This window comes from Semicossyphus pulcher, unplaced genomic scaffold (assembly GCF_022749685.1).
Source record: "Semicossyphus pulcher isolate SPU_LCO1_2020_fin unplaced genomic scaffold, fSemPul1.0.p SCAF_3, whole genome shotgun sequence".
In the NCBI taxonomy this organism is placed as follows: domain Eukaryota; kingdom Metazoa; phylum Chordata; class Actinopteri; order Labriformes; family Labridae; genus Semicossyphus; species Semicossyphus pulcher.
Genome location: NW_027211704.1, coordinates 7,940,517 through 8,048,350, shown reverse-complemented (window position 1 = coordinate 8,048,350; position 107,834 = coordinate 7,940,517). Strand labels below are relative to the sequence as shown.

The window sequence follows — 107,834 nt, the reverse complement described above, 5'->3', positions numbered from 1 at the left end:
AAGGAGATGTTTTGTTTAATAGCATTAAATTATTTGTATATAGAAATTCATAAAGGAACGTTACAAAAATTGAAAAGCTGAGATTATGTTTTCTGAGCATTGTTTAAAATAATGTATTCAAGTAAGTGGGGGAAGACCAGATTTGCTCTCCTTAAATTGTACGCCGTAGTCCAATTAATTGACTGGCTCTTATTCTGAAGGCGCCACCGGAAGAAAGAAATCTGGCTTCTGTTCACGCTTGACGGTGAAGGAGGATTTTCATTACAATCACAGCGACTCACAGCTTGCTTTGCAGCTGAATCTTTGGAAAGAAGTTTAAAAGAAGAAGAAAATTTGTTGTTTTCTTCTTAACCGGAAGAGAAACGGCAACCGGAAACGGCTCGTTGCAGTGTTAATCTTTTTAAAAAATCGGTTGATTGTGGATCTGATTTGGATCGTTGGGAGGAGCTGCAGCCAGATGCAGGCAGGTGATGGATGTCAACGGGATTCAAGGTGAGAAGCTACACTGGGGAAAGTCAGTGAAATTACGTTTTTATTTAAGAAAAGTACAGAAATAAGAGAATAATGGGCGTTTTCTATGAGTGGAAGAGAAGAAGAATGTGAGGAGGACAGACAGGGAGTTAACTCCTCCACCGCCTGTCTGTCTGCCTGCCTGTCTGTCTGTTACATCATAAAAACTGTGTGGAAATCTTTAAAGTCACTGTGAATGGTCAGTGGTTGAGAGACCCTTAAAAACACAGTCTTCTACAGAGAGAGGGTGAGAGTGAGAGGGGCAGAAAACAAAGAAAAGAGGTTTTTATTGCTGCCTGTGAGTCACAAGTTTGCCTGAGAGTAACTTATAGTCCGCAAACACACACACACACACACACACACACACACACACACACACACACACACACAGCTCTTTGTAAACAGTTTGCCTTCATGGCAGTTTGGTGTGAAAATGTGTATTTGTTGTGTCCCTCTTATACTTCCAGCAGTGTTGGAAGAAGAACTCAGACCCTCAAATAAAAGTAGGGAAGTCAAATGTAGAGAAAAGGGTTAAAGTGCCATAAAGCAGAAAGGCATCTTTTCTGTATAAACAAAACAAAAGAGACAAAACAAACAAGCATCATGCAAACAGTTTTCAACTTCAACAAAACCAGTAGAAATAAATCCACGAGAAGAAACAAAAAATGCTCTCTCACATACACAGAGTCACCACAACAGTAACTGGTTATATAATCGTTATCATCACTGATTACATGTCAGCTGTGTTGGAAAGCAAAGTCCATCTTTTCGTTTTCTGTACTAAAGTAAAAATATGATAAAAGTGTTATTTAAATTGGAATGTCCATTTTGGCAGCACTTATGAGCTAATAATCTACTTTTCAGATTCTAAACACAAAATATAAGCAAACTTGAAAATATATATATATATTATTATAGGATAGACTTTGCAGCTGTATTTCCAGCTGTTAAGATATTCTGTTCATTATCATGTACAATAAAGAAATGCTTTAAATCCTTACATTTAGGAAGTTAGAACCACAAATTACTCAGGCTAAAGCTATTTTTAAAAAATCAGAAACAATGCAGAGTAGCAGATGTAGTGCTTTTTACTTACTTTATATAGTTAACATTTATATGGCGGTGAAATGTAGGGGGAAAGGGTGGGATTTGCATAAATACCAATAAAAGCAAATGATTAAAATAAAGGAGTAAAATAATCACAATAAATTATTTAATATCGATCATTCAATTATAGCGAGCCTCTTGGTTTTATTGAATTTTTAATAAGATAAATGATCATCCAGCATATTCAGCTGCTTCTACATTAAAGTGATTTAGACTAAACAAGCAGTCTTAAACTCAGATATTCAGTTTACGATCATGTTCGACCAAAAATCACATTAAATCCTCACATATTGTCATTTTTGTCTGAAATAAATAAACAATTGCTTAGCAAAAATTGCAGATTGATTTTATTTTATTGACTAATTGTTTCAGTTTGAGTTCATTTAATTGTTTTGAATAATAAGCGGGCACAGAACTCAGCGATACACCGCCCTGACACACCTTATCAGTTGTTGTTGTGGTTAGCATCCACAACCTGCAGACACAGAGTAAAATAATTATCTAATGGAGTCTTTTTTTTGTCCAACGTATTAATTTCAGTTCAGTAGTCTCTCTTCTTTTACCTCTGATTTGGTCTCCACCAACTCCTGCGAAAAATATCTGGTTCTTTTGCTTCTAAATGTTCAGCTATGGACACTACTTAGTTGCTCACTTTGCCTATGAGTTGTTTGGTACTCAGTAGGCTGTGTAAAGTGTTGGTTTATCAGAACTGGTTTGACAGAATGTGCAGAAAAACCTCGATCCCACAGGATCCGTCCCTGGCGTGTTCCGTCTGTACCGCGTTTCTCTTTTCCAAGCAGCTGGATTTACGAGATCACAAGATAGCGGGAGAACTACATAATTGTGCAAGAATTGAGAAACTACGCGATAACATCAATGTTAGCAGAGCAACACACAAACTACAGTTCAGTTTGCACATCCGAGGTTGATTATCTGCTCATTTGGAAATCATTTGGAAATCATACTTAATTAAAAGTGTTCTTTTTTCGAAAAGTCAGTGTGTTGATCTTAAAATAAACGAGAAAAAATGGGAGTCCGTACCGGAGACGGACCGCGGCACGTGCTGTGGAATCACTATCATTGACTTGAATGGGCGCGATCGACTCCAGAGATCGCGGCGCACACGGAACGCGCCAACAGATCCTGTGGAATCGAAGGGGCTTAAAAATCTCTACCAAAGTCTGTCTGAAGCCTGGGAGGAAGACCATGAACATCCACCAGAACTTGGCTGTTATGACCTGATTTAAGCTTCATATGATAATATTTTTTTCCAAGTTTCCTTGTTTTCCATGTTTTCTGGTTGCACATGTTTGTTTACATGCCAAATTATGGGACGTTTAACAAGTCCTCTTACTTTATAAATATCTCTTATGGTTACTAACGGCGTCAGGAGAATCTCGATGTTGATAGGTTTTCGCTACACCACGTGACGCGAATTCGCCGAGGAAGTTAATTTTTTTCAATTCACGTGAATTTGCGTCTGCTCGCGTCATTGCATTGACTTTGTATGGAATCTCGCCGCAGATTCGCATCTATTCGCGTTTGGTGTGAACGCACAGTTAAAGATAATTTAGAGTTCATAAGTTTCTCAAAAACATAAAAAAAAATGTTGTAAAATGCACTCAGGAAGGTTACTAAATTTTCATCCAATGTTTGGGTTTGAATTTTCTCACATTCAGCTCTATTGGCAGCTGTAAACGCAAATCAATATCTATGATTTCCCGCTCTAGCTTCCTGTTTTTAAAGGAAAAACGTTAATATGCAGAATCACATATCACTCTGCTAGCACGTGCATGGTAATTAAAACTAATTAAATAAAAACATAAACAGTCCTTAGATTTATTATAAAATGAATGAAAAGTATTGATTGTGTTCTGAAGCAGTGTGTTGTCCGCGTGAGTGCAGGTTATAATAACAGACGAGGAGACGTGTAGTAGTCGTGTTGTTGTTTGGAGGAATGTTGTTCTGCTGCTGTTGAAGGACAATGACGACGTTGTTCTGCTGTCGTTTGTTCTCAAGCTAATCATCACGTTTGTATCTACAGTATGCTGCCCTGCTGGTTCCAGGAGGTGTGTGTGTGTGTGTGTGTGTGTGTGATTAATTCAAATGTCAGCAGCAGTTCAGAGAGTTACAGTTAGGTGTTAAAGGAAAACCTTATATAAATATCAATTATCAAAATCAACCCAGTTTTAAAGAACAAAAATGATAAATGAATAAAAATAAAGAAAGTAATTTCCTTTATTGTTAATTAAAAACTTTGAAAATCTAAAAAAAATTACTATAAAGAGCAAATATTTGGCAGTTTTGCTCAATAATGACTTAAATGAGAAATATGTCTTTAAATGGTTGTAGATTTATTTTCCATCAGATGTCTTTGTGGTTATTCAACCACTTGAATCATTTAGGTCCTTAATATTTGAAGGCTTTGGTTCTGAAAAATATCTCACTTTTTCAGTTCTGAGTTTTGAGGGTTTAAAGGTTTGAATATTCGAGGTCTGACCTGGGATCAGCTGACCTCTGAGTGTAGAATCAGGGCAGCGTTTCCTCGTCTGTTTCCTGAACGATGTTCTCACATCATGTTCAGCTTTTTCCACAGCAGGATACGTCGCCATCCCACCTGCCTGAAGATAACACTGACCCATGCTAACATGTAGCCCGCTCTCAAAGCCACTTTATTTATTGATTTATTGATCATATTGATTTAGCAGTATGTTGCTGTTTTTTCATCTCAAACACAGAAATCAGAGAAGCTTTTAGTATTTGGTCACATAACAGTCCAAGTTTGCTCACTAATAATGGAATATAGTGGATGTAGTGGCACCCTCAGAGAAAATGTCTTCAAATTTACAACAAACGTCCACCTTGACTCGGGGATAGAATGCTTTGAATTTAGTGGTTAAAGGTCATAGGTCAAAGTCATTAAGAATCCACACACTAGTTATGTCACGATTTCATATACATTTTTCACTGGATAAAATTATGGAGTGATGGTATTTTTTTACCTCAAAGGTCAAAGGTCAACTTCATGATGAAATTCTAGTCATAACTCTCATTCCATCCTTTTGAATTTGATATCTCAGGAACACCTGGAAGCAATACCTTCAAATTAGGCTCAAATGTACACTTGGACGCAACACTGAAATGATTAAATTTGGCTGGAATTTTATTACATCTGTTTTGTTGTATCAGTCCTGGAAAACATCGCCTTTCACAATTAATTAGTGGGCAATCTCCCATACTTAACATAAAGGATATAAAACGGATAATGCAGTTGTTGGGGGTTATTTTCAGCTGCAGATTAATCCACATTCAGCAAGGAAGGTGTTTGTGGGACACTTACAGTGTGTTATAATGGTAATGAAGGAAGATGTCACACATTGCAACTGTGTGCCTCGTTTGTGTAAAGAGTTTTCTGACAACTATACAGGTTTATTGTTGGTTTTGGTCTTCTTGTGTTTGTTGACAGCATATGCAGACATATATAGACCGACATATTAAAAGTATAATCTGCTGTCTTCCAGAGTGAGAGTTTGTGCAACAATTTGATAGATTTAGTGAAGTTAGTGTCCTTATAAGAACCTCTCCCTCATTTTGAGCACCGAAAACTAAGTCTGAAAACAGTTTACTGAGAGAGGCAAAGATTAGAAACAGATGGGGGGTAAAAGATCCAACAAGAGGAAAGAGAGAGAGGAGCCTGCAGCCAAACACACCTCTGACGCGCATTATAACTGTGTGTATCTCTGTGTGTGTGTTTTTGTGCGTGGGAGTGTGTGTGTGAGTGTGTTTCTGTGCGTGGGAGTGTGTGTGATTGTGGGTGGGTGGGTGTGCATCATGCAGGGTGGGATCCTTTTTGCTATTGGAAAAAGCCCTGCAACTCCCAGGAACGAATGAGTCACACACAAACACACACATATTTAAACACTTGTAATGTAACGCGCGCGCACACACACACACACACACACACACACACACACAAAGAGAGAGACTACAAAAGCTCTCAAGAGAAACAAAAGTGTCTGTTTGGTTTCATTTTTGTTGATAAATGCATGTGTTAGCATGTTAGCACGTGTTAGCATCTGGAACCTCAATACTCAGTAGTTTATTTTACATTATTTTTATGTATTGCAGAGTGAGTGGCCTGAAAGTACCTTACAAAGCAGAAATATTGAACTCTCGAGAGGTTGTGAAGTGTGTGTGTGTGTGTGTGTGTGTTTCCTATAAGGTGAGCGAGGTCAGGAAACAGAACACGTCTGGGTTTCAGCAGCTTCATAAATCCTTCACTAAATAGGTTCTTAGTTTTTCCTTGCAAGTTGCAAACTAGAAAAAATACATGCACAGTTTAAATTAAATAGTTAAGGAATAAATAAATAAACACTTAACCAATATTCTAGACAGTAAAAACGTTATGTGTAAATTGGTTACATCTGTGCTGTCCAATCAAAAGCTATCAACTGTGTAAACAGGAAGTAGCTGCCGCAGCTTGAGGCTAATAAATTATAGGCTAATAAAACCTTCAAAAACATTTCAGATGTCCCAATGATGTATTCAACTTAACTGACAATACTTATGTAAGTGTTGGCTTACTTTTGCTTTATTTATTTATGTATTTATGTAGAACTACAAGGATCCAATTTAGCTAAGTTAGCTAGCTTTTGTGAAATGTGATAAAGTCCTGTTAGTTTACTTCATTATTAGACAGGAAGTGTCAGGTACGATATTTTTAACACCAATATAATCTCTTGTATAGTGTTAAGATGCTTTAGCCTACTGAAATAAAAGTAGCAAAACTGCATTTTTCAAGCAATAGTTTTTTATTTAAAATATTACTTGGCTAAATATTTGTTCTACTTTATACTTTTATTTGTTATTACTGATTCATCTTTGTGTTTGTAGTTTGTTTTATTGTAATTTAATATATTTTATGTATGTAAAACATCTAAAGTCGACACACCCAGTCAGATATGTTCTCAGTGCAGTCATGTATAAACTGTCTCACCCTCCTGTTTGTTTTATTGCACCTGCTCTGGCAGAACAACCTGTCAGCTTTCTTCTTAGTACAAAGGATTCTGGAACATTATGTAATTTATTGCACAGAGACAGTGAACGCACCACATGTTCAATTAAACAGAGTCAATAAAAATACCTGTGAGGGTGTGCAGAGCTATACATTTAATTTAAGCTGTCAGATAAATGTCACATATGTAATAGACATAAAAGTACCCTTAAAGAACTATAAAGTAGCAAAACAAAGTTTTTTATAAAGTGCCTTTGTAGTTTTAGATCCCATTAGCTACTGTACCATATTTTTACATGTGAAATTTATATTTTCACAGGTAAAAGCACAATTTCCTATGAATTTAATATTTTCATGTTCAAAATAAAATTTGAATATATAACAAAGAAAATATTGTCACATGAGAACTTTACATTTTCATAAGTTTTTGGCTTTTTATCAGACGTGGATCAGAACTTCCTCATGTCTAAAAAAAAAAGTGGCCCATGAAGTCATGTGAAATTTCCATCTTTACATTTACATTTTCTCACATGCAATTAGATATTTTCACGTTACATCAAATTATACTATAAGACAGATTCATACACATTCATTATCAGTGTGCTCTTATTTTATAATACGCCTAACTGTAAATCTTTCTCAACCATCTGTTCACTCCCTCCCTGTTCTCTCTCTCTCTCTTTCATTCATAAATAAACACACGCTCAGAACGGGGCGTGATTGATGATGTTATGTGTTTGGGGCTGAATGATGCCGGTGCTCTGGGGTATCGTTGTGATGTTCAAAAACTTTGAGGTAAAACCTTTTCGACACCTTTTAATTTGTTTACAGTTGACATGTACTGACCAGCAGACACCAGCAGGGGGAGCTGTGGTCAAACCTACAACACACTGCCTTTATACAGTATACAGGTGTCTCATTTTCTCCCTGCAGACACTGAAGAACATGAACTTTACAGCAGAGCAGCATCTTATCCAGTTTACTTTAATAGAATATTCACATGCCAATTAGGTTGCTTTGAAGGGTAAAGGAAGAGTGAACACTAATGAATGAATCCTCTTCCCTTCCTTCTCCTCTTTCCTTCCTCCAGGTGGAAGCTGGAGAAGAAGACGTCCTCCTTCCCTCTTCTCTCTCCTGACGGCTGGTCCCTCAGAGGAGTAAGAACAATGATTCATAACATTTGCACTATTATTATCTCCTTATTAAGACTTCATGTATGACAAGGTGACTCTATTGTAAATAATAAAGGATGAGGTAGAAGTGAAGGGTTCATTTTGGCTCTAATAGCAAACAACAGAGGAGAGAAAAGTGGAGCATAATCTGATTTTCAAATCATAATTTTTTATTAGTTTCACCTGTGAGATATAGAACTGGTTCGCCCACCAGACTATGCAGGTAAAATGGGGCAAAAGTGTCTGCTTCATTTAGGAAAAGTCTTTATTAAAAGAAAATATAAAAAGGTTATTTGTTTCATTTTGTTTTTTACGTACGTACACAAAGATAATAGAGAGATTTACAGCATGATAGTGTTCATACTACTCTCCTGTAGCCTTGCAGGTCACTCTAGAAGCATATTCAGAGCTTATAATATGGGGGTAAACTTTTCAAAAAAATGAAATATCAGAAAATTACACTGTAATGTTGGAAATGAACACTCCCAGTGAAAGGGAATAACACAATTTGGCGTTAAAAATCCACTTTAATGTGTCAGGAAAAAACCCTGTGAGTGTCAGATATTCAACACTATAAGAGAGTTAAAAAATGAACACTATCGAAAGTGTGAATTTAACTTGGAACCTATAAGAGTTATATAAACACTTGGATAGTAATAAGTTTAACACTTTGGGAGTTGAATTAACACTGATGATTTTGCTGTGGTATGGCTACATGGGAAATACAGAGAAGTTGGTCATTGTTCCCAGAGGCTATATCGTCAACAGACGTTATTACACACTGTTAAACACTTGATTCTGTTTGGTTAATTACAGCATTCCAAGGTGTGTTATTTCTCGATAACAGACCATTGCTATGAAGAACAGACCGTTGCTAGGGATGCAGCTCTAATCGCACATTCCGGAGGACTAACTGTAATCATATCAGTCCGCTGAAAGAAGTCCAGTAAATTTGACGTTGAGAAAGAAAAGAGACAAAGCAGCGGAGAGAAAGCAATAAAGGTTAAACGATGCAAAAACTGAAGGCTGCGACAGAGAGATCTACAAAACTGAAGACGGCACATGAAGTAAACAATAAACGGAACACAGTACGGGACACAGCGGAGTTTAAAGGTAGTGAATGGAAGAGAAAATGTCGACATACTCCGACTGTGACGAGACAGAAAACCTCCATCAGGTGCTGCGCTGATTCCTGCGGCCCCGTTCACCGTGTCTGACTTCACCATCAGTGGAAATGTTTCCATTTAATGTGAGTAATAACAGCTAGCTGAGCTCATTTTGAGAAGGCTTCAGAGTTAACCGTTGCTATGGACACAACTCTAACTGTGCTCACCATACTGTACATGATCCCTTACATACTGTAGACAATGGGTTAAGAGTTTGATGAAGAGCTAAACAGATGAGAAAGCAGGTAAATCGTGGTAACATAAACACTGTGGATATTTCTGGACAGAGGTGAACTGACAGACCACCACTGGCGCTCCAACAGGCTGCTGCAGAAGCTAAGACCAATAAATATTATTGCCAAAATGATGAAATAAGTCGCTGCTTGTACAAATTATTCCTGGAAAGGTGATTCACTGTGAGCTGGCACAAATAGACTTAACAAACCAGAGTTTACGTCTCTGTGTGTCTTTAGTGCTGGTGTCTCCGAGTCTCCTGTAGCTCCTAATTATAGACGGCCTGTTTCCCCTGACGACCGTCACTTCCTGTTTGTCCAATGGGAACTGAGTGGACACACACACACATTGTGAACGGTTCCTCTTCCTGAGGGTCTGTAGATCCACTCAGAGAGGAGGTGAAGCTGAGGTGGCTGAGGAGGTGGACAAAAGAGGAGGACAGCGGAGACAGACGGAGGTAGAAATCTGGAGGAGAGAAGAGGGGAGCAAAAGTCTGACTGAGGAGGAGAAGAAGAGGAGCATAGCAGAGTGTGAAGTTAAGGGAAGAAAGGAGGAAGGAGAGAGTGGCAATGTGACTGAAGGAGGTGATTGAAAGGGGAGAGGGAAAACAGGCAAGAAGAGAAGAAAAAGGAGAGCTTGGAGTAAAACAAAGTTACCTGGAGGAGAAAGAAGAGGAGGAGGAAGAGGAGGAGGAGCAGATGACTGCTTGCAGAGAGATAACTGACACCTGCAGTGTGTGTGTGAGGAGCAGATTGGACTCTGATGATGGGCTGCTGTCTGTTTGTTTACTATCGGGTGAGTCTCTGCGTGTGTGTGTGTGTGTGTGTGAGCGATGACATGTGATGCACAGAGGAGACAGACAGTGCAGCGCTCTGTCTTCTTCTTGTGTTTGTTGCTGTGTGTTTTGTGTCTATAAAACATCCTCAGCTGTTTGTAAGAAGTCAAAGACCTGACCCCGAGCTGGGGACGTGTGCAGCTCCATATTTATGATGGTAGATTGAGTCCTTTTCTGTTGTGGCGAGTCTTGGGTCTGTTTATCATAGTTAAATATACATTTGTTTGTTTATATGTATTTGTCGAGTGTCAGACTGAGGCTCTGTTTGTTTAGAAGACAGCAAAAATGGAAGGTCATGTTTGTATGGCTTTATTGTCCTGCTTCAGTCCCCTCAAGTCACTCCACACTCGCTTTTCTACCTTATGTTCTGTATATAAAGTCTGATTTATATAACATACATATATATATATATATATATGTAATCTACATTTGGTAGTCCTGAAAATGTGTTTTCTATTCCGATGTTTTACTGAAAAAAACAGCATTTAAGTAAAATGGATCAGCTGACCCTTGGTAGCAAAAGATGAGATTTTAAAATCTGCACCAAAGTGATTCATATTAAACTTTTTAAACGAGTTGGACCAGCAGTTTCCTACATTTTTATCACTGTCACACTCAGATCAAACTGTTTCATGTGCACTAATGTCAGGGTGTGTTTTTAGGTTCTCCTTCCAACTCCTGCATCCACAAGCTCCTGTTTGAATATGTGAACTCACACATTTAAAGTTCAGATGTTGTGTAACTTCTGTACTTTAGCTATTAAGTTACACTTGAACACTGTAGTGTACATATTGTGCAGAGAGCAGGGTTTTATTGTTCAGCGTGATGTGGAGTACTTAATCAGACAGACAGAGAGTGTCACGAAAACAGTGCAATTTTGAGTGTCGAGTCCCTGCATAAAGTTAAAAAAGTGTGTTCTTTCAAGCAAATGCATATAAATAAAATAAATATGCAAACTGCAGTCAGTGGTGAAAAATGAAAGTATATTATAAGTGTAAAAAGTCAGTAAGATGAACTTCTCTGTGCCTGGACTCAGATGTGCTAATGACCTTAGCACAAGAGCCAATAGGATTTTATAAAACATAATGCAAACAACCTTTAAAATATTTATTAAAGTTAATGTCCACAACAAAAAACAACGAAACAAACCCACCATGGATGTCGTTAACTTCAGCTTTATGAAATTCACACAGTGAGAGTGCAGGAATAACTGTCAGTGAGTGTCATTCAAACATCAAAACCTCAGCGTGCTGGTGCATTGTCCTTTTTCACTCACCGAGTCTCTAACTGTTAAATACACAAAATGTTTAATTAAAACCCACAACAGGGCTGGTTAATGATGATGTTTCAATCATTGCTCCCATCCTGCAGAGATGGTGTCAGTGTGACATTCCTATAAGCTCAGGTTGTTACATCACATTGACATTAAAGTTTGTTTCAGCATCATGAATTCCTCCTATAAAACATCAAATTATTTGTTTATGGGTTTTGTTTACACTTAAGTTTGGATACAGATTAAATAAACTAAATACACAGTCAGATTGTGTCACTGTTAAAGCTGTGCAGCTGTAGCTTCATGTTAGCACACAGCAGATACATGAGAGCTGTATGTTCTCATCTTCATGCATCGTAATATTCAAGCTGTCTTACAGGGTCACTGAGGTGTATAGATAACAGACCTTATATGGTCAGAAGAACCAGACTCCGCCCCCCTCCTCCTCCTTTGTTTCCATAGCGATAGTGAGTTAAAGGTAAAGTCTGCCAGGTTATATAATGTCCGGCCAACAACAAAGTCTCAACACAATGCTGAACAAACAGCAGACTTCCTGCTATTGTTACACATTGCTGCACCGCTCACAACATCCTCCTCCTCCTCCTCCTCCTTACATCTATTTGACCCTCTGACTTCTTCCTTTTCTCCTCTCCCCCCAACACTCATTATATCTCCTTCCCTTTCCTCCCAGTCGTTCTCTTTGTCCTCCCCTCCTCCTTTTTCTTCTTACCGTTTCTCCTTTACTCTTGTTTACTGTTCTCCCCCTTTTCTTTCATACCTCTTCCTCTTTTCCTCTTCTTCTCACTCCTCTCCCATCCTCCCTTCCTTTTTGTTTACTCCTCTTTTCATGTCCAATCCATCCCCTCTTTACCCTCCTTCTTTCCTCATAAGCCTTCCCTATTTTCTCCCTTGGTCTCCTTACACCTCCTCCTTCTCTTCTCTGTGCCCCTGCTTCCTTTTCTCCTCTCCTCCTCTCTCTTGTTCCTTCCTGTTTTCTCCTCCATCTTCCATTTCCTCCTCCTGTCCTTTTCCCTTCCCTTCCCTCCTTATTCATTTCCACACCTTATCGCAATGTCATCCCTCCTATGTCCTTTCCTTGTCTCATCCCTTCTTTTCTCCTTATCTCCTTTTCTTTCTCTCCTCTCTCATCATGCGTTTCCCCTCCTTCCCCTCTCGCCATCATTCTCCATCCTTTTCTTATATATCCTCCCCTTCCTCCTCCTCCTCCTTTCTCACACATTCAGCTGTTTGCCCTCAGTGACCCGAGTCATCAGGTGTGTTTTCTTCCTGTTTTTGTCGTCATGGCAGCATACAGGAAGTGTTTGGCTCAGTCTTACATCTAGCTGCACCTGAGCACCGGATCAATGGTTCAAAGTAATACCACATCGCTCCTCCTCATGAACAGGAGACATTTAAGGCTGAAACTGTCAGAATCAGATTTATTGTTAAGAAACTTAGCTTGCAAACGGGTCTGGACCATGATAATGACAAAGCATTGACTACTGCAACTCCCTACTGGCAGGCATTCCTGCATGCACATTCAAACCTCTGCAGATGATCCAGAACGCAGCAGCGTGACTGGTCTTCAATCAACCCAAAACGGCACATGTCACTCCACTCTTCATATCCCTACACTGACTCCCAGTTGTCGCTCACATCAAATCAAAACCCTGTTGCCATTCAAAAGCGGCTCCTGCCTACTTGAACGCCCTCATCCATGTCTACACTCCCTCCCGCGCACTACGCTCTGCGAATGAAAGGCGCCTGGTACTCCCATCACAACAGGGCCCTAAGTCGCTAACTAGACTCTTCTCCTCTGTAGTCCCCAGGCGGTGGAATGAGTTACCAAACTCCTATCGGAGACCTGTCGAGACCTGTGTCCGATCACACTTGAAAGCTGTTTGTTGGCACTTTGTTCCCACCTGTGTTGATCGCTGCTTGCGTTGTATTAACTCTCAAATGTACGTCGCTTTGGACAAAAGCGTCTGCTAAATGAAATGAGTGAAGCAGTTTTTGGTTCCCTCCAACAAGCAAGCTAAAAGTTAAAGACATAAATTAATTAAATTGAATGAACAGCTTTGAGGTCCTACTTATTTATTTTCTTTACTTCTTTCTATTTTCACTCTTTTCTATTAACCTGATGGCTGCAGTTGCTGAACATGAGATAAGATCAGAAAATATCCTTGTTGTCATCCCAGGATGTCAACCCTTAAAATCAGCCTTGCATCAGTGTGATGAATAATTCTATTATTTCTTTTACAAATTACTTCCTCTTATTTTTCATCACGTAATCTGGAAATATGAAACTCTGAGAAAAAGGATTTTTTTTAACCAGGAGGCAAAATAACTGGTTTTACTTTAGATAACTGAGTATCGTTTACAACTGATGAGCTCTGCAAGCTGTCCGATCTGTTACCAGAGCAAAGAGAAATAAGCTGCAGATTTGGTGTTGAATATTTAAATGATTTGACTCAGTTGTAAAAGAAAGTACCTGGAGCAGACGAATCACAGCATGTTTCATTTGCTCTCCGTCTAACGTATAATTTGTGTGTTTGTGTTGCAGAAGAAGAGGAAGCAGGCGAGCAGAGATGCAGACTCCCTCAGTCTCTGCAGTCTGGACATCAATGTGAGTTCATCTCGTATAAATTTGCTTGTTCTCTTTCGTAGCTTAAAGATTTCCCTCAAGGGGTGGAATGTGTGACACCAGCTTTGTTTACGTCCATGTGTACTGGCTTGTTTTCTTCTCCTAAGCTCAATTTGCTGGTGCATTTGGACCTTTCTGGGTGCAATACTGCCACCTGCTGATCAGTGTGAACCATTACAGGCTTACGTGTTTCTGAAGGAGCCTAATGTGATTTAATTTTTATCTAAGTTAACTTAGTTATTTAAGTGATGGTATTTGAAATGTGTGCATCAAAAGGTTTTTTGGATTGGTAACAAACATTTAAATGTGTGTCAATAACTAAACTAAAGAAGACTCATTATTTTTAACAAGAAGGTTGTTTAATTCTGAGCTACAGGGTTCGTTTTGTTTCTTTATCTAGTTATATAAAGGTGTTATATAGCTGTAGGTGTACATTTTAATAGATAACTTAACTTATAATATCCTAACTTTCCTTATTTAAGTTTATTAGTTATATGCAATATGAGTTAGTGCTGTCAAAATTGACCAAAAATGAAGTTTGATCAAAAAACCCCACAAATGTTCGAACTATTCGAATATCTATTTTTGCACAATTTGTCCACAAGAGGACATACCAACACAACGAGAGATACACTTACTTGCAAAGATATATTGATTTAAACAGAAACGTGCCTTTTAAAAGATCCTACACCTTGCAAAATAATCAAATTAAATAAATAGGTTACGGTAAAACGGACATTCAGCGTTCCAAGCGTGCAGGCCAAGAGTGCGCGTGACGAGATACGAGAACTTGCGAGCTCGCAAAAAGCCGCTGTAGTGCTGATTTTTTTGTCACAACAACAATCATTTTAATATCCGATTATCCGTTTTTTAGTACAATTACAATTAGGTTATATATTCGAATTTAGAATATTCGTTGGCAGCCCTAATATGACTGCAACTTGAGGGTTCGATGTATGGAGGTTGGAAGAGCAACACTTCCTTCTTACTCATCACATGTCACTAAACTAACCAATCAGAGGCTAGGATGAGTTAGCTCAGGGTTAATGTAAGGAAAGATTCAGCATATTATTTCTACAGTTCAAAGATGCTGCAGAAAATATTCATGTAAATATGTAAAAAATAACTTAATTATAAACATAATTATATAATAAGAGTAACTTCACCTGTAAAACTAATTTGTTTGTTTCTCCACGTACACAAACACAAACACAGGGAAAAAGTAGTACTTGAATATTTCCATCCTCTGAAACATATGTTCGCTCAAACAGGTAACAACAACACATTTAAAGGGACAGTGTACACTGTATATTACTCACCGCTTCACACTGACGTCAGACAGCCCTTTCCCTCAGCACTATGTTAGTCACTCCACACAAAGGCCCTGTATACCTACGCATGCAGCGCACAGTATCGGATCAGCTGTTTGGGTCAGCGGTTTGTAGAAGAGACGACAAATAAAAGAAAAGATAACATTATGGAAACGACTAAATGTTTGTTTATATGTAGGACTCTTTTAAGTGGCTAAAGTACGTTGTGCTCTTGACCCAGTCTGCAGCGGTGCTTAGTTTCCGTGTAGGAACTCCATCCGGCTTCTCCTAACAGGGGCCGTGCTGACTGTTATCTACTCTACCTACCTCATACAACCCCACTTCAAAAAACACAACTATCCCTTTAAATAAAAAATATAAAACCAGAAGGAATAACACTATTTTTAAAAAAAGGAAATAACTCAATAAATATAATTAGTTACACACAACTTAAACACAGGACAACAGCAAATAGATAGACAGCAGTCACATGCAGTTTAGCTCCAATGACCACAGAGAAATAGGATCAGGAAGTTGTTCATATTCATCTAAGAATAAGCTGGTTTTCCTCTGATGGTAAAGTAAATTTTCTCTATTATCATTATTACAACTTTTTCAAATGTCTGGCATGAGAAGACAATGTTGTATTTTAAACAGTTAAATAAGATAAGAGAACGAGATAACAGGCAGATCATTTGGTAATTTGACTCTGTACTTGGATCTATTGTATATTCTGACCCCAGAGGGCCCTCGGACCTCATGTTGGGCCCCTCCAAGTGAACCCGTCTGTATTTTTAGCCCTCTGCCAGCGGCCCGCTCCTTCCCGGGCGTTTCCCTCCGCGCTCAGTCTAACACAGGATGTCCACCCAGCGCGATACACCCCACTGTGACAAATAAACCCAAACACACCATCAGTCTCCTTCGGCCGCAGACCGATGGCTGCAGACTGAACCTGGAATAAATGAGGCTCTATTGTTTCTCTGCTGTCACTCCCTGCAGCTCAGTGAGTCACACACGGGCATATTGTGCTCTGACTGAAAACTCAAGGTCCTGCGGCTATTTTAACTGATTTAAAGGTCAAAGGCCATGACAAGGGTTTAGATTTAACATCAGTGTATCACTTCTGAGTGGCTCCATCTTTGTCTGCACTAGAGATGAATCACATCAAACTTCAAGGGATGTTCTAAGTATTGTTATAATTACTGGTAATTTCATGAGTAGTTTTCTGGAAAGGCTGCACAAGGGTTCAGAAGACAGCGCTGTCGCCTTACAGCTAGATGTTCCCTGGTTTGAATCCCGGTTTGGATGTAGTGGGCCTTTTGCGTGTGGAGTTTGCAAGTTCTCCGCGTGCATGCGTGGGTTCCCTCCAGGTACTCCGGCTTCCTCACACAGTCCAAAGACATGCTCATCTGTGATTGCCCATAGGTCTGAACATGAGCGTGAAAGGTTGTCTGTCTTTATGTGTCGGCCCTGTGATTGACCCCGCCTCTCGCCCAATGACAGCAGGGATAGGCTCCACCCCCCCCCACGACCCTGAACAGGATAAGAGCCATAGATGATGGATGGATGGATTTCTGGAAAATACTTAATTTTTAGCTGTTTTCGTTCAGCGGTAAGAGTTTAGTATCATGAAAAATAAACAATGCAAATAAAAAATATAGCAGTTAAACACTCAAAATGATCCTTGCTGTTATTCAGAGTTGGACTTAACTTCCTGTGGAGGTTTGTGTTCGGCGCTCGAGCAGTTTTAGACGTTTTCACTGGTTAATTAATTTCTGCAGAGCGCCTCGGGGTCACTGGGTGGACGAACAGATATTGACGAGGTCTTGTAAACAGAGTGCAGGGGTTAGTAAAGCGTGATACCACCAACATGTGTTTGCATGTGGCCTTCAGAATAAAAGCAGGACATTTTGTTTTGTCAGATAGTCTTCAAGTGAAAAGTTTTTTAGACCACGCTGAAGTCACTTTTCCGGTTTATCATCTCCTGCTCTCTCTGCATTTCAGGGTCCTTAATGTCCGTCTTGCTCCATCAGCTATCCCATCCAAATTATGCCAAATTTTCTGAGTAAACTATGAAGACAAAGTGATTTTGATGAATGAAAGCTTCCTGTTTTAAATTAGGAAAACAATGCTATTTGCACCCAGGCACACATTAGATACTGTATGCGTGTCCTGTATGTAGCCTATATAGTGTAGCCTATAATAAAGTGCCTGAACTGAAGTGCATATTTGTATCAGAGTGTAAATAGGAACTTAAGCTAATCACACCCCGATCCTATTGGCAACCATCTACATTTACTTTGACTTATCACATGATGAACACGCTTTGATTTGGGCAAAGTAATGACTTCATTCATCTATAAGTTTCAGGTTTATTGCTACAGCCTCTGTATGTATTTGTGCCACTCATACTAAAAACACATAGAATACTATACTACTATTCGTTCTACCTATTATAAGTCAGTCAGTTCGCATGAACTTGGCAAAGGAGCACTATATACATTTTTTTGTGGAGCCGGGGGGAGGGGTTGAGAGGGCCAGGTGTAAATAGCCAAATAGCTGCTGTGAGACTATTTTCACCCGGGTGCAGGTAGACAAAAAAATGTGTTATTACAGAAGTTAAAGGTAGGCGGATTTAAGTAGTTGAAATAGTCATTATGGAGCGTCTTGTGTTTGCAGGTTTTAATAACTATTTTTATTCTAACAATCATTCAGAGCCGTGTTTTGTCTGCCTTTGTGTTGTTCTGACTCACTCGTCACCTCAAATGTAAAATATATCACTGCAAATATAGCAAGCCTTAAAGCCTTACAAGTACAGTTAAGGAGTCTAAGAGGTCCAGATTAGTTACTGGAGAAACTTTCGGTTGATCCATTTCTGTGGTAGAAAGCTCGCTCACCAAACTAGCTCTGTAGTGTAAACTTAACTGCTTCTTTTTTATTTTTTTATCCTTTATTATAGCAGGGAGGACCCTCTGAGATCAAGGTCTCTGTTCCAGGGGTTCCTGCAGCAATGCAAGTAAAAACTAAACAACATTTATACAGTTAAAAACAATGACACAACATTTACATTCATGAACACATTTATTTATAACAATCTTTTACTGTCTCATTTGTAAGAAACTTATTTTAGTGTTTTCAGCTGTAGTTTTTATCTACCTAAATGTTTTTATGTTCAGTGTTATAGATGCGGCGTCTTGACTGTGATTGTAGCTGCTGCGACAGTGTAATTTCCTGTTAAGGATTAAAAAAGTATCTACAGATTAATTGATGAAATATAAATTGAATTAAATAGATACAGTAGAAGTATTTAAAACAAAATATAAAACATTTAACCCAGACTACACACAGAGCACCCACATCTAGTGTAGTTCATGAACTGAGCAACACCCTGTAAGGCAAAGTGACATATTATATAATCATTATTACGTTTTATTCATTGTTTCCTTGAATTTCCTCTTCAGGTAACGTTCACATAAGTTGTTAATCGCACATGAGGGGATAATAACGAGTGAAAACTACGACATACTTTTTACATTCCTCCACGTTATGATTTTTTCTTTATTGTCCAGCGATGTGTCACAGTTCAGATGAATGATGCGGGTTTGTTTGAGCCCGTAGAGAAACTCAAAGTGGACCAGTGGGGTTTGACGTACAGCGTCCATGACCCAACAGCCCCATTAACAGACAATGGGCGTGAGTCCGAGGGGCGGCTTTAGCTAGGTGTGTTTCAGGACGTGTTAAAGGTCATAAATGATTCTGATAGCTGTCACAGCTTTCCAAAGAAACCACTGAATCAATTCTAAAACTGTCTCAATGATGCTTCGTTACCTTCAGCTGATCCAGGGTCTGTGTGTGTGTATGTGTGTGTGTGCGCGTTTGAAGTTAATCTTTATTTTCATGTGCACGGCTACAGGAAGACTGCTGTCTTTTTTATTTAATTCAAGTGGACATCGATTAACCTGCCCATTATTTTCCTGATTAGGGAAATACACATGCCTGTTTTCCTCTATGTCAAAAGTAGATAAAAAAAGTGTTGGTTGCTCATGAAAAATAAGGGAAAAAATGGGAGACAAAAACAAATAGTTACCACATCGTAAATTCAGTGTCCGGGCGGGCTGCATTTGTGAACGCAAATTTTTCACCCCGACTTTATGCAGACTTTTCCCTGCCAGCCTCCTCGTAAAAAGGTCCACAAGAAGTCTGGGTGCATTTGGCGGGAACATTCACCATGAGTGAGTGGGCGGGGTGATGACGTTCATACCATGTGACCGGTGTGAAACCAGAAGCGCGGCACATAACAGGATGATTAAAAACATCCGAGGCTAAAGAAGAAGGATCGTTCACAAGATGACAGCAAAGATGTCTGCAGACTGGAGAGGGCACATGGGAGGGTCATGTGTGAAAGGGCAACTCTGAAAAATGTCCACCTTTTTTCTGAATATTGTCAGGAGTGCATGTGTGAGGGGTTTTATACACACAGAGTTATTGAGTGGTAAACTGCTGCAGAAGCAGGGCAGAGCTGTGGCTGCCTGCAGGCTTGTTTCTCTCTTCAGTAATTACACTTCAGATTAACATCGATGCTGAACTGATTGAACTGAACAGTCTCTGCTCCATCAGCAGCGGCTGTTTCATCTTCAGTAGCAGTTAGCGCCATGGAAGCGTGTCTATATTCAGGTGATAATAAACTGTCTACTAAAATTAACTGCAGGTAAATCGTGAGGTACTCAGTATCCTTTTTTTTGTTGCTTTTCATACCGCTTTACAAACTCATATCCCTTCATTCATTGTTAACAAATCCCAGGAAAAGATGATTGCTTAAATTCCCTGCTCTGTCCGTGGCTCCCATCCCCAAAACCCTCTGATAAAACCTTTTAAAAACAAATATAAAGTTCGATTTCTAAACAAACACTTGGATTTTTTGTCACTCAATCAGGAGGAAATAGAGGATTTGTGGGGGACTATTTTCAGTGGTGGATCAATACACATTTGGTCGCTCTAGTGGGTATTTCCAACAGCAGAACGCTGAGTTAAAATAAACTACAGTGACTCATTAATGAATCGTTTTGGACAACAATAGAGCTCTCAGTCACAAAGGAGTCAGGCTTTGGACATACAGACAATGTTTGTTAATGGATGTACTCATTGTTGATTTGGGTTTTTTTCACGAGGATTTGTAAACAATATAAAATATACTAAAGGTTTAATTTTTAGGTTAAAGCTCTGAATATTTCTTTCATCACTCGTAAAGGCAAAAGGGACCAAATAAATTGAAGGGTGCAGAAAAAGAGAAAGGAAGGAAGGAAGTAGAGTGGGTGAGTGAGTCAGAGAGAGAGGGAGAGAGAGAGAGAGAGGGCATTAGCAACTGTTGTGTTTTCAGACAGACAGAGTTGGAAGGGGGACGAGCGAGCAATCATCACCGAAAGTCGGGAAGCTTTAAAAGCTACTTAACGAAGAAGCCGGACAAAAACCTGGAATAAAAGATCCCGATTGTTTAAACCCTGGACTGGTCTGGACTCTTATAGAAACAAACCTTTCCTGGACTCTTTTATTTGGGCTGTGACGGCGACCTGAGGATCCAGCTGAACTGTGTGCTGTCTCTGCTATTGGTCCGTCTCTTTCTGGACCCTCTGCTGGGACTGACCTGAATCCAACCAAACCCTTTTTCAGGACAGAACCGGAGAAATCTTGACAAGAGGAACCTTCTGGTACTCAACTCTTTCTGGACATTCTTCCCGAAACAGATTGAATTCTTCTCCTCTGGCACTACTTCTTATTGGGCTCTCTACTGGTTTCAAGCCCCATTTGGACACTTAAAGCACAAAAGACTTTATGTTACCAAACTTTCTGAAAGTGCTTCACAATTTTTATTATCCTCTGCTGTATCCAGACTCCTTATCAGAATCACGCCTGGATACTCTTCCAGCATTAAAACGCCATCTCTTAACATTCTCTACTGAGAAAGGGACAGATCGTGCTCTGGGCTTTGGGTCCAGCAGTATGGTGGTAGGGCAGAGCCCCTGCTGCCTGCTGGTACACCAGTTCAAGTCTGGATGCTCTGTGGAGTCAATCAAAGGAAGCAACAACATGGGGAAACAGGTGGAGGTAAGATGGAGGAAATGTCTTCACTGGAAGTACACAGATCCTTGTTTACTTGGTGTTATGTTCAATGACAGCTAGTTCTCTTGTTGGAAAAACCATTGTGCCAGTCAGCTCAGTAGGTTAGGACATTGGCGTCATCGAACCATGCCAGAGACGGCAGCAAGCAATAAAGAGATGTCTGCAGATATTGAGATTTCTTCTATCAACATGTCTAATGTTCTTCTGACTGCGGAAGCCCTGAGTGGACATGCGTCCAAGAAGTGGAGATCTTTAGAAAACAACCTGAAATTACTCGTTAACAAGGGAAAACCGAGCAAATAAAAAGTATGGATGCATGTCCACTTCTGTCCTACTTCTGTAGCTGACAACCATTACCACAGTTTCTTTGCCAACTGAAAATGGAGTCACAGGGAAAGGTCTGATTGATTTGCACTCAATAACCCTGCTCCCAAACTGGTACCATGAACACAATGTTAGACTGCATAATGAAACTCTTAAACTTAAACGCTGCATTTACAGTCAAAATTGCAGCAAAGTAATTTCCTGTTGAGCAATCCATTTTTCAACAAATTGTCCTTTCCAAGTCTCAGATACTTTTAGGTTCAATTCTCAAAAGTGTTGTTTATGAAAGGGGTCAGGTCAATGGTTTTGGCTTTTGTTTGATACTTTGTCCTTTTGGTTAACACCCGGTATTGTTATGTCTCCCCTATATCTGAGGCCCTCTATGCAATACAGCAGACCCTAATGCATATCCCTGCAGCTGGTGGGCCCACAAGGTGGCAGCTTCATGTAATTCTTTTGGGCAGTGCCAGGGAGAACCCCAGGGGTCAAGGCCCAGCCAACAGGCGCTCTGCGGCAAGCTTCACTCCCAGGTTCAGCTCTGGGACCAATTAGCCTTGGTCGTTAATGCGTTGCTTCTTGGAGGAGATCAAGGGACTGGGATTCGCTCTTAGTCGCCTCAGAAGACCCTAAGCTGTAAGGAAAAACTTTCAATTCCTGGTGTAGACCCAGCACGCACTGGAGGGATTATATCCACCTGGCCTGGGAACGCCTCAGGATCACCTTGGAGGAGCTGGACTTACTTGTTTAGCCTGCTTTCAGACTGACCCGTCTCCAGATAGAGGAATTATCCATCCATCCATCTATTCATTTATTTTCTTCCACATATATGGGGTCAGGTCGCGGTGGCAGTAAGCTAAGCAAGACGACCCAGGCGACCCTCTCCCCAGCTATGTTTTACAGATCCTCCTGGGGGATCCTGCGTCTTTCCCAGGCCAGACGGGATATATAATCCCTCCAGCAAGCTCTGGGTCTACCCCAGTGTCTCCTCCCAGTTGGATATGCCAGGAAAACCTTCAAAGGAAGGCGCCCAGGAGGCATCCTAATCAGATGCCCAAACCACCTCAATTGGCTTAAATGGATTTATGAATGTCTTACCTACAAATATTGCCCAAAGATACTGACCTGCCCCACTCTAATTAACACAGATGTTGATCATGTTAGATGCCACTACAAAAATACAACATGAATGCTCTTGACCCAGGAGTTTGTCAGTCAGTAAACCTGCTCTAATTAGATACACCACCGTATCGCTGACCAACTGCACTGATTGATCTTTGCCAGATTCAATCGACTGTAGTACCAGGACACACAGAAACCCATTTCAACATGTCCAATGGAAACTTTTACAATGTTCAGCAAATAATCGAACTCTTTATTATCCTCCCTTGAACCCCAAATCTTCTGAAACACAGAAGAAATTGTGATAAATACGACAGTGTCATCTGCAAACTGAGAGAAAACACAGTGACTTTAATAGCATAGTTTTTCTGGTGTTTACATTTTTAAAAATGGACCTTCAACAGCAATTTCAGATGTTAAAAAGGTCACAGTAAACTGAATCTGATGTCGGATTTGAGGCTTGAACTTGAGGTTTAAAATCTTTCTGACTCCTGAGTGATCGAGGACTCACAACAATAACCGTCTGCCAAAGGCCGATGTATTTCTGGTCGACTGGTTCCTGACTGTGAGCGCTGATGGAAACAAAGTTTGATGGTTCCTGTGTTCCAGTAGGTTAGCTGACTGCCGGCTCATACACACACACACATGCACACACATTGATTTACTGTAAGTGAGTATCCAGGACAAACAGCCTGGTGGGATTTTCACACACAGAGACAGACCCTGACGATACGGAGGCCTGATATCTGTGTGGGTGTGTGAGGGTGTCTGGCAGCAAGGGAAACACTTTGAGTCACACTATTGTTCAACTTAAGTCAAACTTTCCCGCACACTACTAAAACAATCCACACTCAGACTGCTGTAAGAGCCTCTTACCAGAAAGTGTTGTGCCTGTGCCTGTGCACATGCATCAACAGTTTTGATAATATCTTTTTCTGGTTGCAGCTTCTGTAATGTGACAATTTCTGTTAGTTTCTTTGTAAACTGAATATTTAGTAGCCACTTTTGTCAGCTACAGTACCTCGACTTCACAGAGACAGGCAGAGATTGTATCTCCACAGGAAGTAAAGTGATTTCTGAGTGGTTAGCACATTTTGGAAATTATGTGTAGGCCGAGCTCTGAGGATGGCAATGTCAGTCTTTGGTTTGGTCTTTGGTTCAGTTGGTTGGTTGGTTGTTCCACTTCTTTGGCCCGGGCTGAAATAACTTTACAACTATTAAACAGTGTGAAGTCCTATAAAGGAGATCCCAACCAGGAGACTTTGTTGCATGTCAACCTGCTCTCTGCATTTCCTGTTTGTCGCTGTACTCTTAGTTAGACTTTCATCTTGCACGTTAATCTGGTTACATTTTTACAAATCGTTCAATATTTTATTTTTGACCAAATATCTTCACACCATCATCCTCAGTTGTACTTTGTTTTTGCTGCTAATTAGCATGTTTCAGCATGCTAACAAGCTAAACTTTGATGGTACTTTTGCAAACTTTGTACATACTAATCAAAACATACAATGACATTATAAACATATTAACATGCATGATGTTAGTTTGGCTTTTCACTACCAGAAGTAGGTATTCACTAGTAATCCTTCCACCCTTTTCACACTGACTCTAATCTTCATCTTTCAAAGAGCCACTTAAGACAAATAAGGTCCTTTATACACGTGTACAGCAAGTCATTGATACTGAATAAGAATATGGAATACAGATAAGTCTTTATGCCTCTTTCAGTAACTTAAAAGTTGCATCTGGTGTCTCTCTGTGAGGTCTTCTTTTGTTTTATTAATGCCCATGTCCTATAAAATGATGTTGTTTGTTTGATGTTTATGTTTTTTCATGGCTATTCTCAGTAAATGTTCTTGTGTTGTTTTGTAAAGCCCTCCGGTAAAAGCAAAGACATTACTCAAAAAGTCATTTTAAGACTACTGACCTTTGTAGGATCTCCCTGCAGGCTACAGTTTGTTTTGCAAATGGAGATGACCGACAAACAAACCAACTGTTTGAACCCACACAATCTCCTCATTATCTGTAGCTTAGACTTAGTTAAGCAGGTTGTGGACTCAATTGTTGTGTTGTGTAATGCCATGAACTCTTGTGTCATAACTGAACTGCAATGTGACTCTTCTCTCCCCCAGGAGCCGAGCACCAAGCGCAGTAAACTTGTATCCAGGGTGACGTCTCTGGCCAACCTGCTGCCTCCCGTCAAGACCGTGCCGCTGAAGAGGATTGGTCAGACACTACAGGTAAACAACCAATCAGATGTCTCCACCAGTCAATCCAGTTGAATCAGTATCAACTTTGCATCTTCCACGGTAGACCGCTCTAGAGACTCTTGTGCCCATGAGTCAATGGAAAAAATAACTGGGATGTTAACGCCCAAACCAGCTCTTACCTCTTCTATGCAACCAATGCTGTAAATAAAAAACAGCAGTAGAAAATAAATATTGTTATTCTCTTACAGACAGTTCTGTATTTTAATCTTGTTGTGCCATCCCGTTCTCTGCAGCGCTCAATCAGCTTTCGTAATGAGACTCAGACGGAGAGAACAGCTCATCTTCCTCCCTCCTCGTCGGCACTGAAGTCACGCACTTTCCCAGCGACAGTCTCCAACTCTTGCTCTTCTATGACTACAACACGGGTTTCCACGGCAACAGCTCTGTCCTCCAAGCGCCGGGACAGCAAGCTCTGGAGTGAGACGTTCGACGTCCATCTGGGAGCGACGCAACCTCTGAGCCCGAAGGAGATCAAACGACAAGAGGTGAAGGATTGCTGCTGCGTAAAAAAACTTTACATCAAACAACATTTTAGATTAAAAAAAATGTCTTACCCCCTCTCTCTCTTTCTCTCTCTGTCTCTCTCCCTTCAGGCTATATTTGAGTTAGCTCAGGGCGAGCAGGACTTGGTTGAGGATCTAAAGTTGGCAAAGAAGGTAAACAAAATCCACTTGTTTTTCTGACATGTACTCTGTACTCATGTACACTGCACTGGTGTTTTTCTGCATATACACATGCTCATGTGTATGTGTTTGTGTGTTTGTGTGTACCTCAGGCCTACCATGACCCGATGCTGAAGCTGTCAATCATGACTGGGCAGGAACTGAACCAGATCTTTGGCACCCTGGACTCACTGATACCGCTGCATGAAGGTAAGAGAGAGCATCTCATAGAAAAACATGCAGCGTCCTTCACTGCTTTGACAGGTAGACAAAGCCAGCATGTTCCTTGTCTGAAAAAGGTCTAAAAGCTGCAGTTCATCTCACTGCCACTAGAGGGTGACAGTGAACAGCTGATTTAGAAGCCCCCAACATCACCCTGCACATATAAAAGAAACACTGCAGAGGTGCATCAGCCGAGGAGGCTGAATGAATTTACACTAACTGAACTTTAACCAGAGAAAGATTGGGCCTAGAGGGAGACTGTGAATATTGCAAACTCCTTAAAGGTTAGTGATGCAGCATTAAAACAAACATCCATGTAAATACAATATATGTCATCCAGAGGCATTTCATCACATCTGATATGTGTTTCCATTGTTATTAGTATTACTCACTGAAGCAGAGGACCTTGTTAAGCTACCTCAATTGGAATCGATGGAGTCGATTTTAACCGGAATTGTTCCTCTTTTCATTTGTATTTGAAAAAGACGACATAAAGGACTACCCCTACTTCCAGAGTTATTCCAAAAAAATCTCCTTTTTCAGGTTATTACTTTTTAAAATTGTTCCTGACCATTCAGGCAACCAGCAACAGGCTAAACAAAGTTTATTCATATGTCCTAGCAAATAAGATACTAAAATGGTAAAAGGACTGCAATGACCTTTGTATGTCCAATTGTGTCCAATTTGTAGGAGCGGGTTTGGTTGGGTTAGACATTTGAGCTGCCAGCTTGGAATTGGACTTTGTTCTGTGATTACAGCTGCATAATGAACCTTTAAAAGAGTGAAATGTATGCAAAATCTGTCCCTTGGTTAGTTAAAAAAAAAAAAAATCAGGTCACATCAATGTCTGTTCGGACACGTACGTTTCTGATCAAAACATTTAGAGAACAATTAAGATGTAGGGGCATCTTTTTTTAATTTAAAGAAAGGGTTTTGTAGAAAAATGAATATATTTGACAGAATATTTTTGTTTTGTTATGAGTGTGTAATTGTTATATGGTATCTTATCTCTCCTCTTGGTGGCAGGGATTGACTTTGGACTTTAACCTCAGACTGCAGTGCAGCTGTTGTAGCTGCTTTAGTATTCTGTATCAGTATTCAGCTTCTGTTTGCCACTAATAAACTTTATAGCTGCTTTTATGTCTTCTTCACTGTTCCCATGCTGCTCTCTCTGACCTCTTTTAATCGTTACATAACTTAACAAATATCTCCTCTTCAGACCTGCTGAGTCGCCTCCAAGACGCAAGAAAACCTGACGGGTCCACAGAACATGTGGGACACATCCTGACTGACTGGGTGAGTGAGTGTTGGTTTTAACCTATCACACTGAAAATAATCACAGCTCTGCCCTTTTCACTTTATAGTAACCAGTTTCCGTTTGTGTGTCCCTGCAGCTGCCCTGTCTCTCCTCCTACACTCCGTACTGCAGTAACCAGGTGAAGGCTAAGGCTTTGTTGGACCAGAAGAAGCAGGACCGGCGGGTCCAAGACTTCTTGCAGCGCTGTATCCAGTCGCCCTTCAGCAGGAAGTTGGACCTGTGGAACTTCCTGGACATCCCCCGCAGCCGATTGGTGAAATACCCGCTTCTGCTCAGAGAGATCGTAAAGCACACGCCGAACGACCACCCTGACCGGCAGCACCTGGACGAGGCGGTGAGGAAAACCAGAGTTTAGATACTGTACAGCTTTGTCCTGCAGGTCTAGTTCAGCCAAATCTTAAACTGATGTGACAATGACCAAAAAAAGATAAAATGCATCAGGTTTGGTCATTTGTTTTGTATTTTCCCTTCAGATGCTGATGGTTCAGAGCGTTGTGGCGGATATCAACAGGCGGACGGGGGAGTCGGAGTGTCAATACTACAAGGACCGTCTGATGTACTCGGAGTATGCACACAGGGACCAACTCATCGACAAGTCGAGGACACTCAGCTGCCGCGGAGAGCTGAAGAACAACAGAGGACTTGTTAGTAGACTTCTGCACTTTTATAACCCCAAAAACCCCATCCATTTAGTACTTAATTTGTCATATGTGGGTAAAAATGTAAACTAAAACATCTCTCTCCTTTTGTAGAAGCTCCACGTGTTCCTGTTCCAGGACGTCCTTGTCATCACCAGGTCAGTCTCTCTGAACGACCAGCCAGTCAGCTACCAGCTCTGCCGCCAGCCAATCCCCATCCGGCAGCTGGACCTGGAGGACCTATCAGACGGAGAGATGAGAGTGGGCGGGTCCATCAGAGGAGCCTTCAGCAACAATGAGCGGAGTAAGTACATCTTAAATACGGCAGATATTACTGGTTATTGGTTGTCCCAAAAGAGGAAATCAGGATGTGTTTGGTCAGTTTTTAAACTTATCTTGAAGGATGTTTGGCCTTAATAACGTCTCTCTCTCCTCTTCACAGCTAAGAACTTCTTCCGGGTCTCCCTCCGTTCTGGAGGTCAGCTGCAGAGTCACTGCTTCCAGGCCAGTGACGCTTTCAACAAACAGCAATGGATCAACTGCATCAGACAAGCAAAGGAAGCCGCAGCACTGACCGAAGACCAGCCGGTGCAGACAGGACAGTGTCTGGAGACAGGGCTGGGTGGACAGATAGGGCCGCTGGGTGAGACAGGACTGAGTTTGTCTGATGAGTCAGGGCTTGCGGATGAAAAAGCAAGTTGGGGAGAGATGGAGACAGGGCTGGGGGAGGAAGAAGAGGAAGGTCTAAGTGGAGAGAAAGATCTGAGTTTGGGTGAAGAGGTCAGGGTGGACTTACAAGAGACAGGGACAGGTAGGGAGATGGAGACAGGTTTTGGTTTGGATGGGGAGAAACGTTTGGACTTAAATGGAGAAACAGGGGTTGACAGTGAGACAGGGCTGCCGATTAGTAAGACAGATGCAGGTGTGGAGATGGAGACAGGGCAGGATGTCGGAGGTGAGACAGGTGCAGAGCAAGAAGCCGAAGAAAACTTGAAGGAAGACGGAGGAGAAGAGGTTCCCAGTGGTGATGTTCCCACCTTTGTTGTCTCCTCTGCTTCCCCCTGCCAAGAGGAAGAGGAAAAGGAGGTGATGGAGGAGGAACAGAGTGGTGCTGTGGAGGTGGTGGAGGAGGTCGGCATGGAAACCTACGAGGAGCAGTGCGAGCACCTGAGTGTCAGGTGCTGATGATTGGCCCAAAAAGAGCATGAAACACTGACGGACTGCCACTGCAGCCAATCAAATCAAGGACATGATGATGATGTCACTGACAGACAAAGTCAAAGGAATATCAATGATCGAGAAAAAAAAACTTGCCGATGAACGTTAACCGATGTGTTCCGGAACACTGTAACTGCTGTAACCATGGCAACCCTTTCATTCTAGAATGTTACAACAACAATCACCTCCACACCCTGGAACACTGGCCCTGTGTAACTGTACTGATTACATGGATGAATAATGAGAAAAGGATACTACTTCCAAAGATGCTGCCCTATTTTTTCCAGTGATAGTTGCCCAATAGGCATACACAGGAAAAACGTTATTCAAGCTTCCTTTTAGACCAACTTTTTGCCAATTCAGCAACTTTCCACAGACTCAACTAGCACATGAATAGCACAATTATTTATGGCTATGGCTATGAGATTGTAATTTTTATAAAGTACATAAGTTGGACTGTTTGTGATGCCCAGAAAAAAATGATTTTAACCATTTACTGCCTTCTGCCAGAGGTTGTTATGTGACTTGCAGTTCCAATTTCTGCCAATAGTTTATAACTTGCCTCACAGCCTCTTGGGGGTTTGACCATAGATTATATAAAAGAAGTGGAAGCCAGTGCAGAAGTGCCACAAACCTGCGTTCTTTCCTATGGGAAAGGGAGACTGATGGTTGCAAAAATAAGTCAAATAGCATGAACGTTTTTTAATGAATTAGCCGACTTTTTACCTCAGTAAAGATTTTCCTAGTTTCCTGGTTTGAAGTCTCCTTTAATACAACACAACGCTCATTTTATAAACTATGGCCTCAAACTTGTTTCTGTCTACAGTTTTGCACATTTTCAATTTCAAATCACTTGAAGGATTCTTTGCTCCTCAGCAATTCTTATAACTTGTTTTGTTTCTAATACATTTAACAATGTATTCAAATGAGTTGTAAAGTCCAAAAACACTGGAGAAAAAAAAGAGCTGTTCACAAACCCAACCTCCTGCAAACAACGTTGCAGTAAATCTACATAAGAAAGTACATTTTCATGAAAATTAATGCAGGTCCAATTTGCAATCAATACAGCATGTGGCAATGCTCTTTGAATTTAAATCCAGGCGAGAGTGATGTTCATACATTGGACTGAGATAAGGTTGTGGAGGTGGGGATGTAGAGGCTATTGCCCTTGACACATAAGAATGTCCTACATATTGGTAGCCAAAGGTAACCAGTTTTTTTAAACCATAACCATGTTTTTCTGTGAAAGAGCCTAAATAGCCCATATCTTAAACCTGCACTACTTAATAATTAATGATAAATAAGATTTTGACTCATTTTGGTCCTGGTTTTGGTTTTATCTCACATGTCGCATACCTGTCAGGGAACCAGACTTCAACAGGTGGAAACAAACACATCTTCTTTAGGATAAAAATGTTGCTTACACATTACTGATAGCGACTTTTAAATGTTTCAAATTGTTGGCATTTATACGGGAGTTTGATTGCAATGAACAGTTCACAGGCATTTCCCATATGAAGTAAATCTAACCTATCTTTGTAGTTCGACCTTTCCCTCACAACATACTTTGCTAATCCCAAATTGTTGTGTATGAATGGAATTCATGTGAAAAATAGCTATAAATACAGTATTGTAATTTTAGCATGTAATTTACTTAAAGCATTCCAAAAACAACACTTGTAAAACCTATTTGCTACAATATCATGTAAAACGGAAACAACTGAAGGTGTTACTAAAATCTGCTGCCAAGTGAAATATGCATTGTTTTAGTAACGAAACCTGAAAAGTCATGAAGGAAGAGCCTATTGTGTATGTACTGTATGTATGTAAAGAATGTATATTAACTCTATCTGTATATGAATGTAGGAACAAAGCCAAACATGTCAAGACAATCTCTTTGATTTTACCATTGTCAGGATAGTTTTGACGGTGAAGTTGCTTACGATGATTATGATAATGATGCTTAAAATGGATGAAGGCTACTACAGTGTTAATACCACCAGTTATTCTTGAAGACTGGTTATTTGCACACCCCAAAGACTTCAGAGGACATGTCTCAGACAATACTTGTACAAATTGCCATTGTTGTTTAATGTGTGGACTGTCATAAGACCAAAGCATCAATAAATTGTTTTAAACAGAGCATTTTACTGAGTGAATGGTAACTTTTTGTTGTAAAGTAAATGTTTAATTTTTGGAATTAAAAAATGTTTTTGCCTTTAAAAACAAGCAAACACAAGTTAAACTGAGAGTCATAAACATAAAGTCATAGGATAACAATGTAGATTGTGAAAAACTGAAGACCTAAGATTGAACCCTGAGGAACACCCCTATTATCAAAAACACTAGAGTGCACATCTGTCAGAGATAGAGTTCCTCAAAAAAATATAGGTCAATAAAGAATGTATTGATGTTATCAAATTCCTTGGCAGAAATAATGCATACCCAAATCCGAAATAGAGTACATAAAATGTATAGATGCATGTCTGCTGAGGGCTTCCATAGAAATGAAATGCCAGTGATTCAAAACAATAATGTGAGAAGCAACCTTCCCTTTGCATTGCATGAAGGACTAACATTTTTGCAATGCCATTACAAAGTGGGTGGCAATAATGTAAGGATACAGAGCAGAATGTATTACTCTGTAGCCATTAGCTTGTTAGAATTATCTTGTTAGCCTAAGCGAACTGAAATTACATTAACTTGTTAACTGCCAGACAATTAGCTATACAAATTAACAAAGCAAGCTCCGTAATTTGGAAACACTACCCGTACCCCTGCCACTCCAGTCATTTCCAGAAGATGGCAGTAAACACACATTAAGTAAATGAGCTGCAGTTAAAGCTCAGTGAAGAAGATCTGAGCTCACAGGAAGCATGGCGCGGGTTGTGTATTGGTTTGACTCCCTGCGCTGCGGGATCAGGAGGTAACGGCGGTGACATCGCGGGGCTCTCGCCGACAAACAGTGACAGAGTGACGGTTAGGAAGGTCAAAATACGACAATGGACGACAACCTCGCTCGGAGGGAGGCAGCCCGTCCGAGGAGGATGTCTGTTGCCGCTGAGCTTGGAGCTAACGTTAGCCTGCAAGATGGCGAGGGAATGGAGGTACACCCATCCAGGGAAACTCATCCAGGTTCGGACAGACTGGGTGCTTCTGGCGGAAGGATGGAGAGGAGGAACTCGTTACAGCAAAACATCCACCAGAGACATATGCCAATAGACCCCCTCAAGTTCCACATACCGAGGAAAACCAAGGAAAAGAGAGGTGGGCTGGTCCGCATCCTTCGTGCAACACAGTGAAATTTTAATACATTCACCAAAAGCTGAATATTATCTTTTTCTTAATTCAGAGTACTTAAGCTAATTTAATGACATCCTAACCGTTGGCTTGAGGTCAACCGTCCCTTTAACGTCAACGGCTAACGGAGAGTTCGTTTAATCACATCTAAGTTAGTTAATTTTAGGCTTGTTTTGCTGTGTTAGCTAAGTGACGGGGTTACATCATTACAAGTTACACCAACGTTTAGAATTCTATCATGTATTAATCTATGTTGACGTATATTCATTATAATAATATACTAAAGATACTATAAACGTACTCGACAAGCTGCTGTGTGTTTTGGATAGCAGCGAAAGCATACCAAGGATGCTAGCTAGCAGTTAGCCAGCTGACGTTTTTATACGTTAGCTCTTAGCGTCTGGTTTTCTTTAAGAGCTTGTTGTGTTGCGAGTGACTGTAAATGTCAATGGATTCAGCTCTACGTTTAAAGCTTGATTTCACTTTTATGTTGACGTTAGCTTACATTATTTAGCATGAGGTAACTGTCTCCTCGATTTGTTTATGTTTTTGTGGTGCATGTGTCGGCGTATGTACAATCCCTTTTTGGGCAGGCGTGTAGAGACATTAAAGATAACACTACATTTTAACTTATGAAGTCAGTTCAGTTTGGGATACTTCAGTGTTTGGGTTCAGGTTAGGTTTGGTCTGATGCCCAGGCTTGCCTAAATTTAGCTGTGACCATAATTAAGGACTGTATAGATTAAGTGTCAGGTTTAAAGGATGTTGAGTTGAAGTGTTTCCCCTATGGATTTGTGTTTCTCTTGAAAAGGCCACAGTCTTAACTTATCCCTATGCTCACCTGGCCATTTCTGCCAAGCTTTACCCCAGCACACCTTGACCATAACGATCTCTATGACCTAAATTAGGCCTTAAACCTCAATCACAGATGACAACAATACATGAAACAATATCTGAAGAGGAGGGGAGAAGTATTGTAAGAGGTAGACGGCTTTGATGAAAGAGAGGCACACTCATTTTTTGATTATGTTTGACGACTAGGCCTAATTCTATCATGTTTCTTTTAATCTGTCAAAAAGATCGTCATCCTCGATCGATTAACTCACTGGAGGCTGCTGGAGAAAGTTGGGGTAAAAAAATTGGCCATTTGCGTTAACACATGCAGCCCACCCGGACAGTGTCAGGAAATGTTCAGGAGTGCAGTGCATGTGTGAAAGGGGCTTATATTGACTAAATTACTGTCCAGTTTGGTTTCCATCTACCTGGACTCTGCTGTAATTATCTGCTCCATCTAATATTCAATAAAATAAGATGACAAGTGTTGTGGCAACTGAAAAATCAGTCTTTGTCTAGGATTAGTGAGAGAGGGTAACAAAATATCACCCAGCACAAAATTCCAGTTTCTAAGTCGACCTTTATTGCTTGCAAGCAAGAGCCATTCTGTAATGACTGAAGAATAACAGTTTCCTCCCCTTCTTATAGCATTTGAGACAGTGGACTTTAGGCCTTGACGAAACAACAGGATACACATGATTACACTCAGGATGTCATTTGAGTTCATTAACTAATACTTTAACTATATCACACGTTGTTCTGTCTTCATCATCCTGAGAATGTCACATGCCTATCATGCCCAATCTTCTTTTACTCACATCTCTTTTACTCACACACACACACACACACACACACACACACACACACACACACACACAGGAAGGGGTTTCACACTCCCATCCAGACTAAACTTACATTGAGCGGTCTTATTTATCATTAACTTACAACATGAACAAAGTAATACAATGGTGAACTCATGAGACACGTTTCTTCAATAGTTAAGAAGCAATTCTTAGCAAAGGCATGATCATATTGACAAACACATGGTCATAGATGAAAAGTCATGTTGATCACATCAATTTCTCTCACACAAGGATAACAAATGACTGATCCTTATGAGGTGCAACCGACCAGCCTGTTGTTGTTAGTGTTCTGAAATGCAAAACTTGAGATGCTCAATATTTTCTATGGAAGTTTTACCATCATAGGTAGTAATCTTTTAAATTCACGTCATGAGTGGATGTGTCACGTCGACAGCGCTTCTCTCAGGTGATACACTGAATTCTCTCCTGCACACTGAGGGAGGCAGATGCTCCAGGTTCCTCAGTCTACTGAGAATTCAAGGCTTCTGGTGTAATTGGGGTGGGCTAACGGCTATTTGGGATCTGGGATTCCCCAGATGGCCAAACCTTCTGTTTGGTTTTTAGGTGAGGCTCAAATAGGAGCTGCATGAATGCTGTCAGCATTGGGACATTTATTACAGATTTATTTTGGATACGTTTTAAATCAAAGTTTGTTAATGAGCTCAGGTTAGTGTTTTTTGGTTGTCTGGAAGCCAATGTGGATAATTATGGACTGTAGCGTGTTACTGTATATTTCATCTGGTGAACTTTTGTCAGCTGCTTTTTTTTTTTTGTTGCAATGAAGGAACATATTAAAGCTACAGCATACAATCATGTTTTATTCTAATATTGTGTCAGAAGTTTGGAGAAGTGAATTCCCTGCCCATCATACCCTTTTGTACAAAACTACGCCTTAAACACATGGTTTTAAAGGTTTTGTGTGGAGGAACTTGACTGACCTGCACCAAGCTCTGACCTCAACCCCACCCAAGATTCACATCAAACCATCCAACATTATTGCACCTAACTATTGCTTAAGTGTCTCTACATGAGAAAATCTCTGCAGCCGGGGTCCAAAATGGAAAAAAAATGGAAAATGGAAAAATCGGAAATCTCAGAAATCTTCCCAGAACAGTTGAAGCTGTTATAGCAGCAGATTAAAGCCCAATAGTCACATTAACATATGACTGCAGTGTCAAGATTCCCACTCATTCTCTGGTATCAGGCTTTGTTCTTTGTTGATAGCAGGAAAGATTAGATAGACTTCAAAAGGCAAAGCTGGGTAGGCTGAGTGATGTTATAGTCTGTGGTCTTCATTGGTCTTCACATTCTGATAGCGTGTAGGCACAAATTAGTACCTGAAGAACACCGTTTTGCATGTGTGAAGAATGAGCAGCCCAGCTGCCAGAGCCTGTGGCGAGAGGGGTTTTATAGGATGACTAGCTAGCATGATTTTACCATTTGCCACTTCCCCCAGCCTGACCACAGAGCTGGCATTCCTTACTGCCACCACCACACACACACAAAACAAAAAAAAACAGATCACTGGTTACTACAGACTGGTAGGAGGTTTGCAGGAGCCTGTTGCACACAATGAAGGGTCTGTCCCTTTGAAAGAGGCCATCCAGTAGCTCTCTTTATACAGAGATACAGCAACAGAACCATGGAAGCTCCTCTGTTATGTTTTACCAGCATGCCAACATTATGGGGGCAAGAAATGTGAGACAGGTAAAAAACACACAGAAATGCACATCGCTGGCCTGTCCTGCCGTCTCCCAGAGATGTCGATTCAGCTCTATGACTATCTCTGCTGCAGACTTAATGGCGGAACAGCTTCAGCCCCCCAATTCTTTCATCATACTTTTATACAGCACCGCGAACAAGATTAAAGGCGTAACAGTCCGTTCCAGTGTCAAAGAAATTATTGGTAATTTGGAAGTACTGGTATGAGTTGACCCTCTCTGTTTCAGCTCCTTGGATGTTTCTCTAGCAGTCGTCCACCAGCTCTGTAGTCTTTCTTATATTGAGCTTAAGTTTATTGTTGTTGCAAGCTCTCTCTCAGCCATCTGTACTCCTTCCTGTTGTCTTTGTTGATGCTTCCAACAACTGAGGAGCCATTGTAAAACTTTTGACCTAATTTAAAGTGTTTGAAGTGTAGTTTCTAGGCTACAGTTGCATCAGCCAAAACCAAGAAGTCTGGAGGGTGTTTCAACACTGGAGAGGTCTCAGGCCCTGACTCAACAACGCTTCCCTGATAGCTGATGGAACATAACCTGTGTGCCAGGAAACCTTTTTTAATATGCAACCAGCACAGTGTTAACAGTTGGTTCAAATACACCTGCTGAGAGCTCAGTGGAAAAAGATAGATTGTTGCAGCTTGAGTAGAGCACTTTACACTAAGGACGACTAACCTTATAGCTGTTAATTAGTTACAGGTATAAAAGGCTGACAAAGACATTCAGTCCGGGGAGTGTATACACATAATGACCTGTGTGTGTATATCACTACCTGTCTGTCTTTCAGCTCAGCTTCAGTCTGTCTCCACTGAGTCCAGAGAGTATGAAGACATGATGACCATCCTGAACTCCAGTTACATCGACACCAGCTCTGCCGGCTGCTTCACCTACAGCACCCCGCGGCTCGTCCACAGCGAGCTGCTGGAGAAAGAGGTGCGAGACGGGTGGAGGGTTAATGAAGTTTAGATATGACCTGTTGCTATGCTATAACATTTTGTATGATAACTCAGAATTCATATCTTTACCCGAAGGAGACATCTTTGGTGAGCAGCTTCCTATATTGTTATTTATTGTGTGTATGTTTCAGTTTGTGGAGAAGAGAAAGGAGATGAAGGCAGACGGGAGGACAGACAAGGAGCTGGAGGAGAGCTACTGTTTCCTGTTGGCTGAAACTGTGAAGGTGAGATTAACATTTAGCTCTTTAGTCTTTCCAACTCATTGCCAAGTATTAGGACTTCTTCTGCGACACTTTAAACAGGCAGTAACTGTAGAGTACTATTTCTTTTTTCGCTTTGGCATTTATCTTGTCAGTCTATTTAAGTGAAGTACTAATTTCCCTGATTTGAAAAAGTGGTTTGAATGCACTTAAAAGTAACCAAACAGCAGAGTTTATGTCTTAGTGGGGGTGTGTGGCATGAGCGCCTTTCACACATGCACTGCACTCCTGAAAATTTCCCAACATTGTCCGAGTGGGCTGCATGTGTGAACACAAACGGCCAAAAGTTTTCACCCCGACTTTATGCTGACTTTTTCCCGCCAGCCTCCTGGTAAAATGTCTGCAAGAAGTCGGGGTGAGCTGATATGTGAACGCAACAGGTAATAGTCAGGAACCTTTACTGCGAGCGAGAAGATAGGGTGAAGGCGTTTATATCATGTGAAACCAGAAGAGCGACATAACAGGATGATAAAAAATCTGAGGTTGAAAAAGAAGAATCATTTACAAGACGACAGCAAAGATGTCTGCAGACTGAAGAGATGAGGAGATTCAGGAGCTTCTGGCTGTGAGGGTCAGCGCTAGATTGTTCGCCAGTTGCCGGGACTTCTGCGGGGTACTAATTGCCAGGAGTGCATGTGTGAAAGGGGCTTAAGACGGGACAGACTGTGAGGTTTCTTTGTGCTAAGAGGGTGTGGAGCACAATGCAACATGGCCACTGGATTTTTGCTGGAAATTGATAGATTACTGCTATTGTAATGGACCAGTTTTGGCTGGGAACATAATCCCTTAACTAATTTATAATAACAAACAAGTCTCAAATTGTGATCTAAGTCCTCATATTTCTTCATAATGTGTCTGTTTCAGCTGCCCTGGCTGTGTGAGAAGGGGCTGTTGGTGGGTCATAGTCGGGTCACTGTGCTGGGAAACCCCCTTAAAGGTAAGAATTCAGACATGAGCTGATACTTGCATAGAAGATAACACACGCTTTGACCTTTTAGCATCCATTTAATGTTTTCTTTTTTCTGCATGATGACAGGAGAGATCACAGGTTGCTCAATGTGTAATTTCAAGTGAGGTGGAGCTGTGATCTTTAATTAGTTCTTCTTTGTTGGTGTGTGTTTCTTTAGGAGTGTATCTGTCGCGGTACTCAGACCTGCTCCAGATTAATCCCATAACCCCGGGGGTCACGGGGGAGATCATCATCTTTAAAGTAATGAAGGTAAGTCATCTGCCAAAGGTCTTTATTATCATTTCAGTTTCTGTCCGCTCACCTGTCAGAGGCAGGAAACGTTGACTAGACACTAAAGCAGTGACTGAGAGAACAGAGCGTCTGGTATCCTTCCTCTTATTTTGATTTACATATATTTCTACTCCACTTCCTTCTCCTTTTTGAGCTGCAGGGTTAATCAGGTGGTTTCGGCTCATTACTTAGTCATGGTAGTGTAATATATGTCTCGTAATGTTTTGTATATCTCAGTAATAAAGCTGGTGGTTGCGCTATATTTTACAAAGCATACTGTAGTCTGTAGATGCTAACTTGAATAAGTTATCTACAGCCGTGGATAACAGTCTGTATTCCATCTTCATAAGTCAAGAAAGGCAATCTATAATGAGAAACAAATAAAAATATCACATCAATCTTGGCATTTGACTGCTGAGCTAGACGTTTGTTAACATGTCAACCATAAAAGCTTTGAAAGACCTGGGTCTGCCTCCTTTTTTATTGAGCATTTGAAGAATACAAGACACATCAGTATAATACTTCTGTAAACACCTGAACACTACAAAGTATCTAACACACTAGTGGACTTTATGCAGCTCTGTTATAGAGCAGACTAATCAGAGTGTTTTGTATTAATGATCTTCAGTATTTTTCTCTATTAAGTATGTAGTGATACAAATTGTTATAATCACGTTTTTAAATTGGTTTTGTATCAATTTTATTTTCAGGGTAAAGTAAAGAGCATTTACGAAAACATGAAGAACCTGCTCGATCCAACGCCTCGCTTCGACAGCCACATCTCCAAAAACGCCAGCAAAGTCACCTCCGTCAACTCGTACCGCGCCTTCGAACTCACACAGGTATACACACAGACACAGGAAAAACATCTGTACAAATGCAGCCTCAGAACTGGGGCTGCCGCTAGTGATTATTTTCACAATAATCAGTCTGGTAATTCATTTAATGTCAAAGAAAAAATATGGAATGAGAGTCAAAGTGACGTCTTCAAATGATGTTTTTTGTCCAACCAACAGTCCAAACTCTAAACTCTTCCTTAAATACAATAAGGGACAAAAAAAAACAACCTTACATTTTTTTTCCTGAAAAAAGACTGAAATAATAAGATGAGATAGAGTTTTATTGTCCCACTGGGAAACTTGCCTTCGACTTCACAGTGCTCAGATGCAGTAAAAAACACAACAGTACATTCATACGTCAATGGCACATTTACATTACAGTGAAGGCTTTAATGTTGTGTTAAAATAATTAAAACTAAGACAGCAGGTATTAAAGCTTCTGTTCTGTTGTTTGTTTCAGCAATACTTCTACGAGTATTCATTCGACGAGCTGCGTCAGAGGCCTCGCCAGGTCTGTCCGTACGCTGTCGTCTCCTTCCAGTTCAACGGAAAAGACGCTCCACTACCCAGCAAACCTCTGGCCCCCATCAGGTATCTGGAGATATGGAGATAATTTTGTATGGAAAGACTTCAGTGTTTGGGTCATTAATCACAACAGATGTAGAGTTATTGTTTTGTAGCAGTGCAAACTTTTTACCCTCATAAACATCCAATAATAATGTCGCTGTAATGTCATTTACACTGACGTGTTGCAAATGAGCTCAAACTTACAGATTCATCTACACGAATGCTACGTGAGCTACAGTTTTGATCTCAGCACCACATATCTGAATCTGATGTGCTTCTTGTTTATTGTGTTTGATGGACAGGTTGAACAGCCAATCAGCAGACGGGAGTAAAGGTGAGCACTAGTTCCTGTTTTCTATATAATCCCAACAGACCTTTTAATAAAAGTTGACATATCCATCTTAAAAATACCTTTCAGGAAGACCTCTTAGTCCTCTTTCTCACACTCCTGTCTCTTGTGTTTTTTTCAGAGCGCGCTCAGTTCACAGTGTGGACCGGAGATCTGGTGAAAGGTGACCGGGTTCTCTACCAGATCTCTCTTCGCTCTTTCTCTCCTCCCTTCCTTCCCCACAGACTGTGAGTATCAAACTTACTTTTCTGGTTGTCAAAGGAAATTTCCAACACACCTAAAACCTGCCTGTTTTGTGACTTACGTAGAGCTGGATGACAGGATCAGATCAATCCTGTAAGGAGAGCGATGCTGCCAGACTAGACTGCTAAATTGCCAACAAGTGCTGTGTTAAAATTTTTAATATTTTATGTTTAACCTTTGTTGCGGCTTACCTTTCAAAGTGGAAGCAATGAGATAATAAGAAGTGACGCATGAACGTTGTGGAGAGGAACTTGTATTCTGTTTTAGAGTTCCCCAAATACTACCAGAAATGTCAACACAGGTCAGAAAATGAACCTAAACCAGAGTTTAGCAGAACACGTTAGGAAAATGCATATTTGGTTCAGGTATTTTTTTCACAATAGTGCACAATGTTTGGAAGAAGAAGGAAGATTAGTAATCCCTCCCTTGATTTCTTTGTGGAAGAGAGCTAAACTAACTGAGAGTTAGTTCTTACTTTACTGTCACTTCTACTCACGTAACTGTTAATAAAGTGCATCCTAACATTTCAAAATGATTTGCTCAGTGTGTGTCTTGAAAGTAAACTCCCACACACTGTCCAAATTGCAGAAAACACATGTATTTGCTTGCAACGTTTCCGGGCACTTGCAATTTTGACTGTTTTTTTTCCCCCTCTCCAACGCCTGTGAAACCGATGTGCAAAGTTTTTCTCTAACAGTGTGCATCTCACAATTTGTCTCCTTCAGACCAGAGAAGTTGGAAATCGGTTGTGTGATGAGGCTCGACAAGGTGACCAAGCTCCTCCCTTCAGAGCTGTTCTCCTACAACCTCTACAGCAGCAGCCAGGAAGGTGAGGTCTAATTAACCTTCACTGTGATGTTACATTACGGTACAATGAAGAAAAATATGTGCTTCTTTGAAGTTGTGTATTCTATTATCACTGCTGTATTGGGTTTATAACGGTGACATCAAACTATAATTAAACAGGATATTGTGCTTTTCTGTGTGTGTAGTTGTGAAGAGCAGCCATTGCTGCAGCCTTCTGGAGGTGACTGATAGAAGTCGGTCGACGACCAGCGTGACGAAGCTGCTGCTGGAACTGGAGAAAAACAGAGTGGTGAGTCAATCAGTTTATTTAGTGTTCAGATACGAAAGAGGATCACATGTGCTGTACAAAAAATATATTTTATATATAATATGACAATTGTAAACATATTGTACTTTTTAAAATAGCAGCTGGGTCCTTAATTTTTCCTTAATGGTAGAGACAACCATGCCTTTATTTTAAACAGACTTAAGTTTAATGCTGGGTCTTTATTCCTTAAGTAATGTTTTCATTCACTTAATATTGCCAGCTGCTTCTACTTAAGCATTTGTTAGATCACTGATAAGCCAAATGTCAATGAAACTAAACTCTTCCTGCACGGGTATTTTATATTGAAAGCATTCCGGCTGCTCAGTGGGCGTAGTCTCTCCCTTCACTGCAAAAAGAGTAGCTCAACATTGCAAAGGACCATAAACAGTATTGGTGTTATTAACACCACCATGTCTTTTACCTGGATGTCAACAAGAGACTGTTTTTACTGGGTCATTTGATTAGAATTCATCATAGTCTTTCTGTGTTAGCCATATTTTATATTGTAAAAATCTCCTACTGGTGATGACTCCTCCCAACAGAGAGGTTCTGCAAAATCAGAGATTGTAGAAAAGTGTGTTTTCTGGAGAATATGATGTGATTGAACAAAGCTAAAAGTTAAAGCTTGCTCAGCTGGAACAGCAGAAGCAGGAGGACAAAAACAGTAAGGTCTAAATAAAAGACCTTAAGAAAAAGAAAAAACAAAGAAAGGAGGAAAAGGAAGAGAAAAGAAGACAGAACATTTTTGAATGACGGTCATTTGTTTTACTCTACAGGTTCTAGTGACTCCACTGACAGAGAAAGGCTTTCTCTTCATTATTTCCAGCGTTCAGATGGCCACGCCCCCTGGTATGACATCAGACACATGACTTGTAACTATAAATTATGTAGAGGACAATTTCATGTAGTTATTGAAAACCAAGGCTCATTAGTGAAGCCAATTAACCTCAGAGTCCTTTTTTAAGTGTCTTAGTGCATCAAATAGAGTGAGTTTTTACATTGTTAGAACAGCCATAGAACGTAGTAAGTATAAAAAGCAATAAAATAGAACTATTGATCTAATGTTTTTATTTTAATGTGGAATAAGTGTCATTTTACAACATCAGGTTCTGAGTTGTGTTATGTGTTTTCAGAGAGAGAAGAGAGCTGGAAGAGGTGCCTTCAGGCCTTGTTTATCTTCCCAGAGAGCAGAGATGTGACCAAATCCAGTGAGTAACGCAGAAACTGCTGCGTGATTCATTCATCAAAACTGTATATTTTTACAGTCCTGTTTCCCTGGTGAAGGTTGTTGTAAGGCCTATCCCTTTTTGATCCGTTAAAACTTCCATCTGAAACTTATATTTACTCAAACATTCATTTAAATTTGTATCTGAAACATTACATTCACTGCTGTAGCGTCCACCTGCAGCCAGCAACGTTTACCATTTTAACCACTGAAAGTAACAGCCACACAATCTCATTTTCACTACATTTTCACACTGTAGAGCCCGGCTGTAGTAAAACAGACATGCACCAAAACACTAGTAGAGTGAGACACAGGAAGTCAGAGTGATAAAGATTTTAAACGTGTTTATTTAAGCCTGTATTGATCCATTCAAGTAGCCTTACTAACAAATTATAATTGATGTGCTTGAAGAGCCTTAAAGGCTTTATAGAGCTGAGCAGAGCTGCGGTGTTAGAAGCATTTATTTCGGTCTGTCAGTACATGAAGAAGCTTTCACTTCCACTGCTGATTAAGATTATATATATATATATACGAAGGAATCACCTGTAGAAGCAAAACGCCTTCAGTGAATACAAAGTGAGGTTTTGACTTTGAGATCATCATTATGTAAATATTGATGTTTTCTTTCTTCTTCCTGTAGCATCAAGGCCTGCCTCCACTTCCCAAGATGCCTCTGAGCCATCGATGTCTGGTGGACAGGTGATGCCGCGGCTGAGCAAGTTCATCCCAGCGTTGCACCATGCTCTGGTCAAGGCCCGCGCCAACCCACCTCCCGAGCTGTCTGCAGGTGTGGAGCGCCAGGCGAGGGAATACCTCGCCGGCCTGAAAGATGGCAAGGTACTACCAACTATATATTTAAAACGTAACTCAGAATTTCTGATGGATATTGGGAGGTCATTTTTCCGACTTTGTTGTGCTAACAAGGTTTCAAAGTCATGTGCTATCAGACAATAGCCGATGGGTTCTGAGATTAAACAGTTATTAACTGCTAATGAAAATGAACTAATGATGTCTCTGCTGACACCTTCAGAGTAAAACTCATTATTTATCGGTCCGAGTAAGAGAGTTTTTATCATTCTAGTAACAAAAAGTTCAATTTGTATTTCAATAACTTTATAATAGAAGATTGATTCATGGAGTTTATGTATCAATATCCTGTTAATCCTATCTTGATACTATGCTGTATCAATTCCCCCACCTCTAACCTCAAAGCACCTCTTTGTTTCTTTGCTCTCCAGGCCCGACACTATCCGATGGGCGAGTATGATTCCAAACTGGAAGAGGAAGGGAAGCCTGCTCCTAAACACCACCGGGTAAACATGGACAGCTACCTGCTCTCCTACCTTTACAGCCCCGCCCTCTACCTGCTGTCTGTGGCCCGAGCCCGGCAGATGGTAGAGGCGCACTGCGGCCCCGACGAGCCCTCGGAGGTGAGGCTCAGGAAGCCGGGCCAGAGGGAGACGGCAGGGAAGGAGGCGTCCAGCAACACTAGAGAAGGAAAGACCAACTCTGAGAAGGTGAAAACAGACATTTGGCCAACGTGACGAACTCTGCTAACCATATCAGACAGTTTGATTTCCAATATGGTGTCACTTTAGTGTGGATAAGACTATTTAATGACACTAAATTCTCTTATGGTTTCTGTATTTTGATTATGTGCCACTTTAGTCCTCATAGAGCTCATGTGTGTGTGTTTTTTTTACCTCAGATGCAGCAGCTGATTGACCTGGTTATGACGTGTAAGAGGAATGCGGAGAATGAGGTGAAGAGGGAGGAAGCAGGAGGGGTGAAGGCACCAGGGAGGAAGAGGAGAATGGAGCAGCAGACGGCAGAGAGGGCACTTAAATTCCTGAAAGCATCACAGGAACCAGGAAGACACAGCAGGATACCAGGTGAGGCGAAAGAAGCAGAGTAACACCATCAACAGCAAGCTTCTCTGAAGGCTTCAAGCTTGTGTTGTCACTGCATTTTAAGAGACACTTTTAACTGCTTCCTCCTTTTTTTTTACCAGTGAAGTAGTCAACTTATCATCCCTTTGCTTTTCCTCTACAGCTTGTTTTTGTATTTGCTTTTAGTCCAATTACATCTTCAGAAATCCTAAGCTTGTCTTACTGTTCATCTTTCAATCAATGGATGTTTTGTGTGGTTTAACTGAGATGATTTCTTCATGCTTTTAGTCGAGGGAAACAGGGTCCCTGCCTCCCCTGGCTCTCTGGCGTCTGTGATTGGCTCAGTGGGTTTAAAGGATGTTGATCTGAGTGAAGATGGATCTGAGCTTGCTACAAAACTTCTCAGCTTGCTGACAGGTAGCTTCATCCTGAGACTAACTGCTACCTGTAGAGTCTTCAGCTTTTTCCTTTTTCTTTTTCCTTTCTTATTTGTTCAGCCACCAACTGATTTCTTTGTCGCAGCAAATAATCAGTTTCTTTCATTTACATCTTATTCTATTTGATCATGTCGCATTAAAACAAATACTAGAAACGGACTGAAGTGTATCATGAAGTTAATGATTATGTTTCTGTGACCACTGTCAGGCCTCGACCAGGCTGCCAGGGGAATGGCCAGTCAGAGCCCAGGTGAAGTGCAAGAGGCGGGACAGAGGGAATCCTATCCGTTTGATAGGTTGGCTACCAAGCTGGGTCTGCCCACCAACTGTGACATCGACCTGAGGAGGCAGGACGAGCTGGAGGTAACTGAGAAGTTCAAATATTTTCGCTTTTTGCTGTTCCACAAATCCTTTTATAGGTAGATACGCTGAAAAGCATCGACTACGTCCTAGTATGTAACCAATGGTGTATGTATCACACCAGGTTGTACCTTCATAAAATGACTGCACTGTAAGAGATGGAGTTAATGCTAAAGTTTGTCTCAAGCTTATATGAGGCTGCAGCAGGTCTGAGTAGTAGTAACTCTCTAAATACGGTAATTTACATTCTTACTTGACTGAGCAGAAGTTCATTTTTTTCACTTTTCTAGACCCTCTTTAATAAAACTCCTGCAGGTCAAAAATCTCCAACAGGTATACTTAAAATGGGGCCGGAGGGGTTAACAAAGTTTGTGGTTTTGTGTGTGTGTGTAGGAGCAGACGGCGGGCAGCGTCAGTAGTTTGGAGGGATTCAGTCCCGGCTCCCACAGCGGGGAAATGAATCACCACGGAGCAGCAGGTAGAGGAGGAGGAGGAGGGGGGGGAGTGGGAGGAGGAGAGCTGGAGAGGAGAGGAGGAGGATACGAAGAGGTGGAGGAACAGTGGGAAATCCCGTGGATTCTCATCCCCATTACAGGTCTGTCTGCATGCCCAGCAAGAAAACACATGAATGAATATACTAATAATATAGAATGCAAATTGTGTCTCTTTTTTTGAGAAATAATCTGACACATCCATCTAACATTTTATCCTCTCTGTTATGTTGTTTTGTTCATCCTGATATTAAATTAAGAGTAAAACAAGAACATGTTTTTGTGCTGGTCGTGTCCTTGTTGGTTTTGAAGGCGCAGCTTCTGACTGCAGAAAATAGAAACTGAAAGTTGAAGTGAAGTTTGAACTCTGTCTGCAGGTCTGTGTTCAGAGAGGTACACCCAGAGAGACAGAAACATCCCCCAGGACCCTCGCTTCCAGCACCTCATCACAGCAACAAACATCCCCACAACAACCAAACCTCCCAGGAAGAGCACCACCCCGTCCCCTGTGTCCAGCCCCCCTCCCTCCCCCTCGCTGTGCCCGTCACCTGACCCCAGCCCTCCCCCTTCACCCTCCCAATGCCCGTCTCCAGAGCCCAGTCCTCCCGCTTCTCCGTCTCAGTGCCCGTCCCCAGAGCCCAGCCCTCCCCCCTCTCCTTCACATTCCACATCCCCTCAACTACACCACCCCCCCCCTCACGCCTGGTTCCAGCCCCCGGAGCCTAATGAGCTCAGCTTGTTTAACAAGGATCACAGTGGTGCTAACGAGGAGCTGATAGACCAGACAGCCTCCAGGGAGTCTACAGGTGACCTCCCCCTTGCAGAGTCAGCCCCAGGAGGCACTTGTTGCATCAATGCTTAGACTGAAACACAACCAACAGTTTTGACTTAACGTCAAATAGTTCCAGTTTTATTTTCAGCTGTAAACATAAATATTTATTATAGGTAACAAGTTATACAGAAAATACAAGTGTTTCTAGATTCAAGAAATTTGGAGAGTCTAGGCCAATTAAATATGTGAGATTAGAGTCCAGAACATCTTCAGTTGCCAAAGTCTGCAGATCTGTTGATAATTTTTAAAAAAAGATCTTCCCTCATTTTTTGATCTGTTTTCAGTCTAACAAAGTCTTCTTCCTTCAGGAGTGTCCACAGCCAGAGAAGAGAAGCCTCAGGGGAAAGAAGAGAAGACTCTGGAGCACTACATTTCTTCATCCATACATCCATCTATCACTCCAATTCCGCAGAGGAGGAGAAGTCTGTCACCTCCCCCTGCAGGGCGAGAGAAGGACAAGGCAGAGGCAGAAACATTGGAGATTAAGCAGGTAGAACTTTTAATGGAGGAAAGAGAAACTCCAGGTGAGTCAGTGCAAAAGCGAGAGGAAGGAAAGCAAGATGAGGAAAAGGATGAGGAGGAGGTGGAAATGATGCAAGTGGAAACAAGTGACAAAGAGCAAAAAGGAGAAGTAAAGGAACTGACAGGTCGCTCTTTGTTTTCGCTGTGCATCTCCTCACCTCCTCCTGGTCCTCTCAAAGGTATCGACAACATCGTAGACAAAAATCTGGGCGACTTCTCCTCTGAGATCCAGCTCCTCCTGCAGGAGGAGAGCATTAATTACAGCTGCCCACAGTCCCCACACTCCACCTCAAACACAGAAACCACAGCACTCCCATACGCCCCCATATCTCAGTTCTCACAGTACGTGTCCTTCTACAACCCCTGCCCCCCGGTGCACGACTACATCAGCTCGCTGCAGGACAGTATGGACAGCATGCTGACAGAGTTTGATGAAAGCTGGCCAAAACACAAGCCGGCCACCAGCCGGACTAATGCTGATGTGGCGCTGGCGAGCACAGTTAGTGCTTTTGTGTCCAGCATCCGAGCAGCTAATGCTAGCACAGACAGAGATGATGATGAACTGGCAGCTGCTGACTCTGGAAGTGAAGTGTGGCAACCACTGATGATCACCAAACAGTTTCCTGATGAAGAAAACAACAGGAACTCCCCAACGATTCATGTCACTTTATCTGATTCTACCTCTGCGTCTGGTTCTGGCGTTAAGCCTACCAGCACCACCGTCCTCCACCCTCCTCCACAGCCCAGTGACATATCAGAGATCACTCGAACAGTCGCTAATGACCTCAGAGAAACACAGGACAACAGCACTACCACGACTGTACATTGTACCTCTAGTGTAGAAGGTACAAACTACGAGGTGCTGGATCTCAGCGGACCCTCTAAGTCGTTGACAGAACCGCCTAACTCCTCTGAGCCGGTCTCTAGTCCGGCTTCTGAGTCAGTCTCCGGGCCGACCACAAGCCCCCCGGCCACGGCCCTGAGCTCCCTGATCAGCCAGCTGCAGCCTGAGGTGTTCAAAAGCCTGGTGGAGATCATCAAGGACGTCAAGAGAAACTCCCTGCAGTTCTACCTCCACAGCAGCGAGCCAGGGGACCCGGTCCATGAAGGCGTCAAGGTGAGGGGGGGCAGCTTAGTGCACAGTTCTTTTAAATGGAAGACATTCAAACAAACATCGTTTAAGTTTATATTACTTCAGTCTTTTATCAATCCTTCATTAATAAACGTTGTAAATGGATGACTTCTACTGCAGCCATTGATGTGTCCATGGAGGGCTTAGGCGATCAGTCAGTTTTGCAATTATCCCATAAACTGTATGTAATTACTGCAGCCAATGGAGTCGCCCCCTCCTGGTCATTAGAAATAATGCAGGTTTAAGGAACGTCCACGTTGGATTCACTTTTAAACTAGCTGTTGGAAAAATAAGATGTAAAGATCGGCTCTTTATTGATGTATGTCTTGTATGATTTTGTACTCTTATGTTGTAGGAACAACTGTTGAAGCAGGGTAACGTGCAGCAGAGTCCTGTGGCCTTCTTAAACCAAGACAACTCTGACAACAGACTGCTGGTCATCATTAAGAACAAAGACATATCTGGACACGTGCACAAGGTACGTCTGAACAAACAGTTCAACCACTACTCCTGTTTCTGTCTGCCATGCTGCTAGTGACAGTAAAGATATTTAACGTCTGTAAAGATGTTGGAACTGAAAGCCAAAGGAGTGATCCAGAGTCCCGAGGATTTTATTTTGTGTCTTGATTAAAATTTTAGATTTAAGTTTGTTGTTTCTGAATTTATACTTTTAGGATTAATCCTCATGAGTGATTCGTTAAAGCGGTGGAGCTGGCTTATTTTTGATTTCATTCTGCAGGGGGGCCTTATAATTTCTTATTACCTTATCACAGATCAAGGTGCCTTTTATGAATGTAGACCTTTTTATTGTTTGCTGTGATGCAACAACAATATTTGCGTCTTAACAAAATGTAGGTTTAAGTGTTTCCAGTATGTTTTGGCGCCATTTCAGGAATTTTAAGTATATTTCCATGATTATTATGGGATTATACAGGTGATGATGTCGTGTATAACCGTAATTTTTTGACTGGATAATCCCGACATGAAATTCTCACATGGTCTGTGCATAGTTTTAGGTAGATGTTCTCATTTAAATGAGTTTGTTCTGTAAGGGCTCTATCTTTGAGGAGACACATCCCCTCTGTGTTCTGCCCACTGTGAGGAATTTACCATCAGTCGTAGTTACTGTCTATTTTTCATTCTGGACACATGAACTCTCTTATTTACTCTATTATAAATACTAAAAGATTCTATCTACATCTACATCAGATCCCAGAACTGGTGTCTCTGAAGCGACACTCGTCTGTGGTGTTTATGGGAATCGATACACCGGACGACGTCAGGAACAACAGCTTCAACGAGCTCTTTATTTCTGGAGGCTGCATCGTCTCGGACGAGTTGGTGCTCAATCCAGACTACATCACTCACGGTAGGTCAGGGGTTACAATCCAAACTTTTTAGAAAAACATGCTTTATTCATTGTGAAATTAAAAGACTTATTGTGCTATAAATGTTTTGTGAAATATTTGCATCAGTCCTTTTTATCGTAGTTCATTTTAACTCAGTCGACATGTTGATAAATGTGATGTTCTGTAGATCGTCTGGCTGCACTGCTGTTGTTCCTGGAGCAGCACAGTTCACTAGAGTGCGTGTGGAGGTGGAAGGTTCACTACAAAACACACAGGAAACTAAAAGAACAAGCAAGGTACTCGTTCTGTGTCTGCATTATTCTTTACTTTCTCTTATTACCATTTCAGATGAACACAGTTTGTGCTCGCCAGGGCCGCCCTAATTCTTGTCAACTACTAACACGCTCACACACACACACACACACACACACACACTCACTCACTGCTGGCATCAAAGGTAAAGCTGAAGACACCCACAGCAGTTTACCATTACAGGCTCCCCCTTTAGTTACAGAGACAGAGTGGAGGAAATACATTTGTGTAACTGCTGAGAGTGCAGACTGTCCTGACTGTGCTCCTTCATTGTATGTCAATGTGTGTTTTGTTGTCAGGTTCAGGAGAGACGCAGCCACTCTGCTGGATGTTCTCTCAGCCTATCAGAAGCGGCAGATCGTCGAGTTCCTCCCGTATCATCACTGCGACATGATGAACCATCAGTCACCCGACCTGCCTTGTCTTCTGGAGCTGCAGGCCCGATACACACAGTTCCGACACACAGTCTTCCTCACTGGTACGTAAACGTCAGGAGCTCTCAGTAAGAACCACCTGAGCTGTAGAACTGATGGTAGGTTTGTTTTTGTTTCACTCAGAGCGTCAATCGGAGAAGTTCCCTGCGTACCTGGATGCTGGTATCATCGTGGCGAGCATTGATGAAATTCTAAAGGACTTCCCCAGACTGGTCGGGGACCATGATAATGGCGAAAAGCAGCCAATCGTAGATGACGTTCTGGCTCCCAAAGGTTAGTACATTTTTAAAATGTAATATAAAAATCCTTTTCAAAATAAATGGCTCGTATTGTGTTGCATGGCTGTTGTATAAGCAGCAAAAGTGTCAAGCCTGCCTGTGATGGATGTTAAGCTAGCAAATCCCATCGCTGTGGATTTGACAGCCACAGACATCAACCTTTCCTTTTTGAATTTCGATTTACTGGGGTTAACTTTCATCCATGTGCAGTGATTTCCGTTAAACATTTGCATTTGTCTGGAGACATTTTGTTTTCCCCACCACATTACGTCTTTGAATGCACCATCACAGTTGGCTCAGTTGCCGACTTACCGTCTTGTGTCTTCTCAGATCTCATCCATCCTGTCTCCTCCCACGATCAGCCCCATAATCCCCTCCATCAGTCCGGCTCCGGCCTCCCTCCTCTCTCCCACCTCTCTGACCAGCTCGTCCCAGACGCCTCCTGTAAGGACGGCGTGCCGCTGCAGTCCGGCCCGGATTTTGAGGTTCTCCGACAGGCCATCTCCCAGCTACGGGCGGAGCGTAAGGCTCAGCTGCAGCAGCTTCAGCAGCTTCAGCAGCAGCGTTTAGACTCCAAACCACTCCAAAGATTTCAGCCAAACCCTGCTCCGACAGGAAGCTGTCACTCCAGCACTGATCTAGCTCCCACTGAGTCGGACAAGGTCGCTCCTGGCAAGAAAGCAGTGGCAGCCACTCTGGAGTTTATCCACTCAGCTCTACAGCAAGAGCAGGAGGAGGAGGAGGAGAGGAGGGAGGAAGGAGCAGGGAGTCTCATAGAGGGACAGAGGACAGGAGGAGGAAGAGATGCTGTAGATCAGAGAAATGGGGCTCCAGTAAGACTGGTGGGCTTACTGGGAGAAAACCTGGGTCCCAGTAATAGAGACGTTTCTACACCTTCGTCCAATCAGAACACAGCAGCAGTAACGGGACCAACAGACTCGACCAATGAGAGGAGAGAGACAGCAGAACAAGCAGCCTCCTCCAGTACTGCAGTTTGTCCTATAGAGGGCGACAGAGTGAGGTTAGTACACAGTGAATAATTAATGCTCTGTTTGTTCATGATGCAATCTGAATCATTTAAACACGTTTGTGTCAGTGTGATTCTTAAACATGATTTATGTTGGTTCATGAAGGCACTTTGGATGCACTGCACGACAAACCTTTGGTGAAAAGTTTTGAAATAAATGATAACAACAATCTACAATGGCACCACCGCCTCATCAGGGGTCGAGAGCTCAACATTAACAGTATAGTAACCTTCCTCCTCTTCCTCTTCTTCCTCCACCACCTCCTCCTCCTCCTCAGTCTCCTCCTCCTGTCAGCTTGTTCAGCTTTGGGTACACACAAAGTACTTTTGAACAATGTCTAAATAATCTGCTCAAACAACATAGTGACGTTAAAACAAGAATCTCTTGGAAATGAAACAATTTTTAAACAGTGAAAACTAATATTATTTTGCTATAACATTACATACTTGCTTTGTCATAACATATGTACATGTACATTGTGGCTTTTTCATGAGCATGTCTTGTTATTAACGTAAGTTATTTACGTCTCCTTATTTCCTCTTTTTTTATATATATATATCTGGTATTACAAACCAGTGTACTGACTGACATGTTCATGTGGTTCAGTGTATATCTGCTGCTGAAATCGTACCTGCACAGACAAACTGGAGCTCTCCAGATTAGACCCATTTCTCGCTCAACTCTAAAGCCCATAAAATACTGAATTTTTAAACCAAAACAATACTTTTTTTCTAATTTACTTTGTATTGTTTTGTGCAACAAAAAATTCTGTATGGCTTTTATTTCTCAAAGTCTGAAATTCTCACTGTTGTCAGAAAAAGTCTGAATAAAGAGTAAGTTAACAAGTTCATAAATCTCCGGCAGTTGGTCGTTATGTAGCTGCTGAACTTCTTTTTTTTTTCTCTTCCTGCAGTAAAACTCAGTCCGACCAGGAGCCTCCAGCTAGAGGAGACGGAGCCCCACCTGTCAGCAGCCCTGTGGGAACCAGCAGTGAGGTAACAGGAAGTGTCTCCATGGTAACGGAGCCGGAGAACAACTCCAATCCTGCTCGTTCCCATCAACATCATCCCCAGCAACACCTGCAGCAGCCTCAGCAGAGTCCGGTACCTATACAAAGACCAGCTCAGAGCCGGGAGTGGGGCGCCAGCATCCTACAGCCCCCCCACCCTCTGCCTCGACCTCCTAGCCAGGCTTTCCACCACGGCCCCATGCTGGCCCCCCTGAGCTCTCTGGGAGGGATTAGGAGTATCCTGGGGCCCACGCCGTTCTGGAATCGAGGCCTGCGCCCCGCAGGTGCTACCCTGGTCTGGGGCTTTCAACAGGCTGGGAGGGACTTCGGTGGACCCGGACTGCTGGGCGGGTACCACAACCCGGCACGTCAGGGGGGCAGCTGGTACAGAGGGGGGCAAAGAGGAGGGGGCTTTAACGGGATGTAGAGAGACAGTTTATATAACACCAGCTGATGAATCCTGAACACAGAGGCAGAAGAGGAAACGATAACCTGTGAGCAGAGTCAGCAGAGTCTGGTTCTAGTCAAACCAAAAGGTTAAAACACGCACATCCAATAGTCAAGATTTGTTACACTGAAGAAAGCTGGAAGAGGATCCACGACGATCTGTATGCAGCTCTAAAAGCTCCTTATTTATCATCACAAGATCAGTCGGATTTATCCAGGACAGTTCACAATAATCAGTGTGAGTTAAAATGATCTTAAACACATTACGTCTTTAATTTTCCGTCTTTATGAAAAGGTGACAGCCCGAATTCGCCCCAGCTTTAATAGAAAAACATCTATTTGTTGTAGTTAAACATTGTTATTTCTCTGCACCCACCTGTCATCCGAATGTCCCACATTTTAAAACCACTAAAAGCGTATTCTAACATCCAGTTATTGTTTTTTTTACTCCTGAAAATGTCCAGGAGGTCCAGGACTGTGAAAGGTAGTCTGACAGATCCTGGATCAGGACTTAGGGATGTTTCCGCACTTTCACATTAATGTAATGTGGGTAAAAAGAAACCTCAGTGTACTTTGCTGCTGTTGGTATTGCCTAAAATACAAACCGGCAGCCTGCTGGGTCTGCTCCTGTTTACTACCCACTGTAACCACTACCTGTCGATCTGTGAGTACTGAAGAAGTCAGAATAATTGTAAAAGGAAAAGGCCATAATTTCTCCTTTTATAGGAAAAACAGTGACAGAAGAAATGTTGAGTTTCTCTTCCGTGTATTTGATCTCACTCTGCCCTACATGTGCTTTTTTAAACTCTTCCTCAGCTTATTGTACCTGCTCTGTCTCCTGACGCTGCTCTTAGTGAGAGCATTGATTCAACTGTAGAGAGCCCTTTGAATGCACCCCCACCCTGACTGTTTGGACTGACTGTTTTCCTCACTCGGAAAAGAAAAAGATAGAACCTCATTAAAAGGAACGATACAGGATGTTCTCTAAACTGAGGAAATCTGAGCTGCTTATTTTGTCTTTGGAGAGACTGAGACACATCCGAGTTCTCAAAACGGTAACTGAGACTATGAAAAAAAAAAAGATGGACGGACTGCCTTACACGTCTTCCAGCGGACTCTTTATGTCTTGTAAAAACGTTTTTGTACTGATTGTTTGGTTTGTTGCCCTGGGAGCAGTTTGTGTTGAGTTGTTTGTTCAGTAGGAAGTGACTCTGTAACAGAGGGATTTTAACTTAAAGGTCTTTTTATGTTTTTTTTACATCAGAGGTTTTTGTATTAAAACTTGCCCGTATAAATCAGAGCGTTCGCCTCCAGACTTTATTGACATCAACTGAAATGCTGACCAAAGCATGAGGGTCTGCATTTCTACCAATGTTCCTCAAGCGCATTGTTGTCTACATTTCCACTGATGTCTATGCATCTGTCAAGTTGAGGCAAATTAGTCTGCTGTAATGGGGTCCTCTACAACGCTGTGAGTATTCGCCCAATCTGAAATGTTCAGTGCTGTAAGTCCTGGCCCCAAAAATCCCAGTACTCTCCCTAGCAGGCACTTTTTTTAGTAGTAATACTGCCAGGTACTTTATTTAGACCATAACTGTAAAAAAAAGATGGCTGACATGACAGCTCCCTAAAAGTGAAGACAAACCCTCTCTATCGCCCCCTGCTGACTGGCTGCAGTATAGGTCATAAAGCCCGCCTCCTCCATGTTAACAGATGGGACATGAGTCAAACTATAAAATCAAAATACACGCCAAACATGGTTTCTGTCATTATAGTTAAATCTTATCATGATGATTTACATCCAAGTGATCATTTTTCTGACAGGTTTACTTTAAATTACTTATTTGATGCTATGAAAAGGGGGTGTGCCCTCATGATTGACAGCTCTGCTGACAAATGGGGCTCCTGCAGCGTTCTGTTCCCGAGTAGCAGAGTAGAGGAGGAATGGCGAGAGGAGGCGTAACTAACACTAACAATAGTCATTGAACTTTCAATAAGCCTGAATATCTGCTTCAGACCAACACAAGAAGCTGTTCTGCTGCAGACTGAGCCCACCTGAGGGCTCCAACACGTCAAGGCCACAAGGTACATGTGTGTTTTGGGTAGAGGAAGGGGTGGGACGTCAATACTGCAGCTCCACCAACCGATCTCTACTGCACAGTCACTGGTTCCACTAGCGCAAGATGGCAGCACCCAATCCTTGGGTATTTTGGCTTCAGAATAAGTACATCTTTTTATACCGTCTATGATTTAGACCCTGGTCCTTGCAGTAAAAACGGACTGACTACCTCCTAAAGTCCAAAGTCCCTGGGGAAAGTGTTGTGGTGGAAACGCAGCTTTAGACATGGGACTCTTTGTGTGATCTGTGTGAAATGCATCATGAATTCACATACATTTGAGTTGTTTTGGGCCAAAGAACATTTTAGTTTAATAATTGTTCGCACAATTTTATAATACTTGCGCAATATCAACGAATGGTATATTTTGGGACTTTTGGGGTTTCATAAAAATATTTTAGTCAAATAATATGCCGTAATCTAGCTCCTTATGTTGGGTGGTTTAACAGAATTTACGTAGATTTAATGTGCCATTATAAGGGCTGGTCAACAGAAGAAGCTACTTTATTTGAAAAGTTTTTTCTATTGGGACAGCAGTTTATTTTACTAAACACAAAGACATAAACAGTTTTATTTTTTCTGCAGTCAAAAGAAAAAACTGTGGCAGCCAAAGCTTTTGACATTTCTTTTGTTGAGTTTAGAGTTAAATTATATTCAGAGGGTTTCTAAAATAAAATAAATCACTAAGTGCACTTGTAAGAAAAGTAAAAGGATTTCCCAGCACATTAACATTTTTATTACTTCGCAATAAATAAAAAATACACTACTACAGTAAAACCAGAAATATAACACCACAGAAACACAGAGCTCCTCGGCCAGCGGGAAGCTGAAGAAACAACATTTTACATCCATGATCTAAAGAAGTAAAAGTACCACAGTGACTTAAACCCAGAAGAATAAAAACTGAATACCTGTTTGGTACAGTGTCATTCAAAAAGTGCATAAAAACAGAATAATAAGCATTCTTCACATGAAATGATGCTCGTCTAATTAACAGTAAATGAGCAGCAGGAAACTTGTCTGTCTTACGATGAAACTGGTGAAGGAAAATAAAAACATTAGTGGAAACATGAGCCGTCTTAAAGTGTCAGAAGGTAATTTGTGATTTAAAATGTCCTGATTCGAGGTAGAAATGATCGTGCAGATTTAAAGCAACAATGTGCAACTATTTTACCTCAAAATAACTGAAATAATTTTACTTGTAAAGAAAACAGCGGCCTCTTTACCTCCTCCCCTCGCCACGATTGCCTGTTTCTGCACCATTTAATGGACACAATTTGATGCGTACATTTATGGCCTCGCTTTAGTGTTCTTAGCGTCGTGTTTTGAGTACGATTTCATGGCAGAGGCAAGAAACAGAAGAGGACACTGATGGAGAAGAGCAAAATAGAAATTGACCAAAAAAGAAGTTGGAGAGGAGTCAATATCCGACTGGCAATGAGTGCATAGCAGTCTGAAACTGCAGGGGCGTTAAACTGCAAAAAAACATACAAATTCTTACTAGATGTTGCTTTAAAGAAAACATCGAGCTGTTTGTAGTGAAACAGTAAAAAACTCAGTCAAGTGCTTGTGTTGAACCTGCAACCCATGTTTAAGTTGTGTCAAGCAGTGCTGTCATACTCGAGTCGTGATTTTTAGGACTCATTACTCGACGTTGAGACCCCGGGGCAATTCCAGAGCCTCCGCTTCAGGATCCCCCAGGAGAAGCTGGATAATGTTGCCGGGGAGAGGGACGTCTGGGCAAACGTGCTTAGCCTGCTGCCACCGTGACCCGACCCCGGATGAGAGGAAGAAGATGGATGGATGGATGACTTGATTTTTTCGAAGGCCCAAATAATAAATCAGTTTTGAGTAAGGGCTGGTGACATGCGTCTTCACCTGCATGAACTTGCCGCCTTGTTCAGCAACAGTTCCTGCCAGGATGTCTTAAGAAACGCCACAAATCTTGCATTTTGCTTTCACAATTTTAAAGCAAATGCAAGAAAGAGCAGTGCAACATGTTGGATATATACCAGCGAGGAGAAGACGGGGACACTGTCAAACTTTAACAGATATCTGTCCAGGACGCATCCAGAAAGGTAAGCTAGATGCTAAAGTTACTTGGACTGTTGATAACGGTACTGTTAGCTAGCTGCAAGCTAACCTGGACTCAGACTCAGGAAATGGGGACTCAACTCGGACTCGAGGTTTGGGGACTCGACTACAAACTGTCGAGACTCAAAACAAAGAAATTCAGATATTTTAAAATAAAATGCAGATCAAACGTTTGTTAATTTTGCTATGACATAATTTATACTGTTTATCTCAACTTCAAGTTTGTCTGGATGCACTGAAAGATCCACACAGAGCCAGATATTTTCAACTGTTAAAATAAATTATTGCAAGATTTAGGAAACAGTTGTGCATCACAAACTCCTGATTGTATCCAGCAAAGGATCTGTGTAGATAAAAAAAACAATGAATATCTGTTGCAGTCAGTTTGTTGATATTCAGGTGAGATGTGAGCGATCCAGAGATGTAAACTCCTCGTTGTGGCACATTTAACGTCCTGTTTCACGTGTTGGACGACTGAACGAGCTCATGTCCTTCTCAGAAAACAATGAAAGGTTTCCACACGCACACACAGCAGGGGTCAGGGGTCACATGCGGTGTGTAGCAGAGGACGGCCGGAGCTCGCTGTCAGGGCGCTTCAGGAGAGGATTGAGATCTGTCTCCAGCTCCCTCTGCTTCTGTAATAAACCCTGAAAACACACAAACACTCAGCTGGTGCCTGACTCAAAAGGTAGGTTATAATATTTAAATTTGTTACCTGCCGCAGCTGGGCCAGGCCTCTCAGGATCTCCTGCTGTCGGTGTGTGTGTGTGTTGAGCCTCAGTTCAGGGTGGAGGAGTGTGTCCCGATGTGGAGGAGCAGGAGGAGACGCTGAGCTCTGAGGAGGAGCTTCTGAAGAGGTGAAAGAAAAGTTTACTCACAGTGAACAAAGCAAACGTCATCTAAGCTAAAGGTATGAAAATAAAATGTATTTCAATTATAAAGCTGCACATTTGTGGCTAATAAAATAACAGTGACTTGCCAATATGACAGTGGAAAAAAAACGAAGTGATGGAAATCTGTATAACCCATAACAAACTTTAAAGATACAATCTCGAAGATTACAAATGTTGTGTTCTTGGTTGCCTCCCACTGGCAATACTAGATTACTTTACTGGCACTCCTCCCAATTTAACCAGAAATCTATGGCTGGCTCCCTTTGTCATGGTTCTAACTCTTGATTTTCCTCGCTTTTGTTTGTAGACTGACTTGTGCGTCAAATTTGTTTATTTTTCTTTGGCTTTTCACTTATTGTTGAAGTTGTATCTGTAGTCATCGATCTTTTCTTTGTTTGTTCAGCCATAGTAGATTACTGTTTACTCGCAACACTTACAGAAACCAGAAGTGCAGCCACTTTGCTCCGCCCACCCTCTCTGGCAGACCAACCACAGCTGGGTGATGGAAAACGTGTCACTAACCACCACAGACACCACAGACACCCAGTCCATTATAATACTATATTACTGCAAATACAAAGGCTTTCATCACTGGGGCATAGGCACAGTCACCATTGTATTAACTCCTTCGGCGATAGATAGTGACATAAAATACATTTATTTAAATGAAAAAGTTCGAGATTGTTACTTTAAAGTTTACAGACCCTCTAAAAGTCTTAAAACACGTTTTAAAATATTCTTTAAATTAGGATGTGTGCGACTGTCGGGCCGCAACTAACAACTTCTTTCTGCATACATTTTTTCATCTATAAAATGTTTAATATGAAAAATTATTGACGACTTTGGAGTCCACACTGATGCCTTCAACTTGCTTTTTTTTTAGCAATAGACTAAAAGGTTTTCGAAATGTCTACGTCACTAACCTCTGTGTGTGTGTGTGTGTGTGTGTCTGACCTGTGTGTGTGTGAGGTGGGGGCGTGTCAGCAGGTGCTAAAGGATCCAGGTTGAAGACTTCATCAGTCCGAACATAAGGGATGAACTCCAGGACCGGAGGAGGATGAGGATGAGGAGGGGTGGAGGAGGATGGGACCTGCTGACTCTGAACTCTGTGCCTGACAGCGGGGACGGGAGGAGAGCGCCCCCTGGAGGAGACGATAACAGGAGACAGCTAAGTGAGTATAAAACAACTTAAGCATCCTGATTAACATGTCTGATAACTGAACGTGTGATGTCCTCGCCTTCAACTGTTTCTTCACAGCTGACTGACAACATTCAGGATTTCTTGTTTTGTTCTTGCTTTGTAAAAATACAAATTAATAGTTATAAGATTACTGCCTTGAACTTTTAGCCTTTCTTAATCTTGGTTTTTATGTTTCAAAAATGAACTTTGGTCGAAAAGCACAATATCAGCGGTTAGAGGAGAAAGCTTGGACAGCAAAAGAAGAGCACATTTTGGCATTTCTTTATTTAACTGGCCTGTTTATTATTCATAATAACGGCTGAATAAAAATGTGACTTTGTGTACAGGGACTGTAAGTAAAACACACACAAAAAAATACGGAGCTGGAAGCCGTATATGTTGAGAAAAAACTTGAAAATTGAAGAGATGAAAGTCGTAAATGTGCCAGAAAAAAATGGCAAATTTGTGAGAAAATAAACTCAGAAACTTGCGAGAAACAAAAAGTAGTAAAATAGTGTTTATAGGAACCTTTTTGAGCCACGACCCCCCAAAAAGCAGGTTTGGGTTCATGGCCCCTATTCCTCCTGATTCACCTGTTTCTCTGCAGCGCTGTGCCCTGTTGGCACTGCTTACACAGGCGTGCATGGCACGGAGCTCCAAGCATATTTAGCCTATTTTCTCTGCACACAAGAAGCAGACTTCACAGAGGAGAAGGACTGAGCGACCCTCTGCTGCAAAAACACGTTTCTATGCTCCCCTACCATCACACACTCATGACGGCTACTGAGAGGAAACAACCTGCATTACGGACAAAAAATATACAAACTACTTTAAATCAATTGGGCTTTAATTACATTTCTAATTTATTCAAGATCCGACAGCACAACTCATTCTGAAGGAGAAAACACGAAAGCTTTACAAATGTACAGAAAAATGCAAAAACTACAGTTAGAATATTCTCACTAATTTGCCTTTTTTCTGGCAAATTCACGACTTTAATCTCAAAAATTTCTTGAAAACAAGTTTAAGGAAACAACAAACCTATATAATTAAAAGAGTTGAAAGCATTACTTATATTATCTCTCATGTAAGATGATGTTGGTCCTGCTGCTCACCTGTCTGTGCTGACGGCTGCAGAGATGCTGTGACCTCTGGAAACACTCTCCACCTGTTACAGAAACACTCGTTAACACGCATCCAAACACAGAAATGATTATAAACCACCCGGAAGAGAAAAATCTACTCAGGAAGTCAGTTTTTGTAGTCTGTAAATTAAATTATGGACCTAGAGAGTTAACTTGTATATAAACTATTCAGAAGTCAGGATGAAGGTTCAGGAAACCGCCTACCTTCCTGCTGGGGCTGTTTCTGGTCTGTGTGGGGTTGGGGAGGAGGTGGTGCTCCTGGTTCTGAGGAGGAGGAGGAGGGTCGGTCCGGGACAGACAGGTCCTCTCCTGCAGAGCGAGGAGCTCGGCCTGCCTCTTCAGTCGGCTCTCCTGCCTGTTCCTCTGCAGAGAGGCCGGGTAACGCTCTGAGGCGGGAACGAACCGCCGGCTGGGTCTGCAGGGACAGAGAGCAGAGTTTATACTGACCGAGAGTTAGGGGAGTAAATAAAGCATGTCACTGTTCTTTCTTTCAGTCTTTTTTTCAGTCTCCTTTTATCTCTTCCTTTCTTTCTGTCTCTCTTTCTATCTTTTCTTTCTGTGTCTCTTTCTTTCAGTCTTTCTTTCTGTCTCTCTTTCTATCTTTTCTTTCTGTCTCTCTTTCTTTCAGTCTTTCTTTCTCTCTCTTTTTCTTTCTGTCTCTCTTTTTATCTTTTTCTTTCCGTCTCTATTTCTTTCAGTTTTTCTTTCTGTCTCTCATTCAATCTTTTTATTTCTCTCTTTCTTTCAATCTTTCGTTATGTCTCTCTTTCTTTTCTCTCTCTCTCTGTCTTTCTATCTCTCTTCCTTAATATCGGTCTTTCTTTCAGTCTCTGTCTGTCTCTCTCTCTCTTTCTGTCTTTCTATCTCTCTCTTTTCTCTCCCTTTCTTCATTTATGTCTCTCTTTCTTTCCATCTCTTTCTTTTCTCTCTCTCTTTTTATCTTTTTCCTTCTTTCTCTCCATCTCCCTCTCTCGGTCTCTCTTTCTTTAACTTGCATGTAATGTACACTGCATGGTTGACTATTCATTCATAGCGACAGAATGCAGGTTTAATGCTGGTTGTGTGCGTCCACTAACCCCACATGGGCACAGGAAGTGAAATGTAACTCCTGCGTGTCCAGAGTTAAGATTCAGAGTTGTTTTTTAAGTTGTCCTGTAACGGCAGCTAAACATGCGGGGAGGTGTGAGGGCTGGCTGCACGCTGCTTGTAGCTTTATCTAGCTCTGAATGTAGCTTGACTTGAGTGACTTGTTATTGAGAGATGGTGGATGTTTGTTGTGTTCAGGTGCAGCCACAGTTGTCCATAATCAGTCAGAACACAAAGCAGGTCCGGTGAATCCACAGTGATCATCCATGTTTGTGTTTTATACCTCTGTGTGTTCCACTCCGGCCTCCTCTTGTCTCTCCTGCTCCTCTCTGTCCTAGCAAACGCCTCGTACGGGTCTCCTCCTCCTCCTCCTCCTCCTGCTGCTTGCACACAGATGTTCTCCTTGCCCGCTCTCCCCGCCCGGCTCCTGCTGTTTGGAGGAGCAGCAGACACAGAAGGAGGTGGCTGGTGCTGTGAGGAGGCGTCGGGAGTCTGAACTCTGTCGGCTCTTAGCGTGAGAGGGGGAGCTTCTTCTACAGAGAGAGGAAGGAGAGCGGTGTCAGGAGGATTGTTGAACACTTAGGAGTAAATCCACTTAAAACTTTTAAATATTTAAACACTTGTCTTTCATCCTCAACAGCAGCAATAACATCAGCAGAATTAGTAGCTGCAGGAGTAACACTAGAGTTACCCGTCTGTACAGCCATGTCTTTGTACGGACAGGCTGAACTGCTGACCTCCTTCTCCTCCAAACACTCGACATGTCTCGTACCTGCTGAAAACAAACAATTAGTCTCTGTTTTTTTGTCATTTCACAGCTTTAATTCAGCAGTAATCATTTGGTCACGATAATAATAACTTTTTAAGACGTCAAGAAAGAAAGTGACAACACAAATAAAAGAAATGATGGGGAATATGTAAGGTAAGCAAGTACAACTAATTAACTACTTTTTGCCTTTTGGTTTGTTTATAGAAAATCTGTGTGAATGTGAAACAGATAAGAACTAAGGCAGACTTCATACATCTTTACAAGAGAAAAACTTTCAAGGAATCGAAAACAAAAAATTCAAAATTCTCGATCTGAATCCTTCATCATCTCTACAATAAATGCAGTTGCTTAAAAATGTAGTTAATTTGACCATCTAAAAATGTACAGTGACACATGGCCATTTTCAACTTATACCCTTTTCCCAAGAAAATTAGCATGTTGATGAAGGTTTGTCAGATCCAGGAAGACCCGCTTATAGATGCTGATTGTCTCTTTTCCCATTGTTAGTGTAGTATACTGCTTTCGGTCTCTTTTCTGCTGCGTCACCGTCTGACGTCACAAACGCGCCGGAGACAGGGTAAGTAAACAGTGAGGATGTTACGGTGGTTAGGTCTTTATTGTATCTATTACTCATTCAGTCTGTTGATCAAACTCGGCGCGGACAAATTTGTAACGATGTTCGAGCGTTGCTTGGAGGGAGACGGGTAGAATATGTAGCTGAAATGACAAGGAGTCGCAGAAGTTGCAGACGGAGCATCGCTCCAGAAGGGGGCGGAGATTAGAGTGTCGACACGGGTTCTGTGTTCCCATCAATGCCAAACGGAGCCGAGGTGATAATTACCCGGGTCTACCGCAGAGCCTTTCCCATTAGGCAAAAAAGCTGTGTGTTAGCGGGTTTTTTGACCAGTGGGAAAGCAGCTTTAGGTACGACCTGCCTGAGGAGATCAGGCTGCAGAATCAGTGACTTCTTTAAAATCACTTCTTAAAACTCACTTTTATGTGATGTTACCTTTTTAAATGCATTTATAATATTTGCTTTTAATCCATTCATCTGATGTCTTTGCTTGTTTACTTATTTATTTATATTTTATTCGTCTCCCTTTTCCAAATCTGATTTTGTTCTTAAGATAATCCTTTATTGATCACCAGGGGGGAAATTCGGGTGTCGCAGTAGTACAAAGAAAAAACAGCAAGTCAGTAAATACAGTATAAAAAATAAATAAAATGTGAACTGTACTGCTTTATTGCTTTATCTGCCTGTTTTATCACCTTTATTTCCTTTTATTCTTGTCCTTTTGCTCTCGCCTTTTGTTGAATTTTCTAGGCTTCTCTCTGTTCGGCCTGATTGTTGAATGTTTGTTCTGTTCTCTTCCTGGGTTCCTGCCTGTGCTTTGTCTGTTAGGTCACTATGTAAACACCTGTTTTTAAAGGTGCTATAAATAAAGTTATTATTTTATTTTGTTCCCGTGTCAGACGCTCTACCCTGAAAATGTTTCAGGGTCATATTACTTAGAACAGTTTTTGTGTCTATTTTCAGTTGTAAGAGCTGTCAGCTGATTATTTTCAGGATACGTTAAAAAAAAGTGCTCATCACAATTTCCCAGAGTCCAAAGTGACGTCTTTCATTTACATATTTTGTCCATTTAAGTATCTGAAACCAATAAATTAAAACATATTCGCCTGAAAAACCCTGAAGAGATCAGCGGATTATCAAAATAGTTGGAACTAATTTCTCTGCAGAAGCTCAGCTCACCATTGGGCTCCTGTGTCTCCTGATGTCGGCCCCCATCGTGGATCTTCTCTGGCTGCTCTGCCTGATGGTTTGACTGCAACACACACACACATATACACACACACTCTGAAGTCAAACACTGATATAACAACAGTAAAACTCAACATAATCAGTTAACGTATAAATGATCAATATAGTACAGTGTGTGTGTGTGTGTGTGTGTGTGTGTCTCCTGACCTTCTGCCTCTCCCTCTGTGTGTCTAGCTCGAACCGCCTCTCCAGCCTCTCTCTCTCCAGCGCCACCCTCCTCTCTTCCTCCTCCTCTTCCTCTCTCCTCCTCGCCTCCTCATTTTCCCTTTGCCGCCGACGCTCCTCCACCTGAGCCTCGATGTCTCGCTGGGGGAGGACACAGGAGCAGCAGAGTAAAACATTTAGATACTGTTACTGATTGTTCTCCCTCCCTGTGTTTCTCCTCCTCCTCCTCCTACCTGCTGCTCCAGCTGTTTGAGCCTCCTCCTCTCTCTCTCTTCTATCTGAGCGGGGTCCAGCAGGGCGGTCATTGTCCTCAGGTGGCTGGACAAAGGACAAAAACATTTATACATATTTAACTGAACTTTTCATGTATTATTTCTTCCACTTGGACCTCCTGCCTCCTCCTCTCTCCCCCCTCTCTCCCCTCCTACCTGGCTCTGGTCGGGTAACCGCTGGTTGTATCCATGCTGGCTCCTCCGATACTCTCTGCTCCACAGCTGCTCATGGCTTCCCAGACCAGGGACAGGCTGGACGATGGCTCCCACTCCCCCCGCTCAGAGCCGTTAGACGGGGCTGGAGGTGGAGCTGAAGGAGCTGAGGGAGCTGCAGTCTGCAGGACAGGAGGTCTTCTCTGCAGGGAGTCAAAGTGTGTGGCCCAGAGCTCGTGGTCCTCGGTCTGCAGAGATGAACACAAACTAAAGACATGAACAGAAAAAACTCTATTCTACAAATCCTGGTCTGTACTGACCCTGTACCTGCTAGTGGTCTCTACTGTCCCTGGTCCTTGTCTGTACTGTACCTGGTCCTTGTCTGTACTGTACCTGGCTCTGCAGCAGTTTCTCTCGTCTCCTGCGTTCAGTCGTCTCCTCTCTCTGACGGTCCAGCTCATCAAGCCAGCGTCTCCTCTGCTCCTCTCTCCTCTCAACACTCAGCAGCTCCTCCATCGGAGTCACCTCCTACAGAGACGACACAGGTCAGGGTTTCTTAATCTCATCATGTTTGTTCATGTTTATAATACATATTGAAGGGAGCATTGATCTGTTTTTATAACAGAGCTCTATGGCGATGAAGGACAGTGTAAAGCTGCTTAGCGTGAAATAACTTTAACTTTTACCCCGAGTCTGAGGCTGGATCTGATGGCAGCATGCTGATCTCTGTGGCTGATGGAGCTCTGGACTGATAACAAACTGTCTGTGTCCTCCTCGGCCTGAAACACACAAAGAACATATGTTTCCAATCTGTAAATGAATTTTGGAGCACATCTGATCTGGTCTTCTCCACTTGACTTGTGATACAGGTTTCATGAACCACACTCTGCTCATATTTAAGTGTATCACTGTGGAGCTGAGTGCACCAGCTGGGCGCACACCTGGGTGTAAGGTTACAGCTGATCTGGAGCTGAAAGTTACGACAGAACATTTCAACAAAGTGAAGCTCAGAGGTGAATGATGTGCCGTACCTGGAGTCTGCTGGGGGCTGAACGCTGCTTCTGCTGCTTCAGTGCCACTTGCTCATCTAACACACAAACACACACATTCATAAGTCAGAAGTACGTTTTTAAAACACGGACAACCATTATTTTAAAACATAAATCTTATTGTATAATATATTAATAATATAATATCAATAAAAATATAGTCAATAATGAATGATTTAGGTTTGTAAAATTAACTGCAGAGAGCGGAGATTATATACTGAAAATAATGGTTATGTTGACGTTGGGTATGGATGAGCTTTAGGTCCTTTAAGATGTTAATCGAGAGCTTGAGACAACGCGACATTAAATGATTAGTAATTTCTAGGGATGCACAATATTATAGGCACGTTATCGGTATCTGCAGATTATGGCTAGAAAATAACATATCAGCATCAGCAGATATGTCATTTTTCTGCCGTATTTTCCGCCGATAAAACAATGCTTTAATTATGTCTTAATGCTCGATGAGTCCCCAAAAAAGCTTGAAGTAATGCCACGACAATAACTCAGCGCGAGTGTGAGCGCGCACTGCCTGCACCACGCCTCTTCTGTCAAGCGTGAAGAACGGTGCAAGATGTCCGATGTCGATGTACGACGTTTTTCAAAGCTTCCCAAACAGACAGCAAGGTTGATTTCATTTTATGTTTTTACGTTCTGTTAAAATAGGTCAAATTAACCCTAGTTGTGGCTATTGTCAGGATTGTGTTCAGGGAGAGCATCATCCAAGCCTGTCTAAGTTGTATGAATATTACAGTTTTATCTGAAAGAAAATGTTACAAACAAATAAATATGGCATTTTGTACATAACCTAGGTTTAGGTATTTTTCTTATTGCCCAGTGAATGTGTACATTTTAAAAAGCACCGTATTATGTTATTATTACATCTGCCAGTGGGCCACTACAATAAGAGTAGACATGATATCAGTTCCACTACAGGGGAGACTTGATGTTCTCTGCAAGTAGTACCTAGTTCTCTCCTCCACTGAGCCTTCTTGGCATCGACAGCTGCTCTGCACTCTGACTGTTGCTCCTCCATCCAGCTGAACAGACATCCAGACAACCTGAACAAAAGAAGCAGCTAATGAACATCTTTTTCAGTGTTTATAATACAGTGAAGACACATACTGTATAAGATCTGGTGCTTTTCTTGGCTAAAGGAACGGTACAGTATTGTCCATGACATCTGACCCTAAATCTATGATCTTCTAAGAAATCAACCTTTTACTTCATTAATGAGTATTTGCTGAATAAATATTTGAATGTCCTTATGGAACATTATCAGGAAGAAACCTTTTTATTTATACAAATTAATGCTGATGCGAACTCACCTGTCTTTATCCTGTGAGCTTGGATCAGATCCTCCTGCTCCTCCTGTCTTTATTTCTTCCCCTCCTCCTCTATCTTCCTCCTTCATCTCTCTTTCTCCTCCTTCCTTCGTTGAGGAGTCAGACTTTGTTCCTGTTTGTTTTCCTAACATGAAAAATCAAAAATGACTTTGTACATTATATTGAAAAGGAGGGAAAGTCTGCTGTCCAGCACCATTATCTTACTTTACTTGGGCCTCTCACGATTAATACAACCATCAGTAAGCCTACCCTGGGTCCTGTGCTCCTCTGCTGGGTGTCCGCCATTGCTAGAGATCTGGACTGTGTTGAGGATCTGCTGAAGCTGCTCATTTGTCAGACACACCAAGCCGTCCTTCAGTCCTGCGTCCCCACTGGCCAAAGTGTCCTTTGGTCCTCTCTTTCCGCTGACTCGTGTCCCACCGCCCTGAGACTGTCCTGTTTTCCCATCGGCCCTCAGGGAGCCAGCAGGGGTGCTGTTTTTGTGTCTGTCTGACTTTATCTACATAGAGAGGGGCAGATAAATGTCCTGTCAGAAGATGAAGGGTCAAAGGTGAAGCAAGGAAATGGGACACAGTTTGACTCTTACCTTGGGGACAACTTTAGAGCTGCCGGCTATGATGCACTTCCCCCCAGTTGCGACAGTGTTGGAGGTAAAGAAGGCGGCTGCTCCTCCTGCTTTGCTCTTGCTCTTGGTTTCTCTGTGCTTCCCTGCAAGCTGCCGAGCTGGACGCTCCTCTCCCTGCACCTCCTCCACACAGGACGGCTGCCTGGAGCTCAGGATGTTAGCCTCTCTAGGCCGGCAAGACAGCTGCTGGAATATATTTAATAATATCAAATCAGAAAAAATTATTAAACTATAAACAGCAGGGTAGTCATATTCTTTCCACTAAGCAAACTTAAACCTGTGCTACACACTACAATGTGTGGGTGAGGGTTTGTAGACACCCAGGTGCTTTTATTTGTAGGAATGTGATACCCAAGATATAAGCATAACTCCTACCTTTACTGGATTTTTCTGAACGCCTGCAGTGGAAGAAAGATGCGACAGTGAGCAGCCGTAAATATAACACCACACACACACAGGTTCCACACCTCCCCATCTACACCTCTTGTTGTCTTGAAAGACATCCTGCATCCTGAAAGACCCATCTCACTCTGCCCATCACCTGGTTGACCCCCTGCACTCAGAAAAGTACTAAAGATCAATCAAAGCACGCACCAATAGACTCATGGGCAGTTTTTACCCAAAAGCCAACACCATAAACAACACTGCACTAAAGGCACTATTGACACTATTGGCACTATTTATTAATCCCATACAAGTGGACCACCAGAAGTGATCTTTTATCTTATCGTTTCAAAACAAATTAATTTGATACATAATTCTTCATATTATCAAGAAAAGGAATCATGCGTGTCAATTTTCCATGGACAATTAAAGATTAGAAAAGCTAAATGGTCTCACCATGACTGAGTAGAATCAATCTGGGTTTTCCATTTTCAAGTTCAAACAGCAGGCCATCTCTGTTCACAAAAAGGAAAAATATCAAAGTAGTCATCAAATGAAAATCTCAGTAAAGTTCAAGCTCTTTTCTCCTTAATTAATTGTGTCTCCGCGTTTGTTTTAATGCTTTTTTGCGGGGAAAAAAAATGTTTCTTTTGCAAGACAAACTTAAACTGAGGGTACAAGCTTCAATCTTCTGTCAGAGTTTAATTACTAACATTACTGGTTGCATGAAAAGAGAGTTTGTACACTTTGTTTTTGTGAGAGGAGACAGTGCAGTACATTGAGCTAGAACAGAAAAAGAAACAGAAACATTATCTGTTAGCATTACATATTCACAGTCAATACTCTGCATCTGGTCTGGCCAGCCTCTTGTGAAGCAGAAGAAAAGTCTCAAAAGAAATCACACCTGTCATAGATTGGTGACATGCCTTATCTCTTTTAAGTGTAAGTGTTATATTTTACTATTTACCTCAAAAGAAATGCCAATGCACCATAAAGGGTTTATTATGTTCATTTAATATTTGTTTCATTGATTTTGACGTCATCTCTTGTCGACAAAATTACAAAAACAGCAAGGCTGTCTGTAGGTTAAAAGCTGAACATCGACAACGCGTTCATTTTGTATCTGTACAGTACAGTTTGATCTGTAATGATGCGCGTTTTATGAAAAATGTTTACTGTTACATCACATCTTGCTAGCAAGGTATAAAACAATCCCAATGCATTTTACTGCGACATTATCGGTGAAAATGTTAGCCTAGCTAGCTCCTGGTGTTTTAAAAAACAGACTCACCCCAGATTCATGCTGACAGAAAAGTTTTACCGAAATATAAAGACTTCTACCGAAAACCTTTTAAAAGCAGAAAACGGCTGTTAATAAATAATTTATCGATTAATTAAAGCGCTACTGTCCACCTCTGGACTGACCGCACTGGCAGTCACACGCCAGTTCCTGGTTGTTAAATTGTGTACGTTGGTTGCTGACAACGACCAAGAACGACTTCACTGATTGGCTCATTCTTTTCGCTGTAAAATTAACAGCCAATCACGCGTCTTCATTTGGACGTTTGCGTTTGGCAATGTTGCATTTAGGGTGACTGGGAATTTATTCAAAAACATGAGACCAACGAGCCAAAATATAACGATAAGGCAGCTAACGTTTCTCCTTGCTATCACTTCAAATGTAACTTTCAAATGCAAGTTTTTCTATTAATTGAATGCGGTATTGATACTTTATTTGGGTTGTTGAATTGTATTGGCTTGAATTTAATTGAACATGAATGAGGTCATCCTTGTACCACAAAAATTCAGCAATATTTTCAAGCTTCACCTAAACGTCTCTTTACCTGAACATAACCAAGAATTTACATCGGCGCTTCTCTACGCTTTGAGATTTCAGGCCATCATTGTTGAGGGAGAGAAGCATCCAAGCCTGAAATTTGGATAACAAATTCCCCCAGCTCGCCCAATAGAGCTCGCGGGGTAAGATACGGAGGAGGAGGTAAACAGGGACGGTAGTCCCAGCAGTCTGCTGTAGGTGGCGCCATAGCGTCGTAGTCATGCAAATGAACTGTAAAAGCCAAACAGGCTGCGTTAGCTTCACTGTAATGACGTTAGCCCCCTGGATGTTTTTTCCGCCGTTAATTGAGTTTGGATACCGGGGACCGACATCCATGTACCTCTCCGCCCTCTGAAGAACAACCACTGTGACCTCCGCGCAGTCAGCTCAGTGTCATCCCGGCGATCCTAACGGTATGTTGTTATTGTGACAGCTCTGTGCCTCTAACCGGAGAGACTGCGTAACGTCAAACCGTGATGTTAGCTATTTAGCTAGCGTTAGCATGCCAGGCTACTTAAACGGCAGTTAGTGTCGAACAAACGTCAGCGTGTTCCAACACTGTCCGGAACACTGAGCAGCAGTTAAAGGGTGTTATAAACCATAATGACACGAAGGCGTGTGAAGTTTTACTTCCATTTAAGTTAATTTAGTATAAGCGTAGCTGACTTAGCTTGCTAGCGTGTTGTCAGGCTAAGGTCAAGAAGCTGGCCAGTCTGACAGCTAACGCTAACTAATATGGTACCAGAGTCTATAAACGTGTTATGTGGCAGCCAGCCATACTGCTACCAGTTAACAGCAACACTGGCTAACGTTATGATCATGTTAACATTGAAAAATGAGCTGGTATCTTTCTCAACATGAAGAGGTAGGTGCCTAAAAGTTTCTATAGCCTGCAGCTAGCTCGGTATAAATATAATTAAGGTCCTAATACAGGTTGTGTTACTTGGATTCAGATGGACTGCATGGGGTATTGCACTGTGACAGATAATCAGTAATAACTATATTGTTATTGCTGCAGGACAAACTGATAGTGCAGGTTTGGTGTCTGTAATATGGTTTATTAGCTTCAGGTAGCTTAAACAGCACAGGGTGTGATGATGACCATGCTGCACGTTTATTTGTTGTCATACAGATGCTGCAGTACTGCATTATCATGCTGCTATAATAAATACCATAATACAAGTCTGTCATACATCAGCTATGTGCATCTCAGGTTTTGCAGATTCATAACTGTCACAGACTGGTGTCTTTATGGAGGATGTGATGTTCTCTGGCCTCTATGCAATGTGTAATATCCTGCTGAGCATTATCGCGGTCTGTCTCCCATAACAGTCAGCTGGTTTCACTTGTGATTAATAATGTCTGTATAACTGTATTATAAACATTAGAATGGAGAGAAAAAAATGTTACTTCCTCTCTTTCTGTATGGTTTCTCTCACCATCAGAGGATGTCAAGGGCACGTATCCAGATCTCCATGCTCTGAAAGTGTGTGATTTGTTTATTAGGAATTTTTTTGGAAATGTAGCTTGCATAATAACAGTAAACGGTATGGTAGCAATAAAATGAATACATGATAATTATGGCATTAAGGCTTTATGAGCTGCTTTATCACACTATTGTGGCACTTTTTTAAAATAATTAATCTTTGAAGAATTCTTGTTTGTGTAGATTTCATTGTCTTGTTATATTTGCGGTTACTGTTGCCTTTGATAGTGATTGTTCAGAAGATAAATCTGTCACATTGTTTGGGCACTGCTCTTTTCTTTTTCAATTTAAAATCTGTATACCTCATCTCATTGTACTGATTGGGATCATTTCTCTACAGATACGGCTCAAAAGGATTTAATACATTAATACACTTGTAGAGCGCTGGACATAATTTAGTTATGATGCAGTGTAAATATTTTATTGATAATAGGGATTTAAAAATAACAGCATTTTAGTCACATGATGGATGCTTAGACTAGAGGAGCTCCATTTGCAATATCACTAAAAAAGCATTTTTTAGTTTAAAAAAGGGCAATTAAACCATCTTGATACACGTTCAAAATAAAATCAACCACATTTTTAACGTTTTGGTTGTTTTAAACTATATAATTTAACCCGAGTAATTTTAATCTTCAAATGACTTGAAGTTCTCAGAGAAACGAGCTGAGCTAATGTTAGGGACAGCTTGGCTAGCAACCCCTAAATCCTATTCTAGCCTAAAAACTTAGCTTACAAATTTAACATCCAGCATTTTTTAAGGTCAGTATTTGAGCCAATATTGATTGTGTATTAAATTAATAATAATACATTTTATTTATATAGCGCTTTAAAAGTTACTCAAAGGCACTTTACAAAAAAGAAAGAACAGAAGCAACAATAGCAAATACATTAAGAACACATACAATGCAAGAAATAATAACAGGTCATTGATTATGAGCAGATTTAAATAGGTGGGGTTTGAGTGCAGTTTTAAAGGAAGGAAGAGAGGGAGAGGTTCTGAGGTGTAGCAGCAATGGAAAAGGCTCTGTCCCCCCAGGTCCTGTATTTGGTTCGGGTTTGAGAGGTGAGGAGGTTGGCATCGGTCGATCTTAGGTTGCGGGTAGGGGTGTATTTGAGAAGGAGGTCAGTGAGGTAGGAGGGGGCAAGGTTGTGTAGGGCCTTGTAGGTGATTAGTAGGATTTTGAATTGTATACGAAATTTGATGGGAAGCCAGTGGAGGTGTTGTAGGACAGGTTGTTACAAATTAAAGTAAATTGTTACAATGGACCAATGTTTCTCCATTTTCTACTTTATCATCTCAACAAAGTAGACATGGTGAAATAATTTCCTTCTCCAAACTTTGTCTGCTGTTGTACGACGCTCTGTTTTTTTCTACAGAATGTAAACGAACCCCTGCCCGGCTCGGCGTTCCTGTAAGATGAGCGTTAACGGTCACCGAACTATAAATATAGAATCTCGTGTGACGAAATTCTGTCGGCTTGCTGGACTATAATTTAGATGTAAGTCTATAATTTGATAATTTAGAGTTTTCCAGGCAAGCAGCCAACGTCTGGGGCCCTTCTAGTCAAAACATCAAGAACACCATTCACTCTAAATTAAGGACCCAGGACAGGGCCTTTGGTTTGAATGGTTCTCCATGAAGAAGGTCAAGGAGGTTAGCTGGTTAACTTTACGTGTCAGTCTGGTCTGATAAACGACAACAAGGTCCAAAAGATGACTTGAACATTTTTAAAGTAAAGGATTGTAATAGAGCTGCTGGTTATAAAACCATGCTTTATATTTTTTGTCACTGTAGCAGTATTAATAGAACTTCCTGTTGCATGTAAAATCAGCTGGAAATGTTTGAAATGGAATCTCATTGCAGTCATGTGCATAAACATGAGTTGACTTGATGAAGAGAAAGTCTTTTAAGAAATCACATTATGGTTTCACATAAATTACAACTCTACACTCTGTGAAGTGATGACAGTAATGGCAGTAATTTAATTAAAATAAAAATCTGCATGTTGAAAGCCGGTCCTTCATAGATTCACACACTTCAGTCACACAAACCTTGCTGCAGAGAAAGTCTGCTCCTTCTAGTACTCAATGTTCTTCCAAAGCTGCTCTGGTTTCTTTACATGTTAGCATGTCTGCTGTTTATATGCTTTATTAGATACACCTGTCAAATGTAATGCAGTGCAACACTACACTCAGCCTTTATGGAGGACAGAAGCTGCCAAAGTAAAAGATAAATTAGAATAGAAAAAGTTAATAAAATAGTAAATACAATTACATTTTGTTTTATATACTGTATGCTATATATCTTTGTCTTAGTTACCGGGTGTATTTACTCCCCTTTATTTTTTATCTGCTCAATTTATTTTAGATTTTGGCTGCTTCTCTCCTCCCTAAGTTCTGCCTTTACAAAGACAATAATTTTGTAGTGGTATTAATTCAACACCAAGTTTATTACTGGTGTTGCAGTATGCAGTGGAGTTGAGTAGACTGCTTTATACTGAGAGTAGTTCATAATGTTTTGCCAATAAACAAGGCATTTTAGAAGTTGCGTGAATGTCATGGTTTGGCCAAAAACTCCAAACCAGGGCTGCAACAAAAATTAGTTATTGATTGTCTTGTCTATTAAATGCCCCAAAAATGTAAAAAGAAAATAGCTCATCACATTGCGACATACATATATAAAAATAAGGACTCTTCATTTAATTTCATAAATGTCAAAGAAAAGCAGCAAATCCTCATATTTACGAATCTGGAACCAGATGATGTTTTTGCTTGACAAATGACAACAATAATAAAATATCAAAATTGTTGCATTTAAATTTCTTCGAATCCACTAATCATGTTGCAGCTTTGCACCAAACTTGATTTGAGTGTGCGTGCCTCAGCGTCTCATCAGCTGACTGACATGTCGTGAGTTTTGATCGCCCCGTTCTGGTGTGGTTTGGGTTATGGTGAGAAAGGAGCTGTGATGTTCGACACGTGTGGTCATGGTGGTTGTTTTGTCTGATCTGAGCTGTTGGGACGGATTGTTCTCCTTATTCTGTTTGTGTGTGTGTGTGTGTGTCAGCAGCTGTTGAGTTCTGTCAGGGGACTTGGGCAGCAGCTGTGTGTGTGTTTTTGTGTTTTTCCCTCTCGTAGTTTGTGAATTTTGAGAGCGACAGATGTGTTTGGCGTTTCTCTCCCGCAGGGCTGCATGATACAGACAGAGATCTCTTTCTCTCCCTCCGCTCCTTCCTTTCCTTTTCACATCTATCATTAGAGCTGCAGCTACAACCCCATTAATCAGTCAATCAGATGTCCACTTTTAAAGTAATTGCCTGCTATTTTGATTGCTGATAAATACTTTTGGGTAATTTATACGAACAAAATGTCCAAATTCTCTGATTTCAGCTCATCAGATGTGATTTTTTTCTTGTTTCTTCACTCATCAAAACAGAATTTGTTTGGGTTGTGGACAAAACAGATATTTTTGGACGCCATCTTGGGCTTTGGGAAACAGTGATTGACATTTAATTAATTAAGAAAATCGACAGCTTGTGGAAAAATCATCTTTAATTGAAGCCCTATATACCATTATCTTACACTTTGTTTTATTTCTTCCTTTCTTCAATAAGTTCTAATTTCTTTTATATCTATTTCTTATACTTCTCTTCCTCTTTCTTTCCTCTTTTCTCCTGCTGTTTATTACTTCCTCCTTGTCTCAACCATTCTTGCTGCTACCTTCTTCTCTTTTCTTCCATCTCTTATTCCTCATCCCTTCACCACTTTCTCTTCCTTTTCCTTCAGAACAAAATAGTAATAATAATAATAGTAATAGTAATAATTATTACACTTGAACCCAGATCTGTAATTTCTTCCCTTCTTTCCTCTGTCTTTGTGAGTATCACAGGAGTAGTGTGTAGTGTGTGTGTGTGTCAGCAGTAGCTACCTCCAGCCCTTATTTATTATCATCTATCCAGGTTATGCTGTACTTCACTAATGCAAACACTCAGCAATAATACACACAAGCTGCTGACTTAAGACACGATGAAGATGATGATAATGATGTTGCTGATGATGATGGCGATGTCTTGGCTCTTTCCCCAGTGTGTGTGTGGATTCTGGGATTTATCTTGCACAGTGAATCTGTGACTGAAATGCATGACATTACAGTTTTTAAGTAGGATTATTATATCTATAAAGTATTTTAAAAAACAGGTTTAATTGTTGTTTCTTGCAGTAGTTCTGGCATGAACAAGTGCGTCCAATTTACCATTAAAGTTTTCCTCATGTGATTGTTGCAGTCGCCACGTCTTCAGGTTTTGTACAGTAATGGTCCATTGAAACCAGGACAGAAAAGTGCTGATGTAAAAAAAAAACCTCAAGAACACAAGTCCATCGTACCTTCTCTTTAATGCTCGCTCATTACCGAACTCCCGTGATAAGCAAGGTCCGCTTTACAAATCTCACAGGCGATCCTTTTCTTTGCAGCGTTGAGGGTGAAATGCTCCCAGACTTTACAAGTTTAAGGAAGCGATGGTGTTGCATCAGCTGCCAACATTTTGCTATGTTTTGTTTACCTGTTGCTTCCCGGTCTGTGTTTAGCACGCACAACTCTCAGCAGAGGTGGTGAGGATGTGAGATGTCTCACCCCTCAGCAACTCGGCTCCGGAAAACAATGTTATGTCCGCGCACAGCATGAAAAACATGAAGGATTACGTAACCGACAATTAATTACATTGGCAAAGAATTTTGTCATTGATTTTTGCCGATATTGTGGATTGATCGTTGCACCCCTAGTCAAGAATAGTCAGGGATTTAGGTTATGATATATATATTGTATACCTTTCAGTGTTTACAGACCTAAAGTTTACTTTTTAAAGTGTCAGACAAAAAGGGTGGTAGACATGTGAAGGGAACTGTTACAGAGACGGAAAAAGTCAGTCCATGCTTGTTGCCAACTTTTCACTTCTGATACCGATTCCAATACCTGGACTTGAGTACTGGCCGATATAGAGTACGCCTCTGAAACTAAAATATTAGTACTATTGATAAAAAACACTGATTACTGACATTTTGCTATCTTTTAATTACATTAGACACTGCACAGTTATTATTTTCTATCTGGACTTTATCTGAAAGCAGTCGAAACCTGATATTGTATCTTAGGCTGTATTTGAGGCTGATTACAGGACTGGTATCTGTGCTGTCTTTGCCAATTTTGAGCTCTGACCGCAGCTTTATAGTCCTGTATAGTCTGAGAATATCTCTATGAAAAAACAGTCATCAGACATTCATCACTATGATTCTGTTTGATGTTTTTTCAAAGCTAGGTAAACACCTCCGGTGCTTTACCTGACCACCTCACTGTTTAAACATGTTGTAAAAGGAGAGAAAACAATAAGCAGTAAGAATAAAAGTATTATTGATGGTTACAGTTTTAGTAGTTCTATCTTGTGTGGCTGCGGTAGTGATAATTAGCCGATCATAAAGGATAGGTATCAGGTTAAATCTGATCCTGTACTGTCTCCTCCCCCCAGTCTGACTTCACTCTGTGTGTGAATGAAAAGCTATTTATGTTAATCTGAGTGACTCTGAGCTCAGACACTGAGGTTGGAAAGTGTTCACGTTCACTTAGCTACGACGCTAATTGTCTTAAGTGGCAGTGTGCAAAGCATTCAGGTAGCAGCTCCTCAGGTGTAGACAGCCTCACATCTTTTGAATATTGCAAAGTATTCACCAATATTTATCAAGTCAAAGTAGACGGGTAGGGATGATAAAAAGCAGAGTTGGTGAAATTCAAATCATGTCTATTGGATGCAATGAAGTACAAAATGCAAAATGTTGTCTCGCTCTGTTTAAAAACAAAATAGCTGGTTAAAGAAACAGATAATACACATGTTGTCATGCCTTCTTCCTTATGCAAGCTGTGTGGAAGGAAAAGGCAGTAAAGTAATGTTATTATCCTTCGAAAAGTCGAACTCTGATTAACGTTTTTACAGGGTTCCTTAGGAGTAGGTCAAAATATGGGATTTGATAAAATGAAAGTAGTTTCCAGGTCTGGCTAATCGTGCAATAAAAAAAAAAGTATAGAAAAATATTTGCATTTCTAGACTGTTGCCCTTGTAAGGTTTTCTAAAATATTCAAATGTTCTAATATAAATGTATTATACTGTTACTGCAGCTAAAATGTTTACCACTGTGGTTGACAGTGTGGGCCAGATTGAGCTGTCGTCTAACATGACTTAAAACTTTATAAAGTATAAGTAAAATATCATTGACACACATAGCTTAACAAATAAGCACATATCTAAAAGTCTGAACTTTATTAGGCATGTTGTGATATAGTTTTCAGAAAAGTACAACTTTTTTCTTCATAGGTAAAACTGTGAGGTTGTGTTCATCACATGAATAAACAAGGCTGCAGAGGCACCATAAAAACTAAATAATTTCGCTTTTTTGAACTCATTTTCTGTTCTTATTAAAGAAATAACATTATTCATTTGATACTGTTACGGCTGGCTCAAACACCGAACATGTTTGGTACACAACACCAACAGAGTTGGTTATTGCATTTGAGTTTATTAGAAAAAAATTATATCACTCTAAACCTAATACCAAATACCACAAAGATGTGTCTGCAGCAGGATGGAGAGAGAGAGAGATGAACAAAGATCCTGCCTATCAGGGGATTCACCTGAGCACTCAAAAGGAAACAACAAAATAAAACAGGATGTATAAATATGTTAAAAGGGGAAAAAAAAGAGTACAGGAAACGCTTATTAGCTTACAAAGAGACTGTTGACAGTGAAACATCATCCAAGTGCAGACTGAACAACTCAACAGGTTAATGCAAGCTTTCTGACGGCTGGTTTGACAAATATAAAGCCTGGCTTTGAACTTTGAATGGAAACAGTTTTGAAGAGAGTTCTCAAAGTTTTGTTACAAATCAGAAAGTTATATGAGACTGAAATGAAATGACGCCATCTTTCTTTTAAACACCTCTACCAGGCTGAAAAGATCAGTGTGCTGCAAGTCCTCAGTAACTCTTACCATTCAGCACAGATGCTTCTCACTACCAACAACAGTCCGAACTTCCACTCTCAGATATTCCTGGCTGTGCTTAATTGGCTCTATCTCTGACTTACTGAAGGACAGAAGGATTCCCACACACACACACACACACACACACACACAGTCCTTCGTTCAGAAATAGCAGCTTAATCAGTCTGAAGATGTTGTAGAGCTGTTGTGATCCCACAGCTTTGTCCCACTGATGGCCAATGATGTAAGCTATGCCCACACAGATCCTCTTAGCTGATTGGCTGGCTGCTCAGGTCATTCACCACACCTGGCAGAACACAGGGGGCTGATTAGAGATGGGTTGTTTGTTTGTCTGGTTGTTTTTTGGACGGTGAGTTCCTGCACTTCAGGTTCCATCGGGCAGACGTCACATCCGATAGACAGATTTAGGCAGCTTTGACAGATTGTGGAGGAAAGGGGAAAGTGTGCAGGAGAGTCTGTTCTAAACAGACATCATCTCTGCAAATTTGTTGGGAACATATCATGAACTGGCACGACTTTGGTATCCTTTCCCACTTCCTTTTCTGGCGATCTTTTTGCCCACAATATTCATAGCATGTAAATACGATAAAGGCGCATCCCTAATCAAAGGTACTGAAGGTTTTCCTGTATGTAAATATTAGGCTTGCACGATATGAGAAAACTCGGCTGCTACTGTATTGTTGCTTGCTACTCGCCAGTTTCTTGTTTTCACCGTTTACGCAGAGGACACGCACAGCGAGATGTTGTGTGTGCCAGCAGGAAGTAGGAGATGGTGAGCTTTCGTTTAGAAAACTAACCGCCACTGACCTCTTCACGCAGATAAACATACATTTCAACACTGTTGGAAATGGTAGATGGTATGCCGTAAAAGTAACGCAACTGCAGCACACAAGCCTGTTTGTAGAGTCTGAACCAAGTGTGATAAAAGTGTGGCGGAGTTGTTTTTTTGATTAGAAGAGAATACACACTGCATTTATCGCAATGTTAGTTTTTTCCAATATCTTACAATCCATAGTTTCTAAAGCCGCTTTCCCACTGGTCAAAAAAAAAAAACTTTTTTGCTTAATAGAAAATGCTACAATCGGCATTCAGACCCGGGTCAATGCCTCGGTTCCGATCGGCATTGATGGGAACACAAAACCCAAGTCGACACGCTAATCTCCGCCCCCTTTCCGGCGCGATGCTATGCTCCCTCGGTAACTTCTGCGACTCCTTGTCATCTCAGCTGCAAAATTCCGCCCACATCAGCATTTATTAGCGGGTCTCCCGGGTCTGAAAAACCCTCGTCAACGTGCTAATTTCGGTGGGAAAGGGGTATTAGTCTCTCTGCTGTTCTGCATGTTTTGCACAATAACTGTGTTTGCAACATGTCCCTCCTGAATCCAAAATAAATCCAACAAGTTCCAAAATTAATTTAGTTTACACCTCTAAATTGACACCAGTCAATCTGAGGGTAGCTGATAGCTGCTTCTTTTTCATCGTCTTCTTCAGAGGGATTGAAAGAGGAGATAAACAGAGGGGATGGGGTGAGGGGATTTGGGAGAGGGCTGAGACAAACAGGAGGAGGAGAGTGTGTGTATAGGGGAGAGCAGGGGGGAGGCGAGACGTCCTTGACTTTGACCTCCACCAGCCTTTTCTCTGCATCACACTGCACACAGAACGCTGCCTGCTGGAAACACACACCTGTTGTCTGTGTGCCAGGAATGCACTGCAGACACATATAGACCCTCTAACGGAGACAGGACCACCATACAGAGGGGCTACCAAACCCCAGCTGCTCACTGAATACCTCAATAGAGAGGTCTAAACCAGGGATTAAACTCAAGTATTGTTCTTTATCGAGGAATCAGTCTGTGTCTTTAAAAAGGCTGTCTATAGGGATGAGAAGTATGACAGTATACCATATGAAGGTTTAATATTAACTGTTTGTATTGTCGCAGCATGACATCAGATGTTCCCGGCCTCCATATCGTCTATAAATTCCTGATGGTTAACTGGATAATGGTAGTGTGATGTCGCCCAAAGAAGGCCAAAGACATCAACCTCAGAGTGGTTGACTGCAAAGTTATTTGATCATCTAAGTCAGCAGGAAATGTGGTCGGGGCAACATGAACATGTAGATGTAGATGCAGCTGCAGCATTGACGTCCCGCCCCTTCCTCTACCCAAAACACACATTGACCTTGTCGCCTTGATGTGTTGGAGCCCTCAGGTGGGCTCGGTCTGCAGCAGAACAGCTTCTTGTGTTGGTCTGAAGCAGATATTCACGCTTATGGAAAGTTCACTGACTGTATTGTTAGTGTTAGTTACGTCTCCTCTCGCCGTTCATCCTCTACTCTGCTACTCGGGAACAGAATGCTGCAGGAGCCCCATTTGTCAGCAGAGCTGTCAATCATGAGGGCACACCCCCTTTTTATAGCATCAAATAACTAATTAAAAGTAAACCTGTCAGAAAAATGAACACTTGGATGTAAATCAGCATGATAAGAACTAACTATAATGACAGAAACCATGTTTGACGTGTATTTTGATTTTATAGTTTGACTCTTGTCCCATCTGTTAACATGGAGGAGGCGGGCTTTATGACCTATACTGCAGCCAGTCAGCAGGGGGCGATAGAGAGGGTTTGGCTTCACTTTTGGCAAGCTGTCTTGTCGTCCATCTTTTTATACAGTCTAAGAGCGAGTAAATAACGGTCTGCTATTTTGATTTCTGTTAAGTTGCATTTGTAAAATAAGAAATACATTTTCATGCTAAGATAAGATAGAACTTTATAAATCCTGAAGGAAATTCTAGTGCCAGATTGCTTCAAAATGACAGCATAAAATAAGAGTAAAATACAAGTATGAGTATAAATATAAGTCTATGTTAAATATAAAGTGTATAGGCAAGGCGGTGGTGCCGAACAGAACGACAATAGTACAAAAAGTTATTTACAAAAATAAAAGTGAAATTTAGTGTCTATTAGTATTCTTTATATGTGAGCATTTAGCGTGACTACAGACCTCTCGGACTACGTGTGTATGTGTGTATCTGTGTGTGACAGTGCAGTGAAATGTTAGAAGTCTCAGCTCATCGGGGTGATTTCACTGAATAGAGCAGATGTGACTTTATGTTTACTGTTTGCTGCTAACTTTAGAAATCATTGCTCATGGGAAAAAGGGGAAGACTGTTTACTTTTTCTGTGTTTCTCTACGTGTGTGTGTGTGTGTGTGTATGTGTGCGTGTGTGCACTCCATCCTGCATCTGGGGCTCACGCTTGGTCGAGCTTGTACGGTGACTTGAGATGAGACGGTTAGATGTTGAGTTTCCATCGTGGTGAAATTCATGCACTGTTTCGTGAGCAGTCTGATCAGACCTTGTGATTTTGCCTCAGCGTGAGTTGCAGGAAAAGTGCAGTTAAAGGAATCTCTTACCTTGATGACATGTTAGAAGTTCAAGGTTTTCAGGAAGTGTCTGGTGCATGCAGCGTTATATGTGTGACAATTTAAGGTAATGAACAGTCTTTTATTGTATTTTAGAGTCACGTGTAGCCTGAAATAAACTGCTCCTTGAAGAAATATATCTAAAGCCTTTTAACCTTCAGAGACAGTAAGAAGAGGAACTACATTACACAGTAAGGCTGCATATTTAATGAGTGCATAGTGTTTAAAGGTTATGAAATAGCTACAGTCATAACCAGATGAGATGCATCGTCTGATTCAGCTCAGCAGGCAGCTGACTGACCAATTAAATCTTTTATTCACTTCCTTGTAATAAATCAGAACATGGCGACACTTTTTACCACTCATAAAAAGTGGAAACAAACGTTATTTATCAGTCACAATCAGGTTGGGATGTTTAAGGGGGGAAAATGTTTTTGCACTGCAGATCAAACATCAAACAGAAGCTTGAGAATATCCACTCTTCTCTCAGCAGAGTCTGCTGTGTGTTGTATTTATTTGAAGTTTGTGATGACCAGCTGCACTTGATACTGATTCTTTAGGGAAACATGGCATTTCCAGTACAACCCTGGGAACCGGATAATAAAGAACACATTTGCTGTAACCAACATTAGGAACAGGCAACGCCAAGTGGGACTGACATTTAAGGGGTTATATTTTCGCATGGACCACATATTTTATGAGCACGTGATTTTTTTCTCAGCTGGGCAGAATTCATAATAAAGGCCTGTTTATGACTTAAAATAGGGCTGCACAATTAACCAATTATAAGTCATTATTTTGGCTTCCCACGTTAAAATAAACATGATTGACGGTGATGTTGATGTTTTAAAATGCTCCTCGCGTAGAAAACTCTGCTGCACATCAAATCAAGCGCTCCCTAAGCTAACAGCCCCTCCCCCAGGGGGCGATGGAGAGGTTTAGGCTACACTTTTGGGGGAGCTGTCATGTCATGAGTGCCTGCCTTGCAGCGGCAGTTTAGAGTAGAAGTAAACAACAGAGACAGTCGGAGAAACAAAAGTCAAATGTCCCCCGAAATGTCTCGTCATCACTTGTTTGGAGGTATTTCAGGTTTAGGGGAAGTGATGTGAAGAAGAAAAAATAATCAGCAAAGAGTGCATGAAACTTGTGTCTGTGCCACAAAGCAACACAACTAACTTGTTCAAGCAGCTGAGAAACAGCGCAAAGTGCAGCATGATGAGTGTACGAAGGCCAAGAGTGAGAACGTCGCTGCTCCCCGTCCTCATCCAGCACCAAGTCAGACACCCAGAACAGAGACGCTGTACAGCACAACACCTTATCCACCCAACTCCTAAAGGCACACTGAAATTCTCATCAATACACCAATGCGTCGTGATGATAATTTTGGCTATAATCGTACAGCCCTATATAAAATGTTTGATTTTAAAGATAGCGTTTCTGTGTCTTGTGAGAAAAGAAAGACTCAGGTGTTTGAAAAATGCCTCAGCGTGTGTGTGAACCGTTGTGTGTGGAGGCCGTATTTGCTGTCATTATTTTGGGCCCTCATTGTGATATCATCAGTGAGCGTCATGCCTCTCTTCAGCCTTGACACTGAGCAGACGATGCATTCAGAAACGCACACAAGTGGGCAATGACATCATCCTCTCTTCCTCTTTATTCCTTCCAGTCTTCCTCTCTCCTCTTCTGCTTTATTCTCATGTCTTCAGGCGGACGATGATGACTCATTTTTGGGCGGAAATTTGAGGTGCATGATGGGATATGAGGATTTAACAGGAGGTAGTAGAAGGGGGTTTTAGAAGTGGCATGCAGGGGATTGGAAAAATTAAAGTGAACATCTGATCGTTGCACTCGTATGTGAGAGTTAAACATATTCTTAAACCAAGGATATTTATCTGCTCTAATAACAGCCTCCAGTGTTCTGAGAAGGATCCATAGAAGATGTTGTAACCTGTCTGCAGGGATTTAATGCCATTCAGACTGTAGAGCATCAATCAGGTCGTACACTGATACTGTTTGATCATGATTCATGTCTGTCTCACAGTCGGGGTTACAGTTCATCCTGAAGGTGTTCCATGAGCTCTGTGCAGGCCAGCCAAGTTCTTCCGCACCTTTTCTTTTTGTCTTCCTGCCTCGGTCACTTTCAAGTTGAAACAGGAAAAGACTTCACTAGAACATTTTTGTCTAAAATATCTGTGTTTACTGGAGCGTTAAGATTTATCTTTTGTTGAAGTAGAAGACTAACTCTGGAAAAACAGACCCAGACCTGAAGTGCACTGAAGCATCTGGACTGAAGTGTCCTCGCGTCACAGCCTGGCTGTATTAGTCTAGTCCTTTTTTGTGTATGTTTTTTACTGGAATGTGAATTGTTAAAGGTATAATAAGTAGGATTTTCCCAGAAAAATAAGATATAGACTTTTACAAATATAATATAATATAAATCATCACTTATGGGCCTCTATACATGTGTGTTGGTGAGTGTGTGTGCAGACCCTTGTGAGACCCTTCCCTCTACATCTGTTCTGTTTTGCTTTGCACGGGACGTTTTCAGGAGGGGCGCTGTTGTTGTTCTCTGAGCCAATCACTGCGTACAGGTGAGTATGGCAGTGGTTCAAATTAGCAGCTGGGCCCCATTCAGACCGGCAAACATGGCGAGAGAGCGATGCAGAGTTGGCCTTCTTTCTGTTGGACAGATCGGTGCCTCAAACTGAGTAGGACAAGCTAACCGGCGGTAAGCATGCTAGCGCAAAGGTAACTGTGATACTGTTGGTGTTAGCTCGGTGGAGTGGGCGTGTTCTCACACGAGAGACTGAGAGTGAGCTTCTGGTGACGGAGAGCCCAGGTGGAGGAGCCCAGTTTGAATGTGTTGTTGACAAAATGCAAGGAAAAATCCTACTTATTACACCTTTAAGATCAGTTTGAGAAGTGGAGAAGTCTTTAAAGTTTATTTCTTAACAGCGTCATCTGTTGCGTACAGTGATAACAAACCTCATTTACAACTTAACATATTCTCTTTAATAAATTCAATTTGTTTTTAGAAAAGCTTTATTACATTTGTGTGCTGTCGTTTTTAGCTGTTTGATGTGCTAATAGGAAATAAATCAGGTGTTGATATCCATTGTTTTTATCTCCTGTTTTATTGTTTCAAATGTTAAATATTCATAAAAGGTTTTTATTTTAGATGTTGCTCATTAACAGCTGCGCTTTGATTTCGTTCTGCGTGCTGCTGAATGCTTTTTGTTTGAGAATAAATCCTGAATCACCAAAAAAGAGAAATCCTCTCAGATTACTGGGGATGTTTTCAAATTCAAAACAGTTGAGGAGAGAGCTGGGAGGACATCTCTGCACACGATAACAATCTACTGATTTGTTTTTGCGTAAAGTGTGCTCCAGTCAGTTGAAAGATTGATGCAGGTGGACACAAAGCTCAGTTAAAGTTGAAAGGATGCTTTTGAATCCTCGGTAGAAGCCAAAAAACTGTGTGCAGAGGGACGGCTGACCCTGACTGCTGCTGCTGCATTGCTTTACTCATTGAACTATGTAGAGTTTGTGTGTGCTCGTTGTTTGTGTGAGTGTGAAAACGTGTGGTCATGCCCAGAAAACTGTGTGGGTTATTTTTACACACCGCCTGGTTCAGACTCAGACTATTGTTAATCAGAAAGTTGTTTAGTGCTAAAGAGGAACACAGTTTAACTCAGGGACCCAAATATCTCCACATGCAGATGTTGCTGTCAGCAAGCTCCAACAGTTAAAATCTCAGCAATCCAGAAATTTGTGTCTTACCGTTTTAATTTACAAAGATAACTTGAAATGCGCTCATCATAGTTTTATTTCAGCACTGGGTCAAATGGCTAAGAGCAATATGAGATGGGACACAAGCTCTAGGAAGCGTTTCAGGGATAATACATTTTAATTCAAGGCCCAACAAAGACTCTAAACATGGTGGCCAGAGTAGATTTTTGGTGGCCCAATGTAAAGTTTTATTTAACGCAGCCTAGCTAAACTGTGACGTAAAATAATTACATGACTGTAGGGGTTAGCTTTAGAGCTAGCAGGAGCACATCAGTGGTTCAGAGAAGAAATTTGGCTTTTAATTCTAAAAGCCCAACAAAAACTTTGATATTAACACCTGTGTGTGCGCTCTTTTGTCGATGTAGCAATTACAGAGGTATAGCATTAGCCTTTGCTAATGCTAGCACGTAAGAATCGTCATGTTTGTGGACATGTAACATTGCATAGGCTCGAAGTATGGTGATAAAACTCTGCGGCCAGGGGCACTGGTTTAGTTTAGTTGATAGAGCAGGCTTCCCATATACAGAGGCTACAGTCCTCATCGCACTGATCGCAGGTTTGACTCCTGGTCAGCTGATCATTAAAAACTCTGCGGCCACAGAGTATTTCTTTGTCATTGATATTGAACCCTCTGTTTTACCCTCCTTCAGCTCATAGTTTTGGTTTTTTTCAGCACACAGTGGACTAAAGATTAATTAACGCAGTTTTAAAGACATTAAACACTTAAATCTAACATTGTGTTTCCTCTTTCTTTACAGGAAGTGGTGACCCTGGCGAACTGACACCCTGCTTCTCCTGCCCTCCACCCTACTCCGCCCCCCCACCCCCTATCCTGACCGGGTCTCCGTGCTGCCGGCGGTGGATTGGAGCACTCTGATTGGAGGATTTGCGAGGTGGTTTTTCGGTCTGGCGCCGCCTCCCCCCGGGGCCGGCGTGCGCTCCCAGCAGCCCGTGGTGCCCTGTGCCCCCCCCTCCCCGTCACTGCACAACAGAGCCCATGCCCAAGGTGAGAGAGACCAGGACCAACTCTGATGCATTTCAGAGGGGAGCACACGGGGATTTAACACGTAGTATGGTTTCTTTCTCTAGACCACAGCAGAAAATTATGAGTCATAAGTCACTTCCTTTTTCTCAAGATGTCATGACGCTTGACTGAACTTCCTTTAAATGTCCGCTGTGGCTCACCGTATCACAATGTCTACCACAGAAACAAAGCAGAAGAGAAAGTTCAACACAGCTTAATTTACACTAACGTTCTACATAGTTGCTTACCCCAGCTTTAATGATATTAACTAAAGCTACATATTTCCAAACATTCTTTATATTTAAAGCTCTGACTAATTGACTTAGGCTACATTAAGACATTAAAGTAGGATGTTAGCAGCAACATGTAGCATATGTTACATGTTGTTGCACCCTGCTGTTATTTATGTTGTTTCATCTTTGCCTGAACTTGTCGGTCTTAACCTTTACATTACAGTCAGTGAGTGCGTCTGTGGCATTTAGGAGCATCGACTTTATCTTGTCCACTGAGCACTGAAAGCTGATATTAAAATCGCTTGTCAGATTTCCCAGAGAGCTTCTTATTGAAATCATAAATCTTCAACTTTTAGTTTCCTTGTGAGGCGTCTTTTGTTTAGACATAAAAAATAAAACTTGCTTGTATTAATTGAATGATAAATCCTTTTCTTCTCTGCAGGAGGAGGCGCGGTGCGTCCGCCAGGAGCCATGTGCCTCCCCCACACAAACAACATGGACAGCAAGTTACAGGGGGCGGGGCCGGGGGGAGGGGCTTCACTTCGACCACGAGCTGGAGGCGTTCCACTGGAGCCCTTCATACACCAGGTTCATATGTTTGCCATGTGTTTGATAAAAAAGTGGATGATATTAATATTGAATGTATCCTTTAAGTGCATGTTTTCATAGGTGTGTGTGTGTGTGTGTTTTTTGTAGGTGGGGGGTCACACCAGTATGATGCGTTACGATGACCACACAGTGTGTAAGCCTCTGATCAGCAGAGAGCAGCGCTTCTACGAGTCTCTGCCTCCAGAAATGAAGGAGTTCACTCCGGAGTATAAAGGTCAGTCACAATCTGAGTGCAGCCTGTTGGTGGATTCCCTTCCCTTCATGGAATCGTTCCAGAGTGTTTCACAGCAGGGAAAACAGTGTAAGATGGACATGTAGCTGCACAAATGAGACATATTGATCCTGGGATAGACACTGATGCTTTCAGCCTTCAAACCAAACCTTGTTACAACACCGTTATTACAAGGTTATCTGTAGTAGCTCGTTTGATTATTCCTTCTAAAAAAACACAGAGGTATGAACTATTCGAATATCTATTTTTGTGCAATATGTCTACAAGAGGGCAAAGATACAACGAGAGACAAACTTACTTGCAAAGATACATTTATTTTAACATAAACACCTTTTTAAAAGATCAACATACGCTTCCTACACCTTGAAAACTAAACAAATAAAATAATTAGGTTACGGTAGAACGGGCATTCAGTGCTCCGAATGAGCTGTGCTGTGACAGGTGTATTTATTGTCATGTCTTTTATGTACCTGTCTGTTACGCTTGGGGGTGAGAATCTCTCTCTTTCCGGCCGGGCTGGGATTTAAAATCTCCGCCATCATTACCACACGCCAACCGGTTGTTGTTTTAGCTCGTTTCAGCTAGACTCAAGTTAATTCTTAACGTATCATAGTATAAAGTGACGGGAAGGCTCAGTCCTTTATGTGGCGGCCCAGGGTTCGACTCCCATCCTCTGCCCTTTGCCACATGTCGTCCCCACTCTCTCTTCCCTGTAACACTGTCCTCTCTCGCATTCAAGGCATAAAAGGCTGTCAAGTTTGTTGCAGAAATCCTTCATTACACAAGAAATCTAGTGACACTGATCAGACGCTCTTAATTGTACTGTCTTCCTGTGATTCTCCTCAGCCACAACACAAGATTACAGATGAGCTTACTTTAGATAAATCCATCTAATCTCATACCAGACACACACAATACTTTAACATACAGGTTGGTACACAATACAATATGAAGCCACCTCACAGTTAAGATACATAAGAACACTTTCTGCTAGGGCTGCATTTATTATGTTATTAACAGAAGATAAAGACTCGTTCAAAGAGCTCAAATGCTTTTAAAAATAGCACTCTCGCAGGATATTGGGTCTTTACTTGATGTTTTTTTCCCCATTTGATTCATTGATGGAACAATTTGAAACCAAGTGAAAACAAGAAGGTGTGCAGCATTTTACCTTATGCTCAACTGAATTGGGTCAACAGACACCTTTTCTGTATCTCAGTCCTTTTTGATACAGAGATGTTACAATGCAATATTTCATTATTAATCAGTTTTTTGTGAAGTGAGCTCAATCCCCCTCCCCCCTCTCTCTCCGCCGGTGCTCTAAATAATTTTCCTCCTCCTGGTTCGATGGCGGATGGAGAGGCAGACAGACAGGCAGACAGGCAGACAGAGGAGAGGAACGCTAGTGCGGATGTTTACTGGCAGTGGTCTTGCTGCTCTGCTCTTCATCAGCAGACACATGCTGTAGCCGCATCCACTTGCTCTTGCTGTAGTAACAGACCTAAACACACTTTGACAGCCAGCGTTCACACACACACACATCTCATCCTCTCCTGCATGTGTGTGACCTATTTTTCATTCTAGCAGATTATGTAAGAGAGGTGGGAATGACGAAAGTCGAGGTGTGGATGGAGGAAGGAGGGGTATGATATTTTGAAGTGATATATGAAGTGACATTAATTATGGCTCTGTTTCATTTAGGTTTGCTTCTTAGGCTATGTCTACATGTACACAGGTTTGTTTTTTTTCTCTGAGACGTGTAGACGGGGTGAACAGTGTTTTTGGCTCGTGACGTCAGGCTGTGCGCCGGTATCTCCTTTGTGAAGCGTCACACATGAGGCGACATTCCTTGCAAAATGACGGATGTGACAAAAAAGATGATGCTTCTAACCTTGCTAACAGGACTTTTTACATGTTTACACATATATGTGCAGTTACTCGTCCATTATATTGAGCAGCCCGCCAGGTAATAGATTTTCTCAGACATTTGATTGGCCACGATTTTCTTTTTCTTCTTTGCATGACCGGGTTATATCGGCACTTGTTGGTGTGGCATTCTTATGACAGCGCTTGCGTATGCGTTTGGACAGGGTGGTTTTTTTATAGCCGTGCTTGTGTTGACTGGGGGTTTTTTTTTTAAACGAAGGAGGGAAAAACTCTGTTTTGAAAAATACCCGTGTACGTGTAGACGTGGCCTAAGTCACAACAATGAGCCAACAAACAAAAAACAGGGTCCTGACTCAGAAACACTTCAATGCATTAATTATATTGATAGATTACTTTCATCTCTGTTTGCTGTCGGATGTCTCCTATAAGAAATGTTTCCCTATGAGACACCAGCTGTGTCCCAGTTCAAAACTTTGCCCTTGTGCATTCAAGAGCTGAGTTTCAATAGTCGTTCACCCTGCCATGTGAACTTACCCTCAGCTCTTGACCTCTTGGGAAATCCCCACCATCATGACAAATGTCATTCTATTTCTTCTGAAGCAAAGTGAAGTTTAAAGATTGAGCAAGTCATCAATATTGGCAGCAGAACAGCCTCTGCCTTTATTTATAGGACAGCTCAAGAGGGACAGGAAATATGGGGAGAAAAGGGCTGAGGGTGGGAGTTGAATCTGCGGCCGCTGCCTTGAGGACTGTAGCGTCTGTATATGGGGAGCCTGCTCTACGGACTGAGCTAAACCAGCGCCCCGTTTTTCAGTCATTTCTGCTATGACATCAAGTAGTTGATGACATACAATATTTTTATAGATATTTTATTAAGATAACCAAAAAATCACAAAATGCTAAGCTAACGTAGAAGAGTAGGTACATAAATAAAAACTAAATGTGAAGCCACACCCATCTGATCGGTGCAGAGATATGAAAACAAGGGCAGAAATGCTAACAACATGCCTGTAGCTAGCTTAAAACATCAGATTGCAGCACGTCAAAGGATCATTTTAGTGCAGAGAAAAAAGCAAGACAGTCTAGCTGCAGACCTGCGCTCTCAGGTCGGTTCCATTGCAGCCTCCACTGTCAGGCCTCCTCCACTGTCAGGCCTGGAAATGGACGCATTATATTATAAAATAAAATCGTGTAGATACGTCCGGTTTTAGCATTTCTGTCAATTATATATTTCAATTGTTCTACTATTACGCGTCTTATTTACACTCGCTATGAATGTATTCTGTAAAAACCGGAGATAAACGTGAGAGAATGATGTAAATGTATACATAAAATAAAGCTTGTTTAGTCTGCAGTTGGAGCCTTCGGTTCTCTTCTCTTTCTAAAAAACAAAACACACTTCTCATTCAGAATTACCCTTTGAAAAATAACATAGTTCAGCGCTCAATTTGATATAAAAACAGACCTTTGTCAGTATTTTGTTGGACACAAGAACCTAATATGTCTACTCGTACTGTACTGAAGACCTTTAGAGGAAATAAAGGCCAATAATTTACTTAATTTACATTTTAATTTGAAATATATAAATGATTATAACATTAAAGTATCTACCCAATTTTATTTTGTAATTTCTTGTCCATTTCCGAGCCTGACAGCGGAGGCTGCAACGGAAACGACCTGAGAGGTCTGCAGCCAGACCCCTGATAAAATAAAGGTATAACCTAAGGACAAACTATTGTGGGTCTGTCTCGGGGTCCTCTTCCCTTTTGTTTGTCTTCCTCTGTGAGAAATGATCTCACTGAACAGCCAGAAGTAAAATACTTTGATATTTGCTTTTATTTTATTCAAAGGTCATCATTCAAGCTGTCAAAAATCAAACCCAGGCCTTACACAGCTTTACTTTAACCTCTACAGTCTGCCCTGAATAATTACGCTGAGAGTCAGGGTTTTCTGTTCCGTTCTTACAAAAATGAAGTTGCTGCTGATAAAGCATGTCAAAACAAAGCAGCTTTTAGACATTTTTCTGTTGTTGCTGGCAGACGAATGTGATGAACAGGCACCATCATGCAATACAAGGCAACTGAGAGCAATGAATCGTTTCTCCTCCGGTGTGGGTGGGACTTAATTGCACTCTCTGAAAACAGAACAGAAAACAAGTATATCATATTGAATTAGGGTGTACAAGTTAACGTTACACCTGCTTTACATTAGCATGCTGTCATTGTCACGGTGAGCCCGTTTCCTGTAAATCAAATCACTTAATTTTAAAGGAATTAGTAGAAGAAAAATGCCATTTTAAATTACTTATGTTGACATTTTATAGGCTCAACGACTACTCAGTTATTAGGAAAAGTACAACAGATGCGGACATCTAAAAACATACATTTTTAATTATCAAATTATTCCTTAAACTTCATCCTACCGTCATCCTGCTTCTCACTGTCTGACACCTATTGGATATCTCCCCAATACTCTGACCTGCAGTCACTAGTACGTCTGTTTTCCCAGCAGTCAACCCTGCTGGTGTTGTGGTTCCCAGTGACTTGACAACAGTAGTCCATAAGGAGTCTATATTTAGCCCTGGATGTCTGCCCACTACCATTGTCCTGATGATTAAATAACAGCAGACAGACAGGCAGACAGACAGGCAGCTGCCCAGCCACGACTTTCTGAATCTGTCAAGGTTGTTTTATCCACAAACTGTTCGACATCAGCAGATCAAATTCCCTCTGAAGTTGTGAGTGTGGAGGTGGTGAAGAGGTCCAAAAGTCCTGCACAAGACCTGACTCTTGGGTTTGGAGTAGATTTCCCACCAGAGAGCAAACTGATGGCAAAATTCAATTTGGACCAACAGAGAGGATGTTCGGTGTCTCACTTAGCGGGGAAGAGATGTTCTAAAAATAACAGCTTAATGTTTAAATAAAACATTACCAGACATTCCTATCCGGGCATTTAATCTATAAACTGTTTCTCAATCGAATTTCCAGAACATTTATTCCATCTTAATAAACAGATGGAGGACAAATGAGAATGAAACCCAACATTAGTGTGTCAGTAATGTGTTGTTTAAGTCTGAGCCTCCAGAAGAGCTGGAGCTGAAGATATGCCCTCGTTTTGTGTTTGGAGGATAGAGGGAGAGAAATTTGTAGAACACTTCAATCCAAAATCCCTTAAGTGCTTGGATGTGGTATTAATACTTAAGTGTTTTATCTACACTATAAGGACACTTTAGGTATGCAAACTATGCATTAGCCTGCGCAGTCTTTTGTGCACCGCCTCATAAATGTAACCACACGTCAGACAGCAACAACGCACTAGTCCAATAATAGGGGAACAATGCTTGATGCTCATTAGAAGCATACTGCTAAAGTGGAAGTTGGGCATTACCTGAAAAGCTGGGCTTGAAGTGGGCATGTGCACAGAGTGGGCTTTTAGGTTGGTTGGATAAGGGGTCCACAAAGGCATATAAATTGGCTACAAACGTGTATAACATTAAACGGCAAACATGGGCACCAGGTTGGTCCCAAGTGGGTTGAATTCTACCCATTTGCACCAAGTATGTAGACCCCATCAAAGGCCCTACATCAAGCCATTTGTGGCCACCATGGAAACTGAGGGTAATATTGTCAGGGTTAGGGTTGTCCCCCATTCTCTTCTCTTCCCCTGTTTCTGACACTATCCACTGTCCTCTCAGGATCAATAAAGACATAAATAAATAAATAAATAGTTATGGTATCCGAACAGTGCATTGACTGCCATACTCGGCAATAACCAATACCACATTTCATACAGTATCAGAGGTCGATACTGATACTGGTATCGGTATAGGAACATCTTAACTATCTGTCTGCAGCTATTCTAATATAAAAGTACACAAAATGTGATGCAGCATCTTATATTGAATCCTCACTCCATCCTTGGAACACGTTGACCAATTTTTTAATTTGCTGACATTTCAAGTGAGCTGTATTTCAAGTGACATTTCCACATTGCATAAATTAACTTGTTCCCTTGTTAATATATAAATGTTGATTACTGAGGATAAAAAAATGACAATGTTGACCCAATGTTTCTCTGTCATGCTTTTGCGCAAAGAGAAGTGGATTTAAATCCAAAAGATATCTCTTATTTTAAGTTAGATGTTGGTTACTCTGAGTCTATTTTCAACTTTGTGTTTTACTTAATAGCAATGTTTTATTGTAACAGCAACATTTAAAGTGATAATCTCGAAGATTTTCATTTAAATAAATGTCTGTTAAGTCCCTGTCTATCTCCGAATGAGGTAACACAATGGTGATTGAGCCTCTGGCCCACTGATGAAAGCCTTTGCATTTGCAGAATTATGGACAGTTAGTGACGTGTTTTCCATCACCCAGCACTGGTTGGTGTGCTAGAGAGGGTGGGCGGAGCTGAGGCACCGTAAAGCAGCGTTTTTTCCAGGCCGTTTGTTCAGCCATAGTAGATTACTGTTTATTTGCAACACTTGCAAAGAAAAGATGGATGACTACAGATACAACTTCAAAAATAAGTGAAAATCCAAAGAAAAAGAAACAAATTTGACGCTCAGTTGAAGACAAACAGTCTAAAAAGGAAAGCAACCGTCAGCGAGGAAAATCAAGAGTTACAACCGGAGCCAACCGTGGACGTCACACATGCAACACTGTCTGGATATCTGGGAAGTGTGCTCCCGCAATTATCGCCATTGGTGCTGCCAAAGAGAATGAAACTGAGATCTTTGAGATTACAACTTTATGTCTGTTTAAATCGTGTGGTCTATTGAGTGTTGACAACTGTTGTTGTGAACCTGTGATAATGCTGTGTCAATAAACAACCCATGAAAACCTTTTATAAATACATCCTGTCTGTATGTCACTCTGTCATTTCAGGTGTGGTGCTGGTGTGTTTCGAGGGTGACTCTGATGGCTACATCAACCTGGTGGCGTATCCCTACGTGGAGAGCAACATGGAGGGGGGGCCCACGGAGCATGAGGAGCGGGACCCCCCAGAGAGGGAGCAGCCGAGGAGGAAGCACTCCAGACGAAGCCTCCATCGCTCCTCCTCCTCCTCTGAACACAAAGATGAGCGAAGCGACAGGAGGGAGGCGCATGACACCGACGCTTCTGATAAGTAAGATCATAAGTTGTTGACAAAATATCCATCAACATCTTTATCAGGAGGATTTTTTAATAAGAAAATTCCAAAAATTCTCAGGTTGCAGTTTCCCAATATGCAGATCTTCAGCTTCTCTCTGTTTCATGTTACAAGGGGAGCTTTGGGTTTTTAGACTATTGGCTGGGGAAAAGAGGACATTAGAAGACATCACATTGGGCTCTGATTCAGAGACAGTTTAATTGAACCATTTAAATCTTGATGATGATAATTAGATTAGATTGCATCTATTGCTCCCCGGCATTATGGGAGATGAAGTCCCTTCCAGTTCTCTTCTAGAGTCTCATGTATCTCCAAATAAAGGCAGCCAGAATGCTCGTCTTGCTTTTATCTGCAGTTGTTGGTTGTTCAAAGAGTATACAGTATATTTCAGTCACACTTAACTTCAGATTGAAATGTCTTCACGACTATTGGATAGATTACCATGACATTCGGAGCACACATTTACATCCTCCTCCAGATGAATTTAAATCTCCTCTGACTTTTCATCTACACAGTCATTGTGTAAATATAACAAAATTAAATGACTAAATACCTGCAAAACTCAGAACCCCAGTGACTATATTCTGTGATGATGATAGCTGAGTCCTAGGTCCTCTGCTGCAGCCCAGATAATTATCTGCTGTGATATGCAGATGTCTGTTTTAAGAGCAACGATAGCTGATTGAATCCTTGATTCCAAAGAGCGCTGTGTTCGCCTCTCTTGCTCTTCCCGTGTGCAGTTTCCTGCAGACAACCAAAGCCTGCTGAAACTCAACTTGACAATTCTACTTTGATTACAAACAGAAACTAGAACACTTCTGAGACCAAACATCTTTTCTCTCACCTGCAGGTTCTACATGTATATGTAGATATCTGTTTATTGAGAATAGATTGAATGTAACAGACGGCATGTTAATAGGAGAAAATGTGCGTCATTAAGTGTGTGTTGGAGCCACATTTAAAGTTTTTGGATTAAGAAAGAGAAAATTATATTTGAGCTAAATTAATTATCGAATAATTTTATTAATTGGGAAAAATCTGTTTACTTGCTTTTGCTTTATAATTAAAGGGATAGTTCAGTTTGTTTGAAGTGGGGTTGTATGAGATACTTATCATTAGTAAGTGTACTACATACAGTGGATCAGCGCTCCGCACGGCCCGGTGTTTAGAAACCGGCCGGAGTGCTGGCACGGAAGCTAGACTATATGCCACTGCAGATAGGGTCAATTCCACACATAATTTATCCACTTATAAGGACGTCCCACCTAAAAATCAATCGTGGTATCAATTGTACGCTATATATGAATATGTCACCATGTTTCACTTTTCAGTAAGAACACTTCTTTATTTGGCACTACTTTGTGTAGACCGCAACACATACGTGTTACTACACCTGCAGCGTACGGTGTCGGATCAGCTGTTTGTGTCAGCAGTTTGTAGAAGAGGCAGCAAACATTTAAACACAGACTTCACAGTATAGCAGTCAAATTATTGTTAATAATGCAAACCAATGTAATTTAGACAGTTCAAACAGAGGTACGCTGTCAGTAATTCTCCCCTCTCGTCCTCCCTGCAGTCTCGCAGAGCTGAAGAGTCCCCGGCTCGACCCAAAGATCCACTCGGACGTTCCCTTCCAGATGTTGGACTGGAACAGTGGTTTGAGTTCAGAGAAGATCAGCCACAACCCCTGGAGCCTGCGCTGCCACAAACAGCAGCTGAGCCGCATGAGGTCTGAATCCAAGGACCGCAAACTCTTCAGTATCCTTCCTCAGCCAATCAGGCCCCTGATACTCAATACTCTGCTTTAATTGGACAAACACATCGTTATTTAGCTTTTTGGTCGACATTACAGGTAAGGTTTTGCTTTTAACACCCTTTCCAAGGTCAAAAATCATCTGTGATAGCGAGGAATGATGCAGTAGAGATCGGCGAGTGAAGCGGCCGTAGCCACTTCCGCTAACCAAAGCACACACTTAACTTACTGAAAAAACAGCAAGGATCCCGCACGCTGCTGTATTTAACAGCAGAACAGCTTCTTTGTGTTGGTCTGAGGTTAACGTTAGAAGGTATGGAAACTTCAATGACTGTAGTGATTGTTTTTGTTACGTTTCCTCTCGCGGATCATCCTCTACTCTGCTAATCCGGAACAGATCGGCTGCAGGAGCCGTATTGGTCAACGGAGCTGTCAATCATCATTTTGACAGCATCAAATAACTTGTTAAAAATAAACTTGTCCGAAAAATTAACTCTTAGACGTAAATCAGCATGATAAGACAAACTATAATGATAGAAACCATGTTTGAGAAAAATGTATCTGGCGTGTATTTTGATTTTAGAGTTTGACTCATGTCCCATCTGTTAACATGGAGGAGGCGGGCTTTATGACCTATACTGCAGCCAGTCAGCAGGGGGCGCTCGACATGTTTTGGCTTGACTTTTAGGGAGCTGTCGTCCGTCTTTTTATACAGTCTATGTTGTGTAACTTTACAGTTCAAGGCACTGAATGTGAATATCAGTGAGGGGGGGGATAAAGGGGGAGGGAGGGAGGGCTGTGAGGTTATCAGGTCAGAGGTCGTGTTTTGATCTTCAGCTTCAAAGAGAGCAGACTGCAGCTGCCTGGAAAACAAAACACACACTCTGTCCTCCATAACGTCCGTCTGTCTCAGTCAAATTCGACACTGCGGCTGTGAGAGGAGGTTATCTGTGCAGATACATTGTGCAATCAAATTATTATAATTAAAATGATCAGCGTTCAGTAATCACCCACAACACAGACAGGATTTTCCTGTTAAGAACTGTCTGGGCAGGTGGTTTCTCAGAGTGTTTCTGCATCTTTTAAACAATAACCTCGATTTAATCTCCAGGGTTTAGTATCAGACAACAAGAAAAGGGTTTTTAAAAATGTATTTGTAAAGTTTATATGCCATTTACTCTACTGTAAGATGAAGCACAGCATCTTACAAGGAACATTAAAAGGGAATGAAGCAGAAAAATTTAAAGTGACATGGAAAACAAGAAAACAACATGTACATTTCATCTTGTTGTAGTGTATAATGTATTCATGTTGATCATCAGGAATGTTCTGTCAGTGATAACCGTGTCTGCAAATTTGCATATTCAATTTGTCAAATCAGAACGAAAGGGTAAAGAGGCTTCACACTGAGTGTTTGTGTGTGTTTTCTTTAAAATCGTTTCAATGGAAGAAGAACACACTGATACGAAGAGAATTAATAGCCTTACATTGCTACAATGTTTTCCCTTGGTGTGAAAACTGCAGAGATGTATCTGCATTATCTTCTATAAATATCTATCCGTCCATATATACATGAATGGGCCTTAAAAATCTGACACAATGTGCTTCACTTACCGTTAATCCTTGAAGACTTGCTGCTGGATCCTTGATGTTGTTGATGAGGTTAAAAACAAAGACTTGGACTAACTCCAGTTTCTCTTTTTATTTTTACCACAGAGACATTTCGGGCAACACGCCCTCCGCGTGTGCTCTGGCAATATCACAATCAAATACACACAGGTGGGGTTAATTATAGATGACCACAACCAACACAACAAGTACATCCTTAACGGGTGAGCTACAACAACTCCTTATGCAGGACACTAAAGAAGGAGAAAGCAAAGAAACCCGACACTATTTATAAACTTCAGAACATTACAAGCTGTTGTGCGTATTGCTCCTCTTGCAGTAACCAATTTAAAAGGTTCAAAGGATCAGAGAAATGTGTTCCCTAACTGCAGCATGTCAACCAGAGTTCCTGTTGTTGGAGAATGTGGTGCACCACTTCTCCTACCCCTGCATCCTGGACCTGAAGATGGGCACCAGGCAGCACGGAGACGACGCCTCCGAGGAGAAGGCGGCCAGGCAGATGAAGAAATGTGAACAGAGCACCTCAGCGACGCTGGGAGTCAGAGTGTGTGGCATGCAGGTACAACATCCACTGCTACAGTCAGACAGTAATGTTGCGATGTACATTTCATACATCTTGTCTGATTTTATTTTGAAAATCTGAACCTGTGTATCTTATTAAAATGTATTACATAAAGAAACAGCTTACTTTGAATAAGGTTAGATTTGTAAATTGTTAAATTTGAACAGTTATCTATTTGTGCTACTGTATCACTGATGTTTCCTGTCTGTCTCTGTAGGTGTACCAGCTGAACACGGGTCACTACCTCTGCAGGAACAAGTACTACGGCCGCGGCCTGTCGATCGAAGGCTTCCGTCAGGCGCTCTACCAGTACATGCACAACGGGGCGGGTCTGAGGCAGGACCTCTTTGAGCCAATCCTGAATAAGCTTCGCAGCCTGAAGGGGGTGCTGGAGAGGCAGGCGTCCTACCGCTTCTACTCGTCTTCACTGCTCATCATCTATGAGGGACAGGTGAGCTGGATACAGGTCTCAGGACCTTTTGACTCAGGTAGTAAATACTAAACTTGAGAAGACTGCTTCCACTCCTTAACAGATTTGACAGGGAACTAACGACAGACGAATTTAAGGCTTGGATGTCTGAGAGAAAAGTCTTTTTCACCTTCAGACAGTTTAAAGTGTTGTGTGCTGATGTTTTCTGTGTGTCAGGTTCACGCTGATCTCTGCTGTGTTTGGTTCTGTCTGCAGGAACCTGAGGGACCTTCAGTCCTCAGCTCGGGGCAGCACGCAGCCCTCACACAGAAGACTCCTGCGGTCCCTGCAGAGCCTCAGCGTGGCCCTGGGCCCCACGTCCCCCCACCCACAGGAGCCCCCTGTGAAACGGACATGAGCCAGAACCCAGACCCGGGGTCACTACCCTCTCAGGGACCTGGACTTATGGTTCCGCCTTCCCCCTCCCCTCATCCTCCCACACAGACCCCACCCACCAAATCAGACTGCCACTCCTTCCTCCCCCCTCTGTCCTCGCCCCGCCCCCATCCAGACTCCTTCTCCCCTGCTCCCAGCTTAATTTCCTTCCCCCCGGCTCCTCCCCCTCAGCCCCAGCAGCCCCCCCTGGTGGACGTACGTATGATCGACTTCGCCCACTCCACCTTCAAAGGTTTCCGTGGCGACACGGCGGTGCACGATGGTCCGGACCGGGGCTATGTGTTTGGACTGGAGAGCCTGGTCCAGATCCTGGAGAGCCTGCGGGATGACAACCTGCAGTAGCTCCAACACACACACACACACACACACACACACACACTAATAAAGACACACACACATATTTGGACTTCTATACTTGTGAGGACCCCACTGATATGATGCATTTCCCAGCCCCTAAACCTTAACCATCCCAAATAAATGCCTAACCACAACCATCACCTTAAATTCAAGCTGATCTGAATTCTAACACTAAGATCCCTTCCACTCAAAACGTGTTTTTCTTCCCGTTCCTTCAGTCAGTTTTGAGTTACACTGCAGAATGATGCAGAGTCTTACACGAGAAGACTGTTTTCACATACATCTACCGAAGTTTGTCAGAGCTCACCTCAGCTCTGAATGTAACACAGGTATTACACCAAAAAGCTTTCAAGCTGTTTCACTGTGCAGACAAATCTTCCAGAGTTTTGCAGACGTTGAGTTCGCTCCCATCATCTTAAATGTTTGGCGTGAGGTGGGCTTAAAACTCAGCCGGGGTTGTTCCTCGTCTTGACATTCCAATAAGATAAAACATGATCTTATTATTGTAAGTTTTCTGTCTTGGCTCATGCAAGGAGTGACATTTAATGATGTGAACACTGTCAACAACCAATAGGAGCGCTCTCTCCATAATCAAACAGGAAGCAGTAAACCAGGTAGATTGTAAACACGGAGGGGACTCTGGGAAGGGCTGCTGTCACTCTGTCCACATCCTGGGAACAGTCATCTGTGGACAAGGTGTTAGCGCTGTGGCAGTTAGCTCAGGGAAATAAATAGATTGATAAAAACTTTCAGTATGGAGGATGGAAAGGATGCATGCACCCTGCTAGCTCCTAATGCTAACCCAGCTAACATTAAGGCAAGCTGAGGTACACAAGGGCAGCTGTCTTTTCAGAGGCCTCTCGTGTACTCTTGGGATAACATATGTACAGATGAGCATCACAGTTAGAGCGAGAGCCAAATCAATCAGAACAACGAGGAAATGTAACATTAACACATAATGTTAAAACATTTTAAGTTAAGTGGATCTTTGGAGAAAACCACATAAAACCCAAGTTATTATTCAAAGCAGAGAATTTTTAAACATTTCTGGAAGGGATCTTAAACTCAGATTCACAGTTAGCAGAGAAAAAGGAACATGCATTATACACAAGTAAACAATAAACCAAACACTGATGAGTGGAGGGGGCCTCAAACCACAAGACCAACACATCCTTCGAGGGGTCTGACTACGAGCCCAAAACGTCCAAACTCCCACGGTCCAAAACTGAAATCGGTCCTCACTGAGATAGACGAACAAAAAAACCCTCACACTCAAACACACTCAAACACACACACACATCCTGGGAACAGTCGTCTGTGGAGCTGTTTGACAGCACAGCGGGACAGAGCGTCCTCTCTCTGAACGACCAATCAGCTGACTCCCAGGGGCCGCCCACTGAAATCGGCCTACACTCACTTTACCCCCTCTCGTCGTCCTCCTCCTCTCACTCCCCGACTCCCCTCCACCTCCTCTCCTCCTCACCCTTCTTTCTCTACACAAACCAAACCCGGACAGGTGAACTGACTCTTTCTAGAGTTACCTTTACAACACACTCAGAAACACATCCAAGCATCTGTTAAAAAGCAATAGACAGCGATGATAGACGGCGACTTTTTTTTCTTCAGCAGCGCAGAGGGCAGTGTCGCCCACAGGGATGAAAACGTGCAACAGAGAGATTTGAATCGTAGAAGTAGGCTTTAAGGAGAGAATAGAGATGATTTCTATAAGGCTGTTTGTCAGTTTCTTTGGGCTTTATTCAAAAATGGTAGTTGTCAGTGTCCTGTGAAATCATCCTCTGGGTTATTGTGTAATATCGAGAGCATAAGTGTCACCTTCCCAAACCTGGTCTGATCCTATTTTTATGATGTCGACAAATCCCATAAAGAGACCAAAACCTGCACCGGATGATCCCCTAACAAGCTCTGTGTCCAAAGCCTAGTATATTTTCCTTTCTGTGCCATAGAGCTCCATTGTTGTCCAAAAACTATTAAAAACTCATCAGTGAGTCACACTGTTGCACTGGAAGACATTTTCCTTCATCAACATGAACATAGTTTATTTTTACTCTGTGCCACACACACCGTCCTGCTGCTGGAAAGTCCTCAAACATGCACTCCTTCTTGAGTAACTTTTGCGAAGAGCTATGTTATTTTAGGGTATTACTGATGTTTGTGAGAACATAGGTTATACATTAAGTTAATTTTGTTGTATTTTATGCCTTTATTTGATAACTTGCAGATGAGAGAGAGATGTCGGGAAGTTTCTAGGGGCTATTCTCTGTTCAATACCAAGATTCAACTATTTGTTCGGTTATTTTTCGGTTCAAAGCTGTACCAAACTCATATTAGCCTTGTGCGGCTGTTTGCCGCTTTAAGACTTTCTTAGCGTTCAGGTCACAATTATTTTTAATGAAATAAATTACCCAGATGAAAGATTAGTGTCAGCTAGCTAAACACGATGTCAGCTCTGATCGAAGCCCCCAAAGACTTGCCAAAGAGCATCTGAGAAACACAGGTTTGTTTGTTTTGGAGAGGAGACTTGTGCAGAAAATTCGGCTCCCAGAAAATAAAAACTAGCGCAGCACCGACAAGCAAGCTAGGGGTAACTTAGCCACCAAAGGAGAGCCTCTGAGGAACACCAAGCCTGCTTTATTCAGTGAGTTTATAGCTTTATTCAATGAGTTTGTGTTTGAGAGAAGGAGACCTCTGTGGATAATTTAGTGCCCAGTAAAACCTCATGAGGTTTGTAGAGATAACAGTCTGCCATTGTGTTGCTCTTTCATTGATCTGTGTACAATAACACAGCTAAAGAGCAAAACAAGGGTCACCTCGGGGGCTTTTAAAGTTTATTCTTGACCCCGGAAACAGCAGTTGACAAAATCATCTTTACACAGCGTCCATTTAGTAGCTCTTGTGGAGCTTTTGATCTTCCTTAAAAGTTGGAGGTGCTCACCTGTCTTTGGAGTTTAATGCTCAAAGTTCCTTTTTTAAAAAGCTTTAAGAATCAACGTCCCCATGGTGGCTTCCAGTTTGTGTCCCCTGTGCCTGTTTTTAAATGTTAAGAATGAACATTCAATCCCTACGCTAAAGCAAATGTGGACGATGGGTCTTAAAAGTAATCACAAAAATATGAATGGATCGTGTGTTCAAAGCTCCAGGAACAGCTGCTTAGTGGACCTTGAGTTTGGATTGTTTTGTAAAATATCCTGAAAAAATATATAGAATAATTGTTTTGTAAAATATCCTGAAAAAATATATAGAATAATTGTTTTGTAAAATATCCTGAAAAAATATATAGAATAATTGTTTTGTAAAATATCCTGAAAAAATATATAGAATAATTCATATTGTTGGTTTTGGTTTTCTCTTGGGATTTGTTGACATCAAATATATAAAATAAAACCAGCCTTATTCTTTATGTTGGGGCTGGGTGATACGGTTGAAAGACAAAAATATTTAAATAGAAGAATATTTTTCTTACATATATTATATTCATATATATGTGATAAAATCACAATATCTGGGCAAAATCACACAAAATAATCAAATTTACATCAAATACAATAAGCGATTGTTCCCCTTTCGTCTTTGAATCAGAATACAAATTTCACTTCGACTAAAGGTTTTTCCTCTGGGTCGTGAATTTGGACAAAACGTGTTAAAACCATCATGATAATTTCCTCTTAATGTTTTTAAATATTAATATTGAATAACTGTCAAGCTTTGCCTCACATGTGTCCTGACACACTAAAAAAACAATCATCCTGAAATTGTCCGCAGAATTGGCCGTTTGAAGATGTAACCATCTTTCTCATCTGATTGGTCCTGATGAGACGGTGTCAGCCAATCACATTCGTCCATTTATGCTTCCTTCAATGAGTTCCAGAGGCCGGCTGTGACGCAGCGCCGCCCCCTGCTGGACAGCATTAGGAACTCCGCCCCAGGAGTAAGAGAGAGCAAATATGAATATTTTATTTTTGGTTTATGGAGGTGATAATTTATTTTTTTATTGTACCTTTGCCCATATGTGTGGGGGAATGTTTTGTCTTTTACATGTCTGCCCCAAATGTATAAAATGTAAAGAAATTAAGACACAATGTGTAAAAAGCGCAGTATTATCTGAGTTAACTCAAGTCTGTCTTATTGGCTGCTGATTTCATTCTTTTTTGCTTCAAACAGATTAAATTAAATCGTGTTTAAAGATGAAAACTGTCGCCGTAAATCCAGACTTGAGTCAGCTCACAGAGCCCGACACTTGTGCCTGCTGTGGAGTTGTTGCTCAGGTGGGAAGCTCTTCTGATCGGTGTGTGTGTGTGTGCGTGTGTGTGAGTGTGTTAGACTCCATCTTTAGTCTTTGGTTTGTTTCACTTCACATTTAAAGAGTCGGTAAAGAAGTGCATGCACATTAACGTCCTCCTGTTTGGGTCAGTTTCCTTCACAGCGTCAAACGTTCCTGTTACAGTCGTCACAGAGTCTAAAGCAGCGACGGTCCGCGTGTCCTCTCAGATCATGACTCTCCATCATGAGTGTTAGCCTCAATGATTGATCAGTTGTTTAGCAGCATTTTCTGCATCTGACATCATCCTGACTGTTTGTTAGAACAGTGAAAGTACGTGAGATTAAATCTTTCCAGAAGCTTTTGGGCTCGTGTTTTTATTGCTGACCAGACAAACACATCCGTCCTCATCAGATGTTTTTTACATGACACTGCTTGCTCTCTTCAGTGGCTTAGATTAACATACAAACACATATGGGAGATGCAGCGTGGTAGAACTGTGGGTAAATCCAAACCCAATGCATTGTGACTTTTTCATCTTGACTAACAATCACTTACGTTCACTTTTTGTCTCCACCGACTCCCGAGAAAAATATCTGACTCTTAAAGTAATAATGCTGAAGATTTTAATTTCAATAAATGTCTGTTAAGTCACTATCTATCGCCGAATGAGGTAACACAATGGTGATTGAGCCTATGGCCCACTGATGAAAGCCTTTATTAGGGTACTCAGAGCTAAGTGGCTGCTTTTCCGGTCTGTGCGAGTGTTGCGAGTAAACAGTAATCTACTATGGCTGAACAAACAAAGAAAAGATCGATGACTACAGATACAACTTCAAAAATAAGTGAAAATCCAAAGAAAAAGAAACAAATTTGATGCTCAGATGAAGGCAAACAGTCTAAAAAGGAAAGCGACCGTCAGCGAGGAAAATCAAGAGTTTATGGTGTCTCTCCCCACCACTGTTACTTCACCATCAGCAGAGGCCACCAGAGAGCAGGGCGGAGCCGGCACCAGCTGGGTGTGTACCAGCTCATACACACCTGTTAGGTGCCCATCTGGGGATGGAAAAGACATTGGAGAGGCTGGTCAGGAGGTTCTTTTGGCCGGGCATGAGAAGAGCAGTACTGTCGCCACTGTGCAGAATGTCAGCTCACTGCCCCAAAACAGAACGTCAGGAGCCCTATGGTCCCACTCCCCATCATCAACACGCCCTTTCAGCGGGTGGCCATGGATATTGTCAGACCCCTGCCGAAGACCAGCCGAGGGCACCACTTCATCCTGGTCATGATTCGACACTCGGTTTCCTGAGGCTGTCCCCCTGCGCACTGCCTCAACAAAGGCCATCGTAAAAGAGGTACTCTTGTTATTTTCCAGAGTTGGCATAGCAAAGGAGATATTGACTGACCAGGGGACGGCCTTCATGTCGAAGGTCATATACTATGCACACAGCTGAGAGTGAAACAGCTGCGCACCTCAGTCTACCATCCTCAGACAGATGGCCTGGTTGAGCGGTTCAACAAGACCCTGAAGAGCATGCTCCGAAAGGTAATAGAGATTGATGGCAAAAATTGGGATCAGTTGTTACCTCATGTAATGTGGGCTGTCCGTGAAGTTCCCCAGAGCTCTACAGGTTTCTCCCTGTTCGAGCTCTTATACGGACGGCGACCCCGGGGCATCCTTGACCTGGCTAAGGAAGCCTGGGAGCAGCAACCATCCCCCCACCTCTCAGTGATTGAGCACATGGACAGCATGCGACAGCGGATGGCTCGGATATGGCCCCTCGTCAGGGAGCACATTAAGGAAGCCCAGACAGCCCAAGCCCGCGTCTACAACAGGGGGACCAAGGTCAGGGAGTTCCGTCCAGGGGAAAAGGTCTTGGTGCTGCTACCCACAAGTGACTGCAAGTTCTTGGCAAGATGGCACGGCCCGTACGAGGTTGTGGAGAAAGCTGGTCCTGTGGACTACCGGGTAAGGCAACCAGGCCGGCGGAAAGGCCATCAGATATATCATATAAACCTTTTGAAACAGTGGAGGGAGCTGGAAGTGGCCCCTCAGGTTGCCTTGGTCACTAATGTGTCTCCACAGGAACTGGCGCCAGTCCCATTAGGGGAACAGCTCGGTCTTCAGCAGCAGCAGGACCTCCGGGAGTTAGTGGCTCAGTTCCGGGATGTGTTTTCAAACCAGCCAGGGAGAACTACCGTCATAGCCCATGACATCATCACGGAACCTGGTAAAATTATACGGCAGCGTCCCTACCGAATCCCCGAAGCCCGTCGTATGGCTGTCCATGAGGAGGTTGAGAAGATGCTACGGATGGGCATGATTGAGTCCCACAGTGCCTGGTCGAGCCCCATCGTTATGGTACCCAAGCCCGATGGAACACCCAGGTTTTGTAACAACTTCAGGAAGCTCAATGAGATCTCTTGCTTTGATGCTTACCCCATGTCCCGGGTGGATGAGCTCGTTGAGAGACTGGGACCAGCACACTTCATCAGCACTCTGGATCTGACGAAAGGGTACTAGCAGATACCGCTGACAAAACAGGCCCGGGAGAAGACGGCTTTCTCCACACCAGACGGCCTGTACCAGTACCGGGTCCTCCCATTTGGGGTCCATGGAGCCCCCGCCACATCTCAAAGGATGATGGACCGGATGTGGTGTCTCTCCCCACCACTGTTGCTTCACCACCAGCAGAGGCCACCAGAGAGCAGGGCGGAGCCGGCACCAGCTGGGCACAGTTTGTAATCAGACCTACCTACACTGCCAGCTCACCCAAACCTGGAGGTGGCCAAGCTGAAGACAATCAGTGATTAGAGGCTGCTGGGAGAAGAGGAGAGCAGGAACAGACAGAAGCAGGGGAGCTGAAAGGATGGGAAGAAAGTAAGGAGAAGAAACCCTGAAAGTGAAATGCTGTTGACCCTTCTCTTGTGATCTCCCCATCTCTACAGAAGGACAACCGCCGGACAAAGACAGGAAAGTGACTACCCCCGATTAGGGAAGAACCTAAGTTTGTTTGCTCCCCTGCCCTTTTCCCTTGGATTAATAAACGGCTGTGACTTTTTTGTTAAACAAACCCTGTGTGCCAGTCTGGTTTCTCCTCCATTGCTACAAGTTACAACCGGAGCCAACAATGGACGTCACAAAGGCAAACACTGCCTGGATATCTGGAAAGTGTGCTACCGCAATTACCGTTTATCGCCATAGAGGCCGCCAAAGAGAACGAAACTGAGATCTGTCAGATTACCACTCTCTTGAGAAACTGTTTAATGCACAGGATTATCCTCCTGTTCACCCTGAGGTCAGACAGCTTCAGGTGTTACTGGGAGCTGATCCTGACCAGTAACATGAGCTCATATGTAATAATAATGGTAATATCGATTATTATGTTATT

General features: G+C 41.7%; 4 protein-coding genes across 6 annotated transcripts; 3 read left to right on the top strand and 1 right to left on the bottom strand.

Annotated features, from left to right (window-relative positions):
* The first annotated feature begins 9,540 nt into the window (after positions 1 to 9,540).
* On the top strand, positions 9,541 to 31,289 carry arhgef3 (Rho guanine nucleotide exchange factor (GEF) 3). Of its 2 annotated transcripts, XM_069678584.1 has the most exons (11): positions 9,541 to 9,998; positions 13,875 to 13,937; positions 24,961 to 25,068; positions 25,332 to 25,583; positions 25,692 to 25,754; positions 25,874 to 25,970; positions 27,202 to 27,278; positions 27,377 to 27,634; positions 27,774 to 27,944; positions 28,053 to 28,242; positions 28,381 to 31,289. In XM_069678584.1, the coding sequence occupies exons 1-11, from the start codon at positions 9,966 to 9,968 to the stop codon at positions 29,121 to 29,123; spliced, it is 2,055 nt and encodes a 684-aa protein (XP_069534685.1). In that variant the 5' UTR covers positions 9,541 to 9,965; the 3' UTR covers positions 29,124 to 31,289. The 2 variants fall into 2 exon arrangements, with proteins under 2 accessions (XP_069534685.1, XP_069534684.1); XM_069678583.1 differs by lacking the exons at positions 9,541 to 9,998; positions 13,875 to 13,937 and adding an exon at positions 21,263 to 21,367.
* Positions 31,290 to 32,054: 765 nt separating this feature from the next.
* On the top strand, positions 32,055 to 54,473 carry tasora (transcription activation suppressor a). Its single transcript, XM_069678726.1, has 29 exons — positions 32,055 to 32,423; positions 36,656 to 36,801; positions 36,956 to 37,048; positions 37,949 to 38,021; positions 38,212 to 38,303; positions 39,035 to 39,166; positions 39,624 to 39,754; positions 40,033 to 40,064; positions 40,201 to 40,306; positions 41,048 to 41,151; positions 41,315 to 41,418; positions 42,213 to 42,285; positions 42,570 to 42,644; positions 43,302 to 43,498; positions 43,900 to 44,178; positions 44,370 to 44,553; positions 44,839 to 44,967; positions 45,196 to 45,350; positions 45,741 to 45,825; positions 45,883 to 45,942; positions 46,216 to 46,644; positions 46,979 to 48,309; positions 48,680 to 48,802; positions 49,534 to 49,693; positions 49,861 to 49,969; positions 50,285 to 50,463; positions 50,543 to 50,692; positions 51,028 to 51,718; positions 52,639 to 54,473. The coding sequence occupies exons 1-29, from the start codon at positions 32,159 to 32,161 to the stop codon at positions 53,159 to 53,161; spliced, it is 6,210 nt and encodes a 2,069-aa protein (XP_069534827.1). The 5' UTR covers positions 32,055 to 32,158; the 3' UTR covers positions 53,162 to 54,473.
* Positions 54,474 to 56,018: 1,545 nt separating this feature from the next.
* Positions 56,019 to 69,614, bottom strand: ccdc66 (coiled-coil domain containing 66). Of its 2 annotated transcripts, none has more exons than XM_069677780.1 (21): positions 69,573 to 69,614; positions 68,738 to 68,796; positions 68,273 to 68,295; positions 67,859 to 68,080; positions 67,522 to 67,771; positions 67,255 to 67,396; positions 66,893 to 66,987; positions 65,909 to 65,964; positions 65,564 to 65,656; positions 65,271 to 65,405; positions 64,881 to 65,125; positions 64,686 to 64,770; positions 64,435 to 64,593; positions 64,219 to 64,291; positions 62,388 to 62,471; positions 61,980 to 62,229; positions 60,815 to 61,025; positions 60,581 to 60,633; positions 59,240 to 59,427; positions 58,108 to 58,241; positions 56,019 to 58,039 (listed from the first exon to the last, which is right to left on the bottom strand). In XM_069677780.1, the coding sequence occupies exons 1-21, from the start codon at positions 69,581 to 69,583 to the stop codon at positions 57,938 to 57,940; spliced, it is 2,670 nt and encodes an 889-aa protein (XP_069533881.1). In that variant the 5' UTR covers positions 69,584 to 69,614; the 3' UTR covers positions 56,019 to 57,937. The 2 variants fall into 2 exon arrangements, with proteins under 2 accessions (XP_069533881.1, XP_069533882.1); XM_069677781.1 differs by having other exon boundaries at positions 62,388 to 62,468.
* A 17,217-nt stretch (positions 69,615 to 86,831) lies between these two features.
* Positions 86,832 to 104,809, top strand: ip6k1 (inositol hexakisphosphate kinase 1). The gene is made up of 8 exons (XM_069677783.1): positions 86,832 to 86,870; positions 87,564 to 87,709; positions 87,818 to 87,944; positions 94,736 to 94,976; positions 96,577 to 96,758; positions 98,766 to 98,941; positions 99,162 to 99,395; positions 99,630 to 104,809. Exons 2-8 carry the CDS (start codon positions 87,593 to 87,595, stop codon positions 100,149 to 100,151), a joined length of 1,599 nt encoding a protein of 532 aa, XP_069533884.1. The 5' UTR covers positions 86,832 to 86,870; positions 87,564 to 87,592; the 3' UTR covers positions 100,152 to 104,809.
* The last annotated feature ends 3,025 nt before the right edge of the window (positions 104,810 to 107,834 follow it).

Coding starts and splice junctions, on each gene's coding strand:
- ccdc66 (XM_069677780.1), bottom strand. Junction 62,472..64,218: donor GGAGACACAGGAGCCCAATG/GTGAGCTGAGCT, acceptor GTTTGTTTTCAG/CAGGTACGAGACATGTCGAG. Junction 59,428..60,580: donor GCAGCCGTCAGCACAGACAG/GTGAGCAGCAGG, acceptor CGTCTCCTCCAG/GGGGCGCTCTCCTCCCGTCC.
- ip6k1 (XM_069677783.1), top strand. CDS start 87,593: ATGTGCCTCCCCCACACAAACAACATGGACAGCAAGTTACAGGGGGCG. Junction 96,759..98,765: donor CAAGGACCGCAAACTCTTCA/GTATCCTTCCTC, acceptor CATGTCAACCAG/AGTTCCTGTTGTTGGAGAAT. Junction 98,942..99,161: donor TCAGAGTGTGTGGCATGCAG/GTACAACATCCA, acceptor CTGTCTCTGTAG/GTGTACCAGCTGAACACGGG.
- tasora (XM_069678726.1), top strand. CDS start 32,159: ATGGACGACAACCTCGCTCGGAGGGAGGCAGCCCGTCCGAGGAGGATG. Junction 37,049..37,948: donor TGTTGGCTGAAACTGTGAAG/GTGAGATTAACA, acceptor TGTCTGTTTCAG/CTGCCCTGGCTGTGTGAGAA. Junction 48,803..49,533: donor TATCTGGACACGTGCACAAG/GTACGTCTGAAC, acceptor CATCTACATCAG/ATCCCAGAACTGGTGTCTCT.
- arhgef3 (XM_069678583.1), top strand. CDS start 21,263: ATGGTGGTAGGGCAGAGCCCCTGCTGCCTGCTGGTACACCAGTTCAAG. Junction 25,755..25,873: donor ATCTAAAGTTGGCAAAGAAG/GTAAACAAAATC, acceptor TGTGTACCTCAG/GCCTACCATGACCCGATGCT. Junction 27,945..28,052: donor TGAAGAACAACAGAGGACTT/GTTAGTAGACTT, acceptor CTCCTTTTGTAG/AAGCTCCACGTGTTCCTGTT.